The 136,341-nt window shown below is 37.9% G+C and overlaps 8 protein-coding genes across 13 annotated transcripts; 5 read left to right on the top strand and 3 right to left on the bottom strand.

The window, feature by feature from the left end:
• Positions 1-4,484: 4,484 nt before the first annotated feature.
• On the top strand, positions 4,485-12,245 carry ptger1b (prostaglandin E receptor 1b (subtype EP1)). Its single transcript, XM_060892976.1, has 3 exons — positions 4,485-4,727; positions 5,991-6,883; positions 11,253-12,245. The coding sequence occupies exons 1-3, from the start codon at positions 4,703-4,705 to the stop codon at positions 11,526-11,528; spliced, it is 1,194 nt and encodes a 397-aa protein (XP_060748959.1). The 5' UTR covers positions 4,485-4,702; the 3' UTR covers positions 11,529-12,245.
• Positions 12,246-15,528: 3,283 nt separating this feature from the next.
• Positions 15,529-29,866, bottom strand: ilf3b (interleukin enhancer binding factor 3b). The gene is made up of 19 exons (XM_060891855.1): positions 29,725-29,866; positions 26,085-26,165; positions 25,650-25,879; positions 25,270-25,450; positions 25,032-25,179; positions 23,538-23,629; positions 22,492-22,587; positions 22,026-22,137; positions 21,844-21,941; positions 21,633-21,744; positions 21,418-21,531; positions 21,119-21,324; positions 20,504-20,680; positions 20,150-20,287; positions 19,728-19,865; positions 19,013-19,139; positions 18,480-18,527; positions 16,500-16,913; positions 15,529-16,246 (listed from the first exon to the last, which is right to left on the bottom strand). Exons 2-19 carry the CDS (start codon positions 26,085-26,087, stop codon positions 16,116-16,118), a joined length of 2,565 nt encoding a protein of 854 aa, XP_060747838.1. The 5' UTR covers positions 26,088-26,165; positions 29,725-29,866; the 3' UTR covers positions 15,529-16,115.
• Positions 29,867-32,244: 2,378 nt separating this feature from the next.
• farsa (phenylalanyl-tRNA synthetase subunit alpha) lies at positions 32,245-41,767 on the top strand. The gene is made up of 13 exons (XM_060892763.1): positions 32,245-32,438; positions 33,554-33,691; positions 34,099-34,197; positions 34,332-34,450; positions 37,508-37,600; positions 38,189-38,317; positions 38,437-38,552; positions 38,623-38,707; positions 38,797-38,896; positions 39,193-39,361; positions 39,508-39,585; positions 40,573-40,687; positions 41,098-41,767. The coding sequence occupies exons 1-13, from the start codon at positions 32,292-32,294 to the stop codon at positions 41,201-41,203; spliced, it is 1,494 nt and encodes a 497-aa protein (XP_060748746.1). The 5' UTR covers positions 32,245-32,291; the 3' UTR covers positions 41,204-41,767.
• Positions 41,768-41,783: 16 nt separating this feature from the next.
• Positions 41,784-44,546, bottom strand: LOC132861300 (uncharacterized). Its single transcript, XM_060892764.1, has 3 exons — positions 44,434-44,546; positions 43,996-44,316; positions 41,784-42,724 (listed from the first exon to the last, which is right to left on the bottom strand). The coding sequence occupies exons 2-3, from the start codon at positions 44,300-44,302 to the stop codon at positions 42,411-42,413; spliced, it is 621 nt and encodes a 206-aa protein (XP_060748747.1). The 5' UTR covers positions 44,303-44,316; positions 44,434-44,546; the 3' UTR covers positions 41,784-42,410.
• A 3,078-nt stretch (positions 44,547-47,624) lies between these two features.
• syce2 (synaptonemal complex central element protein 2) lies at positions 47,625-51,765 on the top strand. 3 transcript variants are annotated; one of them, XM_060892587.1, is made up of 5 exons: positions 47,625-47,742; positions 48,154-48,251; positions 48,338-48,423; positions 49,229-49,424; positions 51,248-51,765. In XM_060892587.1, the coding sequence occupies exons 2-5, from the start codon at positions 48,177-48,179 to the stop codon at positions 51,440-51,442; spliced, it is 552 nt and encodes a 183-aa protein (XP_060748570.1). In that variant the 5' UTR covers positions 47,625-47,742; positions 48,154-48,176; the 3' UTR covers positions 51,443-51,765. The 3 variants fall into 3 exon arrangements, with proteins under 3 accessions (XP_060748570.1, XP_060748571.1, XP_060748572.1); XM_060892588.1 differs by having other exon boundaries at positions 47,640-47,742; positions 48,114-48,251; XM_060892589.1 differs by having other exon boundaries at positions 47,718-47,742; positions 48,131-48,251.
• A 2,716-nt stretch (positions 51,766-54,481) lies between these two features.
• Positions 54,482-62,324, bottom strand: gcdhb (glutaryl-CoA dehydrogenase b). 2 transcript variants are annotated; one of them, XM_060892830.1, is made up of 12 exons: positions 62,058-62,324; positions 61,251-61,387; positions 61,040-61,078; positions 60,227-60,367; positions 60,069-60,131; positions 59,681-59,851; positions 58,392-58,521; positions 56,893-57,109; positions 56,373-56,476; positions 56,006-56,131; positions 55,522-55,682; positions 54,482-55,181 (listed from the first exon to the last, which is right to left on the bottom strand). In XM_060892830.1, exons 2-12 carry the CDS (start codon positions 61,381-61,383, stop codon positions 55,108-55,110), a joined length of 1,359 nt encoding a protein of 452 aa, XP_060748813.1. In that variant the 5' UTR covers positions 61,384-61,387; positions 62,058-62,324; the 3' UTR covers positions 54,482-55,107. The 2 variants fall into 2 exon arrangements, with proteins under 2 accessions (XP_060748813.1, XP_060748814.1); XM_060892831.1 differs by having other exon boundaries at positions 61,272-61,387; positions 62,058-62,320.
• A 1,933-nt stretch (positions 62,325-64,257) lies between these two features.
• LOC132861343 (choline transporter-like protein 2) lies at positions 64,258-88,402 on the top strand. 3 transcript variants are annotated; one of them, XM_060892828.1, is made up of 22 exons: positions 64,258-64,402; positions 74,288-74,336; positions 75,149-75,222; positions 76,171-76,255; positions 76,446-76,530; positions 76,990-77,100; positions 77,407-77,467; positions 77,669-77,792; positions 78,199-78,282; positions 78,861-78,973; positions 79,849-79,980; positions 80,217-80,316; positions 80,706-80,798; positions 81,219-81,303; positions 81,750-82,012; positions 83,068-83,162; positions 83,335-83,438; positions 84,215-84,288; positions 84,402-84,472; positions 84,612-84,694; positions 84,931-85,015; positions 87,824-88,402. In XM_060892828.1, exons 1-22 carry the CDS (start codon positions 64,372-64,374, stop codon positions 87,925-87,927), a joined length of 2,106 nt encoding a protein of 701 aa, XP_060748811.1. In that variant the 5' UTR covers positions 64,258-64,371; the 3' UTR covers positions 87,928-88,402. The 3 variants fall into 3 exon arrangements, with proteins under 3 accessions (XP_060748811.1, XP_060748812.1, XP_060748809.1); XM_060892829.1 differs by lacking the exons at positions 64,258-64,402; positions 87,824-88,402 and adding exons at positions 70,998-71,392; positions 85,597-87,682; XM_060892826.1 differs by lacking the exon at positions 64,258-64,402 and adding an exon at positions 71,001-71,392.
• A 3,119-nt stretch (positions 88,403-91,521) lies between these two features.
• LOC132860995 (ral guanine nucleotide dissociation stimulator-like 1) lies at positions 91,522-111,876 on the top strand. Its single transcript, XM_060892321.1, has 17 exons — positions 91,522-91,799; positions 97,495-97,784; positions 98,452-98,496; positions 99,054-99,223; positions 99,350-99,495; positions 100,934-101,164; positions 101,388-101,491; positions 101,736-101,820; positions 103,332-103,403; positions 104,118-104,204; positions 104,442-104,474; positions 105,161-105,282; positions 105,561-105,659; positions 105,759-105,882; positions 106,828-107,088; positions 110,157-110,271; positions 110,354-111,876. The coding sequence occupies exons 1-17, from the start codon at positions 91,776-91,778 to the stop codon at positions 110,497-110,499; spliced, it is 2,154 nt and encodes a 717-aa protein (XP_060748304.1). The 5' UTR covers positions 91,522-91,775; the 3' UTR covers positions 110,500-111,876.
• Positions 111,877-136,341: the final 24,465 nt, after the last annotated feature.

Below are 136,341 nucleotides of genomic sequence, written 5' to 3' on the forward strand. Positions count from 1 at the left end.
GAAGGTGGGGTATTACTTTTTATTTCCATGGTTTCTGATTTGGAATATACAGTTCTGTGTCTCAAGCTGTGCAAACAGAAATTTTCATGCTTCTTGAACATACATGACATCTGGAGTTTTTTGAGCAAGGCTGTTTCAGGAGTCAGGACTAAATCCCACAAAAGCCCCCATTCTCTCTTTTTACCCTGTCACCACAACTCACTTAGAAGCTGTTGATTTTAGCACACCTCCAGGTTTTACTCAATCCCCAGTCTTCTGGTAGGTTCTAGGGATTAACTGCCTTGTACAAGTACATGGATACTTCTTTCTAGTGCTGGCCATCAAATTTCCTCATTGCATGCACACATGAAGTCTATGTTCTTCCCTTGTTCTTTTGGGAGATCATTCACATGGAAATTATGCCTTGGCAGCTTTTCGTTTGTCTTTTTTTACTAAAAGGTTGCTGCTGTCATTGAGTCATTTTCCTGTGCAGAAACACTTACAAAAAAGGGAAATCAAAGTGAGCTACTGGACCCTAGCTCTCAACCAGCTACATGCAGTAAAGAGAAGGAAGCAAAAGTATTGACTTGTTCATTCATATTCAGAAACTGCTTGGTTGGATCCAGAACCTATCCTAGGAGTACTTTCTGAAGCAAGAATATAGCCTGGGTGGGACACCAGTCCATCGCAGGGCTCCATGAATGCATACATTCACACATTCATTTGCACCTAGTCAGCCAATCTACTGGCATGTTTTTAGTGGGAGGAAAACAAAATCCACAAGAACAGACAAACAACATGCAAAAGTCCATACAGAAATTAACCTGAGCTCAAGAGCCATGAGTCTACTTGCTGTACCACTATGCCACCCAAGAGAGAATGATGCATTTGGAAAAGTCAGCATGAATGATGTGTTTATAATAGGAGAGATACAATTGTATAACTCGCAATATATTACAAACATGATTGTACACAATATCTCATTTTCTCCTAATGCACTTTTGATATTATATCATATTTATATATTGTAACATACTTTGGACACATAATTTCCTTGTGAATGTTTGCGATGTTCTGTTAATATACAACTAACATCCATGGCAAGCAGGTCGGACGTCTGCTTCTTAGCACCGTTTAACCACTGTAACTAATCCAGAATGCAGATGTATAACTTTTAACCTTCTTAAGTTCTCTCACATGACCCCATTGCTACGATTCCTCCACTTGTTTCCTGTAACTGTCAGATCTAAAAGCACTGATGCTTGTCTCTAAAGCCAAAAACAGGCCAGCACCCACATACCTTAATGCACTTATCATGCCCTGCACTGCACCACAGTCTCTTCGATCCGCCAGTGCTGCTGGACTGCTTCCTCGAGGTACAAGGAAGGTAGATTCTTCTCTGTTCTGGCATCTAGGTGGTGGAATGAACGTCCCTGGTTGTCTACAAACAAAAGTCCAGCTAAAGTCCTACCACTTCCTGAGAAACTTAAATTATCACTAAAAACAAAAAAAAAAGACTTATTGCATTACCTTGTAAATCATTATTCATTGCTGGATATATTCTGTGTATATATATATATATATTAAAATATTAACAAACATCTCTTATTGGTGCAACTATGGTAACATCCAAGATTTGATTATGATTTATGATGAATCTTCAGCTTTGTTTTTTAATATTTCTGATGTAATATTCCCCCTGTGACTCTTAGATATTGAATTACATTGTATCTGAATTAATCTTAGCAAATTTACCAGCAGAATGATTTTTTTCACCTTAGGGTCATGTAGTAATAAAAATTCAAGTTAAGAAATTTTGTGACATTTAAGGAACACAAACTATGTCATCTATAATGGTGTTTTACAATATATAAAGGTAATTAACCTGCTGTTAAATAAAATAGCTAGCTAAATAAAAGGTTTATAGGATAGCAAATACGAATACACTGTAAAACATTTACAGAGGGATAAACTTAGAAGTGAAGGTTCACGTGCTGGCTTAAAAAAAGTGAGTCAGCTGAAGATGAAGATAAGCCTTGCTTCAACTCACAAGTATTCGAAACACGGGATTAAGTTTTTATTTTTGGAAACTTCTAAACTTAAGTTCAATATCAAAAACTTGTCAGGACAATTGAAGTTAAAGAGAAGAATTAAGTTTATATAATTTTATGGCTTATTTATTAAACTTATATAATTTGAAGTTTATATAATATCATGTCTGGAATAAGCATTTAAGAAAAGATTAAAATAGAACCTAGTTCTGCAATCCATTGAGTGGATGTGATTAATGATCATTTGGTTTTAGCTCAAAATTACAATTAAATAAATATATCTCTGCCAAATCAAAGGAAATGTAGTAAAGATTGCAATTTATGACTACAATTTAATAACCTCCAACTCCCCATCCTTAATAAAATTACTGAAACTAGATATAAGGCAGATCTAGTTTGCTTTATTCGCTATGTGACTGATCCACCATGTTAAAAAAGCAGAGGAATTACACGGACAGAATTATCCTCCCCTTTTACAACACATTTGTTTCCAGTTTAGCCTTATAGATAAGTTACCATGGGACTAGTGGGAAAAAACATCCAGCTGTTGGTACACATCTGGACCAGACACTTCTGTGCTGTGAGAGAATATTAACTGATTTTTTTTCTGTTGTTTTTTACAAAGATTTATTTAAGTGCAATCGACCCAATTCACTTCTACCACAATAATTCCCAAAAGTTTATATATCAGAGCATTCATGGAGGTACACGACCATAGTCAAACAGGGGTTCTGAATCTTTTGCAGCCAAGGCTTTCTCAAAACAGATTTCCTTTACAAGCATTATCCAACCATTTATATTTTTCAGTGTGGTCAAATGTTTAAATGTGTACATACATTAACAGGAACACCAGCACCTCTGCTCATTTCTGGAATCATCCATTCAGCCAATAATGACACAGCAGTGCATTGAATAAAATGAAAATAATGCAAATGCCTGTCAAGAAACAAACGCTTGAAAAAAGTTCTCTATTTTTCTTCTGATCTTCACCTGTCCATTTTTGGTAAACAGTGTCCACTGAAGCCTCAGATTCCAGTTCTTGACTGAAGGGAATGGAACCAGATGTTGTCTTCTTCTCTTCTGGCTGTGTCTTCTGAGATACATATCTGCTCACCAGGGTTATAAAGGAATACACTATTTTCCTTTGATCTGTCTCATCAGGGGGTCATTTCCGCCCACAGAACGGGATGTTTTTTGTTTTTATTTTGCACCACCTCTAGAGACTGTTGTGTGTGAAAATCCCAGGAGATATTCAAGTCATTAAGTCACTAAGATGATGTTTCTCCTCATTCTTTTGTCTGATGTGAACATTTAATAAAGCTTTTATAAGCTTTATTAAATGTTATACATTGTGTTTTTGCCACATGATTGGATAGCTGCATAAATCCATTCAACTTATTAAATCCTGTTTGATTCAAGTGAACAATTAAACTGAATAACAAAAATAGAGCATAATGAGCATATAAAATAAACTTCAAGATTCCAATTTCCTCATATGAGTTTTTTTTGCATATCAATGTATAGAGACCATATCCTCTTAGAGTTGAGGTTATATACTGTATATACCCTATCCTGGTGTGACACTAGGCAAGCCCATGCCAAGTGTTGGTTTCAGTGACCCCTACCCCAACCCTTACCCTAACCCCAGCTCTAATCCTAATCCTAATCCTAACCCCAAATAATCCCAAATTGAATCCTAGCCCCAAATAATCTCAAATCTAATTTTAACCCCAAATAACCTCAAATCAAATCCTAAAGCCAAATAATCTTAAATCTAATCCTAACCCCAATTAATCTCAAATCCAATTCTAACCACAAATAATCTCAAATCTAATTCTAACCTCAAATAATCTAAAATCTAATCCTAACCCCAATTAATCTCAAATCTAATTCAAACCCCAAATAATCTCAAATCTAATTCTAACCCCAAATAATCTCAAATCTAATCCTAATCCCAAATAATCTCAAATCTAATCCTAGCCTTATATAATCTCAAATCAAATCCTAATCCCAAATAATATCAAATCTAATTCTCATCCCAAGTAATCTCAAATTTAATCCTAGCCCCAAATAATCTCAAATCTAATCCTAACCCCAATCGTAACTCAACACAACCTCAACCCTAGAAATATATAGAGCATCTATCTATCTATCTATCTATCTATCTATCTATCTATCTATCTATCTATCTTTATTACAGTATGACGATATATAGGATACTATTTACTACCGGTTTGTACACGTTGATTAATTCGCTCAGTTCCAATAAACAAGGCGGAGAAATAGCAAAACAGATATTACAGTTTATCTACATAAACACTGTATTTCTCGTTATTCGGTCGTGTACACCGTGTAACACAGTACTGTTATATAAAACTGCACTGTGTGTGATTCTGACGCGCTCACTATAAAAGCGCCGAATCTCCTGAAGCCGCAGCTTGTTGTGGAGCGCGCGCACGGCAGGAGCACGAGCCCTCCGGAGAAGCCACTCGTGTTGTTAAAGAAAATGAGGATCAATATACAGAGGAAAATGTTTCGTTTGTTTCTGAACGCCGTTTTTTCCAGAAGCTGGACTTTATATAATGGAATAAAGGAAATTGGACATTGAATTATTATTATTGTTGGGTTTGTTTTTTTGTTTTTTGTTTTTTTTTTTTAAAAGGAAGGAGTTCATGTTTTTTGGGATAACCTCAAATGGTAGGTTTTAGTAAATTCACTATATCTAGGACAAATAAAAACATGATTACTCTGATTTAATTAGTGTATTGGACTTTCTTGCATGCACTCATTGTAGGAGATGTTCATGTTGGTTTACTGCTTAAGTGCACTCTTCTACCTACTAGTAATAAAGCTGTAACAATGCAGACATCTGTTTGCAAAGACACAGCGAGTATTCAGATCTGTTATTGTGAATGTAATGTCAGAGAGTCCAGGAATATTCGCCTCTGCAAGACACTGAGGTGTTCAAACTTGTTCTGCATTTTTGACTGATGGCCCAAATGCATGCACAGGAAGTCACAAAAGAGTCTGAATTAGTTTTGTGCAAAGCTGAATATATATTCATGTTTAAAAAAAAAAAAAAAAAAAAAAAAGTGGCTTTGAATTAAATTAAAAATGTTATGAAGTGGTATATAAATAACTCTGCTATTTCATACAGCACAGAAAGTTAAACAGAAAAAATTGTGAATGTTTTAAGGGCCATTGATTTGAAGCAAAAAGTGCAGTGTTTATGGAATAAATATGGATTTTCCCTAAATAGATCACACACATTAATATTCCCCCAAGACCCACTCAACCCCAATAAGGGTTGGTGAAACCTTCTTTTAAGAAATAATTCTCAAGAGCCCTAAAGTTGCCTTAAATGGCTGTGTTTCAGTGAATTACAATACACTATTCTGACAAGTATATTTTGGCCAGAAGGTCTTTAGCCCATTGGAACGTGTTTACTTAAATTGTAGCCCTTGATATCATTGATGTGTGAAAATATCAGCAAAAAAGGTCACTTCCAAGAATAACTTTTACGTTTAATGCTTTATTAATCATTTTAAGCATGTCTTATTCATCTAGATTTATTAAGTACATTTAATATACTTGGGTCAGGAGAAAATGAATCATTAAGGAAAATAAATTGACTTGTAGACATACATGATCATTCATAAATGTGTTCAAGTATTCAAATGATTTCGGGTTTGTAGTTGTTTCCTACTTAGTAATACACTGTGCACACAATATATAGAAGTTGTTCACGACATTGCAGTACCTTGGTTGGCTATTTTTATTTAAACCTGCACATACATTTTAAAGCACAGCATAACTGATATTTTTATTAATAAATGTATGACTATATACCTTGTATTAAAAAGTTATATATCTTATTAACTAATATTAATAAAGCAACTAATATCAAAGAATAGTTGTTGGACAGTGTGTTGATCTTCTTCCTTTCTTATTGCTCTCTAGCTGTGTTTTTCCGTGAAATTCATCTGGAGTCTCTCATTGTGGAGATGTTATCCCTGCATCATTTCAACTTCTCGGGGCCCAGCACCATAACACCCTTCTCCAATCAGACCCAGAATGTGGTGGAAGTGGCAGCCGTGGGTCAAAAGGACAACATAACAAGCAGATCGGCCAAAAGCCCTGCTGTCCCTGGCCTTTCCATGACCTTAGGTGTCCTGTCCAATATCATAGCACTTTTCATTTTGGCTAAGGCATATGCACGTCTGCGCAGACACTCCAAGGCTACCTTTCTTCTCTTCGCCAGCTCACTGGTGGCCACAGACTTGGCTGGTCATATCATCCCTGGTGCTGTGGTACTACACCTCTACTCGAACAGTGTATGGACAAGTTCTCCCACTCATTCAGATGCCACCTGCCAGTTCCTAGGTGGCAGTATGGTCTTCTTCGGCCTGTGTCCACTTTTTCTGGGCAGCGCCATGGCAGCAGAGCGATGCCTGGGTGTCACACAGCCACTTCTTCATGCTCGTCTTGTCTCAGGGACTCGCACCAAGATAGCCTTGGTGCTAATCTGGCTGGCAGCACTTTCTGTGGCCTTGCTGCCTGCTGTGAGGCTGGGAGAGTACACCTATCAGCACCCAGGTACCTGGTGTTTTATAAGGGTATTAGGGAAAACAAAGGACACAGATTTAGCCTTCCTGCTGTTATTCTCAGCACTTGGATTGGGCTCCTTGGCCATGTCCTTTGTGTGCAACACGATTAGTGGCATCACCCTGGTGCGAGCACGCTTGCGCAGAAGAAAATGCCACCGCAGGACTGCAAACTCGCATGACATAGAGATGGTGGCACAGCTCCTGGGAATCATGATCACTTCCTGTATTTGCTGGTTCCCCCTACTGGTAAGTCTGAGTAGATCTTGACATATGTAATCTATATTCTCAGCAGTCTACAGTGTATTGTTAAATATTTGCATTTATACTGTATGACCATGCTTATACTTAAAACCAGAAAAAAGTCATTTCATTCAAAATGCACATAAGACATCTGCATTTCTGCAGGACAACTGTTCTAAACAAAATACAGAGAACATAGACTGCATTTATATTTGCTCAAAACCTGACCTATAACAGATTCCTTTGTTTACATCATTACCCCTCATTATATCATTGTAGAAAGAACACGTGATTCTGTTGTTTGCAGTGCAATTATTATCTTTATTATCATCTTTGTATTTTGACTTGAAGCCAGGACAAACTGTACTCTTGCTCTGCCATGATAGCTTTCTCTGCCATGATAGATTTCTATACACACCTGACACCTTTTTTTTTTTTTTTTAAATATTTGTGTCTCCCTGAAATAATAATAATGCAGTTGATTTCGTCTGGATTCCACTGACTGCCCCATATGATTCATAGCTACATGAGCACCAAATGATGAATTTTGGCCAAGCCAAAAAAGTAGCATAACAATGATAATAAATTCAGAATTAATAGGAAATTTAGATGTGAGTCAATTGATCAGATATCTGACATGATCCAGATTTAGAACCTCATTGGAATTTGGCCCATATCCAATGTGAAAAATTCCAATTTAATCTGTTTATACACAAAATCTGAGATTTAAAGTCGTTAAAATTGAAATTGGTTTGCCACGTACAGTAAACATTGCAGTAGATGCTTAAATTGAGAACTATTTCAGAATGTAATGTCTTCAATATAACTCAGCGCTCCAAATTGTAAAAATAGGTTCTAGTAAACAGATGGTGTGAAATAACAGGAGGTTTACTTGGCATTACTCAAACCAAGGTTACTGAACCGATGGAACTTGAAACTTAAATATGTTAAATATAAACAGCCGCCTTGATATATATATATATATATATATATATATATATATATATATATATATATATACATTTCTGGAAATTTGGTTATCCTATTTAAAATTGGAGTGTAAAACTGAAAATTTTAAATAAACCTTTGAAACCATACACATATGAGTCTGATATTATTATGATAATAAATATCTACTTCCAGGCAGCACTGTGGCACAGGGAAGATATCCAGATTGGCAATGCTAATATGTGTGTGTGTGTGTGTGTGTGTGTGTGTGTGTCTGTGTGTCTGTGTAAAGCAATTACTGAAGATGAATGCATGAATATCTATTTCTAGTTACTGATTACAACACACTATGGTGGAATGCATGTGACTCGGATTTGAAGGATTTACCACTAATAAGACACCTGTGTCTTTTGCTTGGGGCTGTACTGCAATAGATGTTCTCCTGAGTGGAATACAATATTTATAATCATGGACAAATCAGAGACTAACTTTGCAGCTATGACTAATATATTATTTCAGTCTGTTGTTGCCAAGTCTATTTTGAATTGAAAAGTGGCCCTTGGGAGAGTGTTTACTAAATCCTGTTCAGCTACACTGTACATTTTGTTTTCTTTTTTTCTGCTTCCAACACACCTCCCTGATCTCAGCTAGCTAACAAGACTTTCTTTCATTTAAAATGTCTGTGCTTGAGCAGTGAAAATACTAAAATGTGCAGGTCAGGAAATACTGACTCATAAGGGTTCTTTTCCCGCAAATGTGTTTGTTTTTAAGACCTAGTTAGCCCTTTCCTCGCATTTCTTGTGAATGATAATTTAGTATGAGGGTTTTGTTTAACTGCTTGAGGCTTACAGCCTGAATTCTGGAAATGTTGGGACGTTTTTTTTAAATTTGAATAAAATGAAATCTAAAAGATTTTCAAATCACATGAGCCAATATTTTTATTCACAGTAGAACACAGAATAGATAACGTAAATGTTTAAATTGAGAGATTTTACACTTTTATCCACTAAATGAGCTCATTTCAAATTTGATGCCTGCTACAGGTCTCAAAATAGCTTGGACAGGGGCATGTTTACATGGTGTACCATCTTCTCTTCTTTTCAAAACAGTTTAAAGGTTGAGAGTTTCTGGAGTTTTGGTCCCATTCTTGCCCGATATAGGTTTCCAGCTGCTGAATAGTTTGTGGTCGTCTTTGACATATTTTTCGTTTTATGATGTGCCAAATGTTCTCTATAGCTGAAAGACCTGGACTGCAGGCAGCAAATTCAGCAGCCGGAGTCATCTACGCCGAAGCCATGCTGTTGTAATAGCTGCAGTATGTGGTTTTGCATTGTCCTGCTGCAAGCTGCCCAGACCATATGCACTTATATCATTCCATACCATCAGAGATGCTGGCTTTTGAACTGAACACTGATAACACGGAAGGTCTCCCTCCTCTTTAGCTCGGAAGACACAGCGTCTGTGATTTCCAACAAAAATGTTAAATTTGGACTCGTCTGACCATAGAACACTTTTCCATTTAAAATGAGCCTTGACCCACAGGACACGACGGCGCTTCTGGACCATGTTCAGATACCTTTTTGCATGATAGAGCTTTAGTTGGCATCTGCAGATGGCACGGCGGATTGTGTTTACCGACAGAGGAGGTGGAAGTAATGTCATTGACACAATCATGCCGATGAGTGATACAGTATCGTCTGAGGGCCCAAAGACCACAGGCATCCAATAAAGATCTTTGGCTCATTTAGTGGATAAAAGTGTAAAATTTCTCTGTTTAAACATCTAAGGTACCTGTGTTCTATTGAGAATAAAATATTGGTTCATGTGATTTGAAAGTCTTTTAGTTTTCAGTTTATTCAAATTTAAATACATTTCTGGAATTCAGGTTGTAAATGAATCCTCATGTTGTGATCCAATTACACTATATGGCCAAAGATTTTGTGGAAGCCTGACCATCACATCCATATTGGTTATTTCCCAAATGTTTGCCACAAAGCTACTAACACAATTGTTTAGACGGGTTCTGTATTGTGTAGCTTTATTTTTTTCCCTTCACTGGAACTAAGAGGCTCAAACCTGCTCCAGCATGACAATGCTCCTGTGCACAAAACAAGCTCCATAAAGACACTGAGTGGGATGAACTGGATTATTTACTCACTGTGTCCCCATCCTAATTACATTACATTTGCATTTAAATGTACTTATCCAGAGCGATGTACAAAAGTGCTTTGAAGTCTCGATCAATGAATACATGAACACTTGTTCACAGATACTATCACCCTGAAAATGTCTTACCCATCCTCATTAATGCCCTTGTGGTTAAATGGACACAACCCTACATCCACACACCAAAATCTAGTGGAAAGCCTTTCTCAGAAGATCAGAATCTGGAATGGGATGTTCAACACGCACATATGGATGTGATTGCCAGTCATCTAAAAACCTTTGGCCACTTGAGTTTTTTTGGGTATTTTCACAATCATGATTGGAACAAAATATTTTTTTCCATCTTAATGCTATATACACTCGCAACCCACTCTATTAAGAACACTTGTGCATTCATTCAATTATCCAATCAGCCAGTCATGCAGGGAAAACAACAGAGTTCCACTCCTGTCAGCCAGGAACAGAAATCTGAGGCTATACTTGGTATAAACTCACCAAAGCTAGAGAGATGAAGCCTGAAAAACCCCAGATGCCATTTTCCAATCTTCAGATATTTAGTTCCTGTAAATCTGAGTCCACTGTACAGACCGATCCCACACTCACTGCGGCTAGTTATTTGAGTTACTGTGGCCTTCCTGTCGGCTTAAACCATTCTCTTCTGTCATTTATAATCAATGAGGCATTTCCATTCACAGTTGTTTTTTGTTTTCACACCGTTCTCGGTAAACTCTGGAGACTGTTGTGCGAAAATCCCAGGAGATCAGCAATTTCTGAAATATTCAAAACAGCCTGTCTGGCCCCAACACCCATGCCACGATCACTGAGCTTTTTTTTTTTTTACTTATTTCTGGTTGATGTGAACATTAAGATGAAGCTCTTTCCTACTCAGTGTATGTTCAGAAGTTTTGAAATTAAAGCATTTAAAAATGACTGGTCTTTTTTAAATATAAATGAAAAGGGATTTTTAGTTTATTCATTATCAAACCTGTAACTAACTAGATATCTACAGGATCCATGTATGCTTGGGAAATTTGTGTTAAAAATATTTAGAATTGCTAATAGTTTAGTAGTATTGAGTATACTTAAATAATTTCTAAAACTGTTTTAAGATTTGCGTAATAGTACATCCACTGCTATTTAACCTTTAAATAATAAATCAGACATCGATCAAACAACAATCGTATGGCTTATCTTTAAATTTTATCCAGGCCAAACTCTTCTGTCGCAGCCTAATGAGCACTGCTATATTCTGTTGTTGCAGATCTTTGGCTTGATGTCAGTCACAAATGGCCAAAGTGACGACAAGGAGGAAGAGATGTACTATAACAAACTGATGGTGACGGGAGTACGTCTGGCCTCATGTAACCAGATCCTGGACCCATGGGTTTACATCTTACTGCGGCGAGCGGTGCTCAGAAAGATCTATCAGCTCACAACTGGCCAGAATGATATGAGAGGCAGCACTTTCCGGCGCTGGGAGATCAGCTCCTTACAATCTCAGAGCTCAGAGAAAAAAAACACCATCAAACAGATCTAAGAGAATGAAAAGAAAAGGGTGGATACGGAGGACAGCATCTGGACAGAGCGTGTGCTATTGCATCTACTGTCGAGGCAGATGATGGAAGAATATACAAAAACTTTTGTATACAGAGTGCAATCGAAGGACTGAGAGAGATGCTTCATTTGCAATTGCTCTAATAAATCACTTTGGATAAATATACATGGTAATTCAAAATGTGCCAACACTTTAGTCTCCTATTGCTTCCTCACCACAAGAACTTTGAATAATTTTGATGTTATGAACATACAGTATGCTTCCCTAAGTGTCCAAACATTATGGTTTACTGTATCAAAGAGAGCATGTCAAAGGACACAACTTCTAATAGCATAACAGTGTAGGTTTGCAGAATATCTGCTTTCAAAATACTTTAAAGTTAAAATCCTACATGGTTTATAAAATCCATGACAGAACAAATGACAATTGACTGGATTCGGGACATATAAAGAATAAAAACAATACAAAAATCTTTTTCTTTTCTTAAAAATCCACAAATATCTGCATTCTTCCATTCAAATGGATATCGGGAAACTTAACAAAATGTTCGTGCTACATTGGAAGTAATGGCAGAGCTTTTACTTGAATTGTATTCATAGAGAGATGTTCTTATGTCTGTATTTATTGCCTGTTTTGTTTCCCTAATTATGTGACCTGAAAAGTAATCAAAATCTTATAAAAGCTATGGAATGTACTAAATTGTGTCATGTTCCATTTTTTATGTATCAGCGTCAGATGTATTAATCACACACACACACACACACACACACATCCGGTAATCCTTCCAAGAATTAAAAAGAATGGAAAATACTTTGATGACAGTGATGTACAGTAGTTCTGCAGTTATCTAACATGGTCTGTTCTGATTTTTTTAACCCCTGATACAACTGCTGAATAAGTAGGTAATACGTTTAAAACTAATTACACTACTTACTTCCTAAATTCCCTGCATCTTTGCATATTAAACAAAAACTGGCATTTTGAATGTACAATTAATGGCTTTTTGAATTAATATATAATTAAAAGTCTGTTTTTGGCTCATCTTGAATCTCCTAAAACGTGCTTTCACATTTAACAGCTTAGGTTACTGACTACATGTTTCACATGGCCTGTCCATGTCAGTTATTTACCCCTTCAACAAATCTGCAGCTATGTGGATTAGACACACTAAATTGCCCATAGATGTGAATGCACAGTGCCTTGTGATCTCATCTGGGGTAAATCCTTCCACCTTGTGCCAAGTGTTTCTGGAAATAGCTCTGAATCCACTCCAACTCTGACAGGAATAAAGCAGTTGATGAAGATGAAGAAACTCTGCCCTTTGTGCTACCTGTGACCGAACAATGTCAAACATATTAAATGGAATCCAGTTAACAATGTTTACAAATCTTGACACTGGCTTAAGTATTTTAAAAATACGCCAGCTGTTTTTGATCCAGATCCAGATGCGTGTAAACATATTTTTTAAAAATGTGTCTGTCTGGGTCTGAAGAGTTTATGAAGATTGAGCTGCACTGCCCCCTGCTGTCTTTTAGTGGCATAAGTGAAATTAACACACACACACACACACGGAAATAATGGGAAAAGCAAGAAGAAGAATGTATTATATTTTATTTTCTATTATTAGAAATCTGAAACAGTATTAAGGAAAATAGCACACAAGTCTAAGAATTTAGACTAACGTCTAAGTTTTAAACGTTAGACTTCTCCAAACTGATTTTCAGATACTAGAGACTTTATCTTCACAAGATCAGAAAAATGTATATAATCTAAATATAATCATCAGTACAAGCCTGCATAAAAATCTATAGAAATGTCTCTGCTGGATCACTGATGTCTAGCATGAGCAGGTGTCATGATGTTCATGAATTATGAAAGATGTGAAGCTGATCTTTTAAAAACGTTTATAAAATATTCAAACATCATGGCCGTGTCTGATCTGATCGCCTGAAGCCGACACTTTTTGTGCATTATTCTCCTTTCGAGTCCTTAAACCGATGGAGATGTGGTAGCCTAGTGGACCAGATGTTGGACTACTGATCAGAAAGTCATGAGTTTGAATCCCAGGTCCACTAAGCTGCCACTGCTGGGCCCCTGAACAAGGGCTTTAACCCTCTATTGCTCAGTTGTGTAAATTGAAATACATTGTAAGTCACTCTGGATAAGTGGGTCTGCTAAATCCCATAAATGTAACTGTAAACTGACTACTGATTGAAATCTAACTACACTAACAAATAAATATGGATCTAGATGTACAAACTTATCTAAGGTTGTGATGTAAAAGAAAAATAAGCCCACGTTCTTGGTGCAAAGATCATTATTGTAGTATTGCAGTCCTGAATGTTCGAAAACAAACCTTACTGTTTGAATCGTGACTTCAAAATTTTAATGTTAAAACGCACTTGTAGGAAAGCAGTCTTTTAATTTCCTACAGTGCTATAAAGTAGCAGCTTTACTACACCCACTATATGCATTCAACTTAATTAGAAATAAATATTTTCCACTGAATTAAACAAAACCACCAAAACAACAACTTTGACAGTGACATGACATACGGCTAAGTAATGGCGACCCATACTCAGAATTTGTTTTCTGCGTTTAACCCATCCAAAGTGCACACACACAGCAGTGAACACACCAAGACCAGTGGCCAGACATTTATGCTGCGGCGCCCAGGGAGCGGTTGGGGGGGTTTGATGCCTTGCTCAAAGGCACCTCAGTTGTGGCCGGCCCGAGACTCAAACCCATAACCTTACGGTTAGGAGTCAGACTCTCTAACCCTTAGGTCACGACTTCCCCCTTTGTAGAATCCATACTATATTATTGCTGAAATAAATTACAATAAGAAAATATTTTCTCTTTCTACATATTACAATTCATATGCCTATGCTATGTATAACAATGTTTATGATAAGAAAAGGTTGTTTAAATAAATATTTTTAAAAATAATAAATTAAAAATAGTTAAAATGGTTTAGGCTACATTTGGGTGTTTTGGGTTTGTTTATTAATTTCTTTAATTATTTGTCTTTGTTTTTTAAACCTTAGAAAAGTTGAACACTTCTATTTATCACAAAGACGACACACAGCAGGCATTTATGGCATCGGTATTAAGTCAGAAAGCAGTATCATAAGGTCTTAAAACAAAATTACCTTAACGTTTAAAGATGTCCATTTCCATCAAATGTGTTTTCAGTCTAAATGAAGTGATGTAGTGCCATAGTACGAGTCATAACTTCGTCAATCTGATCTATAAATTTATAAACTTCACCTGAAATTTGCTGCCAAATCTTTTTTTTTAAGTCACTGCTTTTAGGGAATACTGTTGCCAGAAAGGCTTGTACTTTGTCTGCAACAATGTTTAAGTATATGGATGTTACATGTTAAGTAAGATGCAGATGAATGCCAGTTTCCAACAGAACACTGCCAACTGCCTCTGCCAGCATGCCTTTTCCCCCCCAATAATGCATCTTGGCATATTGAAAAAAATAAATAAATAAAAGGATCAGACCAGGCCACCTTCTTCCATGGCTCCATGGTCCAGTTCTGATACTCACATACCCATAGTTGGTGCACTCAGCTGATGCTACACTGCAAGCTCTGCTGCATTGAGTTCTGACACTTTTCAGTAATTCTCAGCAATTTTTTCTACAGTAGAAAAATTCTTCTGACCATTTTGCGCTGCAGGAACAGGCTGTATTGGCTGAACATTCTGCAGGAGAATGCAGGCTTGGGCAGAAGTCCTTCAGGAACAGGAAAAAATAAAGAAATACATTTGCAAACACCCATTTTGAACGATCTGATGCATTTTTTCCCCACCTTATTGAAGTTTTTCCTTACCATGTTAAGCTTTCAAGACAGGTAAATAGCTTAGAGTTAATAGCTGTAGTTGAAAGTACTACAAAGATATTAAACGTGAGGATAGAAGGGACAAGCAAAGTGTGAGATGATCATATTAAGAACACAAAAGCCAGACAGTCCAGTGACATGACAAATTATTTCCTTCCAAAATGAGGAGTACTTACAACATACATTTACACATTGTTCCTAAAAATAGAATTTCCTCAAAGCAAAATTACAGCAATTGCAAGCTGAATTTACACTTCACAACTTTATCCAAAGCAACTGTAATAAAAGGACCTTGTAATAAATGTCTACAGGGACTGGGAAATAAACACATTCAAAAATTTAATAAGTAGGAGGCTAAAACTGAAATAAAACTTTTTAAAAAATAATCTTAAAAAAAAAAAAAAATCAAAGAAAAACAAAAATGGAAATGCTGATTCAAATTCACAATCAGGTCTCAAACTTGCATGTGACTGTGGTGGCTCTTTCTTCTAAAGAAGAGTGAAGAGAACGAACGGAAAAAAAAAAAGCACATACTGAACAGAACATAGAACACACCACCACAAAACTTGCAAAAACACTAGCACTTCTTTTCCTAAGTTCGTAGAACTACTAAGGTGTCAGTGAGAACAGTTCAAGTACAAATCTGTTGCTGCTACTTTGGAAAAGGTGTACAAGCAAAAACTGCAATGGTGACCAGGAGCATGTGAGAGTCAGGTTCAGTCTATCTGTACTGGTAGTTCATGTTGCCGTCTCCACGCCCATAGCCCAAGCCAGGATCATGGTATTGTCCTGGATTGGCCCCATAGCTCTGATTGGCTCCTTGTGCACTGTAGTTTGATGGGCTGCTGAAACCTTCAGAAAACAGACAATGTCTTTTAGTTCTGGGGAAAGTGACATTTAATTATTTAAAAGCATCATCTCAGTTATTAGCAAACATGGAATAATTATGGAACTGGGCACAAATTTGATCGGAATGGAATACGAGAGGGACTAAAGTAACCTGTCTTTTGAAAATTCTGCTGTTGGTGAGTAATATTTTACCATAAAGGATAAATAAATAGTCATTTGACATGAACAAGCAAAAAAAAACCACAAAAGAACCTACCCTCATAGCCGTAGTCCTGAGACCCTGGACCCCCTGTCACCTGGGATGGGTAAGCTGTGCTGTAGTTGCCGTAACCTCCACCTGAGGCTCCACCTTGAGTTTGACCAAAGTTCTTTTTGCCCTGGCCATAGCCTTGTCCATACTGGCCATAGGAGCTTTGCCCTGAGCCTGGGGGATTCTGGTATGTTCCAGGAGCTGCTCCTGTGCCAGGAGGTTTAGTTCCCTGGTGCATTGGCACCTTCTTCCCAGGGTTCTTGCCTGCTGCACCCGGAGTGGAGTAACCACCGTCATCCTGGTAATATGAGGGAAAGCCACCTGTTCCTGGAGGAACTCCTGTTGAAGCACTGACTGCTGGACCTGCGCCAGGGACCATTCCTGTAGATCCTCCATTAGCTCCACCATTATTGTAGTAATCTGAACAGGAACGAGCAGTGCAAGTTAAAACCGTGACATCACGTCAGCATGATTCAAATACGTCTAATACTTACTTCTAGTACTACTGGCTAGTACATAAACTGCGACTCCTTTTAGCATAGTATGTAAACTGATTTCAAGTTAGAAATAAAATCCACCCTCTAAAACATGCCAATCTTCTTGGCAGAACAAAAATCCAATCTTTTAAGTCATAGGGGAAAGCAAACACAAAACAGACGATAATCAAATATTCAGCAACGGAGATTGCCTCGATTCTAAACACGATCGTTCATATTTACTTTCATTAAGGAGCCAGTAGAGCAATTTTCGAAATGTTCTAAAGATTCCTCAAATTAAAACAAACAGCTTTTGCAGTTCAAGATAAATACGCTATGATCAATCCGTTGTTTTAAAAACAGACCAACAAAAATAAGTGAACACTATAGCCCAGTCTTTATAAAAACCAGCTTAGCTTAGCAGTGCTCATTGTTAGATAACAAACAAGTTCAAATCAAATTTAAAAGACCTTCAAGATAAACAAATAAATTAAAAATAAAATAATTTAGTACAACCAAACGAATGAAAAATGTTGCAACATCACAATTATTAAATATATAAACATAGCTTAAAGTGTAGGTTTTATTAGGACAAAAATGATAAGGGAAAAACATACAACAGTTAAACAAGTAGCCTTGGTATCATTTTTACAGCATGGTACATTAAAAGTCTTCATAATACATAACACTGAAATAAAAATTCACATTATGTGACAGTTATCGTGACACAGTTACAAAATCAGCAATTTCAATGTTGCACTAATATTAATCAAGAGAGAAGCCTGTCCATCTCATCCAGCTGCTGGTTAATGACTTGAAATTGTAATCCGAGTGCCACTGTGTTCCTGTTTCTGCAGGAAGCAGCAGTAGCTCAGTCCCAGTAGAATCCAGTGATGGTTACAATTTTTTTGGGTGTATAAGTACAGAGTTCATGCCATGGAATGACATTTAAGCTGCCGTAAAACAAGATCCCCCCTTTATTTGTGTGGGGCTTACGGTGATGTTAAAAACAAAGAGACACCAGAGTCTGTGGTGCGAAACAGCAGAAAACACAGATGCTTTTGCTGGCATAAAAATGGCAACATTTCAGTATTTTTACATTTGCTACAACATACTTTTAGCTGCTCGTCACCCTAGGACACTTGTTAAAAATTGCCAGTCATGTTGCACAGAGGGGAAAACATAATAAATAAATAAAAAATCCCACAAAGCTTAAAGCAGAGTAATGTCAACATTCAACACTCCATCTTTCAGTCCATACACATTTGACAATTTGAATATGCAGTAACCTAAAATACAGAACACTGATACAAACATACTGCTGAAATGATTTGCTTAAATACCATAAATGTTAAAAAAATAATAAGAATAATGACAATGTAAGAAAAAAAAAAGACAAATCCAAGTCTGCAATGTGATTCATGCGCTTCTCAAAAACATTCAATAAAAGTAATAAAGGGTAGAAAAAAGGGAGGTCAATAAATCCAGGGTGAAACGGAGTAGTACTCACTGTAGCCAGAGTTAGCATTGTTCCCATATCCATAACTTCCATATCCACCTGAAAAAGGCAAAATTTAAATACATCATTCAAGCCATCTCCCTAAAGTGACCTTAGGAACAATCTGACTTTTATATTTAAATGAACGGAGCATTGACCATCATTTAAACATGACCCAATACAATCTAATCTAATAAAAGCTAAACATTTCTTCAGATGGAAATAAACCTTCCAAGTTACACAGAGGCTGTTCATCCATGTTCCTAAACCTTAAACCCCTAACAACTATATTCAAATCCTTTTCAAATCATAAGTTTACATTTTTGGCATTTAGCAGACCCCCTTAACCAGAGTGACTTACATTTTATACAACTGAGCAATTGAGGGTTAAGGGCCTTGCTCAGGGGCCCAGCAATAGCAGCTTGGTGGACCTGGGATTTGAACCATTGACCCACCGATCAGTAGTCCAACACCTTAAACACTGAGCTACCACATCCCACAAGTAACATATCCAATAAAGTAACAGATCTACTCAAGTTTTGTACCTTGATTATATCCTCCGCCATTATTAAACCCTCTCCCCCGACCTCTACCCCGCCCTCGTCCTCTGCCTCTGGGATTGGCTGCGGGATCAGCCGGCGGTCCGCTCATCATTCCAAACCCAGGAGGGTGCTGAGGTGTGGGAGAGGCAATAAAATTATGAGGATAAGAGCAAAAAAGAGCAACTCTACTATGAGTCAAGGTGCACAGAAAATTCAGACAAACATTAAAAGGAATTCAGAAACACAGACTTCCCAAATATGCTTATATATGGAGACAACTGTCCAAAGCTTGTTTGGAAAGCAGCTAATTCTACAAAGGCCCACAAATCAGTCTATACAGCACTAAATTAGTTTAATACTGGTTTCTACAACCAGCTATGATGAAACAATATAAATGTTGACCTAATCAAAGATTTGAGTAACATTCCTTTAGACAGAGCATAATGTATTTGATCCAAATACTCTATTTAGCTAAAATAACTATAAAGATATCTAAGCAAATATCATAGCAGGTATTAAGTGGACGAAGTGTTTATGTGCAATTTAACTGTTTATTGTCAAAACCCTGAGCCATATCAACCCAGATGTGCTTCATTCGCACTACCAGACTCCAGCCAAATCGGGTATGGAGCGTCCCATCTTTTCCACATTACAACCTTCTGAGAGTTCAGCAGTTACATTAGGAATAGAAAATTTAGAGAGATAGAATTTGGGTTACCATTGATTTCTTCTTCTTGGCTGCCTCAGAGTTGGATCCATCTGGGAAGAGTTTCTCCAGAGCGGACAGAGCTGCAAATGCCTTTGCCACCTTCTTATTGGAGCCTGATCCCTGGAACTTCTGTCCATCTATTTCTACCTGCAGAAGAAACAAGAGATTGAAAGTTTGAGTTGAAACACATAGCAAACTATGACAAAAGTAGTTCAATACATAAATCCAATTGCAACCTGCCAACAAATCAATAGATATATAAAGAAAACGGTACATATGAGCAATTACAATAGGAAGGAGAGAAGAAAGCTTATTAAGTCAAATGGAAGTAAATGCTGTGCTCCATCATTAACCATACAGGTTCTGTCAAAAGGAAAAAAGGCATTGACCTGGGACAATGAATTTCCTCGTGTTAAATGAAATAACCTTACCTCCATGACAAAGCGTTTGTCGTGGCTGCCACCCGTCTCAGAGATGAGCTCATATTTGAGGCCTCTGCGTTTCTCATTGAGCTCCATCACAGGGTTCTTGCCATGTTTCGTCAAAATGGGGCCCTGATGCCGTACACTCTGAAAAAAGGAAGACAAATGTAGACTTTCAGATAACAAACATTAAGAGCTTTAAAAAAAAAAAAAAAGAAAAAAAAAAAAAGAGCTAAAGTGTGTGGGGAAAGGACAGTGAGCTGCATCATGTGTACACCAAATGAATTATTAATAATTCTTTTTATTTAGCTCAATATTTCCTTATATTATAGTGTAGAGCCATTACCGTTTCCCAGCCATTACCTCAGTGATTTCAGCAGCCTCAGAGGTTGTGGTCACACTGAGTGTAGCCTCTGTTTCAGGTGGTGGGACTAAAGGCTTCACCTCTGTCTCAGCAACAGGAGTCACCACCACCTCTGCTTTTACTGGTTCAGCAACCTTTTGCTCCACCCCTGTGGGAAGCCCCATGTCTTGCAAAACCTACCACAAAAATATCTGTGGGTTAATAATGTTTGTGTAGCGTCATAATCCATAATTGCTACTATTTTACTGAAGTACTGAGAACTAATGCTTTTCCTATTGAGAGTCAGTAAGTTTAAGAGTAAAGAACTCAAACCTACTGACATGTCTGTTCTGTGTACCCATCTCCTGGATTTCCTAAATTAGTCAAGATTTTTAAATCTACTGTGGGGGTTTTTGATTTAAGACAAAGATCATGACAATCAGCTCTAATGCATTACTATAAACAGCAAATTGCTGTTGTGTCAGCTTCAGGAGAGAGGGGGAAAAATCTTTTTTATAAACCCTCACTGGAAAATTGCAAGAAAAATTACATCAATTTTTGTTGAAATTTTAACTGCAAGTTTTAACTGGTGTTTCTCTACAACATGTTCAGCAACAATGAAAGGTGGAACACACCTTAACTGCTACATGGAGTTTGGCAGTGCGTTTAGAGGGACCAGATGCTTCGAAGGTCTTGCCGTCGACGTCCACGGCCATGGTGAAGACCGGCACATGAACAGGCCCGGTCTGAGAAATGAGCTTATACTGGAGCCCCGGCTTTAACTGGTTCAGACGCATCAGAGCATTCATAGCCTGAGGAGGTTCTGACTTTTCATCTGGGGCTGCAAAATGGTGGCAAATGTCAGTTTTAAAACTTTGTTTCGCAACCCAAATGCTGCAGTTATTATACCGCAGAACAATTACTACAAAATTACATTTCTTTTGAAGTTTCTTCTTCTTCTTGTTAGGGCTCTTGTCTTCACTACCTTCCTCCTCCTCAATAGGCCGCTTCATAGGGGGAGCATAGGTTGTGCTCGGAGGAATCTGAACTATTAGGACAAGAAAATGTACTGTAAATCTGTACTGCTGAAATAATAGCCTGACAGCATTTCATACTGAATTATTCGTTTCTGAGGACCACTAAGCGAACCTGTGTAGTCAATGGGGGTTTCACTCTTAGGTTTTCGGGGCATTTTAGAGGGAAGAGGGTCCATTCCAAGTACTTTGTGCAGTTGGCCAAAAGCAGAAAGGCGCAGCGCATGCTGTAAATCCAAAAATATGGGCAAGACAAAAAAATCCTTTAATTCACATAACATGCACAAACTGTTTCTCCAAACACAGAACATGTATTAATAAATTACCTGAGCACTCTGAGAGATGTCCTCTCGCTGTTGGACGTCCATGTGGCCGATGGCATCTGTCGGCTCTTTCTCGCAGGGATCAGAGATGCCGGAACCATCTGTTCAGTGAACTGACAGAGTTAAAAACGTACAAGAAATGTGATCCATTATTGTGAAGGAGAAGGAAGTGGTCAGTTAATTACCTGCCATCAGGATACCAGAAGCCAAACACTCCAGAACTCTTCGAAGAGCTTCCCCTGCTCCCATAGGACGGTTAACTGTGCCAATTGATTTCTCGCACAAAAGCTCAAGAGGCTTAAGAGGAAGATAAGGATGGAAGTCAGGATTTAGTGCAGCTTTCAAAATTTATCCACAAATGCTTATAGCCAGAGATAATTCGGGATTCAGAACGCATCCAATTTGCTTCACTAATTACAACGGCTTACATCTGCCACCAACCTCAGGACTAAATTGAATGTCAGCTAAACAATGTAGATAATGACCCACAGCTACGTTTTGTACAATGTATTTAAAATGAGCTTTTGAATTGCTAAAACAAAAGTTTTAAAAAAATCTCAAATATCCACAACGTTAAACTTCAAGAACGATATCATGGAAGATTTTTTGCATTGTAATAGAACTGTCAAACAGGTTGGCATCGATACTCACCCATCCTTTAAGAGGAGCCCAAGTGGGAACACGAGTGCAGAGATCCCTCAGGATCCGGATGACAATCACACACGATCGCAAACCATTGGCCCTGGCCTAGACACACAAGCAGGGGAATGTGGATTTCACACACATTATAAAAAACTAGACGACAACACACAAGATCTGAGACACGGCATAGATGCCATTATTGTGTGGTGAAGTTACAGGTGTTAAGTACAAAATTATTAGAAGCCTTAACACACAAGCCACGTGTACGGAAAATTATATCAAAATAGCAGATTATGCCACTGAGCTCAAACAGCAGGAGATATACATGCCTGCTGATTTGAAAATTAGTGTGGAAATTAGAATTCATTTTCAACAAGAATAAAAAAATTCCCTTATTTCATGATTCGAACAAAAATATTACAAGAGCTTAGGTGCAATATTTCCTTTTTGGGTACAGGAATGGATACAACAGACATGGGGTGGAGGACATCTGAGTTACTGTAAAACAAAGAGGTATCAAAACTGCAGGAAAACAGAGCTAAAGCTCTCACTGTACCAAATATCTAAGCAAGCCATTTATGCTAGCAATAACATGACAGCATTGAATTGCCACTTTATGAGTAACTCGTGTCCTACAAATAATTTGTATTAAAAGCAATGGAAGTCGGGTGAGAAATTTAGATTAACGGAAATATTGCATCAGTTAAAGTGCAAATCTAAAACCGGCAACAAAAATGAGACTTCTGTAAAAGAAAAATACAAACCATTTGATGTAAAACTAAAAAAAGCTGCGATTCTGGGAATGCTCAAAGATGAGAGTTAGGACGTGGGATCATACACCAATTATCTGGACACCGACACATCAATATAAATTAAATTGATTAGGTATTGAAATTAAAGTGTAAAGTTTTTTTTAAAAAACCCCATCGAGCAACAAATGTGAGGAGAAACGAAGTCTGATATAAATATCCACACCAAACAATGTGTTCACCACATGAAAGAACAAAAAAAAACTCGACTAATAGATAAAATACAAATAAAGACAAGATGCAAACCTGGAACCACTTGGCGTGGCGAAGAGACGCCAAGGCAGCCAGGCATTTCTGCCTGTCCAGTACATCCGGGGGATCGTTGACTGATAGCGTTTCTATTGGCGGGTGGAATAAGAAGACAAGGTACAGTTTGACCAAGGGGTTTTTTTTCTGTCTCATGGCCAGGGGGAGGAGGCAGCGAGGGGAGAAGTGGAGGGGAACCTCCCCCACTGGAAACAACTAAAACAAACCCCTCCCTATGCTAGTGAACAAAATAAAACAAGTTCCTACTGCATGAAGAGATTATGGGCTTGTTGTATTTCCCCAATCTAGGTGGCTACTTCCATCCCATGACTCCCAGTGAGGAAAGCAGCAGTGTACATGGGAGTAGGTTTGTGTTTAGAGGGTTTGTGGCGTTTGATTGAAAGCATAATGTAATGCCTCAGTAAAGTTAGAGATGGCTGAGTGCATCTATGTACCATGGGGGGCAGAACCCCTCCTCCTCCATCCCCTTCTTTTTTTTTTTTTTTCTGAGGTTGCTGCCTTGCCCCTTCTGAGACAGAGTGCGTCCAGTTGGTCAAAGGTCCAGCGTCCCTAAAATTGACAAACTAGAAGGCTTGACAGAGAGAATCAGATTTTGAACCACAGTAAGAAGTAGTGAGATGCACAAAAAAAACAAGTCCACACTGCAGCAAAACTGATGGCTTCTCAGGCCTTAAAGCAGGCTTTGCTAAAAGTGGGATCATAGATAGGGCTAGGCTTTAAAGTTTAATAAGTCTACCTGTTTCTTACTACTGTAGTTATTCTAGTCCAAGTTCTCACATCTCAGCATGTGAACTATCGCAATGCTGTGACCTCGAGATCCTCTCCACCTCACCAGCAACAGGTCAGATCCAGCAAGTTACTTTTATCATTGTCGTCCAGGGTAAATTCTGAAATTTCCCAACTTAAACTAGTGGCTATGGCACGGAGTCAGATGGCCCTAGCGTTATCTATAACCCCTTTCCCTTCTTTAATGAGAGAATGGCACCGTCAACACATCACTACTGGTTCTAGCAACCAGAGTTTTTTCGGTAATCCTCGCTGCTCATTTTTGCTGCAATGCAAACCGTTCCATTTCTTTCTCAGCATATATACACATGCAAACAACTAGGTTTGTGATTTCTTTCTTAATTCTCAGTAAGCCTTCATTGAACCCTTGTTTCCACTCAAAAGGGAGTGGAGCATGTTTTTTTCCCCTCTATCTTTTCTTTACTGTTTGTTCTCCTCTAATTAATTACTGTGTATTGGGCCATCAAAAAATGTACATTATATGGAACTATGAGGCTCTAAGTAGATATAAACAAGCCTTCATAACATGTCTGTGCCACACAACATCCCCTAGCTCCATTGAAGGCCCAATAAACAATATCTATTTAGCTTCTCTCGCTCGCTCTTTTTCCAGTCTATTTGTATTTGCTGGCTTGGAGGGGACGGTAATTCTTTGCGATTTCATGTCTCGGAAAAGGGTAAACATACCTCCGGCGGCCTGCTTCTCCGCCTCCTCTCTGACAACAGGTGACGTTAGGTGAATGGTGAGATTAAGAGTGGGCTGCTTGCTGCTTTTGATCATGATGCAGGCATCACGGTTAAACTGCAACACCTCATACTTATCCTCGGTGATGAGCTGGAAGGAGATAAGCAAAAAGGATTTGCACCCTGGAGAAGACAACACACACCATGTTATTTTGTTTAAGACTTACTTAGGAGGTCCTACCTTGAGCTGCACACTGAGGTTCTCTGCCACTTTCTTTAGCAGTGTGGCTGTGGGTTTGTCCTTACAGAGCAGCACTAACTCCAGATCCAGATCCCCCTTCAGCAGCAGGCCTTTGGCCACCAAACCCACTCTCATCACACCACGCAAAGATCGTGTGGGCTGCTCTGGTGATTTGGGCTCACTGGAATACAAAGCAGCAGAAGTCACAAATAACAAATATAGATGGTAGCAGTGCATTAAACACATCATATTTGAAAAAACCTATAAAAGTAAAACAAAAACTAAGTGCATGCTAGATCTTCAATATGCAAGGCATATTTATACATGTAATATAATAACAATAAGCCCAGTGATCTTCCAGAATTCTCTCCCCTACTCACCTCTCTTTATCTCCATCTCCCTCAGACTTAATGGAATTTGATTTCGCAGATCCCCTCTCCTGCTCATCCAGCCAATCAGACACAGCCTTGAGGGCACGTTCAGTGTGGGAGACCATATTCTGCACAGCCTCCAGCTCCTCTTGTGTGGGGTAGATAGCGGAATGCTTGGCCATGACGTGGCGGTCATCGTTCACAAAGATACGCATGGAGCGATGACGAAGAGGAGGAGGCTGGAAAAGGGAAAGAAATATGGATTTGGTGGAAATTAGAAATTTTGGACATATTTTCTTGCAAGTAACTTACTTTTTAATTTTAGAGTTTTCTAATTCATTAGCCAGCTTACCAGCTTTAGATAGATAGACAGACAGAGAGAGAGACAGACAGAGAGAGAGAGCGAGAGAGAGACAGTCACATCACAGCAGAATTGACTTTTACCATAGCTGAAACTATGAGTTCCTTCAGTTTGGAAATGGCAGTGTTAATCTCGGTGCAGGCAGCTGGAAAAGTTGCTCTCGTCTGAAAATGAAAGGCAAAAGATTAATGCATTACAATGAGCTGCAACCGAACAACATTATATCCAACCAGTGTAGTGTACTTCTGTTCAATCATTAGAGCATAAGCAAATACAGAGAAGCTGAAAGCATAGCAAGAGAAACCTCAAGAACCACTAAACACTGAATAGAAATTTCCTTCATTTATCATCCTCTTCTCTCTCAGCCTACAGTCAGAACACAATCGCCCCACATATATTCAAAGGCCCCCTCACAGACACAAGCAGCTTCAGTGGCGTTTGAGGAAAGCAGGATCGGAAGATCTACTGGATCACCGAGTGACTCAGCCTGCATGGCACTCTGCAGCACATCTCTCTAACAACGCCACTGCTTTCGTCACACCTTACACAGAGTCAGCCCAGCAATACAGGGTAAAAATAGCCTGCAATTCTGTTAATGGCCTGATGAGGAATGTTTTCCCCTCTGTTTTACACTTGGTTAAAAATATAGCAACAAAAAATATAGGGAGTGTTATAATATTTCTAAAAACATCATCAATAATAATAATAATAATAATAATAATAATAAGCAAATGGAAAAAATATTTACAGGGAACAAAGTTGCCCAAATTGAGTTTCTGGAAGTGGACAAACATCTGTATTGTTTTCAGAGAAGAATGAGGTTGATTCAATCGTTGCCATAAAGACTTAGACATCTGCTTATAAGAGATGTTATTAGCATTAATGATCCTCAGATGGTGCTAAATTCTTTTAAATAATTGACCTGCTTTGACCCAAAGGGTTATATAATGTGTTTAGTCAAGAGTATAACTTCAGCATTGGTCAGTGTTGTGCATCATTTGGCCATAAATTAAAAACTGATACTGGGAAAAAAAAAATTTACCTGGGGAGAAAAGAAAAGAAAAAGGGGAAGAAAAAAAAACAAAAAAAAAAACAAACAAAGCACGAAACGTGTAGAACGACACACGTATAACTCTCCACAACAACAGTTAGAGTTTACTGAAACACTTCAGTCAAAGTTTGGTGTATCAACTATGTACAGTATGTCTGGTGTATTCTACTGGCCTCATATAGGGTCTACTGACACTAAGATAATGCTGTATGTTTGAACCATGTGTTTCGGGCAACAAAATCAAAGAGCCTCCAGTGTTCAGTTCAGCTAACATCTATCTAATCCAAAAACAGAATTATACTGGCCACTGTACCATGACATTCTTAAGATTTCAATACAAAAACTTAACTTATATGGCCTATCATTACATAATAGTTGCACTCACATACAGCACATGTGGTATCTCATGTAAAAATCTAATAATGTCTCAACCATTAAGAGTCCTGGTCTTCTGTCTGGAAGGTTTTTCACTTGAAGCCAGTTACTAAACTGTTAGGCTCTTGAATAAGAGATCCTATAAAACGTGTCTGCCATATGAATAACATGAATTATTAAAAGTATGCTTTAATTTTCCAGGTCAGCATCAAGGTGGTTCATCTCTGAAGTCCCGGATGTGTGAATGGTGATAAAAATTAATTGTATCTTATCATGGTATAATTAAATAGTATGTTAATCAAAAATATTTCCTGTGTAATTTTTGTGAGCATAAATTTAAACTTGTAACACTGTCTGGATTTCAATGGCGATGTGATGACCTATCGTGCTCTGTTTTTATGGTCACTCGTGTCTATACTAAAATTGTGCATAGACCCTATTCTTCACAAAATTAAGCAGTATTTAGAAGCTCTGAGATCTTGTTTATCTCTCAGCTGTTACCCAGTTTGAAGATGTGAGAATAGAGCAACTTGACTCCTTGATATGTCCTTCTGAGTCTAAATGAGTAATGCCATAAATAAAGTAGGTTTAAATGGGGAAGCTAAAATAAACTCTAATCAGCAGTATTTCTTATCTGACTCGGATTTAATAAACACTGATAAATAAAAGATGCATGTTTTTTAAGTTTGGTCTCCTCAATTTGTATACATGTATTTTCACCACTGTGCTGGCTCCAATTAGCTAGTTTATGCCATGAAGTTGTTTTTAAGGTATAATAAACAAACAGCAAGAATCTTCAGCCTGGTCTAGAAAGAAATCAGGCCTTACCTAACCTTGAAACACTATTCTATGCATTTTCCTTTAAAGAAATTTCATTAACTGCAAACTGCACATGCATGACAACAATTTAGCCTTGCATAAAGGACTTGAGCAGTTTCTCAATCTGCATTCTTGCGTTAGTGGTTTTATGCCATCATCCACCACCAAAGCTCAATTCCAATACCCAAAAACCTCAAGTCCCAAGGACTCAGGAAATTACTCAGAGGTGTTCCTGATATTGAGGATGCATCAGATGCAAGCTTGAGTGCACCAAACCACAAGTCGTCCCAGAAATCATTAAGGCAAAAATATTAGCAGATAACAGACGTCTGACCAATTGCTTCTTTGCAGCCTGGAAAGCCCGGTCTCCATGAAACTGCAAGTCCCTTCTTAGAATTAAGAAACAGCCTTATTCTTTAAAAATTGAGAGCTTTGCTAAACCATTTCTAACAAAAAAACAATCTTGCATTAAAGTTACAACAGAACACTTAGTGAAAATATTCTGTTTGACCACCTGTTAAGTTTCCTGCTTGTCTATTTTTCCCTTTTTTCCAGTCTGACTATTTCACACTGTTGACACTGATGCACTATTCTGACCAATGTGTTTTTTGTCTTATTGATTGACAGACCTTTCCATTTATTTATTTATTTTTTTTTTTAAATCGTCGATTCCTCTCCATCAACAAACTACAACGCTGCTAATACAATTTATTTCACCTGCTCTCTATTTACTGCCCTCCATGATGCATTATTTGGCGTCTGGGCAATTTTGGCCTATCGAAGAAAAACCTCACGACTTTAAATGATCTTCAAATATAAAGTGGAAAGTAAGCAGATTTCGGTAAAATTGCACATTGCTTTAGTTTCCTGCTCCAGATCAAAGACTCTGCTGAAGAAAAGCATGTTCATGAGTAACTGATTTGGACGCAAGCGGCCATTTTCACAAGGCTAATCTGTACAGGGCAAAACTGATGAACACATTAAGACCACAGGGCTCCAAATGAAGTAATTAAGGACAAACTCGAGTGAAGGGAATCAGACGTGCATTAAATGCTCATACTGTGATTAATTTATTCACCTAAAGTGTTGCTAAGTGAGTGTTTCCGGCTGAGCTGATAAACCGCCGGAAACAGGAGCGTCCTAACAAAAGCACTAGCAAACAAACTAAATATTTCACAATTATTTTGTATCAATGACACGAAACGTGAAGCCGGTTACGTTTTTGAGTGTAACAACGCAGTGTTTAGGCTTCACGGCAAACCACACACGAGTGGAACAAAGACAGGCCAGGAGCTAGCGGTGAAGGCTAACAGTGAAGAGAATGCTAATTAGCTAACGTTAGCATGCAGCTGTTTCATTAGCATTCGTACTTTGTGGAGGAAAACGAGAGAAAGAGGAATTCAATTACAACAAAAAGTTCTTCGTTTATAATGACTGTTAATAAAAAAAAAATTGAAGACAAAAAATCTCCAGCTCACCGGTAAGCAGGGTTTTGTATCTATCTGTTCAGCTGAACACACTCTCTGTACTGCAGCTACCCCACAGGCATGAGACGCTACAAACAAGAGCACGCGATTGGCCGAGACAGTCACGTGATCACGGTTTAGATCATTATGTATGCTTCTCTACCCAGCAGCAGATAGAGCTGTGAGTAACTGTCTGGTCCCTTGATAACGGAAATAATGTTTACGAATTGATTAGAAGTTGACGAATAATGCTTAAGATCTCTTTGTCAACTAGGGGGCATAATAGAGCAATTAACTCAGCAAAATGAACTAAACTACAGACAAACCATTTAATTGATTGGTTGGTTGATTTATTGATTGGTTAGTTGGTTAGTTGATTGATTGATTGGTTGATCATCGGTTGATCCCATCACTCCTCCAGCCCAGCTCTCCGTGTCCTCCTCTGTCTGTCAGTGGATCACCAGCTTTCTGTCAGACAGGCAGCAGCTAGTGCGACTGGGAAAACTCAAATCCAGCACCCGCACCATCAGGACTGGCGCCCCTCAGGGTTGTGTCCTCTCCCCACTGCTCTTCTCCCTGTACACAAATGACTGCACCGCTAACGACCCCTCTGTCAAGCTCCTGAAGGTTGCAGACGACACCACACTGATCGGCCTTATCCAGGACGGTGACGAGTCTGCTTACAGACTAGAGGTTGAACAGCTGGCTGTCTGGTGCAGCCTTAACAACCTGGAGCTGAACACGCTCAAGACAGTGGAGATGATCGTGGACTTCAGGAGAAACCCCTCTGCTCTCCCCCCACTCACCATCATGGACAGCATGTTTACAGCAGGGGAGTCATTCAGATTCCTGGGAACCACAATCTCCCAGGACCTGAAGTGGGACATTCACATTGACTCCAGTGTGAAAAAGGCTCAGCAGAGGTTGTACTTCCTTCACCAACTGAGGAAGTTCAACCTGCGACATGATCTGCTGAAACCGTTCTACATTGCCATCATCGAATCCATCCTCTGCACTTCAGTGACTGTTTGGTTCAGCTCAGCTACCCAATCCGACCAAAAGACTTTGCAAAAGGGCAAAGTCAATCACTCTGGACCCCTCACATCCAGTACACTCCCTCTTTGAACCGTTGCCATCTGGCCGACGCTACAGAGCCCTTAGCACCAAAACGACCAGACATAGGAACAGTTTCTTCCCTCAGGCAATCCATCTGATGAACAATTAACACCATGGAACACACAACACCTAATTGCACATTTCACACTTGCACATTTGTACTATGTATACCTCAATTTGCACATTTTCATACTTGCACACCTGTACGTACATACATACATACATATTGTCTATACTGTTTACTGTTTACTTCAATTGCACATTTCTCACACTTGCAAATTTGTACATACAAATTACCTATATTGTATATGTATATTTCAACTGCACATTTCACACCTGTAAATGTGTACATACAATTTGGTCTATACTGTATATGTCTTTCTGTTACACTGTGGAGCTTCTGTCACTAAAACAAATTCCTCGCATGTGAAAACATGGCTGGCAATAAAGCTGATTCTGATCCTGATTCTGATTCTGATCATCGAATCCATCCTCTGCACTTCAGTGACTGTGTTTGGTTCAGTGTTTGGTTCAGCTCAGCTACCAAATCCGACCTCAGGAGACTACAGAGGGTAGTCCGGACTGCTGAGCGAATCATTGGCACAACACTCCCCACTCTCCAAGATCTGTACTTCTCCAGAGTGAGCAAAAGGGCAAAGTCAATCACTCTGGACCCCTCACATCCAGCACACTTACTCTTTGAACTGTTGCCATCTGGTTGACGCTACAGAGCCCTGAGTACCAGAATGACCAGACATAGGAACAGTTTCTTCCCTCAGGCAATCCATCTGATGAACACTATTCTTACATTATTTACTTAAAATACATACTCACTTATTTATATTTAAATTTGCACATTTTTTCCATTGTACATACAACTGTTTATATTATATATGTGTTCATGTCTTGTCAATGCCATTCTGTTTACACTGTGGAGCTTCTGTACTAGAACAAATTCCTCATATGTGAAAACATACTTGGCAATAAAGATCTTTCTGATTTTGATTCTGATTTCAAATAAATTTTAAACTTTAATTGTATATATTCACATATGCATTTTTATCTTTATTCTTCTTCTTCTTCTTCTTCTTCTTATTATTATTATTATTATTATTATTTCTTTTTTTCTATCTTCTGTTTCCATACTTCTGTAAAGCTGCTTTGAGCCAATGGGAAATTGTTATAATCACTATATAAATAAATTGAATTGAATTGAATAAAACTTTCTCAGCCACATGTACAATCCGAGCTATTTTAAAGTGTTATTGAAATTTATATTAATAATCAGAATTACCACCAAAACTGGAGAAAACATTTCTTAATTTCTTCAAATGTGAGAGAGTTACACTGAAATAATTAACATCAGAATTGAGAAGTAAACAAAGTCTCAGGTTTAGGAAGCGTGTAGCTGATGTCGACGTGACGTCACATCCGCTCTCTCCCTCTCAGACGAGGCTTTAAGCATGGCGGACACCGGTCTATTAGAATCGCTCCTGCGACTGGTGGAGAAGGTCGACGGTGGTGTTGACAGCCAGGATGTGGCGGGCAGCCTCTCAGTGGACCACCAGGTCGTTGTTGGGGCTGTAAAAAGTATCCAGTCGCTCGGGGAGGTGTGTTTTAAAGCCTGAAGCTAAGCTAGCATAGCATGCTCTCATTCACTCTGCTTAGACTGATGCAATAACTGCGCAAATGTCTCCATTAATGTATTGCGATTAATGGAAAGAATTGCAGAATTTCATATATACATATATATATATATATATATATATATATATATATATATATATATATATATATATATATATATATATATATATAATTTGTGTATGTATATATGTATATGTATATATATGTGTGTGTGTGTGTGTGTGTGTGTGTGTGTGTGTGTGTGTGTGTGTGTGTGTGTGTGTGTGTGTGTGTGTGTGTGTGTTAGTCTAGTGGTTAAGGTGCTGGGCTAACAGTCAGAAGGTTGTGAGTTTGATTCCCAGGTCCACCAAGCTGCCACTGTTGGGCCCCTGTGCAAGGCACTTAACCTTCAATTGCTCAGTTGTATAAAAATGAGATAAAATAAAATGTAAGTCACAATGGATAAGTGTGTCTGCTAAATGCTGGAACTGGAAGTATATAAGTTCATCCTGTCTAATTGCTGGATATCCTATATGTGCACTGTAATTGATGGTGCTTGCAAAGCAACCTTCTTGTTATCTTGCATACTGATTATGATTCTTCTGGACAAAAATTTGGCGCATAACTTGTCCCGCAGCTTTTGTCCTAGACCCATGAATGAGGTGTCAAATCGACCGGCTCATTGAGGATTTGGTGTGCTATGACTTTTATAAGCGATCCAACCAACGATGTTTGCACGGCAGACGAAAAAGCGGCCAAAAAAGTACCATAGGCTTGAATGGGAAATTCCTAAAATCCCTCTAATCTCGCACACACACACCGCGTGCGCAGAGCTCAGGCACAGCTTCTCTTCTGAGTGCCGAGATTTGCCACTTGCAAGCACCATTCACATTTTCTTCAGGAAATGTACATTCTAGTTTATGTTGTTATCCAGTATGGAGCTGCTTAGTTAATGATGGCTCTGTGTTCTCCAGTTTGATCCTTTGTTTATTGACACATCATTTGATATTTAACTTAAGCCAGGTAGCCTGCTGTAGTGTGTAATGTGTTACTGCTGTCATCCTGCAAATGTCTGTTTTTTTTGTGAATGTATTTACAGGTAATTGATGCAGAACAACGCTCCTCCAAGCACTGGGAGCTGACTGGAGAAGGGTGTGAGATAGCTGAGCATGGAAGCCATGAAGCCCGGGTGTTTAACGCCATCCCAGAAGAGGGAATGCCTCAGAGTCAGCTAATGGTGAGTAAAGTGTTCATAGACTGAATGAAACACCAACTGCTAGAAAAGTACATGCATATATTTGTTCATATTTTATTGATAATGTAGCAGCCAAATACATTAAACATACACTAGATGCACAGTCTACAATATACAGTCAAATGTTTGTAGAAAACCTGGCCCTCATGTCATGTGCTTGTTTAACGTCCTGTTTGAGATTTAATCCATTTTTCTGTTATAATAACCTCCACTTTTAAGGAAGGCTGTTTACGGTTTATTCACCTGCTTTTTTTTTTTGCAATTACTAAATAAAAAATTGCATTAAATGTCACATACCCAGAAAATAAGTCACTGGGCCACATCACACCACCCCATTAATGTATATTCCTTATATTTTCCATTACTTAAATGTATTTTCTTTGCTACAGAAACTGGCCAGTGGGAAAGTGGGCTTTAGCAAGGCCATGTCCAACAAATGGATCCGTGTGGATAAAAGTCATGAGGGAGGCCCCAGAGTGTTCAGAACAGTGAGTTTGTTTTGGCACTAATACAAACATTTCTATACCTCATAGCAGTTACCTAAAACTGACCCAAAGTGAGTAGAGCATGGGAGGAGATTATTGGGTGTGTTGTAATGATTATTGGGTTGTGCTTGTTACAGGCGGAGAGAATCGAGGACACGGTGAGAGAGAAACTGCAACTAGTGCAGAAGGGTCAGTCATCTCAACTGGAGGAGAAAGAGAAAAACGAACTGAAGAAAAGGAAACTTCTGACAGAGGTGTAAGTGCAGCTGACACACTAGCTATTAGATTGAGACAAACGTGTCTTGGTGGTGGGATGTTTAGATGAAGATGTGTCGCTGCACCCATTTTTGGGGAGGAGAAAATCTACACTCCCTGACAAGTCTTGTCGCCTATCCAAGTTGTAGGAACAACAAATAATAACTTGACTTTTGGTTGATCATTTGGAATCAGAAGTGGCTTATATGAAAGGCAAAGGCCTCTAGATTACACTTATTTTACCAAAATAAAACCTTATCATGCATTGATTTTGAACTATTTAATTAGGACAGAAAGGTCAGACTTTGCCTAGACAAAAGTCTTGTCATATTTTTAAAGGATTCAACCAATCACAGATTAGAGCGTCACCTGTGAGAAATACTGTAATTAACACATTCCCAGTTGTGTAGAAGAAGAACCCCAGTACACCCAACCTTCATTTGAAATGCATCCTGACCTCTGACAGCATGTCAAAGATTCAACCACAGACCAAAGTGTTGATCATCAAGAGCCTGAAGACCAAGTCTCCTGCTGAGGTGGCAGACATCTTTAATGTATCTAAACGTCAAGTGGAGAGGATGAGAAAAAGATTTGAAGAAACCGGTGAAGTTCATGACAGGCCCAGGTCAGGCAGACCCCATAAGACAACTGTTCAAGAGGACCGTTTGTTGGTTCAACAGTCCAAGGCCAGCCCTTTTTCAACTGCAGCAGAGCTACATAACAACTGGTCACCAGAAACCCCTGTATCTACAAGAACAGTTTGACGAATTCTCTCACGCAGTGGTCTCAATGGCCAAATTAGTGCTCAGAAACCAGCATTAAACAGAAGACAACTAAAACCGTGTTGCATTTGCCAAAACCCACAGCTTGCAGGAAGGATGGACTGTGGAAAAGTGGCAGAAGGTTGATTTCTCCAATGAATCATCTATTGAACTGCATCCCAATCGTTGCAAATACTGCAGAAGACCTACTGGAACCTGCATGGACCCAAGATTCACACAGAAAACAGTCAAGTTCGGTGGAGGAAAAATCATGGTTTAGGGTTACATTCAGTATGGGGGGCGTGCGAGAGATCTGCAGAGTGGATGGCAACATCAACAGCCTGAGGTATCAAGACATTTTTGCTGCCCATTACATTCCAAACCACAGGAGAGGGCAAATTATTCAGCAGGATGGCGCTCCTTCTTATACTTCAGCCTCCACATCAAAGTTCCTTAAAGCAAAGAAGGTCAAGGTGCTCCAGGATTGGCCAGCCCAGTCACCAGACATGAACATTATTGAGCATGTCTGGGGTAAGATGAAGGAGGAGGCATTGAAGATGAGTCCTGCAGGAATGCTTTCTTTGCTCTTCCAGATGACTTTATTAATAAAGTTATTTGAGTCATTGCCGAGATGTATGGATGCAGTCCTCCAAGCTCATGGAAGTCATACACAATATTAATTCTTATTCCACTGCACCATGACTCTGTTCTGTACTGTACATTGTTTGTGGTAAGTGACAAGACTTGACTAAGCAAAGTCTGACCTTTCTGTCCTAATTAAATAATTCAAAATCAAGGCATGATGAGATTTTATTTTGTATATAAAATATATAACATAATATACACTCCCTGACAAACGTCTTGTAGGAACAATAAATAACGACTTGTAGTTGATCGTTTGGAATCAGAAGTGGCTTATGTGAAAGGCAAAGGCCTTTAGATTACGCTTATTTTACGTGTGTGTGTGTGTGTGTGTGTGTGTGTATAATCTTTTTAGATTTAATTGTAAATTGTGGCAATATTCGAAGTGTGACGTTTCGTTGGTTCTGAGCCAGCAGATGGCACTAATAACCTGCAGTAGCAATCTAGCTGAAACTAGTTAAATGCTCTGTTTTTATCAGCTCCATAGACGTTGAATCAGTCAGTTCAGGCACCAGGAAGAACCCTGGCTCACTACACACTGGGACACGTAGAAAACATCACCACTGACATTTCTCACCAACGATAAAGAGCAATATACACAGGACAGGTAGACGATATAAAAAGAAAAGGGCATGTATATAATTTGGCAAGATATATGTAGATACAATAAATATAATATTATATATATATATATATATATATATATATATATATATATATATATATATATATATATATATATATTATTATATGTTATAATATTATAAATATATATAAACTGTGGTGGAGTATTATTGCACTTAGTTAGAGGGTTATTGCACGAGGATGCATTTAAGCATTGTTTGTTTTAGATATCTTTTCTGACACTATTTTCTAAACACCTAAAATTCCATAGACTCAAAATACCAAATACTGTATACCGAACATCAAATAAAGTTAAAAAGTCATGAGTCATGATCTTTCTCAATGTAGCTGTAATGTTCTGCTGAAATATGATTTCATTTACAGACAGAGAGAGAATTTACATTCAGTTAAAGAGCACAAAAATTTGTTCAGTTCTTTTAGGGAAGGAATATGCCATTGTGACTCTCCCCCTCTTTGTGTGTGTGTGTGTGTGTGGCCTAACTGGCTTTGGTCCAGCTGCCCAGCTTTGCCTGTGTCTACTGAATTTAATATCACAAATGGATGCATGGCAGAGTGCTGATTGCTCTTTTTGATCCAGTTTGTGTATGGCATGATTGCTCACTGTGTCTTATCCAGTCTCTTAGCTAAAGTCCTCTCATTGTAATGCAGACTGCACTTTGTGAGCATTCTTTGATGTGCTATAATTGGATTAGGAGATTTGGGACATTTCTGATGTAGATGTGGAACACTGTCTTCAGTAGAAAATGTTCGTCATGCTGTTGCATAGTAGGAATTGTAGTTTTGGAATAAACCTAATAGTTGTAGCAAGGACTGAATTAGTTTTGTGTTCGAGTACCTTGAATGTAGAACGTAGGATTCCCTGAATACGGTCTTGTCCCTGCCCAGCATGAACATCTGTGTTCAGTGAGAATGAGTGCTATAAAACACAGTAATTAAATCTCACGAGAAAAAAGCTGATCCTTATTGGCCTGGTTTGTACATGCTTATGTTGGAATTTTGTGTATTTTCAGGACAGTGAAGTCCTACTGGATCACCAAAGGCAGCAACTTCAGCACCACCATCACCAAACAGGAGACTGAACTGACTCCAGAGATGATAGCTAGGTGAGCTGTTCACCCTCAGGGTACTGTGTTCCCTCCATGGTAATGTTTATTACAGGTGCATTCTGAATACAGTTTTAAAATGATAACATAATATTCTAGTTATATACGTGTATCCTGAGCTGAGCTGTTTTAGACAGTTACAGTTATAATGTCTTTGATAATAGACATGTACAGGTTTTCTCAAAAATGGTCAGCAAGAAGTTGCGTTTAAGACAAACTAGTAGAAATGCAAAGATACTCTCTTAAAAGATAAACAATTAGCTGTATATAGAAAATACTTTTTAAAAAAAAAACTAAACTAAATAAATTTACAATCTCACTGTAAATATCAAGAAATGAAAGCTAAAATCTATCATCTACTATTCATCCTTTGTTCTCACAACCAAATATCTTAAGTGTATAGCAAAAACATTTTCCAATATTTTCAGAAGGTTTTGTACACTCCCTCTGCCCCTTATGCCCCTGCTATGAATACGGCATAAAGAGTCAGTGTTCAGTTATAAGCATGCTAATCTGATACGAGAGCATGGATATAGACTGGGGTTCATGTCTGTTATTACAAACATGTATATTCCTTTTTTGTTTTAGTGAAAGTTGGAAGGAGAAGAAGTTCAAGCCCTATAACTTTGAGGCAATGGGTGTGGCTCCAGACTGCGGCCACTTGCACCCACTGATGAAGGTGCGGACGCAGTTCAGACAGATCTTTCTGGAGATGGGGTCAGTTCCACTTAAGATTTAAACCCAACAATGATGATTAACTATGATTGACTTACTAGTTTTTTGTTTTTTTTTGTAAAAATTATTTTTTATTTAAATGCAATGTTTGACCTTTGCAGGTTCACAGAGATGCCCACAAATAACTTTATCGAGAGTTCTTTCTGGAACTTTGACTCTCTGTTCCAGCCACAGCAGCATCCAGCTAGAGATCAGCACGACACCTTCTTCCTGTCTGGTACGACTCCTATTCAGATCTTTTTTTTTATTGTCTTTTACGATGAGTGTCTAAATAACTGTGTTTTTAGATCCTGCGGTGGCTCATAAATTTCCCAAAGATTACCTTGAAAGGGTGAAAAAGGTCCACACTGAGGGAGGATATGGATCACAAGGGTGAGATACATCTACTTAAATAAATCTTGCATTCAGTACTGGTTTTGCTTTCAGCGCAGAATAATGTGTTTCGATGTTCCTCGTGCCAGGTACAAGTACGACTGGAAGATCGAGGAAGCTCAGAAGAACATCCTCCGTACACACACGACAGCTGTGAGCGCACGAATGCTCTACAGACTAGCCCAGCAGGTAAACACTAAAAATCTCATTCTCTATAAATTCTATAAATTTATGAGCTCTTCAAATCCAGCACATTACGGTAAGGGTTGAAACCCAGCAGGCTGTGTGAAAAAACAGCATTTATGATTGATCAGAAAGAGATTTAATTAGTCATATGCACTATAAATCGAGTGGTACCAGGTAGTTACATGTCTCAGGGCTGTTACACTGTTAAACCTTTTTATTTAAGACATTTATTCCAGGATAATGGTGTACAAATGTTGCACCTCTCATTCAGATATGACGTGTGTCTCCCTGTCATTTAGGAGAAGTTCACACCAGTGAAGTACTTCTCTATAGACCGCGTGTTTCGTAACGAGACGCTGGACGCCACTCACCTGGCAGAGTTCCATCAGATCGAGGGTGTGGTGGCTGATTACGGTCTGACGCTGGGTGACCTGATGGGGGTTCTGCATCAGTTCTTCACCAAACTAGGTTAGTTCTACTGTCTTGTCCTTCTTCAACAAGCTGAACGGCCACCAGAGATTCTTCTAAATTGATTGATTGATTTTGTGGAGTTGCAGTGCTTTTTCAAACATGGTCTTTAAAATACCTACACTTTTCTTTTCTCCTTAACATAGGTATAACTAAATTGCGTTTCAAGCCAGCTTACAACCCTTACACTGAGCCCAGCATGGAGGTGTTCAGCTATCATGAAGGTAAGATCGAAACCTCCTGTCTCTTCTTTTACAAATACTTTTAATCTGACCAAAAGGACTGACCTGAGAGTGCAGAGGAGGTTATCTCAGTTCTTCTGAAGTCTATCAGATTTCAATTGCAGCAAGAATACAATCTGACACTGAATCGACCCAACTGCAGGAAATAAACCAAATGTTCTGTGTATTTTTGATCTGTGAGCAACTTTTTTTTTAAATGATACAATCTTCTATACTGACCTCTAAAATGCAAACTGAGGCAAAAGACAGAGCTGTGAGAAGTACAATGTTCTGGGCCACAGAATAATAACTTTTTTTTTTTTTTTTTTTTTTTTTTTTTTTTTTTAATGGTTTCAAATGGCAAATGAACTGTTTTTTTTTTGTTTGTTTGTTTGTTTGTTTGTTTTTTTAATTCTTATTCTGACTAAAAGGTGTGGTCACAGTTTCTTCAGAAATTAGACATGTTTCCAGTCTCTCAAGTCTCTCAAACACTCTACAGTTTCTCAATAAGTTTGAGTTGTGTTTCCGCCAAACTGCTGGAACCAGTGATTTCATTGTGTGGCAAAAACAACACCGCAGATATGAACAAGCCGAGACTGACTTTTTTTTAATAGCTTTTTCTTTGTTACACAAAAAATGCTGGTTACATTTAAATCGGGTGCAGAAATGCGAGTAATTTCACAGTTCATGCCTGCATTGATTGCTGTGAGCAGGGTGTCATTTTAAAAAGCATGTAAAAAATAAATAAATACACGCCCTCGAGTTTTCCTTCACGCTCGTGTCAAATTGTGATGTGCAGAAAGCAGTGCTGAGGCAAAACATGCTTTTGAAATTGCTTGTTAGTTTGACACAGGTTTTTAAATGAGCAAGAGGAAGGTCAACTGTGAAGCTTGTAATTAAGCAAGCAATGCAAGCTTTACCCAGCAGGTTCAACAGAAAACTAATATTTTCTCTCTTTTTTTTTTCTCTTTCTCTTTCTTGATCAATTAGGATTAAAGAAATGGGTAGAGGTTGGGAACTCTGGAGTCTTCAGACCTGAGATGCTGCTGCCTATGGGATTACCAGAGGATGTGTCCGTCATTGCCTGGGGGCTTTCTTTAGAGAGGTGAGCCACCTCTATCCAGATTACCATAGTAATCTGTAGTAACTCTGTTAACGATGAGACCTTTTCAAAATCCCATAGTTGCTTCCAGTGAATTACAATTACACACAGGTTCAAACTAGAGACACTACCAAGCACCCAGTCTCTTTATCGGGCTGCTATATATAGGATATAAGAGAAAACACATTAAATTTGGATTGGATTGGATTTGAAAAAGTAATTTATTTTTTAAATGTCTGGTGGCTTGGCAGTGTCCAGCTGTGTTTTACACACACACACACACGCACACACCTGTTTGCCCTACATTTAAATCGCTTCAGGCTGGGATTATTAGTCTACATTTAAATGATCTATTGAGATTTGGACTGTGCGTAAATGGAAGTTTACAGACTCCCATGTGTTTTCCACCACAGGCCCACCATGATCAAGTACGGCATCAACAACATCCGTGAGCTTGTGGGGCACAAAGTAAACCTGCAGATGGTCTATGACAGCCCAGTGTGTCGCCTGGACTCTTAAACTGCACTCAGGATCCCTCACAGGACAGAATATCCTGTCTCTTTGAAAGCCTCTCATACACAAATCTCATGGATTCATTCAAGCGTCCTGGATCAGTCCACATTGCTCCATGTGAACGTTACAGTCTGTGACACTTGGCTGGGGGGCTACTGTCAGTATCTCAGTGATTTAAGAGACAATGTTGGGCTGACAACTTTGACAAAATAGAAAAATAATTACAAATTTTAGGTGAAACTTGCCAGCTGTAAAATACATTTATATTATCCCCATACAGATGCACTACTCCAACCAAATCCGCATGCACTCAGAACTAATGTTAGTACTTACTAGTTAATTAGCATTCTGATTCAGCCCTTTTGGTTCTGACTGTAAGCAGTTGATCTGTATGTCTTTTATTGCTGACTTAGAGGTTATATTTAATGAAGTACAGTTTGTTCTGGCCTGTGTCTCACAAAAATAATATTAATGCTCTGTTATCTTCACAGCTCACATAGCACATGTACCAGCTTAAAGGGAAGCATTCATTTTGTAAAAACGACCAATAAAACCTGTTTAAAAATCAAATTTGTGAGTGCATGTGTATAAATGTGCGTGTGTGTGTCTTGTGTGTGAGCGAGAGATTGTACTTAAAGGTTAGCTGTGTAATTAAAGAGCTAAAATATCCACCCCTTAATCTGTCCGTCAGTGTCTTTACGTCAGGTGAAGCTTAAAGTGTGGGTTTACAGATTTGCTTGAGGGACGCAAGCAGTCACATGTTGTACTGTGTGAACTTTAACTTCACATCTACATTTGTCAGGTTTTAAGATGGAGATATGCAGTTCTCAGATATTGATATTACAAATCTGAGGTAAAAAAAAGGTGATTAGCTATTAAAATGCACTTCTCATGAGCACCTTTTTCAATACCTTACATTTTGTTATTAGCAAGTAAACACTTAGCTGCAAATTCAGGTTCTGAATTGTTGTAAACTCTGAAGGCTTCACTCACCTGTTCTCTGAAAGGAACTTGTTTAAACCATTATTCTTGTGTGTTTGTTTTCTTACAATTACAAAATCACTTTAAAGGCTCATAATTGGTGGCGATTTTTATTGGTTTATTGGATCACACTTTCAATCCAACATGTGCGTTACTCAAATCATACAGTCTTGTGCTTCCCTAAAACACTATTAGTGAGAGATGTTGATGTTGACCTTAATTCCATGGCCTTTTATAGATCTTGTGGAATAGAGCAGATAAACCCAGGGCTATAGGGCTGCTCATGACTGTTGGTGGTACAGACAGATGAGGGGATGTGTGGGTGTCCTATATGAGGGAAGAAGGATGGCATGTAAGGGATAGCAGCCAGCACTAAGGGACTTGTCTGAGAGCTGTCCTCTGAAGACAGCGGGATCACTACATCATCCTGGTCCCACAAGTGGAAGGCATTGGTTTGAGAGAGAGACAGTGTAACAGGATTAGGGTTGGTGTTTCTTTCGTCATTCTCTTTCTCCACATCATCCTCATTTGGGCCAAGTGCACAGTCTAGGAAAAAAAACAACAGACATGCGTGGATGCTAAGCTGTGTTTGAAACGTTCAGAAATACTCATTACTATTAATACTGCTAAAGGGGTTTAAAAGTCTTAAGGTAATAAGTGAACCTAATCAAATCCCAATCTTAAATACATCTGAACAAATTAAAATGCTTTCATTTGCAGCCACTTATTCTTTTAAATCAGTCTCAAAGCCACATGTTCTTTTCACTTTACTTTATGTTTCACACATTGGAAGTTTTACATGATTGATTGATTGATTGATTGATTGATTTTACATGTGGTTTATATACAATTATTTTATTTTCATATGATTTTCTGGAATCTGATATTTTTCATGTTTATTACATGTAACTTTTTTCATGATTTGCGTTTCACGTAAGCATTTTTTAAGCATTATCTATTATTATTATTATCTATCAGTTTTTAAGCATTATCTATTTCTTTTCTTGATTTTTGTCTTACCCATAATTGTAAAATATTGTAAAAACTTGTAAAGTTTAACATGTAAATAATACTTTTGTTTTTCATTTTTATGACAGATTTTCTGCATGGATTTTCTACATGGGTTTTCTCCCTATTACTCACATAATTACATGTGAAATTATATAATCAAAAGTTCTTATTTATAGAAAACTGTTCCATAAATTTTTGATGTGTAGGTGGCTGTGGTGTCTGTCTTTGTAATAAAGCTTGCTACCCTCAAGACGCAATTATTAGTCCTGGGTTTATGCAGCTTAATGAATCATACCATGAATATGTTTATTTATTTAATTATTTTTAAACCTTGAGTATTAAGTACAATATAGGACTAAGAGCAAATTAGAGTGTGAATATATATATAAAGTGTATATGTGTAAAGTGTAATTACGTTCACAAACAAACCAAATATTCCATTTCTAATTCTGTAGTAAATTTGTTAAAAAAAATCTAATCATATTTAATCTGTCAAAATGCTGCCAAAAACCAGAGCAAATTAAAAAATTCTAAATTATGAATGTGACAAAAGTATTCTTTTTTTAAAATGAAGAAAAAATCTAGTGTAGTTGGCATGAAAGTTACACTTCAATCACTCACTAACTTACGTGCACTAAATGTTTGAATGAAATATCTATACATTTTGCCTATTAGTTTCCAGAATTAAAGTAGTTCATTGAGAAGTCAAAGTAGAAGTAATCACCAGAATCATGTAGCTCACACATCATTCTAAAAAAAACCTGGACAGGGTGACAGCACTGCATATATTCCAACCCTTTTCTTACCTACTACATCACTGGCCAAGTCTTTGATCAGATGTCCCACTATGGCATAAGCCACCGCGACCACCACCAGAGCAGCCATTAACAAATAGAGAACAGCTTTGGGGAGAGGAATCAAGTCCCGGGTTGTTGCCTTGTACTCCTCATATAAAGCATCCTCAGAAGGAAAGGAATACTGATAGGCATGTCCGCTCTCATCCGTGATGTTGAAACTGGTCCTGTTCAGGGACATCAGTCTTCCTGTATTGTTCCACATAAACTGTTTCATTCTTTCCAACAGTTTCTTCTCCTCTTTCAGTAATTCACCCATTAGAGCATGATATTCTACAAACAGATATTTACAGATATTCTCTCAATATCTCAATTTCTTTTGGACAAAAAAATAAATCCATCCTGCTGAACTTATAGAAAGTGTTTAATTTGAGATGTGATCAAACATACCTGTGATGTAATGGAAATGATGTCCATCCTTATTTGTAAGGGTATGAGTTATATGAGTGAATCTTCTACCACACAGATGATCAGGTCTGTGAGTCTCCTCTACCAGAGGCTGTTTGTCCTCTGGTGCGCATCTTAGGTACGCTCAGAACGCCTCCCTACTGCGCATGTGCAATGATTCCACGAGGGAACTGGCACTTCTTTTAATTTAGGCATCTGTTTACTCAGCTAATCCAACTAAATCCGCACTTGGTAAAGCTAATGATGACCCATTTTGAAGACGTGACGTGAATGATGTGTGAGCTACATGATTCCGGTGATTAGTGCTGCTTTAACTTCTTAATTAACTACTTTAATTCTGGAAAAAGGAAACAAAAATGGACCAAATGTATAGATATTTCATTCAAACATTTAGTGCACGTGAGTTAGTGGTTGATTGAAGTGTAACTTTCATGCCAACTACACTAGATTTTTTCCCACTTTATTTAAAAAAATAATAATACTTTTGTCACATTCAGAATTTAGATTTTTTTTTAATTTGCTCTGGTTTTTGGCAGCATTTATCATCCTGTCTATAAGTGTCACCAGAACAGAAAATGCTTGAGTGAAAAACATGATTGATTTACTTACAAAGATAAAGGATCTCTTTCACACTACTGGACTGATGGATTTCTCCTGTATTGCTGTAGATGGGGTCACTCCAGAATCTCATGGAGATAATTTTATTGGACTGATAAGCCAAGCAGACTGGAACTGGATACAAAACTCTGCTAATGATGATTGTTGGTGACTACTTTTATAATTAAGGCAATAATAAAATTAATCTACTAATCCTTTATGCTGTTAGGAAATGAGGAAAATAAGAAAACCCTGAGATATGAAGAAACCACAGGTGCTGAGAATTGAAGCTCTGGTGCATGTAGCTGGAAAGCACCAACACTACATGCGGTATTGCATTTCTCACAGATCTGAACTGTCCTGTCATCACTCTTTCTTCCCTGAGTGCAAATGCTTGAGAAGAACTTGCAAATCATGGACTATTTAAACTTCTATCACATTCAGCTCAGTGTGAAGCCTCTCTGTGAGAGTGTCTTTCACCCTCTTAGACACCTTCCTCTGTTTGTTCATTAGATGTTTCTTTGTTACTGTCACTTTGTTTCCTTGTTTCGTTATCCTGTTCTTTGTTTATTCCTGTGTGCTACATTAAACCTCTTGCATTAACATGCTTGTGACTTCTGTTCTCAAATGGTTTATTATTTTGGAAAAATAATTATTTACTGAGTTAGGTATTAATTTATCAGCACAAAATTAGAAATTGTACCAGCTCAGATCGTCTTCCGTGCCATGAATATTTTTGGACCTTCGCTGAGATGAGGCCAACCGTTTGAGGATCCCGAGGTATCTAGAGATGTACCAGATCCTCTGCTTCATGAAGTATTCAGACATACAAAGAGAGAGATGCCAACTCCATGTGGTGTTTGAGGACAACCACCTCCTCATCAACATTTGTCAGACTGTATATTTATAATCACACCCTCCAGTGTCACCCAAATGAGGATGAGGTTCCCCTTTGAGTCTGGTTCCTCTCAAGGTTTCTTCCTTTACCATCCAAGGGAGTTTTTCCTCACCACAGTCACCTGAGTCACCTCAGACTTGCTCACAGGGGATAAATACAAACACATTTAAATATATCTAATATTAATCTTGAATGTTTGTATTATTAATCGTTTTATAAATCTTTATATTAAACTTTTGTTTTATGTTTATTTTCTATAAAGCTGCTTTGAGACAATGTCAGTTGTTAAAAGTGCTATACAAATAAATATGAATTTGAAAAAAGTTACAGGAGAATAAAACAAATATACTATAGTATAGTGGTATATGTAAAGCTTTGTACATTAACAAACAGTGACGGTTAAATTATGAGGATCTCAGATTTTGTATAATCAGACATCCTTTATGTGTCACTCTATCCATTCTGTGTCCTGCTCTCCTCTATCCCTGTACATCTTGTTTCTTTCTATTTTAGTATTTTGCATTTTGGTGAAATTTGGTCTCTAGTTTGACTTTGACTGTCACTTATATTTCTGCCAACCAGGCTTTTCACCTGTCTGTTGCAAAGCAGACTAAATCTTAATTATGTCTCATTAATTAATTTGAAAAAATTTTGTATTTGGCTGCTTTCATAATGGTCTGATTAACCACTATTACAATGTGAATTTGATTTGAATAAATAATTATGTTTGCCCGTGTGGCTAAAGTTGAGTGATCATCTCCATTAGAAAACTATGAGACTAAGTTTTCATTTTACTTCCTCACATGTCCTTTCCTGATCCCTCATCTTTTCCCCGGTTCTGAAGTTTCGAACAGCAGGGAGGATTATTCATGTTTTGCACAATCACTCTCTCATTGCTATTAGCGCTGTGCATTAACATGAACACAGGGCTTTGTCCATTTAGGGATTACTGCTCTCTGTATTCCACAAATGCACACCAGGGCCAGTGGTGCTTTTAATAAGAGGGAAGCCTCAAATTCCCAGTTAAATATCTTAAATGCAATTATATAACAGCACTTGCCTGGTAGCATCACTGTTCAAAAACCCCATTTGAATGCAGCTAGGATGTTAGCAATAAAACTCACTCAGGTCAGTCAGGTCACTTTAATACAAAAGAAAGGAGAATGACAATAGAATAGTTATCGTATGCTGTATGCAATTGAGAAAGAACAATCACTGGTTTGTTCAGTTTTGTTGGGAGGCTGTAATATTTAGGCTTTAATAGAATTATAATGCTAAACATGTCCATTACAAAAAGTTAAAATGACTAAACACTCATTACTGTTGTTTTATTTCATGGGAAAAATTCAACATCCAGTGTAATAGGCCACATTTGAATAAACTCATGAATCAGTGGATGAGGCTTTTTCATTGCCTTACAGTTGTTATTTTTTTCAACAATGTCTATTATATAGCATTAATATTAGCACTTATCAACTTACAAAGATGGTCAACATGTCAGTCAATATATGTAAAGATATAAACAAGGACAATGGTAATGTAAATGACTTTTATGTAGTTTAAGTTCAGTTATACAGAAGCCAGCAGCACTGAAACTAGTCATGTTGTACGAGTGAATCGTTTAGTTAGTGATCCGGTACAGTATTCAAACTGAAAGATTCGGTTCGTTAGTACTATGCTGTATCAGTATTCTGCGCGCGTGCGGATTCTGTTTTCAAATGTCTATTTAACGGCAACTGTAAACGAAGCTGAACTACAAGTACAAGCAATAATAACGTGGAGGTTGAATCATTTTGGTATTATAACTTCTTCGAAAATATTCTCGTGATGCTTATTTACGACTTCAAGTTATAGTAACTATAGCTAAATGTAACTATAGTAACTTATAGTAACTATAGCTAAATGTAACTATAGTAACTATAGCTCAATGTAACTATAGTAACTATAGCTAAATGTTAGCATATGCAGGACCTTACTCTAAAACTTGCTGCTTGAAGAAAAACAACCAGAAAACTCCGAATATCTGTTTATTAAAATGATATCAAACTTAAGTTACTGTTACTGCCTTGGTGCTATGGTCTTAGCCAAAGTGTTTACTTTAAATACATACTGTAGGTTAGTTTGGAGGATTTAGCCAACTGAAGCATGTTATTGTGTTAACTAACAGAGAGCTGTGGGTTGTAGTAACGAGCTCATGATACTTTTAGCCTTCCTCTGAGTCTAACAGGCCATGGATCAGCATTTCTTTGGACATCCCAGTTCTTCTACATTTCAGTCAACGCCCAAAAACCGTGTTTCAGCAAAGGTAGAGATTGGACAAATCTGTGTTGTTATAAATGTTAAACAAAGTCACATAAACAAGCTTCATTATTCTCATTTATTGTCTCCTAGGTGTCAAGAGAGCAAAGCTTCCACAATGACTCAGCTGGTGATAGGCTGTCTTTTGTAACCCTGGATGATAGCCATGAGCAGCAAAGGTGAATGTGCTTGAATGAAAAAGTGCCCATAATGCAGATCATTGAGCAACACTGGGACAGGGACGTGTTTATTTTTCAGACAATGTTGGAAAAATGTCCATAACACGAATAAGAGTGAAATATTTAAATGTTGTCTTTGCTGGTGGGTTTGTATCATATACAATTTATCACACTGTTGTGCATGGCATTTATCTCATATTTTCGCTAATCAGTCCCCAAATACCCCCAGATTTGTTTGCTTTTTTGGAACATGATTCAGAACATCCAGTTAGTTTCACAGAAAATGAATCAATTTGTGGACTGTGAGTTTTGAATTAGGGGAACATTTTTACTATAAAATAATCTGAACACAAAATAATCTCAAGGCTAATATCGATTACACAGTGTTGATTACACAGGATTGATCAGAAGGTGTTGATTGATTTTACAAAGCAGCAGTTTTCTAAATGTTTATAAAAGTTTTCTAATGTTTCTAAAGTAACAGCTAATGCACTTGGACCTGTATGGCAGAAACAGTTAATAAAAGTGTTATTAAAAAAGGAGGTGCTGGAAACGATATCTCCATTTTCCTATAATGACTCCCTGTGTTTTATTCATTATGTAATCATTTTATCTTTTTATCCTTTCCACTTAAATGAATTCAGTTCATGCCTATAATCATTTATATTGCTTTCTAATTATGTCTTAAACGTCTTTGTAACAACATCAGTAACCTTAGAACACTGCAATGTACAGGTCCTATATAATGTTGCTATAATTATTGGTGGATTTTCTTTCACTCTGTTTCTCTTAACATTTATTAAAGCGAGGATTCAGGCATTAATGTCTCACATAGAAGTTCACCAATAAGTGAGATGGATGAGGGCGTTGGCTTCACACCTAATAATGCGAGAATTGATGAAATTGGGAAGAAAGCCCAAGACCTTATAGAGAGGATCAACCAGAGCCGCACAATGGACCAGAAACTCATGAACAGCTTTGAGGAGAAGCTAATGAAGAAGGTACTAGCTGTTATGGTACATAGAAAGTGTTTGAAAGCATCAACATGATGCATAGGATAGAAATGATTTTGCTTGCATCAGTGGAGTATGATTTTCTGTAATGTATCATGGTACAAAAGATAACAAAAAGGCTTGCCTTGACTCATTTGTATTGACAGTTGTTTTTTTTAAACAGTTTTGCTGGGAAAATATGTATGTTTCAATTACATGTCCCTCTAAGTAGGCAGGTATGTAGGGTTTAAGCGTATATGGTCAAGATGCTTCTGTTCTCCTTTGCAATCATTTTCTGGGAAAGCTCCAGTGTTAGCTTGTTTACCAAGCTCCAGAGTTTAGAAGGACTGGTTGGCCCTTAAAGATGTAGAGAAACTGAGAAAGCAGATGATTTAATGTTAGAAGAAGCAAATCAATAGTTATAAAAATCAATACAAGGCAAGTGTTGAGTCATGTCACCGGATACTCTTGTCATGCTTTGGCAAATATTCTAGAGAAGGACAAAAATATACAGTAATTAGAACAAGAAAAAGAAGTGCCAGAATTTAGGATTGAAAAGACAATGTGTTGTGTTGTAGAATAACAGAAAGATTCACACACTATGAACAATTTAGAGATACCTATCAGCATACAACACATGCCTTTAGACTGGGGAAGGAAACTGGAGTACTTGGAAGTGAACCAATCCCCCAACCCTGCAGGTGCAAGGCAAACATACAAACCACTAATGATTTGGAATTTCATGAAATTTAGTCTAATGCAAAAGTTAAAGCCACCCAAAACTCTCATACTTTGTCATTTACGGCACACAGGTGCATCTCAATAAATTAGAATGTCATGGAAAAGTCAATTTATTTCAGTAATTCAAATTATAGTGAAACTCATGTATTATATAAATTAACATCTTATAAATTATAAGAACTGCAGCATTGAGAGGCTTGTCAAGCAAAATCGATTCAAGAATTTGTGTGAACTTCTCAAGGGATGGGCTGAGGCTGGGGGTTAAGGCATCAAGAGCCACCACCCACAGATGTGTCAAGGAGTTTGACTACAGTTGTCATATTCCTGTTGTTATGCCACCCCTGAACCACAGACAAGGTCAGAGGCGTCTTAGCTGTGCTAAGGAGAAGAACTGGACTGTTGCCCAGTGGTCCAAAGTCCTATTTTCAGATGAGAGCAAGTTTTGTATTTCATTTGAAAAAAAAGGTCCTAGAGTCTGGAGGAAGGGTGAAGAAGCTAATAGCCCAAGTTGCTTGAAGTCCAGTGTTAAGTTTCCACAGTCTGTGATGATTTGGGGTGCAATGTCACCTGCTGGTGTTGGTCCACTGTGTTTTTTGAAAACCAAAGTCACGGGCCACTGTCAAAGATACTAAAGCTTCCATACCACCTCAGTAGTGCCACAGACTGATCACCTCCATGGCACGCCGAATTGAGGCAGTAATTAAAGCAAAAGAGCCCCTACCAAGTATTGAATACATATACAGTAAATGAACATACTTCCAGAAGACCAACAATTCACTAAAAATGTTTTTTTATTGGTCTTATGAAGTATTCTAATTTTTTGAGATAGTGAATTGGTGGGTTTTTGTTAAATGTGAGCCAAAATCATCACAATTAAAAGAACCAAAGACTTAAACTACCTCAGTCTGTGTGTAATGAATTTATTTAATACACGAGTTTCACTATTTGAGTTGAATTACTGAAATAAATGCTTTTTCACGACATTCTAATTTATTAAGATGCACCTGTAGTCTATATATCTACCCAAATGGGACTCATTTCTGTGTCTTTCTCTGACACCTATAGTGTGTGTTTTATGTGTGATGGTGTAGGTGAGTGAGATGTGCCAACAGGTGAAGGAGCAGATGTTTGCATATTATGAGAAACACAGCCAAGGGATGGAGACAAAGCTTTCTGAGCTCACAGAAGTGTTGGAGCGCAGCAGTCAGCTCAGCATGGAGCTTCAGAGAGCCAGCCAGACACTGGCAGCCATTAACAAAGGTCTACAGCAAACCCCAGAGCAGTAGATACACAACCACACAACACGGTGTAAAATCCGTCCATAGCCCCAGACATGGGATAGCCAAAACATTTCAAAGTCATTTCATTTGTTAGCATAATAGAAATTGCTTATTACAAAGGTAACGTAAGACTGTATATATTTTGAAGGTTTATGATTCCCAGTTTGTAGTAGCAAGACCAGAATAAGTTCTTAATATTCAATGTATGTTACTGTTTAAAGATGGAAGAAACATGGCAGGAACACTGAAATGTATTTAATACAATACTGAATTTAAGTGACTCTGTCAGTGGAGCAACAAAAAGATTTAAAACAAACATGTTTTTCAGAGAGTGCTATAAAGAAGACAGTAGATATAAGAGTCACAGCCTGTGTTTTGAAATTGAATGTATTATTAAAAGGTTGTATATATTAATGCCTTAAACTATTTGTTTACTTTTGCAGCACAAAAAAATACACAAAACTTTGTGCAGCACCTTCTGGAAGCTATAGTTAATTTTCACATGAAACATCAGAGTGGGGAAAATGTGATCTCATTGATTGTTCTTGGCAGACAAGAAGATTTCTTTTCTTGGCAGACGAGTGGAACCCATTGTAGCCATCTGCCTTAAGGCTAATGGTTTTGTGCATTCGGAGATGCTTTTCTGCTTAACATCATTGTAAAGAGTGCTTCTTACAGTTTTCTCTCAGCTTAAACCAGTCTGCGACCTCTCTCATCAACAAGGCATTTCTGCCTAATGAATTACTGGAACAATTTGGTTTCAACTGTAGAAACTTTCAAATCAGTTGTTCTTTACAAAGTGAACAGTGAGTGTATCACACACAGATGTGTTCTTCTGGGAAAACGATTTTCATACGATTTTAGACTGTGTCTATGGGATTAGTGCCCGTTCAGCCACACGAGCATTAGTGAGACCAGTCACTTATGTTAGGTGAGGAGGCCTGGGGCACATTCGGTATTCCAATTCATCCTCAAGGTGTTCAGTGGGGTTGAGGTCAGAACACTTGTTTCCTTCCACATCAACCTTGGCAAAGCATATATGTATGTATGTATGTATGTATGTATGTATGTATGTATGAAGCTCACTTTGTGCATCATGCTGAAACAAGTTTGGGGCCTTTAGCTCCAACTGAAGGTAGGCTGTAATGCTGTAGACTGTAAGACATTCTACACAACTGTGGGCTTCCAACTTTGTGACAACAGTTTGGGGAAGGAACATTTGTGTGTGATGGTCAGGTTTCCACAAATCTTTAGTCATATCGTGTACTACCATTCTCTGTGGCATGTATAAAAATTCTCAACAGGGTCGTTTAACCTCCTGGCAAGAATGAAAAATAGGAGTCATCCACATGTGGCTTACACCAAGACACCGGTACGGACCTTGACCGGAATGCTTGACCGATAGAGGAAAGAATCCTTCGGATTCAGACTAACTTATACTGATTTATCATCTCTAGTGTGATTGAAATATCTACTTCTCTACTATGTAAAATATTTCTATGCTAAAGGAAGTTCTCTAATTCAGGCTAATGAGGGTTCACTGAATAATTTAATTATGTAAGTGTTTTTTATAGGAATTATTTAAAAACGACAAAAGTTTAGGTTAGTGTTAATTTCGTCAGACAAGACGAGACGAAATATTACTTTTTTTCATGACTAAGACGAGACGATGACAAGACTGCACTACTGTCCAAAAATGCTAAGACTAAATTAACATGCATTATTGTTGATGAAAAAAGACGAGACGAAAATGTTTTGTATAAAATAAAAACTAAGATAAAATCTCTCTTCATTTTCGTCTACACTTGTCTCTGCTTTTTCATCAGCTGTTACGCCTTTAAAATATTCAGAACGAGTTCGCGGCTTGTTGCTCAAGTTACAGGTCCGCGAAGCAGATCCCGCTTATTATATTGCTACCTACCAAATAAATCGATAATTTGACTCAAAATGATGATTTAAAAAGGAGTTGATTTAAAAACGATTGTATTGCTTCCTCTAAAAAAGAAAATAGTGCGCTCCGTCTCTACGGTCCTGTGTGTCCATGGCAACGCTCTGTTTTTCATCGCACCGGTGTGTTATAGTTCACAGCGGTCTGTTATCAAGAAATAAAATAGTGTGTGCGAAGAAATAATTCGTCCACACGCCGCTAAAAAAAAATAAAAACTCCTGGGCGCAAGTCCACCCCTGGTCTAGGCTTTTTGTGTTAAATTATATTTCCTGTCGCTGCGCAGGCTCTTTTATTGTACATGACAGCTTATGTCCCGATGACCGGTCTTTGCATTACGATTAAAAGCAGTATGAATAAAGTTACAAATGTGATGTGCAGTCAAGTTCGAGTGTATGCACTGTTTAATGCACTTCTCACTGATACTTTTGTGATTCACAGAGTTTTGACAAGGTTTATAGCTTTGATATTGTTTCTTATTCAAAAGTGGTGACAGAAAAAACTCAGCACCCCCAACCTGAAACCTCTTCCCTGTCACAATCACATCATAATCAAAATTAATAATTAGGCTTAAAAGCAAATGTATATGTAAGGGAATCAAGTTTAACAATTACATGTAATATTGCTCCAAATATCATCAATAATGGTGTGTGCAATACACACACACACACACACACATATATATATAATATATACACACACACACAGTTTTGATCTTAGGCTTTTCATTAAGTTATTTATTTCCACTATAACACTTGTGTTCCTGATATTATTGCATTTAATGAGGCCTCGTTGTATTTATTCTTACAATAAATTCCAGATGTGGTCAAGCTACAATTTTTTGACTAAAACTAGACTAAAATTAAAAGACTTTTAGTTGACTAAAACACTAAGACTAAGACTAAATTAAAAATAGGTGACAAAATTAACACTAGTTAAGGTATTTAATTTGTCACTTGTCTGTACATGTGTGCATACACATCAAAAAAGTAAACTAAATTATTTTAAACTAAAGTCTTAAAAGCTGTTAAAATGTGGATTAATGAAAAAAACAAACCCTCAAAACATCTGACCTCAGCTTAGATAGTTAAGAAAGGCAGTGAACACAAAAGTCAGTTTATTGTCATAGCAAGTAAATGCCACTTGTCAGGCCAGCTTACACAGACCATGCATATCTAAAGGTAGATGTAGTAGTTTCATTTCCTCCTTACAAACAACTATATTTAATATTATCACCATTTCTGCTTTCATGTGATTTTATAATCCAATTCAGAAGTGAGCTGCATTGCATTTAATAGTTAACATTTACAGCAATTTAAAAATATAAACATTTTTATCTGTGCCTGACTAACTCATATATGCTTATTTTTAACATCTGTATCCTAATACAGCAACAAAAAACAATTGCACACTCTAGCTTACATTTGCTGGATTTAGTTTTTTCTATTCTTACAGAATTTAACGTGTTTCTAAAACATACTGTTACTAATTTACTGTGCATTGAGAAAGATCATGACTTTTAAATTGACATAATTTATATACAAAACCAAGGGGTCACTGATTTCTGTTCAGAGTACAAAAATACTTTTAAATGTCTTCTGAAGATACTTTTAAATGTCTTCTCAAGATGAACTAAAGATAACATTCCTGTCAAAGACAAATAGACAACTCAGCAGCATTCTGTGTAGTACAAGTGCTTTGCTGTTTTGGACAACGGAATAGTGCTTTACTTCTCCACAGTAAATGCCTGCAGGCCTGTGATGGCTCTGCCCAGGATCAGAGCATGGATATCATGAGTACCTGCAAAATCAGAGAGACAAATTGGTTTGGTGCGTAGTAGTGTGCACATAATCTGTAGCAAAAAGCACTCGCTGCTTCTCCTTCATCTCATATGATCTGATGCATAAATACAAATTGATGCAAATGACAAATTGGTCCCCCAGAACATCTTAGCTCCGTCATGCCCTGTAGTAAACATCAAGTTTTATTTGTCCAGATAAATGAAATGCTTGGATGTAAACAATGCCATCTCTGGAGCCACAGCATCCTTAGGCATAGCCATGATTTAATATAATCCCGGAGTCAAACTAATGGCGTGAGCTTTAGAGATAACAGTTTGAAACGAGAACCTTCCACTCACCTTCGTACGTGTTGACAGCCTCTAAATTCATGACATGGCGGATGATGTGGTATTCGTCAGCGATACCGTTGCCACCCAGCATGTCCCGTGCTTGTCTGGCGATGTCCAAGGCCTTGCCACAGCTATTCCTCTTAAGCATGGAGATCATCTCTGGACTTGCTCTGCAGAGGGTCAAACAAGATACAAATCATATACATGCCGTTTCAAAGGAACTAGCTTCATAAACTAAAACTGTTGAGTATAGATCATACATCAAAAAGAATAATCCATCTGAACAACCTGAATATTAATATTCATTTTAAACAAGGTTTCTTAGATAGTTTGAGATTTATCTTGAGTTGACTAAAATTATTTTGTTGACATTTTCACTAATGCACCTCCTACGTTACTCAGAATGCTGTTTAACTATCAGCTTTACTTCTTTACCCTGTGCAGCTTTCACATTTCCACTTGCAATAATCAGAAAGACCCAAAGCAGACATACTTCTTCTGATCGATGAGCCTGCCCAGTTGCAGACAGGACTGCAGGCCGAGTGTAATCTCTGTTAGCATGTCTGCCATCTTCTTCTGTATCAGCTGGTTTCTGGCCAGTGGCACCCCAAACTGGATCCTTATCAACATGAAAACACACGATTTAGCACGTTTGTACAAAGACAAAGCCTGTCTTTCTGGCTAAGTAGCTACATTTTTCTCTCCAGATGGAGAGTTCTCTGATCGTGGCGTAAGCAATGTCCTGCTCTGTCATCCAAAAATATTAATCTGTGAGAAACTGACTGATGTTCATGTCATGATGCACATGGTCATGTGATTTTATCCCAGCATTGTTCACTATACCGCTGCGAGGTTCTTACCTGTCCATTGTGTACTGACGTGCGGCATGGAAGCAGAACTCTGCTGCTCCTAGCGCTCCCCAGGCGATCCCATAGCGAGCGTTGTTTAAGCAGCCAAACGGACCCTGCATAATGACAAAAACAGGGTATAATCACTTTAGAGCAAGTTTTCCATAGAAGAATAAAAAGACAGGATGGATAAGACATTTTGTCTGTCTTCATGTCTGTCTAATTCTAAGACCTTAAAGGTGTAACAGTTGTGTTATAAAAGTCACATTCAAAATGATATTGACAGAATTCAAGAAGTCTTCAATAATGGGTAAATACTAGTGTTAAATTCAGATAAATTAAGTGTTAAAATTCCTGGCTCCAGATCAGATGGATAGAAACTAAAGTATCACTAATTCTGTAGCACACAGACAAGCAACCATTTTTATGGTCTTAAAAACGATTCTATTTTTTACACAGCAAATAATATTTTATCTGACTTTAATCCAATCTGGATAGTTAATCACTGTTTTCCACAGTGTTTGGTTTTTACCCCGAGTCCAGACACATTGGGCAGCAGGTTCTCTTCAGGCACCTCCACATCATCCATGACGATCATACCGGTGGAGGAGGCACGCAGCGAGAACTTGCCCTCGATTTTGGGGGTGCTGAGACCTTTCATGCCCCGCTCCAGTATAAAACCACGTATTTTATCATCGTCACACTTGGCCCACACCACACAGATATCAGCCACAGGAGAGTTTGTGATCCTGATGTGAGAGAGAGAGAGAGAGAGAGAGAGAGAGAGAGAGAGAGAGAGAGAGAGAGAGAGAGAATGAGAGACAGAGAGAGACAGAAAGAGAGAGACAGAGCGAGTGACAGAGAGAGAGACAGAGTGACAGAAAGAGAGAGTGAGACAGAAAGAGAGACAGAAAGTGACAGAGAAAGAGAGAGAGTGACAGAGAAAGAGAGACAGAGAGGGAGACAGAGAGAGAGAAAGAGAGAGACAGTGACAGAGAGTGAGACAGAGTGAGAGACAGAGAAAGAGAGAGAGAGAGAGAGACAGAGAGAGAGTGACAGAGAGGGAGACAGAGAGAGAGAGAAAGAGAGAGACAGAGTGACAGAGAGTGAGACAGAGAGAGAGACAGAGAAAGAGAGAGAGTGACAGAGAGAGAGACAGACAGGGAGACAGAGAGAGAGAAAGAGAGAGACAGTGACAGAGAGTGAGACAGAGAGAGTGACAGAGAAAGAGAGAGTGACAGAGAGAGACAGAGAAAGAGAGAGAGAGAGTGACAGAGAGAGAGACAGAGAGGGAGACAGAGAGAAAGAAAGAGAGAGACAGAGAGTGAGACAGAGTGAGAGACAGAGTGAGAGAGAGAGAGTGACAGAGAGAGAGACAGAGAGTGAGTGACAGAGAGAGACAGAGAGAGAGACAGAGAGAGAGATTATCACTCATGTAATTAAAAGGATTTCATAAATATATACAGTATAAGGTTTTTCTATGGAATCTTTAGCACATTAATCAAATTCATTACAGTTCTCTCACAACCCAGAAAAAAAGAGCTCAGTCCCGAGTTTGAAAACACTGCCCTCAAGTGGACAAAGACGATAAATGACCTCATGTTTTCCCCAAAAACAAGTCCACTAAGCAGTGCATAGTGAATCTCAGCCAAAACTGTTCTGTGTATCAGATTTTAATTTTCATGAATATTTAATTTCATTCACTAATCAATTGAGGATTTCCATGAAATAAAAATAATGTACTTTATTCTGGAAAGTGAAAAAGAAAACCTGAGTTGTATTAGAAATGCTACAGTCTGTAGTGTGAGTAACGTTCCAGGCAGTAACATGATCCTCTGTCTATTTATATCTAGCCTGAACAGAAGACATGGTATAATGATGGTTTACTGTAGTGGTGTTAAATCATTGCCTACCCTTTTAACTGAATCTAAAACAATGACCTTTGCTCATTACAGACTTGCGTCTTTACAGCAACAAACAACACAAGCACACAGTCATGATACAGCTGGTGGTGTTAAACTATTTACTCACCATGTTTTGGACCCCGTGAGGGTGAAAGTGCGACTGGAAGCGTTATACTTGGCTCTGGTCTCCATGCTGCCAGGGTCACTGCCATGGTTCGGCTCAGTCAGGCCGAAGCAGCCCAAAATCACTCCTTTTGCTGCCGTCATAAACACCACAGGGCACAACAACACGCAGTCACGTATTCATTCATTCATTTTCTACCGCTTATCCGAACTACCTCGGGTCACGGGGATCCTGTGCCTATCTCAGGCGTCATCGGGCATCAAGGCAGGATGGGCACAGACACTTCCGTACGGAAGTGCCTGGACGGAGTGCCAACCCATCGCAGGGCACAGACACTCTCATTCACTCACGCAATCACACACTACGGACAATTTTCCAGAGATGCCAATCAACCTACCATGCATGTCTTTGGACCGGGGGAGGAAACCGGAGTACCCGGAGGAAACCCCTGAGGCACGGGGAGAACATGCAAACTCCACACACACAAGGCGGAGGCGGGAATCGAACCCCGACCCTGGCGGTGTGAGGCGAACGTGCTAACCACTAAGCCTTTTTTTTTTAACTTTACCACACAGATACACATCAATCCTACAGTCGACTACAGCACTAAAATGTTAGATACAAACATCACATGCTCCGAAAAACACAAAACGTGTATAATTACAGGGAACAGTACATTTTAAAATTAGCAAAAAAATAAAAACAGCTAATAGGCACTACATATAGGTGGATACATAAAAAGTTTACACACCCCTGATAAAATGAAACTAAGCTAAATCATGTCAGAACCTTATCCATCCATCCATCCTTAATGTGAAATTAATGTGAAATTATCGGTGCGGCTCATTTTTCTCCTTGTATTTTTCCCTTGTTTTTTCCTCAAAAATCCCAAGTTTGATTAATTTTAGTGGTATGAAATATTAAGATTAAGAAAACTGTACATGTTGGTACAACAACTGTACAAAAGCGAGTGACAGAAAGCTGAAACTAAATTTTTTTTTTTTAAGAATTTGGGCAAAATGGATTAACATTTGCATGTTGAATTTGTTTAATGCTTTTAACACAAATCTTTCTCTGTAGTGCAAATGAACTGATCATCATCAACGCTGTTGACTAACTGGAACATTCGATATCGTACAATAGCCCAATGCTGAACTATTAGCATTCTACATTCAGGGAATGTGTGTTGTCAAATCTTATTTGATACCAATGTAATTTCCACTAAGTGTTTAAGTGATACATGTGCACTCTGTACATTCTGTACTAGTCATTGTTTGGAGTTGCAGTATTACCCAGCTTGGGCAGATATTTCTCCTTCTGCTCCTCCGTGCCATAGGCATTGATTGGGTGCATGACCAGAGAGGACTGCACACTCATCACCGAGCGGTACCCGCTGTCCACTCTCTCCACCTCACGTGCAATCAGCCCATACGCAACATAACTGGTTCCGGCACAGCCATAACCTGGAGCAGAGAGAGGCACAGAGCAGGAGAATTCAAATGAAGCAAAATGCACACAGTATTTTAACACTTTATAAATACATAGACTTCTCGCAAATGTTTAGTCAAGAGGTGATGAGGACAAAGTTCCTTTATTCCTATAACAAGCTGCTGAGTCAGGATTTTATAACATTATTATAGTTTTACTGAGTGCTTTTTATTACAGCAGAATTTTCCTTACCTTTAATGGTTGGGCCCAGAACTCCTAGCTCACCCATCTCATTCAAAATCTCACGATGGAAAACTAGATTTCAAATAAATAATATATATATTTTTAAACAATTCACAGGAAAGAGAAAAATTTAGATAAATTAAATGATCATGAAGGCTGTTATATACCCTCATTTCTGTTGGCCGTCAGGATGCGTGGCATGAGCTTCTCTTGACAGTAGGTGTGGAAGGTGTCTCGGATCATAATCTCCTCCTCCGTCAGCAGACCCTCCAGGCTGAGGGCGTCACGCCAGTTAAACTGTATTTTTGCTAAAGAAGGACGTAAAGGAGAATTGAAATATCAGGACCACAAGCATTATCTCAAAAACCAATTAATTCAGCTAACTGGATTTTTTTTCCTCTTTATTTTTTCATTCAATTATTTTTTTTCATTTTGAAATGATAACACTTGCACACACAGTAGTTTCAAAGTAAATTATTAATAAATAAAAAAAATAACAATAATTTAAAGCAAATCATTAGAATATCTTGATTCCCTAAATGGTTCTGTTAGCGCTAGACAACAACATTTTGTGTATTTATTAGTTCTATGCTGTAACTGTTAATTAGTTAACATTTTGCAAAACAACAGGCCTCATTTATAAAGCTGGATACAAACGGATCTATGTGTATTCAATTAATATGCAAGACATCTGATATTCATGAAAAGACCATAAATTCAGAAAAAAAAACATTGGGATATTAGTCCTGCTGCTGACTGTGAATAAACGCACATATTAAGACTAACATAAGTCTTTACTTGATCAACTTATATATGATTTGCATGGATTACTGCATTGATATATCTGGAATATACAGTGGAGTTTACGTTTCTTAGCCAGAAAGTGTTTGGGCGTCTTTGATTATCTAGTTCACAATGTCAAGAATAACATCGAGAACATTAGAAAACACATAGAAGATAAATAACAGAAGCCGACTCACCTGCTTTGACTTTCTTCTTCTCTGCACCTTTCTCTGCCTCTGAAAAAAGCATTTATTATAAAATACAGCATCTAATTTTCAAATGTAGCATCTAAAGTTGAATCACTATAATAAAACTTCATAAGTAAAAGAGCATTGGAAAATACTTGCATGCAAATAAATGTAACTGATGAGCTGATTTGTAGTGTATGAGTGAGTTATATTTCCACACCTAGTCCAGTTGCACTCTCACCTCTCTGAGCCTGTGCTACAGTTCCCTGGGCTCTTAAACCTGACGTAAACACACATCTCTGTGGCTTGCCAAGTAGACAAGACCACACTCTTCTTAATGCCATAGTGGACATCTCTCTGGGGGAAAAAAACGTGTGTGTAGTTAAAATATAAAATCAAGTGAATACAGAATAACATAAAGGAGCTACTACTGCACACTCAATTTTAACTACAGGTGTTGTAGGGTGCTGTGTGTAGAGTAATAGAGCACACTGTGTTGGGAAATAAGCAAATACAGAATTTCTTACACAAACACAGTAAGGCAGAGATCAGCTGAGCTCATAATGATTAAGGATTTATTAGCAATCCGATTAAGAGACAAAAACATTGCTGTGTGCATTCAACACATTGAGGTAACATTATGGGATGTTGCAGTGGTTAAGTTGTTGGACTACTGATCAGAAGGTCATGGGTTCGAGTCCCATCTCCACCAAGCTGCCACTGCTGGGGCTCCTGAACAAGGCCCTTAACCCTTAATTGCTCAGTGTTATAAATTGATAAAGGGCTTCTGCTGGAAATGTAAATTTAGTTCATATGAACTGAAATATTTCGCTCAGATCCGGCTAGACATCTATAACCAAGCTGCAATAATATTTTATTTAAAAAAAAAAACAGTTAACATATTTATAAAAAACATAACATGCTAAAATAATGATTAAATGAACATTCATGTGAAGTGTGCATCCTGCCTCCTGGTGTCTTGCTTACAAGCAACAATCAAGTCTTGAAGCTGAATAAGGAAACTTACCTTAAGCTCTCGAAACCAGACCCAGAAGTGGTTCAACCGACGTTCGACAGACGACAGCCGGGGCAAATTGCGTCAGTTGGGTCAAAGTGAGGTCACACGGCACGTTGAGTCGGCCATCTTGAAAGGGTCAAGGTTTCGAAAATGAGCACTAGCGCTCGGCGTAATAATTGTCTTATTTTGAGGGGTTAAAGATCGTGAGTTTGATCAAACATGCGATCAGTTCAAACACGGTCTCTTCAGCAACTGGTTTGGTGGCACATCATGTTAAACCGCACCTCATGTTAGGGTCTTTACAGTTATTTTGATTGGCTGTGTAGAGGTAGGCGTGTGGACTAGACAGCCAATCAAAAGAAACACTGAGTTTTCTACGGCATTCCACTGTGGCCATAAAGCACAACGAAATCAAAACATAACGCAAAGGGTCCTTATTGAACACCACGTACTTGTTTCTGATTAAAATACTAAAAATAAATGTAGAAAATGACAATAATAATAATAATAATAACAACAATAATAATAACGATAATAATAATAATATATTTTTTTTATTATTAATCTACAATCTATTATCACCTGATTTTTCACACCCTATTTAACAACAATTTAAATCATCCATCCATCCATTTTCTACCGCTTGCAATTTAAATCAGTGAAATAAAAGAAAATGTTTGATGAGCCTCTGGTCAACCATTTTGGATCAAGGAAGATGGGTGTTTTGGAGATTTTGTACAAACAAACCCTAATCAAGAAGGGCTTCAGTAGATGCCCTTTAGGCAACGGTGAGAAGAAACTGCAGAAACGACAATCATTTGATTGTTTGATCAGTGTGAGGAAGTCACAGCAATTTTGGCCTCCTTCAATATTACTTTAATTCCTTTATCATTAAATAGTCAGTATGTGAATTCAGGTTCTTGAACCTAGAGAGTTTCAGCTGGGAGGGTTTTTGCAATGGCTTACACTTTGGATGCCAGATTCAATATTGTGGATTTAAAATTTTCTGCAAACAAAGCAGTAATGTATCGTATAACATCCGAGTGCTGTGCTGTTATCCGTTGAATATCTTAAGCACAAAAGTCATTCATCAGCCATAAACATCAGCAGGATCAACTCTGGTCAGTCAGAAGTATTAAGACAGCCTCTGGAATTTGTTCAACAGCAGAGTGGGTGAAAAAAAAACAAAGTCAGGGAGTGTCGCTGCTGATGCCACTTTTCAGGTGGTTCAATGAATGTTATTTTCCCCAGTGGTATCTCTCAACCTCATATCAGACTTCTAGATTACAGGCACAGACATCTTACCTCATTCCCCAAATCGACAAAAACTTTTGAGATTTTGAGCAAGAGGAGAAAACATTTCAACCCAAATACAGTTTAGACACGTCATGTTTTCTTGACAAAAAAAAAACTGGTTAATTGTATTTTTTAATACCCAAGCCCAGTACAATAACTCTTCACACAGTTTAGAATTTATAAAAGCACAAACATCAATACCCTTAAAAACTGATAAAAGTCACATTTTTTTAACAAAACTAAACACAAAATTATGGAATGAAAATAATCCATATTTTAATTATTCCAAGTTTATTTAAAAACCATTATCTAGTTTTCTGCACAGTGGTAAAGCCATGTTTTATTTCTGTCTATGGATCTATTTTTAAGATTATAGTATTTCACATTTGTCTCTATTCTGCAAACCGACCACTAGGTGTCACTGTGTCACACGTTCATATAACTATACACATTCATACACAAGCATAACAAAAATAAAAAACATAAAAAAGCATTTTACCTTTTAATACTTGAGTTTAACATTTTTTCCATCAGTGTTTTCAATCAGGGGGGCACGGTGGTAGGTTGATTGGCATCTCTGGAAAATTGTCCATAGTGTGTGGTTGTGTGAGTGAATGAGAGTGTGTGTGTGTGCGCCCTGCGATGGGTTGGCACTCCGCCCAGGGTGTATCCTGCCTTGATGCCCGATGATACATGAGATCATGTATCACGGATCATGTATCACGGCTCCCCGTGACCCGAAGTAGTTCGGATAAGCGGTAGAAAATGAGAGAGAGTGAGTGAGTGTTTTCAATCATCTTATTTAAGTTCATTTCAGAGGCTGTGCATAGCGGAAAAAATAAACGCCAGCGATTGGCTGATGTCGCTGTCAATAAAAACTTCTCGCTCTCCTATTGGACACATAAAGCAGACACGCCTTCTTAATATGTTGAATATGTGTTTACGCCATTAACGCTGCAGGGTTGCGCCTCTGTATGTTGACAGGATTTTATATCTGGAGATTTTCACGTTTTTTAAAAAAAAAAAGATGGATATAGATGGAGAGGAACGTAAATACGGTGAGTTAAAGAGACTGAAATGAAAAAAATAACGGTCTACACGAGCTAGGCTAAGCTAAAGCCTAGTTTATCAGTTTATATCAGTTTATAACTTATTTAGGAAGCCTGTTATATAAGTTTTGTGTGTTGTTTTTTTTTTTGTTTGTTTGACTTCGATACATGGAGATGAAAAAAGTGTAGAGTTTATTTTTTTTTAAATGTGCTAGTTTTACACTCCTACGCCGTTTAACGGTGCGCACGCGCAAGTAACCGTTTTATCAACACACCCTGTGAAAATAATCACGTGTTTGATTTGGATTAAAGCCATTAGGACCATTTTTCTGATGCTCGTGTGTTCTAAACTGTGTTTTTATGTTTTTAAACCGGTCTCCAAAGGGTTTAAAACCTTCACTGGCTTAGTGTTTGTGTGTTAGAGAAAAAGCAGTTCTGTTAAATTACTGTATATAAACCAACCCTTTTAAAGTTATCATATGCATCAAAGACCAACTCAAGTAAAAACTATTTATTTCTAGTAAAGAAAGTTTCAGTAGAAGGGCAGCAAATTCTTTGCAAAACGTTCTGATTACAGATTAATTGAATTGAATTGAAGAAAAAAAAATTTGCTCAGTTGGGTTCAAGTCTAAGACCTTTCAATGTTTTCCCGATGAAGTCCTTTGCTGTCTTGTGTGAGGGTGTTTTGGGTTTAAACATTTTTTTTAAACATTTTAAACTGATTTTTGTGTAGATTGACACAGATGGACGTTTTGGATCCTTTCTTCCACCACACTTTAGCTTTTCTATCGCTTTGGTAGAGATACTTTTTGTGTCTCATCATTTTTTTTTTGTGGTAATTCCAGTCTGACCTTCTGATTCCTACCCACATTAAGTCTAGGTAAACTTTAGAGACGATGAGATTTGTAAAATGAATCTAAAACATATCACCACTGTTAATGATTTTTCTAGTGGCTCAAACATGAAATGCCCCTTCTAGCTTACAGTTTGGACTAAAATGGTACTTCGCACTGAGGCAGTTTATTAGGCACAAGTTCAAGTACTTGTTCATGCAGTTATAGTCATCCATTCGTGTGGCAGCATTATAAATGCAGGTATGAGCCAGCAGCTTTGGGTAATGTTCACGTCATCCATCAGATTGGTGAAAAATGCTCTTTCAGTGATGTAAACTGTGTATTGCTGGTCTGAGTAACTGCTTACTGATTTCCTGCGATTTTGACACAGTTTCCTGTGATGGTGCAATAAATAAACACCCTGTAACATTCAGCAGCAGTTCTGTGGACAGAAACGTCTTGGTAATGAGAGAGTTCAGACACTTTTTAACCATCTCAGCATCCTGAAACCTGAGGTAGATGAACTACAACAGCAGTAGACATTGTCAGGAACCTCTTCTGTCAGCCAAGAACAGAAAGCTGATACTGCAGTGGGCACAGACTCACCAAAACTGTACAGATGAAGATGCCATTGATTCAGCGCGTTACTGTGTATGCATGGTCTCCCCTGTATCCAGCCGATGTTTGTTTTATCTGAAAAAAAAGATTTCTGCTTAGGTACAGAGATGGTAGAGGGGTTAGAATGTGAACCTAACCTGTCTTGTATCATCAGTCCAGGCTGGTGGAGGTGATGTGATGGTGTGGGTAAAGTTTTCTTGGCAAACATTGGGCCCATTAAAACCAATCAATCATTACTTCATGGCCATCTTTTAATGGCTACTTCCTGTATGATAATTCATAGACAAAATCAATGATTACAATTAAACAAAAATGTTTAGCCTGATTTGCCAGAAATACTGTGATTTGTTGGGTGTTTGTTTAGAGATTTAAGTTACTGTGTTTGGAGCTCTTCTGTACTGTACTGTATTGTCTATTACTGTATTTAAAAGCTGTGGTGTGGCCATCTATACGGTGTTAGATTAACCATGGTTTCAGAAAGATCGGCTGATTGAACTGCAGCACACTGGTTTTGAGCTCAAATCTGGTGCCAATAAAATTGTGCTTGTGTGTCTGTGTGTGGATGTGAGGGAGAGTGCCTGTGTTTTGTGTGTTGAATTCTGCATGTTGTATTATAGCTATGAAACTACTGTGGACAAAGTAATCAAGTTTACAACATTTATAATAGAGAAAGTTCATGAGTAAATCTGTCAACACAACCGGAGGGTCAAAAAGCTGCATGGCAAACAAAGCACAACATTTACACATCTCGTGATGCATCATGGTGCACTTGAATTAATGTGGGTCAGTTTACACACTCATAGTTTTTGAAAATCTTATGCTTCTCCTTTCTCAATTATTGTTTGTGTGTTTTTTTTTTTTTTTTTTTTGTTTTTGTTTTTTTTTGAGAAAATTGTTGTCTAGTTATAGTTTGTGCTCAAAAATGAACCATAAATGATTAGTTTATTACTAGTTGATGTTCATTGACCTGTAAGGACATCAGGAAACAACCGAGGAAACAACACGGTTCTCTTTTTTAGTGGAACGTGAATAACTTGAGGAAACGTCTGAGAAAACCTGTTAATTCTCCTTTTGTAGAATTTTGTGTAAAGTTTTTGCTTTACACTCTTATAGAGAGGAACGAGAAAAATTTGTGTGGTTATGACACAAGGTTTAATACTGTGAAGGGGCCTTTGTGAAAGGAACCATGCTGACTTTGTTTTTAGCGTGTTTGCGTCGCACCAGAGTTTGTAATTTCTTAGGTTACTCTGGTTTCCTCCCCCTAGTCCAAAGACATTCGTTGGAGGCTGAGTGACCTCTCTACATTTTCTGGTGTGTGTGTATGTGTGCATCGAGGGTGTCCCCAACTGTGTGCACTTTAAGTCTTGGATAGACTCCAGGCTCTCCCTGATCCAGTGTAGGATAAACTGGATGTGTGGATGAATGGATGGACAGACATTGTACACTAGTAGAGTAACAGTATGTGCTGCGGCCATAAGTAATAAGTATAAGTAATGCAATTTGCTCTCATGGCAAATTTATATTCTGTAACAGCCCCACAGTTGTGCTTAATTTAATATCACATATATTAGGGAGAAAAATGATGGCCATAACTATTCATGAGTTTGTCTTGTGCCAAGTATTTCACATGTGACTGAAGATCTTTAAGTGCTAGCGTGGAAGAACTTGGAATTGATAAATGAGCTCTGAGGTCATTACTTTTAGCAGATTAGTCTATTTACCATCAGGTTGTTGGGTAGTAACAGCTCAATATTTTAAACATCTGAATATTTTTGACTTGTTAAAAATGAATTCTTGTTAGAAGTGTTAGTGGTGTAATCTCTGTGTGTGTGTAACATCCTCCACTACGCCCATTTTCACTGTACTTTAATTAGCATGCTGTAGCGAACGTCAGTGGAGGGTCTAGTCTATATACAGCCAGCCTAATCATAGGGATCTGAACTGGTGTCTAATTAAAGGGTAGCTTGGAGACATTGGAAATCTAATCTATTTTTTGACTTGGAGCTGCTTGTGCAGATGTTTTACATTAAACCTGTATCCATTTTTTGCAAGTAATAATAATTAATAGCAACAATAAATGAAGCAAAACTTTCATCTACATTGCAAATGTGTTGATGTAATAATTACGGTTATAAATATTTGTTTAACCTTTGAGTTATTTTTGGGTGTATGATATGTTGATGTGATGGTATAGAGTTGTAATAAAAGTCTAAAATTGGTCTATTCTTAATAGCACGTTCTATCAATATACAAGGGTCATTTGCTTAGACATATGTGTAGAAGATAAACATTCTTTGTTTTAGAATAAATAATTGGTATTTTTGGATTCAGTTTTGAACTGACAGTTGAGAAGGTTTCCTGTTTTCAGCACAAGCTGAAAACATATTTTCCGATTCAGCTTCTGGAGTCCACTTAAGAAAGCTGGAGTCCACTTAAGAAAAAATGGTTTCCAGTTTTTTGTGTGCGTGCGTGTGTGCACGTACATGTTGGCTTGAACTCAAGACGTGACTAACACAATCCACCCTTTTCACCAGTTATGCCTCACTTGACTTTCACTGCTGCCCATAACAAAGAGGGCAAAACTATGGCACATATAGAGAAGAGGTAACAAAAGGAGGAATGAAGAAAAAAAAAAGAATTAATACAGAAAGTGAAAAAAAAAGATGGTATATGAAAGGTTGTATAGGAAAAGTACTTGCTGTGAAATCAGGGCGTTTCAGCAACATTACTGTGCATGTAAGCTTAAACTAGAAGAAGGAAGCAGGTTTTTTGCGTGCATGTAATTGCTGAGCTTGCTGTGTTCATGTTTCCATATCATCAGCATACAGATGTCACGTAATAATAAACGGAACTCTATAGTACACACATTGGGGAACTGGTGAATGAATTGCCTTCGCAATCTCCTTAAACCTATTTAACTCAAATTTGGAGTCTAATTTACAGTATATCGGGTTTAATGTCTCGAATGCATTTGCACTATTTGTGATCATGGCTCTCTGGTTAAAATGAGTCTGTGGTTAAAAACTAGTGAACAGAAGCTGCCAAAATGAATTTACTGTATAACAGTACTGCCCTGGATAACGGTGGGAGGGTTGAAAACTAATCTCTTAAAGGAATTTCGTCACTTTGAAAAGATCCCAAAAAGCGAGTTATCCCAAAATTAAATCTAAAACTCAAACCAAGTGTCTATATTTATGTCATATGGCTTGTCCTGATTAAATGGTCAGAATGATTATCTTGATGTTTTGTGCGGGATACAATCATCTAATCACGGTTTCTGTGCTTTCAACACTTCTCTCTTAATAAATAATAATAATAATAATAATAATAATAATAATAAATGAAGCTTTAAAACCCACAGACGTACTTATACGTTCACTCACAGTTGGGGACAATAAGGCATAACCAATCTGCATTCTTTTAGGGTGGATACAGGCTAGACTGCATACACAGTAACGCTCCACATCAATGAAGCCTTGCTGTGCTTGACACAAAGTTTCAGATGTTTCAACTAACGCTTCGAGCCAAAGTAGAGGACAAAGTAACATTAACTGAATTCGTTTTCAAGGAAAAATGTCATGTACTGTAAAGGGCAGGACAAATGAGCAACTTGGCCTTTTCTACATGGAAACCTCCCTTTAAACAAGATTTCCTACAGAAACAAAGTAAATTTCAAAGGCATTCGCTGTGCAGAGAAACAAACCAAAACCTCCGGCACAAATCTTGCAAGGCAGAGCGGTCCCAAATAATCCAGACACATTCATGCAGGCTTTTTTCTTTCGATAAAACAAATTTAAACAGTCTTCTCTCTTAGAGCACACTAGAATTAATGCTGGTGCTTCAGCTGCCCAGTGTAAAAGGCTTTTGTGCCAAAACTGCATGAAAAATTCAACAAGAATCTTTTAGTGTCCACAACTGAAGACTTCATACAGATCGACTGGGAGGAGTTTTCACTAGAGCAATTTGATTCCAGTCTCCTTGTGGACCACTGGCTGAGCTCAAAGCTGGCCAGACAACCTGCTTACAAATGCTGCTGGATCCTTTGTGTCTAAACAGAGTGAGAAAAGACTATTAAAGGAAGTGTTTATACTGTTTTTACAGTCAAAGTATAAGCAGAAATGCAGAAATAATTAAAAGCAGTGCAATGTTTGTATTAAAATAAATAATTTTGATTCTAAATGTCCCCTTGTATCCTTTATTAAGGAAAAACACCTTATTTAATAACTTTTATAGGATCCTTAAAGTTCTACATGCGCTCCTTGGGAGGGAAAATTAGGGAAAATCTCTTGTTAACCACTTGTCATTTCATTAAATAATGATTTCATAAAGGTATGTAATAAAAATTTAGCATAGCATATCTGTCTCGAGTAATCACTGCTGTGAGCATATTTAGACCTGACAGACATCGTATTGAACACAGCTTATGTTTAGAACAGAGTGGATATGAGAAGCTTGTACAGTATGCATGTTGAAATAAAATAATGTATTATAAACCACTGACACGTGTGTTGTTGGATAGTTCAAAAGAAGCTTAATTCGATGTAAAATTACAAAGTTGTTATTTTTTGTTTTCAATCGAGAAAAAGGGAACAGTAAGGAAACCACTGTAGATAAATGTTATAGCATACATGATGGAAACTAACTGAGGTGTCACTCTCTAATTATTAATAAGAAACTGGAATCGTGGACAGATTGCTGTAGTATAACAGTGTTCAATATAAACACACTATTGCAAATGCTATATTGCTTTTAGAAGCAGTTCTTTAAACTACTATTTAGAAATTATTATTGAGTATCCGACATTTTAGACACTCTAGCTAAAAGTTCTGTTCACTTTTAATCAGACAAAACAATACCACTAACACTAAATCTATAGCTCTGCAGCTAGATGGCTAGCAAACTCATATTGATTTGATTTGTAAATTCATATTGCAGGTGTTTCCGATGACTCCTACATCCCTGAAAAGCCTCGACTGTAGTGTTCTCTGCTAAACTCAATAACTTTAGTAACTCGATCGATCTATGAAGCAGTTTAACGTCACGCATTCAGAAGAGCGGAGTGATACAGGCGGTGAAACGTCTCAAGACATTTCCACCAATCAAATTAGCGGAACGGAACTAATATAAAACACCTGGGCTTCGTACAACCTTGGTTAAGTTTTGCAGTTTTCTCTGTCGGCTTAAACTCATTCGGGGCTCAGCGACTTCTAATAATAATATTCAATATTCAGTAATAATATTCAGTATGTTAGAAGTTGGCTGTGGGTTAGAAAAATCTGCAAACCAAAAGGACGACTAACATATTAAGAAAGGCGCTGTTTATTACCGGTTTAACCGGTTTAATGCACTGGGAGCGGCTGAGCCCTGGAGCAGTGAAGAGTGAGCGCGTGTCGACCACAACAGTTAACTGACCCTTTATAATACTGCTGTAACAAACAAACAAACAACAAGCACAAACTCCTACACGGAGCGATGGGGATTGGAACAGACGCTGGAAAAAAAAAAAGCCACAAAATGCCGGAGGAAGAAGATCATTACGGGAAACATGGTAAAGTTCAGATAGAAAACCATGTGCTGGCTTTTCTTTAGCAGATGGAGTTTTGCTGTCGTGCCTGGTTTAATGTCAGAGTTGCAGTGGTTTTTTATTTATTTATTTTTTTTATTATTTCTTGTTATTTTATAGCTCTCTGCTCTGTATAGCATCTGACGCATCAATACTGATCGGGTTCAGGTTTTATTTCAGTCGCGTCTGTCTTGTGCAGACCTCCTTTTTTTCCCTTTATGGCTTTGGGCTGGATTATAATTTGGTTAGCATTTGTGGGATGCTGGGTTTATATTTATGTTTCTCCAGAAGTTCGAGTCTGGTTTCTAGTTTGAGCGCGAGAATTAGGATTAGTGCCACTCTGCACTGGCAGACAGATTAGGATTAGGGGCTCGTGACACTCTGCACGTCTCCTTCCTGTTTTGGCAGAAAGATTAAGAAGTAGAAACGACACTAGATAAATGTGAGTAAGTACTACTTAAACCCGTGTTGAAAAGTTGGCGTGCTGCTTGCTGATAGAGTTTACTTCCCTGTGTACACTTGGGTTCCTCCCTTTCATTTCCTTCGCTGCTTACTCACGTATCACACAAAGGCTTTGTGGTGGGAGTGTTTTTGATGCAAGTTATTTCCAAGGAGCCATTTTAAGTTCAAGCAGATGACCGTTCTTGCTTAAAAATTCCCCAAGTATAAAAACAATTAAAAAAACAAAACAAAAAAAGGCAAGAAAAAATAAAAACAAATAAGGTCACGTTGACATGTTATGACACATTGCTCTATAGGCGTGTACACCGGATGTTGTAAATGTGTACAACTGTAGAGGTAATGGAAAAAAAACAACTGAGAAGCAAGAAAGGACAAATTTAGTCATGGTAGATGACTGACTGTGTGTCTGACTGTCTGTCTCACTGTCTGTCTGTCTGTCTCTCTGTCTGTGTGTCTGTCTGTCTCTGTGTGCCTGTCTGTCTGTTGCATGATGCCCCACAGTAAGTAACTATATACAATTATAGATAAAATTTTATATTAACAGGGTTTCCTTGTAAAATGGCTATTGGGCTAAAGGAGACAAAATGAGTATCAGAGCCCATGATAGATCTCACTGATTTTTGAAACCCTTTTTTTAAAAGTTTTAACAAACACTTATGTTCCCAAGAGTGCGCTTAATTACTATTAACTGCTAGAGAAGCACTGGGGGGAAAGACAATTTGTCTTGTTTAGGGTCTTCAGCACTACCAGGCTGCCAAATTTCAGTGCATCTATATATCCAATTTATTAGGAACACCTACAGTTACACGCTCAGCTAATCATGAGGCAGCATGTCAGTCTGAGTTAAGAAAAAAAAGTCCTCTGTGTCTGAGTGTGGTATGGGTACTGGTATTGGTACCAGCAAAATGGATGTAGCTAAATCTTTATGCACTTGCACCACTCTGTGGGTCTGTGCAGGACTTTTACAGACCTCCATTTGGCTCTAAAGGCATTTGGGATGCAAATTCTGCATCATTAGAGAAATATCTTAAAACCACAATGAACAGCATTCTCTAAGCCCGGAGCCAACAAAAATATCTCTCTGGGATTTCCCTACAAGTTAAGACAGCCCTGATAATGTTAGATCAGTGGGCATTCTTTGTGTGTAGGTTTCTGCTTGACCACATAAGACTTTAAATATCATTTAATAATAATTTAACAAATTTGAAACTTTTGTTCATAGGACCTTTTTAAATAGAGCACTCGTTTGTTTGCACTTTTGTTAGCAAACTTTTGTTAGCAATGTATTTTGAATTGTTATTTGAATCGATGCTCTGGAGCTGGTAATGTAAAAGCCGTCTGGTGCATTGTGTTCAATACTGGTGGCTGTAAGAGACTTACATATATTGTAGCTGTGGGAAGAATATGACTCTGTGGTCAAATCTGCAATATGATCCCACTGCAGAAGGCATCTTATCCTAAGCCTATCTAGTCTTTACGCTGGAATGTTGGTTGTCGGTTGTGTTGGTACAATTCAGGGTGTGGAAAACTGATTATCATGGCCTGCATCATTATACTCCTGTTTAGGGCATAATTCATTATACTCCCATTCCTTTTTATGCTCCATGCTACAAGTTCCAACTCCTAATCCACAGGGTCAAGAAGCATTTTTTTGATGGGGAACACTTACCTAGCTTTTCAAAGCTCACAAATGTTGTGTGTATTACTACATTGAGAAATAATTGATTCAATTTCTGCCTGTTAGTTTCTGCCACTAACTGATTCAGTTGATTTCAATTTCTGCCAGTTAGGCACATTGTAAGATTTAAGAATGCACTAAATAGCAAAAATGATTTTTAAAAATATTTCTTTCAACATTACAACTATGGACGCTTAACTAGGCTTAATTAAATAACAGGCCATTAAGTAAACACAATATAACTGACAATTAGACTATTATAAACTGCTTGTATCAACCTTTTTTGTGTGTGAGGAGATCAGTGTGGTGTCAGTGAAGTGACGTAGTGTATCACATGCTTAACACAGACCAACTAATCAATAACGATTGCAATATGTTTAATAGCCACTTGTAGCTTTTTTTCTTTGTGCTTATTGCATGCTTGCCAACCAATCTTTCACTTTAGCCAGAGCTGATTTTATCCTGTGTGTTTTCAAACGCCAGACTGAAATAAACTGTACTTGTTCTTCAGTAAAATAAGTGTTGGAAAGTCAGGTTGAGAAATTACACAGCCAGCAGCCCTGAGGCAATAACTGACGTGTTCACAGGCCTTGTATGGCAAATGAGTGAATGAAAATAGACTGTTAAATCAAATTAGGATTGAGAAATAAGTCTACATTAATAACCACCTTGTTATTCCTGGTTATAGAACTGCACAATAATGTTAATGGATTGCATGTTATTTTTCATTGTCCTCACAGGTGAACCCAGAAAATATGACCCCAACTTCAAAGGGCCAATCCACAGTAGGTAAGAAGCCCGTTTTGTTTAAAATCAGTCTTATTAACAGGAAGTGTTAATAGTGACAGTGTTGTACTTGGTTTTTAGCTACATGTACACAAGATGCTTTCTGTATATATGCTTAATTAGTTTAGAAAGTTTGCTGTGTTCATCTTTGGAAAGGTAATACGGCACTCAATTCCAGGCAATTTATGGTTTATTGTTTATCATTTAACATTAACATTACCGTATTTCTAATGTGTTTTCCATAAAAACGCAGTTAAAATTGTCTCCTGTGTAAAAAGTGCTATATCGTCTTAAAAAAAAAAAACAACAACTTTGCAGTATGGACTTTGAGACACAGCATATAGCTTTATTATTATTACATACACATCTCCAGGCTGCTTTACAGTAGGAAAATATGCATCCCAGAATAGGGGTGTGAAATGACTAACATTCCATGGTATGGTAACCTGCCCTGGGCGATGTGCATGCTACTGGGTAGAAGTTTTATCTATGTGAACAATGCTGCTTGTATAGCAACCGAATGTATGCTACAGATTGTATCTGTGTTTGTAGGTGTGGCTTTTCACAGACTGTTGAATTGCCAGCACTATTTTAACTCTAATTTTATTTGTATTATTTCGCAAAATGTTCGATTTTATCCTGATACACACTTCTTATCTTACCCAAATTCCTAGTTGGCTAGCTTTAAAAAAAAAAAAGGATTTGTCTAGTGAACACACAAGTATAATTCTGTCAAATGTAATAGAGATCTAAATTGCATGCTGTTTTTCCCCGTCCATTAGTAAATGATGTGAATTTTCTGTTTTCCTTTACAGAGGCTGTACAGACATTATTTGCTGTATTCTTTTCATCTTGGCCATAGTTGGATATGTCGCTGTGGGAATATTAGGTGAGTCATTGCTTTACTTTAAAGCTTCTAGTTTTAAAAGGCAAAAGAGAGTCAGTGTTCATGGTCTTTGTATTCGTGTCTTCACCTGTGCGTAGACAAAGGGAGGGGAGGACGAGGTATAGGTTTATGTAATTATGGTTTTAAATAGATAATGGGCCCACGTTAATACAATGAGCTATGTGAATAAAGACCTGTATGAAAGAATTACTAGAAAAAAACCCCAGTGTGTACACTAAAAAAAGAAAAAAATTATGATCTCTATTGCGTATGTTTCTAAATCAATAACTGTGGTTATTCCTTGTGTAGGAAGGCATAAAGTTTTAAACAGTTTGTTGTCGTATCAGGGAAATGCAAATAAGATTTCACTATTGCTCAATTTGTGGCTTATCGTGAATTGTGCTGGCTAGTGTTTGTTTAGCAGTCGTACGTGTAGCTATTCAGGAGCTTTTCAAGGATACTTGTATTCACTGCATTTATTATCATCAGTTTCATACTTGTATTTAGTGAGATCAGTGAAAATATTAAGAAAAGAAGGCAGAACAATTCACAACAATTTCATGTTAAGGGCAATGCCAGGCTCAGTTTGCTTGTTGTGGAAACAGTCATGTTTATTGTTTGGCTGGACAGAGGCTTACTGGCCTAAATGCAAACCATATGAGTCAATGTGGTGCAAGTTAAGTTTAATGGGCTTCAATTCTCCAGCCTACAGACTCCTGTGGCACAAGAAGGCCTCTGACTGTAGTCTTTTCTATTCAGACTTGTACAGCACATAACTTGCATGCCATGTCATGTCTTCTGCCAAGAAGAATATGTGCCTCATATTTATCCCACTTATATTTATTGTGCTTCTCAGTCCCCCAACACTTCATAACTAAAATAGTATCAGTGTGAACATTATGTAGTTTGTGTTTGTGCAGTCGGTGCTCAGTTTTCTTGTCTCCTTTCCAGCATGGTCTCAGGGTGACCCTAGGAAGGTGATATACCCCACAAACAGCAGAGGGGAATTCTGTGGTCAAACTGGAACTCCTTTGGAGTAAGTTGAAATGCCAGACATCAGATTGTCTTCATGTTTAATGGAAACCTCGAATGTTTAAAACGCGAAGAAATGAGGAGGATGTAAATAATGAGATATTAACCAAAAGCTTTTATTTATTGTTTCTGCCAGCTTTTGCACATGTATATGAATAATCTTTGGGTTGTATGTGGTGGTGTTTGTAAAACAGGAAGAAGCCTTACCTTTTCTACTTTAACATCCTGAAGTGTGCCAGTCCTGTGGTCCTCCTAGAGTTCCAGTGTCCCACCACGCAGGTACATGTCCTCGTGTTGAATGACTACTTGATGAAATATTATACTAGTAAATGAACAGAGAAACTGTTGCTGCTGAAGCTCCATGTTCAGGGGTAGAGTTTTGTAATATTTAAATCCTTAAACCTTCTAGGCTTATACTGATGTTACGTTATGCCTACTGAAGCAATGCAAGAAATTGCCCTTTGTAAAGACTATACAGTGTGAATTATCTGTAGTTTTAAATTTTAGCTTGTTTTACTTTTATATAACCTTGAGAACACACTAGTGCGAGGTTATGCTTCTAGAAATCTTTGTAAAATGTACCTGTTTTAATTCATCGCTGTGGGATTCATGTCACAGTATCATTTTAGACATGTGAAACTAGCTGCTATCGTGTTGGTGGTGTGATGATCCTAGCTAGGCGTATCAGTAACAGAATACTGCTACTATAACTGTACATTCATCTCTATTCATTTCTAGATTTGTGTGGATAAATGCCCTGATAAATCCTTGACTCTACTAAATGCCAAATTTGGTGGCAAGGACTGGGATTACTACAAAAGCTTCTGTACCGAAGACCCAGGCAACCTGGTAGGTGGAACTTGAAGGTTTGAAATTGAACAAGAAATAGTAACACATCATTTTTGCTAACCTTTTTTCTGACTGGGGCTGTCTGTCTGACTGTCTTTGTTGCCATTTTGCCACAGTTGATTTGACCCTTTACAGCACACCGGTTTTTCATTCTGCCTGATATAAAATGAGTCAGGACACTGTTTGCTTGTAGTGCGAGATGTTTTCCTTCTGTTGAGAACTCTACACAGTATTTTAGTGGTTGACGAGAACAGAAATGTGTTTATCACAATTTACAGTAGGATTTTAATATCTTTTGTCTTTCAGACGCCTGCTGATATCCTGACAAGACGGATTTGTCCTGCAGTGCTCATCCCTAGCAAGCCATGTAAGACCTTATCTTTTCTTATGCATCAGCTTTATCTTAAACGGAAATGTGGTGGTTTTTTTTTTTTTTTTTTAGAATTTACAAGGTATATTTTACCACGAGAACATCGGCTATAAATACAGTTAGAAAAACGAGGGTATTTCTGCTTTTGGTTTTTGTCTGTCTGTCTTATTATTTTTTTTATTTTTCCTTCTTGCTCAGTCACACGGAGATGTTTCCCTGCTCTTGGCACAAAGGGGAATGAGATCACTGTAGGAAACAGTACCGATTTTCTGGATGCACAGGGCAAGCCTGTAAAGGCCAGCGACTTACTGCCTGCTGTAAAGTGAGTATACACTCAGATACTAGTGTAAATACACTCACTAACAGCTAACATACCCGAATGTCTAATGTGTGTTGAAGGCAACATATTTTAACAAACTCCTGACAAACTCTCAGCACAAATGTAATGTTCAAGGTGAAAATTCTTCTGTCTCTTCAGTAGAATTCTGTGGTCCAATCGAAGGTTTCCTACCTTGTAAATGTCCAAATCTTTCAAAGATACCGTAAAGCAAACCGGACACACAACTCTTAATTCCACTTCACTGATTAAGACACTATTGCTATATAAGCCCATTTGGGAAATTTGCTGTTCTGGAGTTTTCAAGTAGGTATCTTTTTAATGTACAACTGTTAAAAGACAATAAAGGACATTAAAGACATCACTTGTGTTTTGTTTTTGGTGCCTGCAGGAATGCCACAATAGTTGCTGAAACTCGAATGGTGGTGATGAAGATCTTTGAGGATTTCACAGTATCATGGTATTGGATAATTCTGTAAGTAAACAATAATCTGTCTCAGAAGAATATATGTCTCATTCTTAACTTAAAGGTAGGGTCTCCGATATTTGAGAAATGCTTCAGAAAACTGCGTTGGGCCACCAAACAAAACAAAAATAAAAAAAACGTGTAGCCAATGAGCAGAAAGGGGCGGCTCTTGTCAATTTGGGCGGAGAGAGTGTTCAGTGTGCATGTGTGCATATTCACAGATTGGAGTTTCCTGAGTATATGGCCAACTTCCCACTCCTTCAGGTCTCTCCAGCGCTGGAAAGCTGGTCCTATATTAACACTTGCCTTATCGTAAGCCTTTTTTCGCTTTCTTTTTGTTTTTATCCTCCATGTCAATGTTAAAACCACTTTCTGCTAATGTCACACATGAGCACAGAACACTCTCTCTGCCCATATTGACAAGACCTGCCCCTTCTGCTCATTGGCTACACGTTTGTTTTGATTTTTGTTTAGCTTTTCGTACTGACTCAGTTTTCTGAAGCATTTCTCAAATATCGGAGACCCTACCTTTTAATGGTGTTTATCATTGTGATCATTCTTCACTGATGATGGTTGTGTTTCATCAGTGGTCTGGTCATAGCGACAATCCTGAGTCTGATCTTCATCGTACTGCTGAGGTTTCTGGCTGGCATCATGGTCTGGGTTATGATCATCATGGTCATCCTCGTCATAGGATACGGTAGTGTCTCTGTCTGAACAACCGAGCTACATGCTTGGGGCTAAGAAACTTGTGTGTGAAGTCTGTCACTATTCACTAATATAATGATCAGTGAACAGTGGATACAGTACAGTTGCTCAATCGAGCCCTATTATATCCAGTAAATACTCTCGCTGGTTACTTTAATAGCAACACCTGCACCCGTGCATGCAGTTAGCCATTCATGTGGTAGCGGTACAGTACATAAAATCATGCTGTTTCACAAGCTTTAGATAATGTTCATATCAAACATCATGGTTGTTGGTGCTTCTGGGATTTTGACACAATGGCGCTCTGGATGTTGTGTTTTTTTTTTTTTTGTTTTTTTTTATATATATATAAACTGTTCTGTCTAAGATCTAGTGTGAAGCAGTTCTTCAGATGGAAATGCTTTGTTCATAAGAGAAAGATCAAAGAGAATGGACAGTCAGAGCAAGGCTATGGTATCACAAATAACTACTTTTTATAACAGTTTTAAGCGAAACTGCATCTCCGAATGCAAAGCACATTGATCGCTAAGGCACATGGGCCATAACGGAAGAAAACCACATCAGGATTCCACTCCAGTCAGCCAGGAATAGCCAAATGAGGCTAAAGTTTGGAAAGATATGTTGCCTGCTCTAGTTTCAATTTTACAACAGGCTCATACCAGGAAGTCTGTACATTGACTCTATCTGCACTATGTTCTGCATTGTACTGCTCCCTCATGATTGGCTAAGTAAGCAGGTGTACAGGTGTTCCTAATAAAGTGGCTGATAAGGGTATGGTGTATAAAATGTTGTGCTTATACATCTATGACGGTGTCGGTGCCATTTTCCTTAATGTTTTGCTCACTTTATTTCTTTCTGTTTGCGCAGGTATCTTCCACTGCAGCATGGAGTACGTTCATCTAAAGAACACCCCTGGGGCCAACATCACCCTCAAGGAGCTGGGCTTCCAGATGGACTTGAATGTGTACCTGCATATCAGACAGACCTGGTTAGCCTTCAGTGAGTCTCCAAAGTCTCCAAAGCGGATGACCGTGTCATGACCGTGTTTTGTTTTGTTTGTCACTCATTTGTTTTTCATGAGTAAAGAAAGAATTGAGGACATCTTCAGTTTGGGAATTGGGAGGTCAAGGGGTTTTAGAACAGGGATTAGCTGTGGCTCAGATGTGACGTGCTAAACCAGAATGAAAACAAACCTAAATGCTTTAAAATGTTTCCTGCTCTGTTCATCTCCACAGTAATCATTCTGGCAATAGTGGAGCTCATCATCATCCTGCTCCTAATCTTCCTCAGAAAAAGAATATTAATCGCCATCGCTCTGATCAAAGAGGCCAGCAGGTGTGTACAGTACATTTGTTCCGTCATAACGTTCAGTAAAGTCGAATATCAAATGACAAAGATTAGGTCTAGAAGCCGTCATTACTGTTATCTACTGTATGTAATTTTTCTCAGTAGTAATAATGAGCTGGTGTTATTCTGATTATAAATGCAGTATTGGCCTAGTCGAAAGATTGTTTACTTTTCAGCACCCCTTTTATTTTTATTTTTTTTTAAAGAAATGCACAGAAATGTTTTGAGTGGCGCTCTCTTCATTATCTCATCTCTTGTCAAACATGAAGGACTGTATTTGGAGAGTGAATCTAGATTGAAGATAAAGCTTAACAATTAGCATGTACAAGTAATTGAGGCTAAATTATGTCACCATTAACACCTTGTGTATTTTACAGGGCCATCGGACACGTGATGTCATCACTGTTTTACCCTCTGTTAACCTTCTTCCTCCTATCCATAGTCATTGCATACTGGGCGATCACAGCTATGTATCCTTCAGCTGTGCTTGTTATCCTAGTCCCCATGCAGATTTTTGTCTCGTGAGCACTGAACTGGTAAACAGTAATTGAGCAGAAGAAAAAAATACAGCTCAGCAAAAGAACTGGCCTTCTGTCAGCTCAGAGTTGTAAGGATTGCGAGACTTGACACGTGAATGCTCTTAAACATGTTTCAAGTGTTGTTTGTTGTTTATGATTTATTATTATTATAATATTAACTTGAAGCGAAATAAAACACAGAGGCTGGTGAGAGAACATCATATATTTAAGTGCTGTAGTGTAGCTACAATGTTGAACATGTCCGATGTGTTCTTTGGTAAGTTTTTATCTATTTATTTATTTATTTTTTGCCGTCATTGTAACTCTACAAAAAAGTGCTACAAAAACAAGACCTTGACACCTTTTGCTCAGCTTCCTCTCCACATCCAATGAGGCCGTGTACAAAGTCTTTAATCAGACTGAGTGTATTTATGCAAGGAACAGCTGCAGCCCCGAGGTGAGCGTTTCAGTATACTGACTGTGTTGGATGGACGATTCTTGCGTTAGAATAACTGCAGTTGCATTGCAAATAAATTTGGCATTTGTAAATTGAATACATGCCTATAGTTTGTGTAGTTATATGGCTTTTATATCAGTCACCACTGACTGTAAGTGGAAAAAAGGTTTGATTCACTGAAATAATGCAACATTGCTCTCATAATATCAAAAATCAAACTTACACAAATTCTTAGCGCAAAAATCAAAACAAACAAATGACTTGTGCTTTTCTCCAGCTTTTATACCTGGGAGTTTTGGAGTAGATACCACTGCAACAATGCCATGATTGAGTGCTGGTTGTGTTTGACATTGAAATTGATTTACCAGTGCAACATCCATACAAGTGTAGGAAATCAGATAGGAAATCTAATCATTCCAGTCTTTGATTTCTTTTGATTGTTTCAGAATTACACCACCTCTGACATGCAGAAACAGTGCCCACAGTCACAGTGCCTTTTTGCTTTCTACGGTGGCGAATCCGCCTACCACAAGTACCTCATCTTCCTACAGTTCTACAACGTCTTCCTCTTTTTCTGGTGTGCCAACTTCGTGACAGCTTTGGGTCAGATGACCTTGGCCGGTGCCTTTGCTTCCTACTACTGGGCGTTCAACAAGTCCCGCGATATGCCAACCTGCCCAGTGTTTGCCTCATTTGGTAGAGCTCTCAGGTATGTGACTGAGTGTATGAATGTCCTTCCCCAAGTCTATAAATAGAAATAAAGTTAAACAATTACAGGATTTTGTTTGGATTATCTCGCAGCCCATCTGGCCATCCAAATGCAAGGTTGTTTTGTTACTCGTGTTAACCCTGGTTCATTCAGATTAAGGCTAATTAAAGGAACATGCAGTGGGAGGTGTTTATCTGCCAGCATATGGGTCCGGTTCGCCTTTTAGAGCAAATAGAAGCTTCACTAGAAATGAACCCAGATCATAATTCTGACTGATGGACTTCATCTTACAAGGCAGTATTTTCATCCTGATGGCAAGAGGGATCCCTGAGCTCTTTGATGATGCTATGAAAATGGACTGAAGTGATAAACAGCGCTCTCTAATACAACCAATAATACAGCTTTTGAGTAAATATCTTTTACTCAGTTTCTGAGGGTTGTACAGTCTCTGCCATAGTTTCACTTCTTGTATATAGTTAGCAGAATGATGCACATGGACTATTTTTAAAATGGTCTTAGCAGATGGTGTGGCTTTAAATTTTCATATGAGTCATAAGCCAATCAAGAACACCCATGTCCTTATGAAAGCCTGTAACACCAAATGTTCTAAACACTTGTATGGGCTGTGTTCACACAAGTACACAACCCAGAAACCCCCAGAGATTTAACACAAGTCTTCTTACCGTGTGGTGTGGTTTAGAGACTGCTTCATGGAGACTTCTGTACTGAAAAACGTATTTTTTTTTCCCCCACACGTTTTTCCCCACATGACATAATGGACTTTTTATCAGTCTGTTCTTGGACAGGTTTTTTTTCTTTTCTTTTTTTTTAATTTACATCGGCTCACCAACTAAAATCACAGATACAATGCACTACAATAATAATTACATTACACTCTTCCCCTTGTAAATCCAATAGAGCATCGGTCTCCTGCTCAGAACCCATCCATTGTTGTTGAGAACTGGGAGTTGTGATGCTGCTTAATTGGTCAGGACATCAGACCAGCTAGGTATCTGTCTTCATACGTATTTATTTTTTTGGTCTGTGTTTATCAGGTATCACACAGGCACTCTTGCGTTCGGTTCTCTCATCCTGGCAATCGTCCAGGTCATCAGGGTTCTGCTGGAGTACCTGGACCACAAACTAAAAGGTAAACCATAAGATCCTTCATGATTTCCTTATCATCGGATTGTGTTGTACAGTTTGAAACCCATTTCATGAGTTTCCAACAGTTTAATTTATTGTCATTTAGCCGGCAAACAACGTAGAGTTTCCATTTAATGAGCTGTGTGTGTTCAAGAGTTTCTGGTTTATCTCGACAGCGGCACAGAATAAATTTGCCAAGTTTCTGCTTTGCTGCCTCAAGTGCTGCTTCTGGTGCCTGGAGAAATTCATCAAGTTCATCAACAGGAATGCTTACATCATGGTGTGTTCCTGATCCTTTTCATTTACCAAGCCTAAGCCAGTGTTTTACTGTATCTCTGTGAACTAAACAACGTGACTTTCTTCCTCTATTACCATCCTTTACATTTGACTTTATAATATTAAAAAAAATGTTTTTAAAGATTTATAGATGCAAACTAAAAACAAATGGAAATGCACAAGCGTTTTTTATTTTTTTAATAGAAATTTATTTATTTTGCTTACTTGCTTATTTTTCTCTTCCCCACAACTCTTCAAACATGTCACAAATGATTAGAAACTGAAATGTCACATGTCTGCTTGTGATGAATTGAAGCTAGTTCTTTAGCACTTACAGTAACTAACCTCTTGGTTTAGTTTGCTATGCTAGTGATATTTGGCTGTATGAAACCTTCTAAACATCTGGGAATTTAAACTAGTAAAAATAGTGTATAATCAAATATACATTACAGCAAATTCTTTCTTTGCATATCCCAACTTTTGAGGTTGGGGTCATAGTGTAGAGTCAGTAATGATTTGGCATCTGGGGCACTGAGAGTTAAGGGCCTTGCTCAGGGGCCCAACAGTGACAGCTTGGTAGTGCTGGGATTCTTTGATTAAGCATGCAGAGCCTTAGGTGTAAAAGTTAACAATTCTTATTAGACATTTTATTATCCTTCATAGATTTCTTTGGTTTAAGCCCTGATTAATGTGTTTATACAAAAGACCAATACTGGATATACAGTAGATCAGTGTGTTCTGTACCCCACAACATGTAACCAAAGTTTTGTGCTCCCTCAGGTGGCCATTTATGGTAAAAATTTCTGCACTGCAGCCCGAGATGCCTTCTTCCTGTTGATGAGAAATATGATCAGGTGAGTAAAGCAAACAAAATAAACAAATACAAGAGAACTTCCAGAATTTTCTTTGTTATTTATCTGTTATTCTTTCTGAATTTTCCTTTATTCTCTCCGTTTTATTCTTTAAGGGTTGCTGTCTTGGACAAGGTCACAGATTTCTTGTTGTTTTTGGGGAAGCTCCTTATTGTGGGCATTGTAGGCAAGTGGATGACCGTTCTGTTTTTTTGTAATAATAATAATGCCATCTATGTATACACTACTGGCTAGCTGCAAAATATTCTTTTGGCTTTATTTCGATTGTCTTATGTTGCTTTTTTTTTTTCCCCATTTTATTCTAGGTGTCCTTTCATTCTTCTTCTTCTCTGGGAGAGCAAAAGTGGAAGTTGTACCTAATTTGAATTATTACTGGGTGCCCATGCTGGTGAGAGAATAACACAAACACACGCTAGCATGCCAAGTCAGTTCTTTTTAGCCACTGTAATACAATTAACAATCACCAACTTCATGTGTAATTGTAAGAAAAATGTGTATGAGCATTAATGGGGCTCGCAGTAAATGTTTAACTAGATATTGAATTTTGTTATGAATTTGAACTGATGAATCCACATGAGAACATGTTTTTGAGCATTTCTTGTGTGTGTGTGTTTGTTTACACAGACCATCATGGTGGGCTCTTACCTTATTGCCCACGGCTTCTTCAGCGTGTATGCCATGTGTGTTGACACACTCTTCCTTTGCTTCTGTGAGTACTGGATAAAGTCTTATACCACATTTTAAGTTATGTATACTAAGCAAACACTGAAAATCTAGGTTTATATTGATGTGTATATATTTTAGTAATATGTAAAGCCTTATCTGCTGTACCAAATGCTTCAATGCAGTAAATATATACTTTAATTTTTAAAGATGTTGCTGGGTTACTGTTATTCTGTCAGCCCAGTCTATGCAAACATTGCTGGATAACAGAATGATGCATCAGGCTCTAAATGAAAGATTCCCAGGGTGGTTTAACTTCACTATCTGTCTTCACTCTTGAGGTGTACCATCTAACTAACATGCTTCTCAGCTGCCTTTTAGCATGATTCTGACTTTTTTCCTGTTGCTCCTTTTCTCTCTTCCTTGTTTGTCCGCACCTTCTTCCCTTCACTCCCCTTCCCCTTCCTGTTTTCTCTGGCCACACTCCATTTAACATGCTCACTCTCCTCTGCATTAAAATTTTTGTACTCCTCATTGTACACACTCTGACACACACGCATGAAAATTTCACCCCTGCTACATGCACGATCCTAACTTCACACACGCACGCACGCACACACGTAAAAGGCGAAGACCTGGAGCGCAACGACGGCTCTGCGGCTCGACCGTATTACATGTCGTCTACTCTGCATGAGATCCTGTTCAAGACCACTGAGGAGCCTGCTGACAATCCTCCAGCTTCACCTCAGGAGGAAGAGGTCCCTCTGAGAACACACAAGGCCTCCCTGGAACAAGACTAGCATGTGACATCATTGAGCCTCCAAAGATTAGTCAGCACATGTTTAGCTGATGTCCTTAGATTTGTTAAAAGCACTGACTAATATGATGTAGGTTATGTGTATCTGTCAGTTACTTCAGTCTGTTACGTATAATGTGCGATTCATTCAGTGGCAGTGGTTCATTGTGACTTTTTAAAGATAGAACTTGCTTGAAATCACTTTTTAAACAAAGTTGCTTGCAAGGGAGACAGAATACACAACAGTTGATGCTTAAGGGGCTCACAGAAACCCCACAGCAGGCATACGTCTTGAGCAGTGAATGGCATTTACCCACTGGAAATTCCCTCTTTCCCAAAAAACTTATTACAAGCTAAGGTGGAAGCATGTTGCCATATAGCTTAAACTATAGCCAGTTAGAAGTGTGCTGATTCTTGTCTTTTACATGTTTTGTAAAAGAATATCTGATCATTTAGTCAGTGTATTATGCATTCTTATACCTATATCTTTATAAATAGACACTTCATTTGTAATCAGACTGTATATAAAGAATGCAGGGAGTAACTGCAGTGTACTTCACTATAAAATCTAAAGTTGCAGTATAGTATACAAAAGTACCATAGAATCTCTCAGACTTTGTTCCCCCAGTAGGCATGTCCTCAATTTATGAGAAGCACTTTACGCAGCCGAAGAATGTTCGTCTAAAACATCCTGTACCACGCGGCCATATTTTGCTACCCGTACACGCCATATACACTCACCTACCTGCCTGTTTAATAGGGACAGATGTACCCCTGCTTGTATGTAATTATTCAGGCAGCTCTTCCTGTGGCAGTGGTGCAATGCATATCATCTCTAGCATCAACATCCAACATTGTATATCAGTTTTTTTCCCTCATTCTGATGAACATTATCTAAAGCTGTATCTACATGACTGGATGCCCTGCACCACTGCCACATGGTTGGCTACCTGTAAAATTGGTGTACAAGCCAGGTGTACCAGTGTTCCTAATAAAAATGGTTGTAGAATGTACACAGAACTGTGCAAAGGTATGACACATGCAAAGAAAACCTGCTCTATTAAGTACACTGCCGTGCAGTTTTATAAGGAAATCGGTTTCTTGGTTATTTCAAACATCTTGGAGAACCTCAGCTCACTTTTAGACTTTACACTCTTATTTGCTTCACTTTCTGCAATGAATGTTAGAACTCTAAAACAAAATTTTTTTTTGGTTTGTTTTGTATCTGAAAAGTTGCCTGTTACTTCATATACCTAAAAGACAAATACCTACAAAACACTAAATTTCTCCCTTTTAATGACAGGAGCTCAGTACTCCTGTGATGTATCCAGGTTTATGTTCTGTCTGTGCCATGTTGTGCTGTATTTGTACAAAAGTTGCACCTATTGACACTTGAAGATGTGGTTCATGTTGTTTCGATATTTAAGGAAATTGTGCAGTTTTTCACCCTTATCGTGGTGCCGCTCATATAGTGATGGGAATAATACACTGCTACTCTGCTATTATGCATTTACTTTGTAGCTGTAAATATTTTTCCTATTAGTCAAATCTGCTGATACTCAGGCTAGAGTTTCCTGGATTTTATGTTTATTTCTGTATTTTAATTCAAATGCCTGTTTGATTTTGAATATGGTTGATGCAGGCGTATCTAAATGCCAGTGCCATTTTCTGTTGATTTTTGACTAAACTGAAGAATTTGTGGCCGAGTTTGAGGTAGGTTGAATTGCAAAAGCTGCACTTTTTCCAAACACGAAGCCTTATCCCTCCAAAGAAAGCACCATTTTGCCTTGAACTGTAACTATAAAGAATATGCCCTGTTTCTCTAAAAGGACTTAAAGGACTCCACTGTTCTTTCCTCTTTGACCTGTCTGTTGAGAATGGTGCCTTTCAACCTGTCTATTAAAATGTATGTGTGTATACTGTGTAAATAGTTTTTTCTTGTTCTTTTAATGTCACTATGATTTTATTTGTTAGGATGACGAGTTTAAATTTATAAGTAAATATAAACTTTTTCACTCTCACCATCTTGTTTCCTTACTTGTGTTCTGTCTCACGCAGTGGAAGACCTTGAGAGGAATGACGGCAGCGCAGAGAGGCCTTACCTAATGCCCGAGTCCCTCCTTCAAGTCCTGAAAAAGAAGAACCGTTCCCAGGAAAAGTGAGAGCCAAAATCTGTCCAGATGCAACAGTGTACTCCAAGGCCAAAGTGTTTGTAAATACTATAGTTAAGTGCCTTAAATACATGCGTGAACATGATCAGCTGCCCTGCACGCTAAAAAAAATCAAGCCAAGCGAGCATCACTATTTTCTATGCAAGTGTTTATCTCATTGTAATGGTGTTTTTGGAGTTTTGTTACAATGTCTGTTTAAAAGCAGAATGTGTAATCAGAGGCCTTTATTATGTAACTGTAAAGGGCTGTTCTTTTTATTTTTAACATTTTTTTACAATCTTGCTTCATGTTTAATGTTTATTTAAGGACAATCAGTGCTAAAGCTTGTATGGTGGTAAAGATAGCTGTTGGTTTTTGGTTAGTTTACTTGGGTTAACTTTTATGTTTGCTCATGTTGATCATAATTAACTGCCATTTTTGTTCCTTTTTAAACTTTTTATAAGTATAATAAAGATAGTAAATTGTATATTTGTCTCGCTTCTTTTGTACAGTATGAGCCTCTCACTATGTGAGAATGAGTGGTGTGGGTTTTATCCATTCTGTTTGTCAAGGCTGGGTCAGTTCTCAAGGTTTTTCCTGTGCTACAGTCATGCAGCTGTTACATATGCTTATAGCCAGGATCCACCAAATGTCCATGTGGATATATGTACATAAATAATCATACATGCACAGATTTACTTTTTGTTTGAGTATTAAAGATTAGCATTAATGAACTGTTTTATCAGATTCTCTATAGCTATCTAGCATTTTGTTAATTGGCTCTTTCTTGTTTGCTGACTGTCATTTATATGTTAAACCAAAGTCATTTGTATTTCCATCGTACAAACCTGTTCCGACACTCTTCAATCAATTGTTCTTATTCCAGTCTTTAACTGGCCGGTTTCAGTGAGCCTGTACATACGATGGCTTCAGATTCTTGTTCTTGGTTGGCAGCAGCCTAGTGGTTAAGGTGTTTTACTAGCAATTGGACGGTTGTGAGCTTGAATCTCAGGTCCACCAAGCTGCCATCACTGACCCCTGAGAAAGGCCCTTAACCCTCGATTGCTCAGGTGTGTAAATGAGAAGTTGCTCCGGACAAGGGTGTCTGCCAAATGCAGTAAATCTAAACCTGATCCTCCACCTCAAGGTTTTATGTATTATGCATGCTGAGTTATTTGAGTTACTTTAGACTTACTCTCAACTCAAACGAGTCTGCTTATTCTCCACAGACTCTTCTCAGAGTACACAGGATGTGTTTTGTTTTTCACAACATTGTGTCAGCTTCTGAGACTGTTGCATATGAAAATTCAAACCAGCTCACCTGGTGCCAGCAACCCTGCCACAATTAAAGTCACAGTTATAGGTCATTGTCACTATTCTGATGTTTGATGTGAACAAAAACTGGACCTCTTCACATTATCTATGATATTTCTTGCATTGGATCATAGCATAAATAAGCAGGTGTTCGTATTAAAGTGTAATTTCATGCACAGTATAATACTCTGCCATATGGACATTGGTTAATTTGTACTTTAACTGCATGCTTAGTAAATCATCCCTGACTCAAAGAGTAAAAAATTATTTGACTGGATACCACATTCTACCAATATATTATGCGAAAGTTAGCAATGGGGCACCAAATGCTTTGTATGTTAATGAAATTTTCTGTTATAAAGCTAAGACATCATTAGATTCATTCATTCATTCATTTTCTACCGCTTATCCGAACTACCTCAGGTCACGGGGAGCCTGATCTCAGGCGTCATTGGGCATCAAGGCAGGATACACCCTGGACGGAGTGCCAACCCATCGCAGGGCACACACACACTCTCATTCACTCATGCACTCACACACTACGGACAATATTCCAGAGATGCCAATCAACCTACCATGCATGTCTTTGGACCGGGGGAGGAAACCCCCGAGGCACGGGGAGAACATGCAAACTCCACACACAAGGCGAAGGCGGGAATCGAACCCACAACCCTGGAGGTGTGAGGCAAACATGCTAACCACTAAGCCACCGTGCACATCATTAGATCTTTCACATCAACATGCTATCACAAAATTTAGACACATCACCCCTTCATTTGCCCTGGAAATATATTTATATGTCTGTTTTAAAGTGCATTTGAGATGCGTATATTGTATGAATGTATAAAATAACATAATACATGCTATGAATTATGAGCTTAAAACTATGTATGTGATGTAGTATAATTTTTTATTTTAATGCATTTTAAATGAAAGAACACCACATTGGCTTTCATATTAATGTCACCCCTTTATTTAATGGATTAAGCACTAATAGAACTGAGCTGACCATATGTTGTTTTGAACTTTTACTAATCATTCAGTTTATGCATCCTCTGCAGGGAGGGATATTTCCTCTTGTTCTGTCAAAAAGCAAAAATGTCTTCCTGGCTTCTTTTTCTAAAGGCAAATGACTGGAAATGGGAGGCTCCAGGAAACTATAGGATACCTGAAACGATTAGATTACAAACAAGGCAAACTTACATAATAGTGTGGGACCTAAAGTGTCATGAAATTAACTTGCGATTAATGAGCAACCTACATATTTTTCACATATTATAACAATTATATTGGATTTCAAGTAACTGTGTTTTTGTATCTTTTATTTGTTTAAAAACGTTGTATAGTGCTTTTTTATTAAAGTAGTGTGTTTGTTTGCTGTATTTGACATTTTCCTTAGATTAGCTTAGATTAGATTCAACTTTATTGTCATTACAAGGCAACGAGGTGCAGTTTGGCATCTAACCAGAAGTGCAATAAGCAGAAAGTGCAAGATGTACAGTATTTACAGTGTGAACAGGATCATATACAAATGAATATGCTACATACATGATATACAGTTTAGGTGCTATAGACATGATATACAGGGTGGTATATATCATACTAAAGGGGAACAAACAGTCCCACTTTATGGAATTAAGAATTTATTCATATGTAAAATGTAAGAAATATGTTAAAAAAACATGTTATTTTTTATGTTAACATGTTAATGTTTAAAAATAAATAAAGAAATAAAATAAAATAAAAAGGTTCATTTCTGATCTATTAATTTGCATTTAGTAGAACAACAACAAAGTAACAGCAACGTACAGAGACAATCTCTACAGTAAGACTGTGTTGTTGATCCTCTAAACCATTCAGTAAATCCACAGAAGACCAGAAGATCTTATTTGTTTCATAATGCAAAAAAAAGCCTCAATAGTGCAAAACAAAACAAAACATAGAAAAACCATTAAACAGAGTATTGCATCATTGCTGTGAGGTAAATGAAATATTTATATCTATTTTTATATCTAAAATTACAGCACTGAGGTGCCACATGAGGTGTTTTTTTAATTCAGTTATTTTATTATTATTAATAATAATAATTCATTTTCCATTTCAAATGCTTTAATTACCTTTAAGAACTATATACCTGAAAAATCAATTAAAAAAGCCTTTACCTTATAAAATAGCTTAAAGGCTACGCCCACAGGAGCGGTGACCAATGAGAGAGCAGGTGATTCTTGTGGCCCCGCCCCCTTGATGACAGGTACAGCTCGCTGTGCAGAACCTGATGAGTGCAGTGGGAATTGACGTTGGCACGAAGAGGGCGCGAGCGCAGGGACAGAGCAAGGCACAGAAGGAGCAGCTTTGACTTTATAAACAACACCAGACAGTACCTACGTTTTTAAAGGATTATGCAGACGTGTTTTATTCTGCAGTTGTATTTTAATAAGTGCTATTGACCAGGCAGTGTGGATTATGTAGTGTGGAAAATGCACAGATAATAATTTCATGAACACAGTTGCACCATAGATCTCTGTTTGGACTTTTTGCTGTGAGAGATGGGGAAATGGGAGTTAACCATGGTAAGGTTGCGTTTATTGTTGCATTTGTTTCAGAGTTTTAATGTACTACTTGTTTGATCAGTCCCTGTTACTGCTGTTCATTATGAGCCCAGCTGTATACTAACTCTAGGTCACAAGTAATATACTGCAATCAAATGAATGCTCTTGAAATAGTTCTCTCTCCCAGCACACCTGCCCTTCATATATCACCGCGCTGTGTGTGTGTGTGTGTGTGTGTGTGTGTGTGTGTGTGTGTGTGTGTGTGTGAGAGAGAGAGAGAGAGAGAGAGAGAGAGAGCAACAGGGACATGGAGGACACAGAGTGCCCTTTTTATAGTTTGGGTTTGACTGACATTTTGGGATTAAGGGTGAGCATGAAATATGAAGGGGTAGTTTGGGGATGAAGGGGCATTTTGGGTTGGGGTATGAGGGGTAGTTTGGTGATGAAGGGGCACTTTGGGTTAGGGTAGGAGGGGCAGTTTGGGGATGAAGGGGCACTTTAGGTTCAGGTATGAGGGTTGTTTGGGTATAAAGGGGAACGTTGGGTTGGGGTATGAGGGGTAGTTTGGGGATGAAGGGGCACTTTGGGTTAGGATATGAGGGTCACTTTGGTTTAGGGTATGAGGGGCAATTTGTGGATGTAGAGGCACTTTGGGTTAAGATATGAGGGGCAGTTTGTGGATGTAGAGGCACTTTGGTTTAGGATGAGGGGCAGTTTGTCAGTTTGTGGATGTAGAGGCACTTTGGGTTAGGATATGAGGGGCAGTTTGTGGCTGTAGAGGCACTTTGGGTTAGGTTAGGATCTGAGGGGCACTTTGGGTTGGGGTATGAGGGGTAGTTTGTGGATGTAGAGGCACTTTGATATGGGGTATGAGGAACAGTCTTTGGATGTAGAGGCACTTTGATTTGGGGGTATGAGGAACAGTTTGTGGATGTAGAGGCACTTTGGGTTAGGATATGAGGGGCAGTTTGTGGATGTAGAGGCACTTTGGGTTAGGATATGAGGGGCAGTTTGTGGATGTAGAGGCACTTTGGGTTAGGATATGAGGGGCAGTTTGTGGATGTAGAGGCACTTTGGGTTAGGATATGATTGGCAGTTTGTGGATGAAGGGGCACTTTGGCTTGGGGTATGAGGAGCAGTTTGTGGATGTAGAGGCACTTTGGGTTAGGATATGATTGGCTGTTTGTGGATGAAGGGGCACTTTGGCTTGGGGTATGAGGAGCAGTTCTGGTTGGTTTCAGGGGAGGAAATCAGAATTCCAACTTCTGTACCTACACTTTGCTCTTTGCAGAAAAACACCTGGCAGCCACAAGCTTACATTACTTGCATTTGAGCTAAGTACAAAATTTGCATTGCATTCATTTGAATTTTTCTCTGATGATATTCCTTAACAGACTACTGGTTGGCCTTGTTCACCTCAGTCTAGTTGTGTTGTGTGTTTATTACCTGAGATAATTTATTTTACTCACATAACCTGCTTATCTCTTTCTCTCTCATGGTGTTTCAGTTCCTTCGTGCTTATAAAGGCTGTGTTAATAAACATCTGCTGTACATATTGCATTTTTATGTTCAAGTTATAAGGAATGAATGATGTTTGTAGTTGACCCACTACACAGGTCCTATGCTATCACCTGGTTATTCAATAAGAAAAACCTGTTGTTTTTGATACTGATAAGGTTTCTGCAGGTCTGACGCAGCACTGCTTTCTTTTCTCTGTGTCATTGTCAAATGGTGACGCACAGGCAATGCAAAACTCACCCATGGTTGATTTGTCTTTAGGCCATAGGCATTATGTGCCTTTGCTTGACCACTGTGTGCCTTTGTCTGTCGGGGGCAAATATGAGCCATCAGCGTGCATTAAAGCAGTTTGTTCTGCAGCTTGCAAAACTGTCATTGTGACTCAGTGCTTTGCCTTAAGATCCTAATGATCTGATTTGGAAATAAACACCAACAACTAACATTTGAATTTGTTTAGAGTCACTGAAACAATATTATCCAGTCCTTCTATCCAGCTTAGCCGCACTGTATACAATGGATGCAGATAAGGATCTGGTTCACTCAACCCTCATCTCTTATTTGTACTGTCTTCTGCTTCTTAAGATTTCTTTAACCAAGACGATCTTGTCTTCGACAGTAACGTACTAATGAAGACGTGTGCTTGCATACCAGGTGATACACCACGTTGTTGGAATGTGCCAGATCACCATACAATCCGTGTGTGAAAACATGTGAAAGAACAGAGATTTGTCAAGTGATAGAGTAGATGGAGTTCTTTCCATTCCTGCATGCTTGTGATGGAACTTGACACTACTGAGCCTGATTGTATCCAGCAAGGAACCTGACTTGACCTTGTGCAGTACGGTTGAAGTGAAGTGAAGCGAAGGCTGTATGAGAGATTCAGATGCTGTAGTCTGGACCAGGTTTTGGAGGTTTGACCATACAACACTGGGATTTATTTCAGAATAGAAATGTTCACAAAGCATCGTTATAGAAATATGAATGTAGATTTTAATCTCTAATGAGCAAGGTGACAGTGAAAGGAAAAACTCCCTGAGATGACATTGGGAAAGACCTCTTAAGGGGAATGAGACTCAAAGGGTAGAACATCCTCTAATAGTTGACACTAAATAATGGAATTATAAAGTGTTCCATAAGTGTATACTATCTATAAAGACTATAACTTAATTAATGACCATTTCTATTTGATCAAGCGAATCGAGCTCCCCGAGGGGAATCGAACATCAGATGTGTGGAAATGGGATTTTAACTGATAGCTGGAGGAGTCTAGACATACAATACTTTAAAGAAATAAACAACTTGTACAAAATGTCACTTGGGCTTGGAAAATGATATTGTTCAATATTCAAGGAACAAGGACGGTGGGTGGCATCAGAGGCAAATGCATGCTTATTCTTTTGCTTCTGATGCCACCCACCCTGTCCTTGAGGAGATCTTTGTGTTCCAGGTGTTTCTTTGAACTGTGACAGCATGTTTCCTAATGTGCTTCTTTGGACTTGCAGAGTTCATTCATTTACATTAAACAAAAGACACACCTAATGCATATTCATCAGCCTTTATAAAGAACTCTTGTCCTCTCTGGAGCGGGAGATGAATGGGCTGCACCTGAAATCTGGCAAACAAAAGTGCTTACACAGCATGTTCTTAATAAAAATAAAATGCATGAAGATTCAGTAAGTAGATTAAGATCATAAGACATGTCTGTATGTGAAACTGTGTTCATTTTTACATAGTGTGTGTGCATTAGTGTATGTGTGTATATATATATATATATAATATATTATATCATATATATAATATAGGGGGCACGGTGGCTTCGTGGTTAGCACGTTCGCCTCACACCTCCAGGGTCGGGGTTCGATTCCCGCCTCCGCCTTGTGTGTGTGGAGTTTGCATGTTCTCCCCGTGCCTCGGGGGTTTCCTTCGGGTACTCTGGTTTCCTCCCCCGGTCCAAAGACATGCATGGTAGGTTGATTGGCATCTCTGGAAAGTTGTCCATAGTGTGTGATTGCGTGAGTGAATGAGTGTGTGTGTGTGCCCTGCGATGGGTTGGCACTCCGTCCAGGGTGTATCCTGCCTTGATGCCCAATGACGCCTGAGACAGGCTCCCCGTGACCCGAAGTAGTTCGGATAAGCGGTAGAAGATGAATGAATGAATATATATATAATATATTATAATTGTGTCATTAAATACCTTTCAAACCGTTTCACTGAAAACTCATCAAATCACATATTAAAAAGTCAGATCTACCAGGAAAATGCAGGATTTCGATTGGTTAAGCTTGTTTTTCACCTTAGTGGGTGCTAACTAATATAATATTAGAGATTAAACCAAGAAACACATTTGGTTTATGTTTTAAGAACCTCAGCAATACGATATGATGTAGCTGTAGTAGAAGCACTTGGAGCTGTGCTAAAATATTTCACAGGTTTCAAACCCAAGCCCATGCTCTAACTACTGTTCGAAGTGTCTCCTGATGTGTTTGTCCTGCTGTTGTCTCTGACACGAAGAGACCATAAATATAACAGTAGTCTAAAACAGCGCAAGTGCTCATTATGAGCTTTTCTGGTGGTGTGTAGTTTGGTTACTCAGCAGAGACTCATGGTTCATGTGTTTACTTGTACTGTACCATCTCTTTTGCTGACATCACTCGTCCAACCAGATATTTGTGGGGGTTAGCGTGTGATGAGCATCTCTTTTTACATGTTTGCTGTGGGTTCCACGGCTCTTCTTTTAGCCGACTGCCCAGGCCTTGCTATTGTTCCTGCAAACAAAAGATCCTGGTGGCTGCAGGTAGCTACTGGTTCGGCTAAACAAAATGGTCGGTAATGCTTGCAGTTCCTATGAGAAAATGGGTGTACATTAAAATTAATTTGAATCACAGAATGTTTTATCTAGAAGTGTCAGTCTAGACAAAAACTATTCTTACTTTACTTATTAAATCTGTGTAGGAGAGGTGGTATGTAGTTTTAATGCTATTTAATATTTCAGTGTTTTGGGCTGGTTGTGGTCTTTTCTAGAACAATATCTCTCAGAAGTAGGGCTACAGATATAATTACTGTATGTTCGTTTAATGGTTCCTCAGGCTATGTCACATCAGCATTTTTGTGAGTACATGAAGGACCAAAAACTATTCCATTATCCTAATATTCACCTGTTCTCCTAGGTGATTTTAGTCAGGAGTTAGATATTTCAAAATGAGTCAAGCATCATATTAAAGCCCAGTTATTAAAGCCCATTGTATTGAAGCAGATACACCAATGTCTAAATTATCTAAATTCCCCAATGATTTTTTTTTCAATCCATAATCAACTGGGATACAGAACTAACATGAACTCACGCTCGCTGTTGCATTCGTTTTACACTCTGTCCCTAAAAATGCATTTGAATGCCCACACATCCACTATTCTGTGTGTGTCTCGCTCTTGGTTTAGTAACAAACACTGCAAAATACACAGTGCTTTATATCACAGTGTACTGTATGCCTATCATATTAAGAGCACAGGGGCTATATTTCAACCTGGAGTCCTGTGGCTCTGTTTCTGACTGACACAGAGTGTAGCAGGGAGTTTCTTGTTGGTAAATACCATTATACAAGAATGGGTACTTAAATATATACATCTCAATTGTTATATCTATCAATATATTTAATAGAAATAATTTTACTGTTTCAGGATTTAGAAAAAAACAAACAGACTCAACAGTAAAAGAAATAGATTTTCCATAAGTGTGTGTTTGTCCGTTATTGAAAGACTGTCTTGTGTGTGTGCGTGTGTGTGTGTGCGTGTGTGCTGTCATGTCGTGTGTGTGCTGTCATGTGTGATGTCACAGTATCAGAAACAATGGTACATATTAGAATTTTATATTACACAGCCTCAAATGCACTCAGCCAAAAATGCACTGATGCTGATGCAAAGAGGCAAATACATCTTTTCATTTGTTTTAAGATTCTTCTTCATCTAAGCACTGTGGAAAGTCTGTTTTTTTTATACTGGGAACATATAACACAGAAGTGAGGACACAGCTGATTAAGCTCATATGACTATATTAAATATTGAATCAGTATAATTTTTTTCTTTTTATGTAATATGAATAATTAGCTGAATTAGCTGAATCAACAGAACTAGTCATGACTTGCCTGCAGAATTTCAGCCTAAACATAAACCTACGTTATGTTCTGTTTGTGTTTTATACTAGGACCCAGTTCAGGAGTGGGGTGAGGAGTTTGAGGATGGTGCCGTGTTTGGCATCACACTACGCAGAGAGCGAGTGCAGCAGTCAGGCGAGGCGGCCGAGGCCTCTCCCTGCTCTGCGTACGTTCAGTACCGTACATCTAAAATCCGGAGGCTGAAAGCAGCCACGCTGAAACGTGTAGTGGATCACCTGCTCGATCCCTGCTGCCAAGAGCCAGACTATGGAAGGATACTTCTTTCTACATACCGCACCTTCATCAGCACCAACAAACTTATTGAGCTGCTTTTACAGAGGTGTGTGTGAGAGTTTACATACTGTAACACTGTGCGATGCATATATGTACTGTGTGTGTGTGTGTGTATTATTCTGCTCCACAAGGAGTTCCTGCTTTTTAAATTATGGTGGTATTTCAGTAGTAAACTGTTGCCTTGAATTCAGACCCATTACTGATCTCCCTGGGACCTTGAATACAGCTTCCATTCGCTTACAGCAATTTAACAACCCAGCCAGGGCTCGATTGTACAGTACTTGTGTAAATTAAGCCTGTTTTATCTGCTATTTACACAAAGCATTCCATAAAGTCACTGCATAGCAGAAATATGCACACAGCAAATCGTCCAAATTCTGCACAAAGTTGATTTGGGGAATAGTTAAAAGTCTTCCTAAAGGGACAGAATTTGGAAAAAATATTACTTGCATGTGCAAGGCAGTGTTGATGACTTATTACAATATCAAATTTAATTTTCCTTATAGATAATTCTTCATTCTTCAGAGATATCTGTGTTGTGTTTGTGAAGGCGATTGGTTACACATGATATGTGCTAGGGGTTGTAACATTAGACCTAGAGGAAGCCCTGTAAAGAACTTAAGATTGGGTTTAATCGATTTATTAATTCAAGTTAAGTTTGAATTTAATGGACTGGAATTTCCCATGTATAACATCTTTACTCTCTCAAATAGAGACAGTCTTGACTCTGAGCTGGACAACAGCAAGTGTCATAAGAGGTAAGACACAAAGTATGAGGATGCTCTGGAAAAAATCATGAATGAAGATTTTATTATGAATCATTATGAATGAAGTTTTACCTCAAGGCTCTTTGATTTCTGAATCTTTGATTTCTATTGTGGGGAAAAGACTTCCTTTGCAGAGGAGTTTAGCCCTTTGTGGTTTCTCAGCTATGTCACAAGCTGCATTTTTTTGCCTTGTTAATACCAAGAGAGAAAAAAAGAGAAGCTGGTAAAGGAACGACTGTTTATAGCTGTTTTAACGAAAGTGATAATAGGAACTAATTTGTTTTCTGGATGTTTTGCCACATTTGATGTATCTTAGATGTGTCTTTTTTAAATAAATAAAACAATAATTATTGGTAAATTGTTGCATTGCAATATAAAATGATTTCATCACATTGGAACATGCTGCTATTAGAAAATGATCGATTTTGGTGTGAAATTTTTATTCACTCCAAGCCTGCTTTTGTGAGAGAGAAATGTCTCAGTAAAAGTGCAGTCAGATTTTCTGCAAGCAAACACTGAGTATTTTTTGTTGCTGTTTGCTGTTTTAGCGCTCTGTGGACTCTACTCCAGACCTGGTTGGATGAGTTTGCGGAGGATTTCAGGGATCCTCCAATGCACTCTTCGTTACGCTTAATGTGCCTGCAACTGAGGCGACACAACTCTCTTTCAGCCCTGGCCAAGTGCTATGAGGATCTCCTCAAGAAGTTTCAAGCAGAAGGTCAGACCTTTGATGCAACACTGTTTACTTGGACTCCTTAAGTCAGTTATATTATCTAGATGTATTATTTCCTGACACAACGTAGCAGTGTCAATTAACAACGATAAATCTTTCTCTTCCTCTCAGATGTCGTGACTAAAGATCAAACTGGAGTGGATCAGGAGTCAGAGTTGAGCCAGGAAGAGAAGGACTTGGATGATGTAAGCAATCAGGTAGACTTGATGGATTTCTCGGTCACACAACTTGCAGAACAGCTCACCAAACAGGATGCTGTAAGTGTCAATAGTCACGTTTCTATGCTATGACTATTAACCTACTAACAACATATTAATAAAGATTTTTTTTTTATTCTGAATGAACAGTAAGGACTAAGTAGATCCCAGATCACATACTTATAAACTATTCTTTGCCATGTTGTTGTATAAACGTTGTTGTGTGATTAGAGTGTAGACAAGAAACAAAAAAAACAAGTGTTGAACATTTCATGCATTCAACACTCACAGATTTGCTTAAGTAATAAGCAAAATGGGCGGAGCTACAAGATGCTGATGCTGGATATGGAAAAATTTTAAGATCGCGAACAAGATGTGTTACAAATATAATATTGAACATTTTAAAAATTCATTGTTTGCTAAAGTTTGTGGCGTCGCATTAAGTAAGTCATTTACAATCGACTGAGAAACGGCTTCTACGTCCAGGTTAGTAAAAATATGTTAGTGTTCAATTTGAAATGATCCGACCTTTCTAAAATTCCTACACTAGACCATAGAGTACATAGTGCAAAGTGTATATAATACATCAGTAGAGTAAATGAATTAACGTCAATTAAAAATCTATTGAATAGACATCGATAATCTGTTTACTCTCTAAACTTTGGAATCTTTTCCTATGTATGCTAACAACCTCAGCCAACTCTTGATATAATATGAACGTGATAAAGTTTCAAAAGTTTTTTAAAAACAATTAAAAAGGTTTAATGGGAGGGGTGGACATCTTTGGAGAGAAGTATAGAGAGATCATGTGAAACATCTTCTGTTTTGCTCCGAATGTCATTTTGAAAGCACAAAGTAAGATGATTGAAAATGCTGAGCTAATGTTAGCTGGTCAGACTCACAAACACAAGTTTATAGCTGTGTCCCAAATGATGTATTATACTAAGCACTATGCACTTACTATGTTCTCTAGGGTCTAGTGTATGAATGTTAGAAGTGTAATATCATCTCAAATGGAACTCTAACGCTTTTTTATCAAGTGGAAGTAAAGTCCGTTTCCCATTCGATGGCAAATAACGTTAAGTGGATGGCGTCAGTGCGACTCCGCTTTGTAAGATGGCTTGCGCACCAGAGTGTCGTTGGCTATCTTTTTGTTTTATCATCCAGCGTCAACGCCTGGTAGCTCCGCCCCTCCTCCATGTGTGCAACATTCCATAATTTGATTATTTTGGTTGAGTAAGTGCATCATCCATGGATTGTGGAGTAATTGTTGTAATTTTCAGTGTGAAAACACTACTCACACTATTTATATTACACAATAGGAAGTACTTAATTTGGGACACACCTTATATTTAAGTTCATTCTGAAACTGTATTCAGCCCGAATTCATTGTAACTGAATTTAGGTGTATGTGTAGATACATAACCAGTGTGAAATTATCCATATCCAAATAACCAGTAAGTTGTACACCTCCACATGTCTCTGTACGTTCTTGTAGGAGCTGTTTGTGAAGGTGGTTCCTTTCCAGTGTCTGGGCTGTGTGTGGTCTCAGAGAGATAAGAAGGAAAACCTCTCGCCCACTATTAGTGCAACCATCTCCCAGTTCAATGCTGTTACAAACCGTGTCATCACCTCACTGCTTTGTCCCTCCACCTGTCCTTCCTCCACTCCATCATCCACTCCAAACCAGAGAGCTAGAATCATTGAGAGATGGATACGAGTCGCACAGGTTAGATCAGCAATGTTTGACTGTTCACTAAAGCGGATTTATTTTCTGTTTAAATTGCCTGATTTCACTGCTAATTTGTGTTCCATGCTGGATTTTCATCTCAATGGTCAGGCAATATTTCAGGATTTTGTGGTGGTCTATCAAGACTAGAAAGCGATACTTTTCAAATTTCTTCTGTTTTCATGTTAGCAGTGTAGCAGTCAGTGTTCATTTGTTCCTGTAGGAGTGCAGGCAGCTGAAGAACTTCTCATCCCTGAAGGCCATTTTGTCTGCACTGCAGTCCAACCCGATTTACAGGCTGAGGAAGACCTGGGCTGCAGTGAGCAGGTACATATTAAACCAACACACACTTACAGCGTTTATTTAGCTGAGTGCTAAATGAATCATTTTATTTGTGTAACTTGGACATAACCAACTTCCTGGAATTGGGTTTTGATTTCTCAGCAATGTTATGTAAATCTGTCATGGGGCCTCGGTGGAAAATGACTTAGAGACATTCTTAGCATTGATAATTTATTGATACTGTTTAAATCTGACTTTGTAGGCACTCATTATGTGTGTTTTTTTCCAGGGAAAATGTGAGCAGCTTTGAGAACCTGTGTGAAACTTTCCCAGACGAGAACTGTGTGTTGACCAGCAGAGAAATCCTTGAGGAGGTTAGAGAACACACACACACACACGCAGGCACATATGCGTGCGCACACACACACACACACACACACACACACACACACACACACACACACACACACATGCACACACATGCACTCACAGATAGACACACACATGCACACACACACAGATAGACACTCACACGCACACACACCCAGACACTCACTGATAGACACACACGCACGCACGCACACACACGCACACACACGCACATGCACACTTACATGCGCACACGCACAGATAGACACACACACGCACACAGATAGACACATAGACACACACACGTGCACACACACACAGACACTCACAGATAGACACACACACACACACGCACTTACATGCACACACGCACAGATAGACACACACACGCACACACAGACACACAGACAAGCTGTGATTGATAGCCATGTTATAAACACACCGCACACACTAACACACAATGTATGTGTGTGTGTTAATGTGTATTAAGACAGTTAACTGTCATCAAATATTAAAACTAGCTTCACATAATGAAGTGTGTTCACCTTCACATTTCACAGTGCAATTTAAAGCACTTTGGTACTTTGGTGCTTGTAGAATATTGTTATTGTGAACCACTCAGCATTGTATAGTTTCAGCCATTCAGTGCTTCAACCAGTTCAGGTTCTATTTCATGGAAGTAAGGTGTGTTAACCTGGAGATTACGATAACTGAATCAAGAGTCTGTTCTTTGTTCAGAAGAGAGTGCTTGAGAGTGCTTTTAGCCTTAGTTCATTGAATTGATACACAGAAAAACAAAACATATGCTGAGGGACATGCTAACAAACCTGTCAGCTATTTCATCAAACCCCTTCAACATGCGAGTAGGTCATATTGTATGAACTGCGTTCCTGTTTTTTTGGCTCAGATATCTAGAATACATCGTGCATCTGCAGCACTCCAGGTCTGATTTTGCATCTTGCATGTCAGTTAAGTTAACTTGCATGAGAAACTTCCCTTAACCCATAGTATAAAGCATGCTCACTTAAATCAGGTATGAGCTGTGTTCACACTGTAACTGAACCAAGCTAGAATTCTGTTGTGGTGAAAAAAATAATAAAAATAACAAACAACAACCCCTGCATGAGTTTTTATTAAAACACAGTATGGGAAAAATTCCATTAAATACCATTAAAATTCAAGGTACCTGCTGCTTACACAATGATTTGTGTTCAGCCATCTTGATCATTCTGTCATTAAATGTTGTATTGCAATAACATTTCATCTTTAGTTCTTTTTACTGATTTTTTTTCTTTCTTTAAACATTTGATTTCACCAAGTGTTCACCAAGTGATGCTCATAGAAACGGGTAGCTTTGGAAATAGAGCGTGTAATCAGGTTTAGCTGATATTTCATTACTACACAATTTCTTCCCTAACCAACTTGGGTGTGTGTATGCATGTATGTGTGTGTGTGTGTGTGTGTGTGTGTGTGTGTGTGTGGGGGTTATCTGATAACTATCTCTGATGGGTTTTAGGATGGGAGCCAAGCAGCCATGGACAATATTTTACCAAAGGCATCCAAGCAGTGTCCCTTGTTCAAACAGATGGTAAAGTTCCCAAACACACACACGCTCATTTCTCTAATTATAAAAAAATGAAAGAAAAGGTAACTTCTTGAAAAGCAAATGTGTACGTTGTTGGTCTTTTTGATGCAGATAAACTAGACATTAAACAGGAACAATTCTGTCTAATTAGCCTTTTTTTGGACCAAGTGATCTGAGAAATTATTGTGTTGTTAACCACATCCTCTTTCTCTATGTCTTTTTCCTAAGCTTCTCTTTCTCTTTCTCTCTCTCACACACACACACATACACCCACATACTTTGCTGATTCATTGCATTGGAACTTGAGATAAAACTAGTTTTTACCAGAGATTTGGCATTGTTCTTTGTTTTAGTGTTTGTGGACACTTGACTATCACAAACGTACCTCGGTTTGGTCCTCAAAACTTTTGCCACATACTTGAAAGCACACAATTTGCTTTGTATGCTGTAGCATTACAGTTTCCTTTCACTTCCTTTTTAAAGCGAGGTCTATAAAGACATGGTGTGCATGAATAGGCAAATTCCACAGACCAGTTCCAAAGTCAACTGGAAAACCTTCCCAGATGAGTGGAGGTTGTTATAACTATAAAGGGGAACTAAATGTGGAATGGGATGTTTAAAGCACGAGTGTGATGGTCACGTGTCAACACACTTTTGTCCGTCGGCTTATTGATTACTTACGAATTGACCGTGTTGCTAATGGCACATTTTCCACAGACCACGAATAATGGAGTCGTGCCTTACCTAGGAACATACCTCACTGTACTAACCATGCTGGATACAGCCCTACCTGACATTGTGGAGGTATGTACGGAATGCTGCATCAACTTCTCAGTGACCGCATGAGTGAAGAATGGAACGCATGCTTGTTTCTACTGAATAAACATTTTTTTTAAACCCTCAGTTTAAAAACAGTATCTGATCCATAGACACTTTTTTGAAAGTTCTACTATAAAATAAAAGTAATTCTTAAACTGCATTGTGAAGTTTCCGATTCTTAAACCTGCCAGCTAATTACCACATGATTCTTTTTTTAAACAGCGTGACTACATAAATTTCGAGAAGCGCAGGAGGGTGAGTCTCTGGCTTTCTTTCACCATTGACTTGGGTGTTTCGATGCACATGTTAAGATTAAACTCTGGTGTGCTTTTAGAGATAATACTGTTCTGAAATCATGGAAAATCCTCCAGCAGGGGTGTGTAATACAGACACAGAGTTTTATGTTGCCATGTTTGATGTGAACATTTTGAAAAGCATTATAGTATGTGAGTGAATCTACAAGTGGCAATCAAAAGACATACATTTTTGTCAGCCAAATGATCAGACATGTATCAAAGTATTGTTTGGATGTCCTTTAAACTGCAAAGAAACAAACCAAAGAACCAAAAGAAAAAAAAACTGCAGCAAAAGTTTTCAATATTTTACATGAAGTTCCATATATTTTATTTGCATTTTGTACACCAGTTTCCTTTGATGTTTTTCCTGAACTTTCAGGAGAAATAGTATTTGAAAATCTTTATTGATTGACCAATTCTGTAAACTGCTAAACATTAAGCTCTGCTATTCCATATTGGAAGTGTAGGAAAGGATTTCACAACTCCCAGCTTGGTGAAACATTTATCTAGTTCTTCTGTAACTCAGGGACTGCAGTCTAATCTCATGGCTGGATGGTTGTAGCTCGTGGATAAAAGATGTTACCTTGGACCCTACATGTCCCTCACCAATGTCTGTCTCTAAAAAAAAATGTTATTTTTTTGCAGGAGTATGAGATTCTGTGGCAAATCCGGCAGCTCCAAGCATCCTGTTCTCAGTACACTTTACCCCACCATCCTCAGATTGCAGCTTGGTTACAACATCACAAGCTACTCACAGATCAGGAGAGGTAAGACTCCATATCAGCAACCACTCCATAATCAAAGAGTCTGAGATCACATTTATTTTGCACTGTGATATTCCATGTGATCATTAACTGAAGCTCTTTATAGTATCGTTATGCTACATGCAATTATCACATAGTATCCCAACCTGCAGTTGTTCTGCTGCCACATGGTTGGCTAATTGCACGTGTAGGTCTATGGGTGTTGTTAATAAAATGGTCACTGACTGTATATTATAATGTAAACTTTATAAACATCATTGTTTCTGCGTACACGTCCTCAGTTATGAGTTGTCTAGACAGCTGGAGCCTCCACTCGACAGCTGTTCACCATCCAGCAGTACAGACTCGAATCCCCGTTCCCTCACCAAAAGGCTCACTTCGTGAGTGTGAATATTCACAGACAAACTTCCAATTCATGCAACAGCAAATATATAATACAGCATTTCATATGTTTTGTGCATGAATGTGTGTGTATGCAGCCTCCTGAATGTGACTGAGAGCTCCAAAAAGAATGCTGACCAGATCAGTGTCTCATCATCTGGATCCAGCAGCTCTGAAATGGAGGATCTCTCCACAAATCAGTCATCTCCTCTTGGAGCACAGGTAAAAAATAAACAACCTGTGCAGCATTGTACTTAAATACTTAAATGTGACTGAAGGGTCACAGCGCCAGTTTTGAAGACTTCGGCCTTTCAAGACTGGAGTTATGAACGCCTTCCTTTTCTAAATCATCTACTAGAAAGTAAATAGATTATCATCTTAGATCATCATATTACGTGAATATTTGTCCTCAGATTTAAAGCATACTGTACATTATAATGTCTCTTGTCTACTTGACAAACCACCACAACTTTACTGGGCTTGATTATGGAATGTACTTCATTTTATATTAACCTGGATCTTGGCACTTGACTAGAGGGCTGTTTTCATAGTCGATTGCACTTGAACAAAGCGCAAGCGCAGTTGTCTCAGTATGTCAGCCATCATATTCTCTTTCATACTTACTTCTGTAGCACACAGACACGGTACTTAAGACCCACTCAGAGAAACACACCTCTGATTGCAACACCTAAATTCTTTACATCATGACCAGAGCGATATGCTTTTTCTTTTACTACAGTGCCATTTTCAGCAAGGTCAAACGGAAAACTGACATAATATCAGTTATAATGAAGCCATTTTATCTGGCTCACAGTTTTGGAATACTTGCTGGCATCTACAAATGGCTGGCAAGGTTTTTACAGAAATATCAACCATGTTCAATCCTGAATTGCTAAATTCTTGTAAATTCTGGAAAATTCCAAAACTGGAATTAGAGACCTGGCAAAATTAGTTGTTATTTACATGCCAGTGAATGTATGTGAGAGGTTTTACATTAAAATGTGCTTAAAGGTAAAAAAACTAAATAAACCTTTTATAAATCATTATTTTTAAGGATTGTCAAGCTCTAATAAGAACAGTGTAGTGTGTCATATAACTGTCAGATCTTTCAGAACCAAAACTTGTATAATTCAACTGACATGTCACATTCATCCCTTCTTCTTCTAGTCGCTCTCAAGCTCCTGCCAGAACATGGCTGACAGCCTTTCTTCCTCGTCTCCTACGGGCTCTTCTAGCTCCTCCAGCAGCTCCCAGGCTGACCTTCTTCTCTCTGCACCTTCCACTTTGCCAGCTCCATCCAAGCCTGGCCATAAGCGCTCGGTCTCCATGACCGCACTGCCCCTGTACAACAGGCAGGTCGCTGACTCCTGCATCATTAGAATCAGTATGGAGAGCAGCAATAATGGAAACATGTACAAGAGCATCCTAGTGAGTACTGAGAAGCCAGGTGGTTTTTGGTTGATGAGTAATGAACTAGTACTACAATATTTTAGTGATTAATATAGAAAAGTTGGATGTATAAAGGTTTCCTCACACATAACTGAGTTGTGCCATTTAGAAATAGTCAGCATCAATCAAGCATATACTGTAGCTGCCTGTATAAAGGTTAATCAGTAATGTCAGGAAATGGCCATTCTGTTTCCAATACAACATGCCAGTACTGCTATAACACACAACACCATGCAGAACTGCAAGTCAATGGTAACAGGAAAATAAAAAAAGGGTCTGTACTGAAACGGACAAACTAAACCAGAAAGCCAAACTATCTTGGATGTGAATTTGATTACAAAACTTCTGGGGACAGATATGATGAAAGTAGTATATAATAATAACAAACTGAAGACATACCCTGCTTAATCAACTCACAATTAAAAGCATTTCTGAGGCGTCAATCTTCCATTTTACCCACATACAGTACGCATCAGCTGTTCTATTCAACAATTGCAGGAGGAGAGAGTCTTTGGATGTCTTTTCAAAAATGACTTGAAAATAAAATGTTTAACTATAGAGCGGACTATTACAAAAGGTCTAATGTCTCACATTATATTTTTCATGTGCCACAATATCATGATTGCAGTTTTATGTAGTTCTACATATATTTATCTCACAGTATTGAGATCATGATGTATGTGTCACAGACATGCAAGAATTTTATCATACAGTAGAACAATAGACTAACCATCAGGGTTAAACTGACATTCAATAGTGTAATAGTGTCTGGTAGTGTGTGAAAGTGTCATGGTTTATAATATGATTTGTATATATATTTTTTTAAATACTTCACTTTAAAGAAGTGTTTTTGGGGACATATTCTGGGCATATGAAAAAATATGGTGATATGTCCCCAATGTTTCCAGCACAAGTTTCCCGCTATGTAAACTATCACACATTTTGATATATTTGTATTATTTGGCCTCCCATTGTAGTAGCTGTCAATAAAATATCTACTCATACGGTTAAATCCAGTTTACGTGCCACTGGCTCTGTAGAAGAAAGAAATCAATTATATGGACCACCAACATCCACTGAATCAGGACAGGGACATGGACACGTGTTTACTTGCACAACACTGAAAAGGAGGGACTGAACTTGCTTGAATTGTAGATGTCAAAGCAGCCAATTTGAGCCAAATCCCAGCAAAATTACATCCTTAACTTTAGACTTACATCTTGTCAACTTTGCAGTTTTGTCCTGGTGTTTGGCTTGTCGGGACATACTGTATATTTGTGCCCTAAATGCAGCTGTCAGTGAGCGCACAGGTTCTTCTCAACAATTTGACTCCATCCATGTTGCCTGTGAAGGCAACAAGCTTTCCAGTTCCTCCTTCTGAAGAGCTCTGAGCTCATGATGCTAACCCCAGCTTTGTCTTTGTTACTCTGCCATTGGGCTGTATTTAGTTTGTGCCATACTTTTTACATTCAGCTTAAATTTAGTCTCATTAGACCATGAACTCTTTTTTTTTTTCAAAAGCTCTCAGATTTTGTCTTTCTCAGAAGTGTCCTCCTTCTGTCCAATCTCCCAATTATATTATACTGATATTGCTAAGGTCTGTGCAGATTCTCCAGTGAGCTCTGTAACTCCTTCAGTGTTGTAGCTAGACTTTTGAACACTTATTTGACAATTGCCCTTTTACTCTGAGCACTCTAATCTTGGTAGGGTCTGGGTTGTGCTATATTTTCTGATGTTTTAATAACCTTCTACTTATGTTGTTATATTTAGGGCCTGAGCACCGAATGGTGCGAAGCCCTAATGTTTTTCCTCGGGAGTATTATATATATATATATTTTTTTTTTTGTAATGCAAAAACAAACATTGGTGCACAGATCGGGCAATTATGTACGCACATGTACGAGAGTTGGTACGCATATAGATCTCATCGACCCGAACAACTTTCGCGCTCTAAACTATGAGCTCTGTCCAACAGGAAGTCGGCCATTTTGGATTGTTTTATAAGTGCATACGGTGAACTTTTAAATACTCCTCTTAGGGAATTCATGCGATTGACATCAAACGTTGTGAACATGATGCCGAGACATTGCACTTGCTAAATTGCGAAGGGATTTTTGATATCTCGAACGGTGCTGCCATGGCAAGGCGACAAAGTTATGGCGAATTCAGAGAAACAGGAAGTGTCTAATATCTAAAGCAAAAAATGTCTTATTGGGATGACACGCGGTGTGTATGTTCGGCCAAGGATTCCGATCTCGTCGATGTGCTTATTGTGAGTCCCGGGTATAGCGCCACCAACAGGCCCCAGGAAGTGTGTCAGTCACAAAGGTGGATTTTTTGTCAGCTGCATGCGGTAAACTTTTAAATACTCCTCCTAGGGGATTCATGCAATTGAGACCAGACTTGGCCCATACACATACATCACATTTGTCGGCTGTTAAGTGTGGACAAAAAGGTCAGACAAAGGTGTGTCTCTTAAGTGGCTCACTAGTACCCCCGTTTGTCTAAAATATGGGGTTTCATTTACCTACAGTCCCCAAATGGGTCAGTAACAACATAAAATAGTCCACTGATATTTACCCACTTGATACACTTGCCCACCGTGCATTGTTTTCTGGCACCGTATAGCGATGAACAAACGTGCGAAGGCCCGTCATCGCTGCTTGCAGCTATATTTAATCTTATTTCTGTAGAGAGTCACAAAAAGCCTCATTTTGATGTACTAAAATTTGAACAAAGAGAAAATGTAACTGGGGATGGGGTGGGACTTCCTTCTGGAATCACTCTATTTTGTTGATTCTTTTTCTTTCTTTTTTAAGTCTTTACAAATAACCACCCATATTGTTTGGTGCAGGTTTTTGGGACGATGGAGCTTCACATTTCTCACTGTTCCTCAAAGTACTAGTAATATCTCGAGTGAGCAGCACCCTGGTGCTCTTCCTGTGACTGACACATCCAGTATATATTGAAATAATAAAGAAAATTATATAAGAATAAAAATCTACATTTCTGATGGTGTCATTGACCATGGCCATGATGTTTTGTAGCTGACTAGCCAGGAAAAAACAGCCCAGGTGATTGAGAGGGCCCTGCAGAAGCACAACCTTGAGAACGCCAGCGTACAGGACTTCAGTCTCGTCCAGATGTTGGCTCAAGGCAAAGGTAAGTGTTAAGCCTCTCTAAAACTAACTAACGCTGTTACTGTCCTGAAACTAATAATGAATTAATTTTTTTTTCGTTTCAGAGCTTATCATTCCAGACAAAGCCAACGTCTTCTATGCCATGTCTACTTCAGCCAACTATGACTTTGTTTTACGTCGCTGTCCAAAAGGCCAGCGCAAACAACTAGCACGCTCAGCATCAATGTCAGCAGGCCGGTCTACCAAATAACAGAGCTCAGGAGAACTCATCATGAGAAAAAAATGAATTTACATAGAAATCTGCACAATACTGAAATGACAGAATTCGTTACTTTCAGTTTTTATATACAAAATGTACATAGAACATATGTATATAGTCAAACATATTTATGCCTATTTAATGGTAGCTATTTGCTACTTGACAGATATTTTTCTAACAATGTTAATAACTTAATGTTTGTTCACCTTGAGGGGAGAGTTTAGACAAAACACATGGTTCTAAAACTGACAGAAGTTTTTAGAATAGGCTTTATATTTTTTCTTAACTTCAAAAAGTGGCATATTGTGTACACGGCCTTGTAGCAGTAAAGGTCCTAATCCCACATTATCTCTGTCTCTGAGACATAAACACAGCAACTACAGAACTTGTCTGTAAAATGCAGCTCACACACATTCATCACATAGTTCAAGCTTCACTGTCAGTTTCTGTCAAACTGAGCATAGCTATCACTTCATCGTTGGAGTCTTTGCATACCGAATAACCTAATAAAAAGCTTCATAGTATGTTCAAATTCATTACCTTCACCGTCTCCATGTAGCATGTACTGAATTTCTAAAGGCCATATTTATACCAATAGGTTTAAATACATAGCTAATGTACTGTTGATGTTTTCAGTGTATTTGTAGATCAACCAGCCTTTTAATGTCATTTCATCAGGTTCCCACTTCGTAGCTTAAGAATGAATGATAAAAGTTGTACAGCCTGCCTTTCACACATATATAGCTGACAGAGACTCTCATTAAGATCACAGTGTTCTCTTCCCACGGCTCAGCACCATGGTGATATCGATTGGGTGTGTACATTTGTGTGCGTGTGTAAGATAAAGCTACTGCACTAACAGGCACTGGGGCATTCCACTGTCACACTATAGAGTGATAGAGGTCTAATCAGCACTTCTACAATGTTTAACAACTCCACTGAAATGTCTTACACTTTCATCTACTTGTTCATTACTGAGGCTTTAAAGAAAATCTGATACTGCCTAAACATGTCTATTTATTCTTTAATGCTTTAAAAATAACACATTTAATTTCTGTGCAATTATTGGAAGAGAGATATATCTTCTTGTTCCTAACCACAGATGTATTCTTTGGCTCTGCTGTTTCAAGTAGATTCCTTCTTTTGACAAATGAAAAACATTGTGTAGTATCCGATTAATTATCCTTAAGAGAATAAGAAACAGACGAAACAGAAGAAATGAATACACTGATTATTACTGTATTAAAGTGTACTGTATTTTGGACTTATTCCGCTCCGCAATCCACAGCATTTCATTGGCTTATTGTACATACTGCTTATACATGTACATGTGGCAGTCCTTTAAAGAATAAAAAGGATTTAAATGTTTTGATCTCGTTTTTTGTGTGTGCGATATAAAATATGGATATAAAATCACTCCCTTTCAGTAGACGCTTCATACATATCAGGCTCACAGTGGATTCGGAGTCTATCCTTGGGAGCACTGCACATGAGGCATGAATGCACCATGGATGGGAAGGCAGGAGGAAAGCCATGTGGAGATGAAGGAGAACATGCAAAGAAATTGCACAGAGACAGTCACCTGACCTCTGGCTCAAACTCTGGATCGCTGCTGGATCGTGAAATCCTATATATGACAATTTCACAATATTTATGTTTGGTTTCTGAAAAAGATGAATTCACAACTCAGGCTTCACAACTCAGGTGTTTTAAAAGGCTTCTATTAATTCTCTATGGATGTAAAACATTGCTTAAAACTAGCAACCTAATATTGTATAGATCCTCCTTGTGCCCTAAAAAAGTCTATCTAGTTGAGACATGGACTCCAGAAGACCTATGGAGGTTGGCATCTTTTAAGACCTATAAGTTGTGAGATGGAGCCTCAATACATCAGACTAGTTTGTCCAGTACATAAACAGATGCTTGTTCAGACAGAGATCTTGGAAATCCCGATGCCGTGTCAACATTGTGAACATTCATTATTTCCTCATACCTTTTTTTGCCCATTTTGTCACCTTTCACTTGCTGCCTAATATTTCCCACCCCATGACAGATACCACTATAATGAGATACTCAATGTTATTCATTCATTGTCTTTGTTATCCTTCATGTTATCTTTTAGAAATATTTTTTGATCATGTGATTTGTACTGATCACAGTTTCATTATAAAATGTTAGTTATATATTAATGTCTTATCATATATAATCATACATGAACAAAATTTATTATTACATAACAACAACAACAATAACAAAAATGCCTTAGGATGGTAAACAGGAACATGCAAGTAACAACAGGCTACCAGTCATTCAAGTTGTATTGCAATACGCCTTTGGAAGAACATGTTATTTGCACTGAAAAGCCTTCTAACCATCTAATCCTTTTTGTGTTTCTCTACAGCCTATTCAACTTGTTTAATATTTTGAACCATTCTGAAGCTTCATTAATCAGTTGTTTAGTGGAGTTGTAGCTAAGGCTACATAGACTCATAGACTAATATCTCAAATATGGCACTGTTTCAGTGACTACGTTTTTTTGTGGACTGCAGGTCACGTGCTTGAGAAGTTGGTGGGACATTGAAGCATAGACACTGGTGTGTGTAATGGTCCATGTCAGCAGTTCTGAGGAAGAAACAGGATCCCTATGACATGCTCTCATCTATTATGTATGCACATCTGTGTTTGTGTGTGTGTGTTGTGTGTGTGTGTGTTTGTGTGTGTGTTTGTGTGTGTGTGGGGGTCTTTTTGTGGGGGCTAATGTATCCATCATTAAGGAAAGCCATGACATTTTTGCCCTTCCAGCTGTGCAAAATGATACCTGCATCTTTTAAACACACTTATGATCTGGTGAGAATGATAATTTAGCACTAAAGTGATTTACAGACAATGATGCTTTTCTTTATTTCTGTGACCTGGACTTTGAGGAGAATGAATAACATATGAATGAACTAAAGTGAAAACGTGTAGCTAATTTGTAGGCTGAGTTTGCTCTGAAGGATCACAAGGGGGCAGCATGAACATTAACTCTTACACTTGACTGTTCCCTGTGTGGTCCTCAGTCTCTTGATGAAAATCTCGAGGTTATTGTGTCCCTAGTGTTTAGGTTGTGTTTTTTCTATTCTTTGTTGTGTTACCTTCAGCATAGATTAAAGGCATGAGGCACATCATTGAATATAAAAGATTGTACAATACAACAAAACAGCAAAACGTTTACTTTGCCATATCTTGAACAATTAAAGGTGCATTAGTAAGAACAAGCCTTTGAATTATACTACAGCAGTGTCCATAAACGTATGAAATAAACTGGCTGTAGTTCAGAGTCTCTAGTTTTCTAAACTTGCCCTAGCTTGGCTTCTATAGCTGATCCTATGTTGTACCCAGTCACATGAATTGCTAACGTTTCTTTAACTCATTCTAACTGCCTGTTTATAATAAAGTTAAACACAGATTTTAACCTGGATCATCCTTTGCTAGCAAATCTGGAAAACTAGTTAACTAGCACCGTTTGTCTCATTCTACTAGTTATTTATTAATTATGCAAAATAAGAACATATAAGCCATATAACTAATTTAGCTATTGATCTCAACATTTTGTCTTGTTATAACATTCATTTAAATACCTTAATTACCTTTATCTACTTCTTCCTTTTATTACTTTTCTCTTACAACAACAACAAACAACAACAACAACAGCAACTTGAGCATGTGTGCTGATACAGGAGCCATGTTCACTTTTCTGAGAAAAAGAATGGGGTCATGTTTGTAACATGACTGACAGGATGGGTGTGTAAGCTTTTCTCTTTTTGTGTCAGGCTTACAACAATTATTTTACTAATGTTTTCTACATACATGAATTTCTTTATAGTCAGAAGAATATAAAAAAACATTGTGCTTTAAAGAGCACATATGAGGCAGCATAACAGTGCTGGGAAAGAGAAAAGGAGATATAAAGAGAAACACATTCCACAGTGATCAGTGTGTCTGGGTGGAAAGGTCTGTCTCATTTTCTGGCAGGTCAGTGGGATTTTCAGCCTCGGCTCAGAGCCAGCTGCGACCTTCCAGCAATGAGAGGCCCTGAATGGGCAACCACTTAACAGCCAACGCCCGAGTCAGGCTAACAAGTTCATTCACATACCCTCTAGTCTGGAGAGACTATAAATCATTCCAAAGTTTGCATATTCTAAAAGTGGATCTGGAGCATAGTTAAATATAGTTACACCTGAAGACATTCATAGGGATTGAGTTCAGAAGTCGAGGGTTTAGAAGTCAGAGCTGTTTAACAGTACTGTCTTTGTTCCTTCACAGACAAACTATCATCCACTGATTAAGAGGCCCTCCTTTACTGTTGAATATGTCTTTACTGGGACTTTTCAGAGGCAGCACTACATTCAGGTTCCTTGATCATTACTCACCGCTAGGCAGAGCACCCACGTGGAGTTTATAAGGCATGGTAGCATTTTAGTATGATTTCCACATTATTGCTGTATTGCTGCTGTAGGAAGTCATTATACGTGTATCGGTTCCAGATATTTATATCTCTCCTGCAATCGGTGGAAAGTTTTGTTATGTTCTAATGCACATTTTATTCAGATACCAGCCCTTTTTCAGAGGTGTGTGTGTATGAAAACATATACATAATTGGCTGTCAGTAAACCATGCAATTACACTGAGTAGATAACTTGGCTTAAATGTCCTGTTATGCTGCCCTATTAAATTTGCACTTTATCACACACGCACATATATATTACATGTGCACACACACACACACACACACACACATACACACACAGACACACACATCAGCACCACACACATTGCTGTTACATATTTCACACTAAATTTCGAAATACTGCACACACTCTCACTTACATACTAAATGTAACACTCCCTCTGAATAAGATCAGCTTCCACTTTTGTGAACGTGTGAATGTGCCTGTACAACTTATGCGTTTAGATTTCATACTACATATCAGATCAGATCATATAAAGATCAAGATCAGATCAGATTCAGTGTTATTGTCTTTATGCACTGTACACATACAAAGACAGTGAGATACAGTTCGCTTCTGACCAGAGGTGTAAATACAGATGATATAAATTTGACAAAAAAGTAAAGCGCAAGATTATGGATAACAGAAGCAGCTGTAAACAGTTAAGCTGCAATATAAGTGTGTGTAAGAGGGTGTGTGAATTGAGTCATATCACACATCATATAGGAACTGAGATAGATAAGTAAGGTTTCCTCCTTACAAAATATTCCACACAGAAACTTTCACAAACCTGTGTGTGTTCCGTGGGCAAAAAAGACACAGCTACAGTACAGATAATAAGCAAAGATGTACAAATGAGCAACTCTGATTCATGTATCTAGCTAATACAACTCATGTGAGTTCTAATAATCTACAGTATGAGTATATGTGGTTCATTCAGAGTGGCATACAGTAGATCATTACTCTCAGCTAATTGTGTATAAATCCAGCATTTATATAATAGACAGTGTTGTTATAGGGCACGCAATCAGTGTCCAGGTCAATCTGGTAAATGAGCAGTACATCCAGATATTTTTAGGCTTCAAAGCCTTGCTGGCATTCCATAGATGTTACTCCATATTGGCAGGAAGCAGAAATTCTTCAAAAGACCTGTAGTGTTAAAAGTGGCTTGGTCTGGAAATAAATGATATCTCTTGTGTTTAACTTAACTACAAAGCACAGCAAGGACTATCACAGCTAATAGAGTTGACAGAACACTAACAGAACACTCACTAATACTTTTGACCTAAGAAATTCAGGCTGGAAAGTTGTTAATGCAATATCTTTAAAATATGGTGTAATGGTGTTTGCCTCACAAAGTTCTTACAACATTATTCACACAACATTTCTAGTTAGACAAAAACTGCTCCAGAAAAAGGTTATTAAACCATTCTGGTTCAGAAGACATTTTGTTTTTGTTGAAATTTTAGGTGCTGACATCAGAATAATTTATGGACTTGCAACAGCAAAAATTATCAGAATTATTTGGATAGGTCTCTAAGGTCTTTATGACAAGATTCACATGAGATCATGCTAAATTCTGTTGTTTAGTAGACATCCTGAGTCTTGTCTTTAATATGGCTGCCATTTCAGTCGCCACAGTTTACGGCAGCAACGGAGTAAATGATCGTATTTACCTGTATATAGATATGTTAGAATGTTAACTACAAAATAAGAATGTTAACTACAATTTTAAAAAGGTTTTAGCAAACGGTAAATTTACATCTGTAAACACATTTAGTCTCGAGTAGTGGACAAATAGACAAGACCTCTGTTTTTCAGCTTGCTTTTGCTCTGAATTCAGAAGAAAGATATTTTGCTCAGAATTGTTGAGAGGAACTCAGATATTGAGTTGTTAGGAGTTGCTAGCAGCACAAGAAGATAAAAAGAAATAGATCAGTTGTGTTCAGTTTTGGGTCAGTCATAAACTGTAATATCTAGTGTTCTGAGGTTAATTCATTTAGTACAGTGGATTATACAAGGAAATTCTATTTTATTTTATTTTAAATGCTAAGCCTTTTTATAGTTTCGGCTGCAGAAAATGAAGTCTATGAATTAATCTGTCCGTCCTTTTATTTTCTGTATCATTTATCCTACAAAGAGTCACAGAGAACCTGGAGTTTATTCTAGAGGACTCAACGCACATGGGGCACAATCTCACATACTCACACACCCATTCAGACAGAACAAGCAATTATAGATGGCAATTAGTTTACAGTGCATATCATTTGACTGGGGAAAAAGACAGATGCAAGAAAATATTGAGGGACATCAAGCTGTACAAGAAAATATACACTCTGTACATTGATCCTTTTTTTTTGGACCCGATTACTACTAACAGCTGGATTTAAGTAAGATCACCATGACTTTGAGAAATGTATAAAGATGAAGCAGTATTATGATTTCAAAGTGAAGAAATGATTGATCAAACACTGGGTGTTAGAAGTCAACAAGGCAAGGAAGGAAGAGTCCTGTTGAGTCACAGACCAAAGAGAGTCTCTGAAAATATAAAGCTCTGTCTTTGCCAAAGACCGTGGAGGCAAACAAAGCAGTAAAAACGCCTGAAAAAGGTGTAACAAATGATAAATATGTTTCCAGTCAGAAGAACATCCTTGAATACCATTCATGAAACCTTACGCAAATACACAAATTACTTAGTCACATCAAATGTTATTTGAATGAACTTCAACATCAAAACCAACCAAACAAAAAAAAACCTTTAAATATAAAAACATTTTTTTTTCCTGCCAGGTTTCAGGAGGATATTAGAACAGCAACAGTTTGGTCCTAAATGCCAATAACACAAAAGACCTCATTGTTGGTTTAAAGAAGAACTGTGTCACAGTGACTGGAGATGATTCAAATTGAATTCCTCCTGCATGACAGATCTCTGAAAACATACAAAGGTTGCAGGGAAAACCCCAGCTGCAATAAATACTTGTCTATACTAATGTAGATTTATATCCTAAGTGACCTACACGTGTGATAAGATTTAAGTGGTTCTTTGGTGATCTTGAGATTTAATCGTACATCCGTTCACTTGTTGACACGGCACTTACATAAAAGAACAATGAAAAAGGAAAACATTTTTGCCTGAAACATCTGGAAACAAACATTTTTAAAAATGCACTTTTTGTTTTCTTTTTACTTTCTTCTTAGTACCTTCTGTAAGTAGGCTAGAGGTAGAGAAGAAGAAAAAAAAACTTTTTGCTGGGTCACAGACTGTAAAAAAAAAAAAAAAAAAGAACAAAACAACATATTATGTGGACCACCAACATTCGCCCAATCAGGACATGCGTTAAGTGTTAGTGATGGAAAATCATCATTTCTTCAGTGAGTCAGATCATCTGGTTTGACTCACCAATAACTTTTTTGGCTCCAATAAATAGCGTATTGCCATTTTTTCTGAACCACTGATTGTTCTTCTTTCTTCGTTTTAAATTAAATGCAGAAGTATATAACAAAAAAATAACAAAAAGACAGAAAAAAATAAAAAACATACGACTCATTTAACCAACTCTCAACATTCACCTGAAAGAGCTTTCTCAGTTGATCCATCCATTTGTGAAAGATGTCACTATTAGATGTTTCCCAGCAGAGCTAAAGAGTCAATTACTATTTGCTGGTCTGCTAATTAAGTCGCAGTCATTTTAATTTTATATTTAAAATACCATAAAATGTATTAATCACATTATTTACATATCAATTCTCACTGTAGCCTCAGATTCCTCTTCTTAATCTTGATGTGGTTTTCTGCTGTTTTAGCTCATCTGCTTCAAGTTCCAAAATGTGTGTTCTGAGATGCTTTTCTGCTCACCACAGTTGGAATGAGTGGTAATTTGAGTTACCAGAGATTTCTTATCAGCTCAAACAAGTCGAGCCATTCTGCTCTGGCGTCTCTCATTAACAAGGTGGATGCAGGACTCACGCTTTTTAAACCGTTCTGACTAAAATTATGTTAAAATCCCAAGAGATCAGAACCAGCTAATCTGGCACCAACAAGCATGTCATGACCTGCGATGCCAAGTTACTGAGATTAGAAGTTAATATTTTGGAAATTCTGACTACTGCAATAACATTATGGTTTAAAAAAAGGTCTCTCCTGTATTGTATTGATTGTACAGATTTAAGTAGCTAACTTGTCTATGCAACAAAAAAAAAAAAAAAAAAAAAAAAAAAAAACCCAACCACCACACCCTCCGTGGATGAATACTGTACATATCTAGGTGAATCAGGTTGGTGATGAATCATTAACATTATTATAGGCTACTTATGAAATAACAAAAATATTTGATATTTGCCTAATTTGACTCTATATAATGACACTAAATAATGAAAATAATCCTTGCTAATCACTTCTCCGTTCCTTCCTTTACAGAGGAATGTGTTGTGTTCTGTGGCAGCTTGTGCATGTGATGTGATTAGATGAGAGTGTGCATGTGAGGCACATAGTGCATGGCTGCAGCCAGAAGCTTCTTGACCCCTTACAGTACATGTCCTAGTGCATGCGTGACTCATAAACTGTAGCTGATTGCGTTACTCTCACACGCTTCCTGCTAGCACATGGCTTGAGGAGAACACAGATTCCATTTTCACGTGGTGCTCTCTCGCTCTCTTTTCCACCACATGATCTTTAAGAATGAACATACTGTAACAATGTACTTTCCTTTTTCTAAACAGGTGCTGTTCATCCAGGCCAGAAATGCACCAGTGATTTCTGTCTTTACTTTACTTTACTTTACTGTCTTAACAGTAAATCATGGATCATCATGCTGTCTTCTATCACTTATAGAAAAGAACAACAACAAAAGGAGCGGCAAAAACAACGTGGCATCAATCAAATATCTTTATTAAAAAAAACAACAAAAAAGTCTCTCTCTCTCTCTCTCTCTCTCTCTCTCTCTCTCTCTCTCTCTCTCTCTCGTGCTCTCACTTACTTTTAGGAAATTTTAATGACTCCATTGCAATCATTTTTCTGTTGACAATATTTTCTTCTGTGTTCAAGCCCTTAAGTTAAATAAAAACATAAAAGGTTTTCTAATGTTTTCTCATTGTGTCATCTCTAATTACTGTGGTCCCAGTGCTTCATGGGAAGCTGTGTGCTTTGGCTAGATAACAGGTTGAGGTCATGGCTTCTCTTTGCTTGTTGTGTTGTGGAAGCCCACTGTCTGTTTAGGAGGTTCCCTTCTGTTAATTCTAAAATCCTAGATTGACCCCATTCTCAACGTGAATCCAGACGTACGTGGATCTTTATCTGCTTCATCTTTATCTTCTTTGTCTAAATTCTCATTTCTTAACATTCTGAAAAAATGTCTAGGACATTTAAGCATATATAACCAAGGTATGAGAAAAATAGTAAAAATTTCAGTTGTATTTCGGTAATTCTGAATAGTTTCTGAACAAAAACAAACAAACAAACAAATAAACATACAAACAAAAATATACTGTATCGAAACCTGTTATAAAAAGATAACTTTACATGTCAGCTGAAACAAATTGACAGATTAAATAGTTTGCATTGTTGAACAGAGTTAAAGCAGAATTATTTTTTCTAGGTTGTTACTTCTGACAAACCAGTACTATAGTAACTAAAGTCTGGCTGCTGACTGTAAAAACAGAATGAATAAAAGCAGACCTGGCATTATAGCAGCTTAAAGCCGGACGCTTTTAACTGATAATCTAAAGCGCATTACTCATGGTAAATTGTAACAGATAAACTATTACAAGCAGCGATACTCAGGTTGTGATATTACTGGTTATTACCAACACAAATCCTGCTATTCAGGAGAGTAATTGAATTACAGGTTAATGAAATAATATAGTCACAAAGCAATTTAAAAACAAAAACTGCCCAATCCAGCAATGCAGCCTTCTGACATTCCTGTTGTGTTTTTTCCTCCACAGCTCTGCCCTTGGCACAGTTTCTAGATTTTACGTAACTGCGCTGGCCTCAGACTGTGTTACACTGACACGTTTACCTCCTGCTGCATGTGAACTCACTGTCACATGGCGACGTTCTCGCCTCCCTCCTCTCCTCCCTCCCCTCCTCCCTCCTTCCCTCCCTTCTTCCATCTCTGCTTCCCTCCCACCCTCAGGTGCTTAGGCTAAGGCAAAAGAAAACATAGATAGAAAAACATAGACAGGACGTAAAGCATCAGGTAGTGTTGTTGTGTCCATCAAAAATTGTGTTTGTTCTTTGTTTCACCAGTGACATAATGTACCACTCTCACATTACAGTACCTGCTTGTGTTTATAGTAATTGCTTTGTAGTGGGAACAGATGTGATTTCCAGATGTTCTCATAAGTACTTTTATTTATTTTTAATTACAACGTCTGTTGTTCAGCTGCAATCTTCAGCTACCTCTTCAATAACAAAAACATAAAGTGAAGAATTTACAGACTCCTTCGATCCAAAACGACACAAGCTGGTCTAACCCTTGTATGGTGTTGGTATATTTGTTACTCAGTCGGTGTTCGTGGGTCTGGTGGACTTGCTGCATTTTTGGATTTTTAATTCAACACAATCAAAAATTTTATGTTAAAATACTCTACAGATATTTACTTCATCCCAATTACAAGCAATATAAACAGCATATATGGTTAATATTTGCCCTTTACAATTATTACATCACATTTTTTAATTAAAGTGCTGCTCGTTTTTTGTTGTTTTTTAATAAAATGTAATAAAAAAAAGAAAATCAAATTTAATCAAGTTATGAGTGGAAAAAAAATCAACAAATTTACAAGGAAGTTTATGATGTTTATGAATATGGGTCCCACAGACCCGAACAACATACTGTACAAGGGTTAAAAAGGAAACTATTCAGTCTACAGTCTACTGACTTAATATACATTTACCTATATACTTATTATATATGAATATGCACATTAATATATGTAATATATTCAAAAATCAACATTATTTTATGTATATTAAATAATAAATTAATTTCCCTGTTTTCCAAATGTAGTCAACCAGCCAAAATATGTTCTCCAGTGAAACATTCCCTTTCCAGTGAAACTACTTTTACACGGAAGTTACAGTAGGAGGCTAAAATGTAAAATGGAATTCTATATTAAAGCTGTGGGATTATTTTAATTCATGTCAAGCACAGCTTCAAAGGAACACAACAAAAGTGTCGTGCAGCACAACACAAGCAACCCACCACATTCAATACACACAGATGTAAATGACTGTGGCCTTTCTTTGTGTTATCTGAATGTATAAACTGACACTCTAACCGCCTTTTTTTGTTGAAGCACAGCAGCATCTCAGTCCTGATACATACCTGTGGTCAAACTCTTTTGCATAAATATCCAGCAATTCAAATACAGGCTTCGAACAACGCTGTTAAGCTAAAAACAAGACATTTTATAAACAATTTTGGATAGTCAGTGGATAGTCAGGATTTGTGGTGGTCCTAATGTATTTGTGCCTTAGCTAGAATTTTCCCTTGAGACTTTCCATTTTTAGTGAAACTTCAAATGTATCAAACATTAAACCAAATCTATACAGATTTAATGTAATTACAAGCTTACTGACGGTAGATATAATGAACATGAGCTTATAAGGACCTTATGTGCTGTCTTATAATCACCATCTACTGTCTTATAATCAAACCCAAATAAATATGAGTTTCCCTTCGAGTCTGGTTCCTCTCAAGGTATCCTCACCACAGTCGCTAGTCACCTCAGGCTTGCTTATTGGGGATCAATACAATCTGTTTCATGTTTAGCCTTTATTGAGATTCACTCATTAGTATGAGCTGGATCACAGCAGCACTACCGGTAATGTGGGAATACACCCTGAACAAGATATTCACCAAATGGCCTACCTGTTTTGCCACTGTGCCACCTCAGGTACATCTATGTAAATGAAAACTATCTTTAAAGTATCTTTAATATTTTGAAATGCAGTAGTATTCTCTGAAACACAGACCCAGTCATGCATTTGTCCAAGAGCCTTAAAGTGATTGTATGTTTTGTACCTCTTTAAGGCAGAAGGAGGAAGTAGGGAGGGTGGAGGGTAAAGGCTGCTCCTGTAACCTGACTCTTTAGTACTTCTGCACAGCGGCTATTAATATAACCTCACTGGCCTCAATGTTCCAGGGTTCGTGGTCTCTATCTATCTTTTCCTCTCTTTCTGAGAAAGCAAGAGGTTTCATGGTTACAATGATGAAATAATGATGGATTTTAGGGTTTTTCAGCCATTCGTTTTTTTTTGTTACATGCCCTTATTGAACCCTTGATACTCAATAGCCTCAAGGTTCAAGGTTTTCTCTCTCTCTCTCTCTCTCTCTTTCTCTCTCTCTCTCTCTCTCTCTCTCTCTCTCTCTCTCTCTCTCTCTCTCTCTCTCTCTCTCTCTTTCTTTCTATGTTTTCTTTCTATGTTTGCATCCTACCTACCTTTTTCTAATATTTCTCAGTACATAATGATAAACTAGCGATTCGTGTTCATTTCATTTATCAATCTATAAATAGAGGTTGTAGATTGGCAAATGGTATGATTGATTTTAAGGTTTCTAAACACAAGTATTATCAGCTAACATTTTTTAAAACATGCCCCAATATCAATAGCCTCAGTGTTCAAGGTCTGTCTCTGTTTGCAAAGCCATTTATTATTAGACATGGGTAAGGCCTAGATGTGCACAATTCTTTTGAGCTTCTTTATGACAGAATGAACAGAATTTCTTGCATGAAGGTTTAAAATATCTTGATATATCTGTAATTACAAGAAGAATCTAAATGCGAGAGTGAAAGCTGGACGGCTTGCTGCATTCTTATTTAGATTAGTGCTAGATAAGCTCTTGTCACATATTAGTTTCTATGAATTCCTAGCTTTTAAATTAGCTATGTCTAAGCCGAGGTCATATTTGCATTTGTATCTTGAAGACTGCATGAAATTTGGAACACTTTTGAAAGTTGACTCTGTCCTAATATGAGGAAGTTGATTTTTGGCCAGTTTATATGGTGCATGTGCATTTCCTTTTCTGACATGCCAAATACATTTCCAAATAAACATTGTAATGGTTGACTACACCCAAAGTCAATTCATTGCAGTCATCACCTCAGTTTCTGGAACCTATTTCGTGTTGAAAATCTTTTTTGGTGTTTGAAAACACATGCTTCAACAAAGGTCTATAGGCTCATTTTCATGATATAAGTGGACATGTCAATGCATTGGTGGTCCAAATTAGTAATATTGCTTCCGCCCAAATGGATAAGCTGATTATGACAATAAATGTTTGCTGTGTGATGTGCCCATCCACCCACTCTGTATTGTCACATGTCCTTTTCAGATCAAACAACACATTCTAACTATTTCCTCATAGCTCCCTTTGCTCGAAAGGGCTTTATTGTTTAGAGTGGTTACATGACCATGGTGTTGTGTAAAACTCTCTCTCGCTCTCTCTCTCTCTCTCTCTCTCTCTCTCTCTCTCTCTCTCTCTCTCTCTCTCTCTCACACACACACACACACACACACACACACCACAGTTGTTGCCAAACACAGATAAGAGTGGTTGAATCATTAACGAGCCTAAGCTTGGGGGATGGTTTAGTTGGCTCTGTGTGTGTGTGTGTGTGTGTGTGTGTGTGTGTGTGTGTACATGTGTGAGTGTGTGAAATGAAGCCAAAGGATGAATAGTGAGAGACAGAGAGAACCTGGTCAGCAGTTGCATTTGAAAATAAATTTTTGCCACCTGCTAAGACAACTGAACGTATGTCAGGCATTGACACACACACACACACACACACACACACACACACACACACACACACACACACACACACACACACACACACAAAAGCTTCCCCTTGCTATGGCAGGTTAATCATTCAATCCTCTCTTCCCTCTTATCTGTGTTTGACAACAAACCTGCCGCTGTTGAGGAAGGGGACTGGAAACCTTTTGAAGGCAGATTTCTGGGATATTTAAAAAAATATTGGTGCAGTGTTTAGAGTGCCTCACAGCTCCAGGCTCCATGATTCAGCCCTGAGCTTGCGTTACTGTTTGTGTGGAGTTTCATATGTTCTCTCTTTAGGTTCTCTGGTTTCCTTACACATTATAAAAACACACCAGTGATGAATTAGTGACTTTAGATTGACATTGTGTGAGTGAGTGTGTGAATGTGTGTGAGCATGGTGCTCAGTAATGGACTAGCATCCCATCCAGTGTGAATTCTTGTCCTGGTGCTAAATTTCTTTTCGAGGTTCTTTAATCTTTCTTTTATTTCTTTGTAGAATATTAATTAGTTTCAAGCAAGTGTAAAAGCAAAACCAAAAACCAGGAGTATTTATGGTGGTGTGGGTCTGTTAATTACTCCTGTGGAAAGCGTGGTGGAGGGAAGTTCTGTATAGGAACAATACAGTCGCTGAGTAAGAATGCATTCACCATTTTCCTTTCTTCTCCTTTTTTGCTTTTTTTCCATCATCTTTAATAAACTGTGACTAAAGCTAATAGTACAATGACTAGAACACCAGCAGGGGATGTAGGTCAGAGAGATGGAGAGAGATGGAGAAAGAGAGAGAGGGAGAGATAGAAGAAAGAGAGAAAGCAGTCTTTGTTTGCCATGGTGATGATGCACAAGACAACAGTACTGGAGTCCATTCATGTCTAAGGTCACTGCCCTCCCTCTGTATGCATTCATTATATATTATGAGTTTTATATATATAACTCATAATATATATAATGAATGCATACATGAAAGACACACATAAGTATCTTCCTCTTCATCCTCTTTATTGTTATTTTTCCTCTTCTGTACTGGGATCATAGATAAGTGTGCATATAATTAGTGAATATAGCAGTTATTTGCCAGCATGAAGAACACTGTACAAGTAACATTTGCAGTAATTTTTCAGTGTTCACTTCAAGCTTAAGGGTCTCCCAAAACAAGGGACCTTAATAGTGCTGAGAATTAAACTCATAATCTTCCGATCTCAAGCTCACAATCCTAACCATTGAGCCATCACTTCCTATAACAAGCTTGCACTGATCCCACCACCACTGCATTAACTGATTTACTAAAATGAACTAACTTGCAAATTGTAAATGTACACATAAGAGACACAAACAGAAACTTTACCATTCTCACTCCTGGTTAAAACATACAAATCATCCAACTATGGTATGGTTTTCTAGCATTTTACTAGAAAACACTGCACTGAATAATTACTAATAATTACTGTGCTAAAATAAATACAGTAAATGTAATTTTGTACAGAATTCTTATTACTACTTTATTTAATGTTACCATGTATTGCCCCGGCTTCTCCTTAATAACTACATTTTCTGGAAATTTATGTGACTCCTTATGTATACTATGACTAATATTTTTTACATAAATACTGATAAAAATTTTAAAATATGTGTAAAATGTGAAAATACAAATACATCTTATTAAAATACACCATATCATTTCTCTTGCAACAACAGTAACTTGTGAAATGTGCAGTGAAATAAATGATCAGAATAACTATCAGTGCTTCATAACAGTCAGGACAAAAGCTGTTCCTGTATGTTTTCAGAAACCGGAAAGTTTTCAGGACATATGATAACATGACATGCTACATTCTTCTGCAACCTCAAATGAAAAAAAAAAAACAGCAGACGCTGTGTTTATATCTGCTAAAGTGTAAGTGATAACAGGAAGTGACTTGTTTTTAACGGACATTCCACTACATTAAATGCAACTGTAAACGGATAAAAAGTATGATGCGTTGTCTGTTAATGGAATTTTGCCTCACAGCCTCATCACACAATCCAGTCATTGATTATTTACTCTTTGAAGCATGTCCTGTTATGTTTTTTTCCATCACCTGGGATCGAAAGCTTGGGCTGGTTGGGCCAATTATTACCCTCCAGAAACCATATATGATGAATTGTTCATTTACAACAACCCTTTTAAAACATTTCCAAGTGCAGGTTGCTATTTTAATTTAGATGTTCAACCTTTTAAAATCTATCTGTAAGCAAACATGGATTTGTGCTGGCCAAAGAAATAGCTAAGAACATAAGTCCAGGGCTGTCCAATGCCATTGGGTCTGATAAGACAAAATGCCTCTATGGAATCTGAACATAAAAGTGGGCTACCTGCTATGACCACAATTCCTCCCTGGGCCAGCGTGGGCGTGATAGGCAATAATACTCTGACTTACAGAAACCAATTATCCTCATGGGTTCTTCTTAGTATCTAGAGTAAATCCAGGCAAAACCTGAGCTGTTGGCTTAAAAAAAAACATTTTCAAAATTCCTGCCACATGCTTCTGTTGCTTTACCTTTATCTTGTTGATTAAAATTAAAATGGAGGTGAAGATACAGTTCAACATTTCATTTCAATTCCTTTCTTTTCTGACAAACACAAATTATATAATACATAGCATAAATGGGTTTGATAAAACTTTGATTATTTAAAAAAGTCAACAGATTAATTGCTGTCATCTAATGGATTTTTAATTTCTGTTTATTCTTGCTAGCAATATGTGCTCTCTGCATGCATTCAGTATCATGCTTTTATCAAATTGTTGGCTATGTGCCATATCAAAATGCAAAAAGCCTAGATTCAGATTGTGACTGTCTAAATTCCAGCTGTCAACAATGTGGAGCAATCAAGAATTCAAGATCCAAGTTACAACATCAATATAATGATTTCTAATGATTGCTGCAGTTGCCTTTATACAACCAGTGTCAAGGGGTTCATTCGTTGAAACAGAAATCTTTACATGTTCTGGACTATAATTGGGATCCAGAACTTAAAATGATCAAATTGGTGATTTGTGCCAAAGAGAAAAGTTTCAGTTTGGAAAAATGATAATTTTTTTAGATCATCATATACCAATGAATTGTCACCCAAAGAAATGACTAAACCTGTAACTCTGGGGCCACATACTTATTGAATGTATTGTGTGTATTGTACATGACCCTAAAGTTACAGGCTTTGTCATTTCTAATTTGTTATTTTCATTTCTTACATTTACATTTACATTAAGTCTCAATTCACAAAGCGAAATACTAGTTAATAATACAGTTCGAATAATAGACAATTCCAAACCTTTATACATAAAGTGTTTTCTCAGACACGTTTATCAGTCGTGTTTGATTGGGCTGATTCTATCATAGTGATCACTTGGGAGCTTATAACTGAGCAATATCAAAATGTTCTGTCCAAACCTTCTGATTTATTACATGGTTCACATAGCTTTATACAGTAAGAGTCTTTGGGTCAGTATATGGTTCCTTATCTTAATATAGCAAATGATAACATATTTATAATGAAAAATTTAACATATTAAAATAACCAGATGGTACTATTCTTTTCAGTTTTGAAAAATGTTAGTATTGTGTCAAAATGCAGTCCAATACACTTGGATTAGCATACCCCACTTAGATTATGTGGGATGTGATAGCTTACTGGCTAGACAACTGATTGGAAGGCTGGGTGTCTGACTCCAACGTCCACCAAGCTGCCACTGCTGGACCCCTGTGCAAGGCCCTTAATGCTTAGTGGTATAAAACAAGATTAAATATAAAATTCAGGTCTTCCACATACAGTAAATCTGAACCACTCTTTCTGTTATTTGATAATTATTTCTTGTCTAATAGACTAAAGTTTCTGTTAGTAGTTTATTTTATATCTAGAGTGACATACATGTCCCCTGCGCTGCTTTATTAATAGCAACTCTAGTCAGTCCTTTGCAGAGTATTAAGATCCCTTTCCTTCTGGGATGAACTCAGTCAGGGTTTGTGTGTCCCCAGGAGTATAGTTGAGAACCCCTGACCTAAATGTTTTGTATGTCCTGTGGGTTCCAAATCTATTTTTAGTTTGAATACATACACCAATTGCCATTAAGGGACACACTAAGCTGATGTTAAAGAACCAACAACAACCAAGGCTGGCAACTATGATTGGCAACTAATCTTGCACCCCATTTCCCGGGATAAATATCTAACGTCTATTTAGACTTTTGAAATATCTTGTAAAGTTACTTTGTGACAATGTCCATTGCTAAAAGAACTATACAAATAAATTAAATAAAAATGAATGAATTAAATTGAAGGGCTGAATAGTTTCACATGCCAGACTTCTATCTTTCTCAAGCCAGCCAACAAATGCTTACTTTATAAAAAAAAAAAATGAAAACAACAACAAAAAACCCCTTGCTAAACTAAATGCAAATTTGTATTATCTTGTTTACTGGCCACTAACTGTTGTGCCATAATATTTTTACCTTCCAGTGACTCAAATATCATTGACATAATCAAAATTGGCAATGCATACCGAATTACACATACATGGGTGTATAGTATTGTTCCAAATTCTGAATTTTTGTGTTAACGATTACCTTCTCAAAACAGTGATTAGTATGGTCGATGATATAGATTTAACTAACTTGAAGCAAAAACTGAAAACAAAAACTAAATTCATTTAAAAGCAGAGAAAGGGACTTTACACTTTGTTCAACCACGTTTTCTATGGCTTTTATTGGATGTAGGTCGGGGAATTACAAGTTAAATGCAGCACTAGACCCCCTTTTAGCAGTTCTTTTAAAAAATAATTCACCATAGAGGATCCTAGCAGATTAAGAGATGCAGGGTATTTCTGTTATTGCGCACCTTTGATCTTGGCTGTTACATAACACATTGATTAATAGAGATTGAATACTTTATCTAATCTAGCTCAGAATGCCTCTCATCTCTCACCCATTAGTTTAGCTGCTTTCATCTTAAAATTACTGTGGCAATACCAGGGCTTTGTATATGACTTCCTGCTGTACTCAAAGGGGAATCTTGCCAATAGGTTTTCAGTGTGATTGGACTCTGGTTTCAAGCTGAAATTAAACACTGTACTTTGTTCAAGTATGCATGAGAAAATGGCACACTAGGTAGCTGAGCTTTTTAGACTTTATTATATGAACTATTAGCTAAGCTGTTTCATTTTGTTGTAATATCACTTTGACTATTAGCTGCTCAGCTTTGTCTTCAGTCTTCATTGATTATTTAACCAAAAACGGATAGTAGTGGTTGATACAATAATAGTAGATACTTCTACATTAATACCTGAATTAATATTTATTTAAATGTGAACTAATGATTTGTTAAGGCATATGACGAAGAGCTAACCTTAACTAGAACTTTTGTCTTATAATTTTATTCCAGAATAACGACCATCTTAATTACATAATAACATAATTATTAATGAATTAATTACTTAATTACATTTATTAGGAACTGTATTAATTAACAGGTAAATCAAAGATGCTCTGTAAGAATAAATATGAACTAAATGTGGAAAAGGTCACATTGTTTATAGAATTTGCAATATACAGCTATGTGAACAAACAAGGATATGGATCCTCCTTATCCAATGTAGACAGACACACTTGTAAAAATGTAAAAATCGCTCAGAAAATGTAAAAATTTCAGTTATTTTTATTCTTTTGTCCATGGCATGAATGAATTAGCTTCCCCATACCTGATAAGACTCACATTTTAATTAATGCTAGCTCTTCATTTGTTTGTGATAAGTACATTCCTTATCTCATCATGAGATTATAGTTAAGTAAGTAATAATTTAGGTATTAGCAGTCTACAGTCAGTGCTTTTTTCTCAACTTTACAGTATGTTCTCATGCCTCAGCCTTGATTATTGATATATTGCTCACTTCTTCACTCTTTCTGCCATGTTACTATTAGGATGTGTATTTTGTGGCATTTATGGATACAAAACACAACAATGCTTTCTGCTTGACACCAAGTGTTTTGTGTGTGTGTGTGTGTGTGTGTGTGAGTGAAACCAGACCACCAGACTCATAAAAAGAATCCTGTCTTTATCCCAGGCACTGACATGGCCAGCTGATGGGGCCCCCCAAAACACAAGTGCTAGCATTCCATCTAATGCACCGGAAAACATCCGCCCATTCCTCCCTCCCTTGCCTTCCTTCTCTTTCTGTCCTTTTACCCACTCTCTTTCTGACCACATGTGCTGCCTTTGTGTCCATGTCCTTATAAGGCACTTTTGTTTTTGACACGCAAACACTTTCTCGCACCCAAAGCCCCAGGTTTGTTGTCAATGTAGTGACGAAGTACGTGTCGAAAACTCAGATAAAGACTTAGCGTGGGTCCCTTGTTAAGGCAGACTGAGATAAAAAAAGCAAGACACGTGGCTTTGATCGAAGCTGTGCACAGATTCATGGAAAACACAGCTGAGTTCCTCAGAAGCGAGGAACAGGAGAGGGAAGGGAGGAGGAAAGGAACTGCATGTGAGTGGGTGAGGAGAGCGGATGTAGGAGGGCCTTAAAGTGGCTAGAATGGCCTGGTTTGTCTGGTTCTTACTCAACTCTGCCTTCTCAAACTTGGGCTGCGTTATGATTGGCTTGAACTCTTGTCGCCATGGTGAACTAGTTCGCTCTAGGCTCTTTGGTAAAGACGTGTTTGCTGGAGGGAGGGTAGGAGAAAGAGGAGGTTGGGGTGGAGGTGACCTACATTTTGATTTAGTTGCAGGCTTGACTGGTCAGCCCTCCAGCAACACGTTTTACATACTGCACCCACAAGACATTTAGTGACTGCAGGGGAATTTTCCTTTGTGAATGGTTTGGCAAAGTTTTCAGCAGTTGGTACAAACAACATGACGATTAGCTCTATCTCTCACAATGTGACTTTTATCTAAACTTGTAATTCTGCTTGTTTCAGGATTGCTTTTAACTTTAGCTATTTATGATGTGTAATAAAACAAATCTGGATCACTAAATATAATGTGTATTAAAAAAAGAGAACTCTTTAGAGCCTTTAACAACAATAGACATAACTCTAGGCTATTTAGGCTTTTGTCTCTCTCCTTGTCTTACTCTCTCGACAGCACCTGTTGCTATGCTGAAGCGTCTAAACTGTGCTAACTGCCATTTGGCTTTTATGGGGTGTGTCTGTGACTGCACATTCTAGTGTACACAGTGTGGTCAGGGACTCTATTAGTCAAATTCATCCACAGGAGGTTTCATGTCATATAAGGGAATGGTGCAGGTTTAGACGGTAGCAGGTCTTTATGAAGTCATGTGATTTATTAGTATAAATTATTCTCTTTCACTGCTTCCCTCATGTAAGTCAACTGACCTTAATTCAAGCCACAAATAGGGAAATGGGGGAAGAAAAACAAAGGTAGAGTCACACACACACATACACACACACACACACACACACACACACTTGGCAAACTAGCTTTGCAGGAAGGGTCTTTGTTCATATTGGCACACATGCAATCTAAGGCTGTTACACAACACAGTAAAATGTTCTGTCTTTCATTTTGGCTCCAAGGGATAGCACTCTCATGTGATGTACCTGGAATCTGGTACATTGAAGATTTACAGCTAGTGTTTCTAATGCTTTTGGTGTCAGTTTGGGACACAACATTTAGCTTGAAATGGGATCGAGATAAGATCAAAATGTTTATACTCCAAGCTTAAGTAGAACAGCATAAATGTTTAATGCTGTGAAATCTGTTTTGGATTTGAGCTTTTTTATGAAATTATCTGAACTTTGCCATTGTAACCTTTAAATTTGCCACTTAAACTATTTGCTATATGACTAGTGACCCAAACTAACTGTTCAATTTCTTTCGATCATTAGAAAACTACCCAGGTGAGACCAGAGTTACATTTAATTGGGAATAGTCAAGATTCAGTTTGAAAAAAATTATGTGTTGGAGGCAGAAAAAATGGGCACGCGTAAGGACCTGAATGACCTTGACAAGGGCCATACTGCTATAGCTAGTCGACCATCAGATACCATACCATGATGTTAAGTGGTTAAGTGGTCCTACACATTTTTTTTGGCAGGTTGTTTTAATGTAAATCCAAGTAAAGTAAATAAAGTATTAAATAAATTAGGTCACTTTGCATTGATCTGTCCTAGAGTCTTATCAGTTTAATGAGGAGTTACAGCCATGAGATTGTGTATGTGACCAGTGATAGCTTTATCATGTCCTAATCTTAGATCATTTGTTTGTTGTGTTTAATAAATACGACTTGGTATAGAAATTAGTCTCACTACTGCTGTGTCTTTGACCTTTGTCTCCTCTCAGTTTTGAACTAATTGTATCTCAAAACTAATTGTTTGAGTGTATATTTATAAAATAAAGGTATGTGTATTTATAACACATGATAAAATCTAGGTGGAAGTAATAGCTTAGATTTACAAAATATATGACCTTAGACATTCTAAGCAATTATCCCATGTTATAAAATTAATGAAATGAATAAAAAGGCATTTATGATCCTTTATGATAATTTGGACCAGCACCAGTGTGTATAAAGGCCACAGTGTGTACTGTAGATTGGCAAATATTTTTAGAATAGATTTAAAATGGTTGCATCAAAACAATTATTGATGAAATTAATCTTTTTCTTGTGCATTTACATTGACGGGCTGTTTACAAGGGGTCTGGTTGATCTGATTTATGTTTCTGTCACATGTCATAATCCTAGGATACCTCATACATCATTCTGTGAATAGCTCTGAGAAAATTTAGAATTCATGTTAATGGACAGCTTCATGTCTGACAGTTCTTAAGAATCCTTTTAAGACTATTTCTAAGAAGAATTCTACAAAGCTACACAATATACCTGTACATATTGGCCCTGGATAATAAAAGTCTTGTCTGGTTTTTGGTACTGAGTGGGAGGGCAACTCAGTTTGAGTTTTAAGAACTAATTAAATTGCATTGAATTGAACTCTTAAATCCACTCTAAGCTCTGAAATTTAGATGAAATTGAATTGTTCAGGGAGGCTTTCCTTGCCACCTTCGCCTTATAAATTGGTCAAATTTTCATTTATGTTCTGAATTTATATATTTGTGTAAAGCTGCTTTGTGACGAAGTCTATAGATAAAAGTGCAATACAAAAAAATAAAAATAAATACAGAAGTGATTTGAATAAGATTGCGAGTATGTTGAAGGGTTCGGCCTGGGACACGGGCCACCTGTGACCAGTTGTAAGACAAAAGGACGGAAGCAATGGGAAGCGATAGCCTACTTCTTTGTTTTTGATATATAAATTACTGCCATATTTTACCCTTGTTCAGTCCCCCCTCCGTTCATTCTCTCTCACTTTCTCTTAGTGCATCTTTCATTCTCTCGCCCTCTAGTTCTAGTTCTCGTTGTGTCCTCACATTGCCCTTGTAATGCCTTTTTCTGATCTACTTTCAATTAATAGCTGCAGTTATTGGAATTATTTGAAAATGTTGAAAAGTTTTCAACTAATCCTTATCTTTCTGAGCCAAATGTTGTTTTTTGTTGTTTATATATAAGAGCCAGTTTTAAATAAAATGCTTATTTAAGCACAAAGAGAGATAAAAGCTTTACTTGTAGTTCAGCGTCTGAAAGGGTGAATAGCTGAAGAAAGGCAAATGTTCTCATAAATACTATTATTTTACAAGCTGAAGGATTTCACTAAAAGCTTATTTTTTGTGGAATAAAGTGGAAGCATGTGCAATTTTTTTGACAGACAGAAGAGGTTATCAGCAATTGCTGGATCATTCTGTATGTGTCATTTAATACCTATATCAAATTCAAGGAAGAAACATTCATCATAGTAACACAATGTCCTTGTGACACCTGGGAAAAATTCCCTCATGTCAAATTCCATACATCAGCAGAGGCTAAGAAAGAACAAGTGTTGCAAAACAACATTAATTTATTCATTCGTTTGTTCCTTTGGTTGTGGTAGATCTATAAAAAGTACACTGGACAAAATTGAACCAGGATTAATTCCCAGAATTAGCACGAGATGTGAGAATTAACAGAAGCCTTAAGTGACACATTTGTGACGTTTTTCTACATATCAAAACAGTGTAACCAAAACCACTCAAATGGACTCAAATAATTTCTTTGAGCTCTGACATAAGTACCAAGGCATTTTCAAATATAAATGTTTATAGTAAAGCAAAAACATAGTAAAGGGATTGTTGACAGATATACGCAGTACGACCATTTCAAAAGGCATTCTTAATTTAGTGATCCAATGAACTTCAGTGGTATTGATTTGTAGGTCAGTGTTAACTTCACTGTGAGTGATGTTTAGTTGACAGCTCCAAGTGAGAGTCAGTGCCATTTGGGTTCACTGTGGGCTTGGAACAGACATGACAGCAGTTCTGGCTAGCTCTGATGAGTTTCAAAATACTGCAGTCTCTCCAGGGGAGGGTCGCCCCTGGCAAACACACGTACATACACACAAAAACACGCAGACACACACATGCATACATAGAGTATGTACAAAATGAAGTAGAAACACAAAGAGTGAGAGCTGTTAACCACTGCATTTGTAAGAGGTTGCATTGTGTAATTAATGTGTGTAACCACTGCATTGTGTAATTAATGTGTGACTGATGACAGTGTGTCTCAGAAAACACAGACTTAAAAGATCTGAACATTCTTAAAAGAAACAGTAGTTCTGACGGACATTTATATAGACCCTTCCATCTTGTCTGTAACTATTAAACAGAAAAGCATGCTAGTATATGATGGAATCGGTGGTTTTGGTGAAAAACAGATTAATAACAGCTGCAATGTGATCACATGTACATAAGATTGTTCACAGGCTGAGGGCAGATAATTACACATTAATCATACAATTATCAGTAGGATTACAGCCTGCTATTTTGTAAAGCAGTGACAGGACTTGTTTTCAATCATCCAAGCTCAAATAGTTTGGCTCTGATTTTTTTCAATTGCTATTTTATTAGTAGTGATAGCAATGTTGCGGCGAATTCTAGAGGCCTTTGAAAAGAATAAGGAATGTCTGTGCATTACAGATTGAGCTCAATCTGTAGGCTCTTTATGCACATTTCACTCAAATTCTTTCTGTCTCTGACTGCCTCTGTCCTCCAGCGCTGGCCTGCTCCGCTGACCTACAACCGCAGGCTAAGCGGAACAAGCCAGGTAATGTGAGAGCTCTGTGTCCACTTGTTGTGCTCGAACTGTTCTTTCACAGAAGTCTCTTTTACAATGCACAACCTCTCTCTAGCTTCCACTCACTCTATATCCGTCCCATCCCTTGGTCCCTCCCTTCTGTGTTGACCTACTTTTCTACTGACCTGGTTAGGCAGACGCCTGTCCACACCAATTAAACCCGAGTAGGACAAAGAAATGCTGTTGTTGCTGTCTTTATGATTAGGAAAAGTCACCTTGTCAGTGTTGTACGGATAATGTGGTATTGCTAAAACTCATAATACATTGTATAAAGAAAGAAAGAGGGCACTTTGTGGTTCTGTGTGTTTTATTATGTGGAAGAAAGACCCACTTAAAACCTTTACTT

The sequence above is a fragment of the Tachysurus vachellii genome, chromosome 18 (genome assembly GCF_030014155.1).
Source record: "Tachysurus vachellii isolate PV-2020 chromosome 18, HZAU_Pvac_v1, whole genome shotgun sequence".
In the NCBI taxonomy this organism is placed as follows: domain Eukaryota; kingdom Metazoa; phylum Chordata; class Actinopteri; order Siluriformes; family Bagridae; genus Tachysurus; species Tachysurus vachellii.

Excerpts from the sequence above, each read along its gene's own strand:
- ptger1b (XM_060892976.1), top strand. The coding sequence starts at position 4,703 with ATGTTTTTTGGGATAACCTCAAATG. Across the intron at positions 4,728-5,990 it reads TTTTGGGATAACCTCAAATG|CTGTGTTTTTCCGTGAAATT; the intron begins GTAGGTTTTAGT and ends ATTGCTCTCTAG. Across the intron at positions 6,884-11,252 it reads TTTGCTGGTTCCCCCTACTG|ATCTTTGGCTTGATGTCAGT; the intron begins GTAAGTCTGAGT and ends CTGTTGTTGCAG.
- ilf3b (XM_060891855.1), bottom strand. Across the intron at positions 20,681-21,118 it reads AACTCCATGTAGCAGTTAAG|GTTTTGCAAGACATGGGGCT; the intron begins GTGTGTTCCACC and ends TTTTTGTGGTAG. Across the intron at positions 19,866-20,149 it reads ACAAACGCTTTGTCATGGAG|GTAGAAATAGATGGACAGAA; the intron begins GTAAGGTTATTT and ends TTTCTTCTGCAG.
- farsa (XM_060892763.1), top strand. The coding sequence starts at position 32,292 with ATGGCGGACACCGGTCTATTAGAATCGCTCCTGCGACTGGTGGAGAAG. Across the intron at positions 38,897-39,192 it reads TCTACAGACTAGCCCAGCAG|GAGAAGTTCACACCAGTGAA; the intron begins GTAAACACTAAA and ends CCTGTCATTTAG. Across the intron at positions 40,688-41,097 it reads TGGGGGCTTTCTTTAGAGAG|GCCCACCATGATCAAGTACG; the intron begins GTGAGCCACCTC and ends TTTCCACCACAG.
- LOC132861300 (XM_060892764.1), bottom strand. The coding sequence starts at position 44,302 with ATGGGTGAATTACTGAAAGAGGAGAAGAAACTGTTGGAAAGAATGAAA. Across the intron at positions 42,725-43,995 it reads CTTGGCCAGTGATGTAGTAG|ACTGTGCACTTGGCCCAAAT; the intron begins GTAAGAAAAGGG and ends TTTTTTTCCTAG.
- syce2 (XM_060892587.1), top strand. The coding sequence starts at position 48,177 with ATGGATCAGCATTTCTTTGGACATCCCAGTTCTTCTACATTTCAGTCA. Across the intron at positions 48,252-48,337 it reads AAAACCGTGTTTCAGCAAAG|GTGTCAAGAGAGCAAAGCTT; the intron begins GTAGAGATTGGA and ends ATTGTCTCCTAG. Across the intron at positions 49,425-51,247 it reads AGGAGAAGCTAATGAAGAAG|GTGAGTGAGATGTGCCAACA; the intron begins GTACTAGCTGTT and ends GTGATGGTGTAG.
- gcdhb (XM_060892830.1), bottom strand. The coding sequence starts at position 61,383 with ATGTCCACTATGGCATTAAGAAGAGTGTGGTCTTGTCTACTTGGCAAG. Across the intron at positions 56,132-56,372 it reads CGTCAGTACACAATGGACAG|GATCCAGTTTGGGGTGCCAC; the intron begins GTAAGAACCTCG and ends CATGTTGATAAG. Across the intron at positions 55,683-56,005 it reads AGGCTCATCGATCAGAAGAA|AGCAAGTCCAGAGATGATCT; the intron begins GTATGTCTGCTT and ends GACCCTCTGCAG.
- LOC132861343 (XM_060892829.1), top strand. The coding sequence starts at position 71,317 with ATGGGGATTGGAACAGACGCTGGAAAAAAAAAAAGCCACAAAATGCCG. Across the intron at positions 82,013-83,067 it reads TCATTTGGTAGAGCTCTCAG|GTATCACACAGGCACTCTTG; the intron begins GTATGTGACTGA and ends TGTGTTTATCAG. Across the intron at positions 85,016-85,596 it reads CACACTCTTCCTTTGCTTCT|GCGAAGACCTGGAGCGCAAC; the intron begins GTGAGTACTGGA and ends CACACGTAAAAG.
- LOC132860995 (XM_060892321.1), top strand. The coding sequence starts at position 91,776 with ATGGGGAAATGGGAGTTAACCATG. Across the intron at positions 99,224-99,349 it reads CAAGAAGTTTCAAGCAGAAG|ATGTCGTGACTAAAGATCAA; the intron begins GTCAGACCTTTG and ends TCTTCCTCTCAG. Across the intron at positions 101,821-103,331 it reads GCAGAGAAATCCTTGAGGAG|GATGGGAGCCAAGCAGCCAT; the intron begins GTTAGAGAACAC and ends GATGGGTTTTAG.